The following is a 144179-nucleotide window of genomic DNA, read 5'->3' as shown; positions in this document are numbered from 1 at the left end:
GGTAGTAAGGTGAGGATTTCCAATGGATGATTAGGAAGGTGGACAAGAGATGAGCAATCACCTCATTGTTGATGATGTGTGTGCCTTGATCACTGACACGTTCAATGGGGCAGCCAAATCGAGAGATTACCTGCTCCCATAAAAATTTAGCAGTGGTTTGTGCATTGCTCTTTTGGGAGGCTCGAGCTTCCGCCCACTTTGTGAGATAATCGGTGGCAAAACAAGGATGTATTTGGCTTACGAATGTTGAGCCGCATGACTGATAAGCCCAATGAAGTTGATCCCCCATTTCTCAAATGGTTGTCGTGCTATAATGGTACTTAGCTCCATTTTGTCATTGCGAACGGGCACCTTGGTCCATTGGCACTCGTCATATTATTTCACGGACTGTGCTGCATCATCTCAAAAAAGCATGGGCCACCACAATTGAGACTGCAGCACCTTGCGGGCTATCATATCTCCATTGAAGTGTCCTCCTGCAATTCTTCCATGTGCCTCAACTAGTACATCATGTGTGTCGGGTAATTCGTCTCCAATGCCCTGTCCAGCAGATTCTCCCATGGGTATGTGAGACATATGATCAGCCATATGTTGAGAGATCGAGCTCCACTCGTGATATGCCAGGGTGACCGTTGTGCATTTATGTCACCGACTTGTCAGTTGGCAGATGCGGTTGGTACACCGCCCATGAATAATAGCTAGACGGCAGCTATCCTTATCTACTCTAGTTCGTGGCTCAGTTAGTATGCCACCTTAGTTAGTTGTCTTTGGTTTGAGACCCATATATAGGGTTCTTCTATTTCTTTGTATGAGAGTTCTTTTGGCTTACACAACTAAGAAGAGGAAAACAGTTTTCAGCCTCCACCTCTGTGTATTCCCCCATTGTGCAAGCAAGAAAGCTACAAGTGAGACTCCTTCCTTCTCTCCCACAATCTTGACATGGTATCAGAGCCTTGTTCGTGGTAAGGAGCTCGAGAAAGCAAGCCAAGCTTGCGGTGTTCTGGTAAGAGGAGCAGTGTTGCTTTCATTTTCTGTTTTGGGAGCAGATCTCTGCAGGCAGCACAGCTGGAAATTGCAAGAGTGCACTGTCTCAGGTTGAGACGCCCTTCACGGTGAAGCAAGAGGGTAGTATATGCTGCGGGTATGGGCTTTAGCCCTCGGCGACCTTGTTTTTTTTATTTGAGGCCATTTCGGGGCCTATTTTGGAGGCGGAAGTTTTCTACACGCACTCAAGAAAAGGCTCAGTTTTATGCTGTGCAGCCACTGTTCTACAGGTCGGTGAAAAGTTATTGTAGAAATTGCATCGTATGCCTGTGCGCAGAGACATTGGGAGTTACAGAATCATCCTTGTTGCCTGTTGATGCAAAATTGTCACTAGAAAGTGACTGTGTGGTTAAATATCACTTTCGTCAGTTTTGCAGATTTGCGCTTGTGAGGCTGAAGCTGTGTTCTCTGCAGTGAAAGAATTTTTTGCAGTATTCTGTAATGGCGTCTGATTCTCTTTCACAGATTGTAACTGAAAATCTTGACAAGAACAACTTCCAAGCATGGAAGTTTAGAATGATGAATTTCCTTATGGGAAAAGGATATTGGGAATTTGTTGTAGGAAATGAAGAAGAACCAGTTCGTCCTGATGTTCCCAATCAACAACAAATGCAGGCATTTAAAGCATGCCATGAGAGAGCCAGGAAAGTTATGTATTGGCTGTCTATCAGTATTTCAGACTCTATGATTGTGCATATTCAGGATGCAAGTACGCCAAAGGAGGCAAGGGATACTTTGTCAAAAATGTATAACACAAATACTCAAGCCAGGAAAATGCAGCTCAAGCAAGAGTTGCATAATGTGCAAAGAGAAAATATGAGCATCAATGACTACCACGTGAAGGTGAAGAAGATTGCAGATGCACTTGCTTCCATTGGGTCGCTAATGGAAGATGATGATTTAGTTTCTGTGACCTTGAATGGTCTAGGAAAGGATTATGCGCAGTTTCGGACATCCATTTCCATCCGTGAAAGATTTCCTGATTTTGAGGAGTTGATTGCTCTTCTAATTTCTGAGGAGCAGAGAAATGGTGGTGCATCTTCTTCAGGAGGAACTTCAAAAGAAGCTGTCTTCTACTCAAATGCTGGGAGAGGTAGAGGCAGAGGTAGAGGAGGCCGATCTAGAGGCCGTGGTAGAAATCAGAATATGCAGCAAACTCAAGAAAACCAGTCCTATGGAGGAGGACATGGTAACTCTAGAGGCAGGAGGAGCCAAAGAGGTTGTGGTGGATGGCAAAGAGGTCAAAATGCAAACAGTAATGTTGAATGCTACTACTGTGGTAAAATGGGTCATATGGCTAAAGACTGCTATAAAAAGCAGAATGACATCATGAATGGAAAACTGCAACAAGGGAATTATGCATCTTCTAGTAGACAAGGTGATGACAGAAATGAGCATTTGTTCATGGTGCAGCACATGAACAATTCTGTGACAAGTGCAGAAGAAAGCAATGATGTATGGTATATTGACTCAGGTGCTTCAAACCACATGACAAGTCATGCAGAATGGATGGAGGATGCAAGGAAAATGGAAAAACCAGGATTTGTGGAGACTGGTGATGATACTGCATATCCTATTGTGCAGATTGGAAAAATTCCTTTGTCTATGCAGGATGGGAAAAAGAAATACCTGTCCGATGTATTTCATGTCCCGAATATCACCAAGAATCTAGTTTCTGTTGATCAAATGGTTGAACACGACTTGCAGGTTAGATTTAATCCTCATGGATGCTTTGTTGAGGATATAAAAAATAAAGGTCGCTTGATAGCAAAAGGAAAGAAGAAGGGCAGAATGTTTACGTTGGATGCAGACATGTCTGAATTGAGTGCAGCAATGTTTGCACATGGGACCGGTGTAGTTGCAGATATTGATATCTGGCATAAATGCATTGGTCATGTTAATGTACAGCGACTTAAATCAATGCAGGCCCAAAATATTGTTGCAGGATTGCCCAAATTCAAGGTTGCAGAAATGCATAAGATATGTGAAGCCTGTCAATTTGGAAAACAGGCAAGGAAACCATTTCCTAGACATGTTCAAGAGAGTAAGAAGCCATTGGAATTAATCCACTCTGATGTGTGGACTACTAAAGCTACATCTCTTGGAGGCTGTCATTATTTTGTCACTTTTATTAATGACTATAGCAGAAAAGTTTGGGTGTATTTTATGAAAAAGAAAAGTGAAGTTTTTGGGCATTTCAAAACTCTTAAAGCTATGGTTGAAAAAGAAACAGGTTTGCAAATAAAATGCCTAAGGTCAGATGGAGGGGGAGAGTACCTCTCAAATGAGTTTGCAAGGTTCCTGCACGAGCATAGCATAAAGCAGCAATATTCATGCAGTCATACCCCACAACAAAATGGAATTGCAGAAAGGAAAAATAGGCATATTGGAGAGGTATCTCGTGCCATGCTCAATGAAAAAGACTTGCCAGATTTTTACTGGGCTGAAGCAGTTGCTACAGCAGTCTACATAATGAACAGGACTCCCACTGCAGCAATACATGGGATGACTCCAGAGGAGAGGTATACTCGTAGGAAACCAGATATTTCTCATTTGAAAATTTTTGGTTGCATTGCCTATGTACATGTGCCAGATGAGTTGAGATCCAAGTTGGATCCAAAAGCTGAGAAGTGCATCTTTATTGGTTACTCTCTGCAGCAAAAAGGGTATAGATGCTATAACCCTTCTACTCGTAAGTTTACAGTGAGCAGAGATGTTGTTTTTGATGAGATGAGTAGCTGGTATAAACCAGTAAATATGATTGATGATGTAGATGCACAAAACAGTAATGTTGCACAGAATTCACAACAGCAGTCACAAAATATTAGTGGACCTGGAGCGTCCTCTAGCAGTGGTTCACATTCTTCGCCATGGACAGGCAGATTGAGATCAGGAGAATCTTCTCAAGGCAGTGCAAATAGTGGTATGCAGGTGTCACGAAAAGGAAAAGAGAAGGTAGATCAGCCCATGTTTGATGTGAATGCAGGTCACTCTTATGTGGATGGTGAATCCAGTGGCTCAGAACAGAGCATTGATGATGAGTTGGGTATTCCTTCTATTGTTACACCTGGAGTAAGGAAGACCAGGGATGTTTTGAGAGCACCTGGGAATGAACCTACTTTGCACAGGTCAACCAGAGTTAGGTATCCTGTGGATAGGCTGAAATATGATGGATTTACAGCCATTCACTATGCATATATGGTCAAAGTGATACAGGAACCAAAACCCACTTCTTTTGAGCAAGCAATGGGAAAAGAAAAATGGGAGAAAGCCATGGATGAAGAAATGGATGCCTTGGAAGCAAATGCTACATGGGAATTGGTACCTTTGCCTAAAGGTAAGAATGCAATTGGTTGTAAGTGGGTTTATAAGGTGAAGCACAATGCAGATGGTTCTGTGAACAGATACAAGGCAAGATTAGTAGTCAAGGGGTATGCACAAACATATGGCATTGACTATGAAGAAACATTCAGTCCGGTTGCAAGGATGGCAACCGTAAGAGCAGTCATTGCTATGGCTGCATCAAAGGAATGGTCTTTACATCAGATGGATGTAAAGAATGCCTTCTTGCATGGTGATTTGCAAGAAGAGGTATATATGGAGCAGCCACCAGGTTATGTGCGTGATGTTCATCCTGAGTTTATTTGCAGGTTGAAGAAAGCCTTGTATGGCTTGAAGCAAGCACCTAGAGCATGGTCTGACAAGATAGGACAATATCTTGTTACTATTGGCTTTCAGATTTCCAAGGCAGATTTCTCACTTTATGTGAGAAAAATAGAGAAAGGTATTATGCTACTTGTCATTTATGTTGATGGTTTGATTATGACAGGTGACAGTGATGAAGATATTCTTCATGTGAAAATGCTATTGAAGCAGAAGTTTGAGATGAAGGATTTGGGAGAGCTGCGTTATTTCTTGGGCATTGAGGTGATTAGATCACCAAGTGGGATACAGCTCTTGCAGAGGCAGTATGGATTGGACATGCTGTCCAAATATGGGATGACAGGCTGTAAGCCTATTTCAGTTCCTTTGGAGTAGAATGTGAAGCTGAGCGGAGATGCAGGTGAGCTTCTGGAAGACCCTACTGTGTACAGACGCATAGTAGGAAGCTTGATTTATATGACTATTACCAGGCCAGATTTGAGCTATGCTGTTGAATTGATAAGTCAGTTTATGCAGGCTCCAAGGAAACCGCATTTGGATTCTGCTAGATGCATACTCAGGTATGTGAAGTCCACATTGCAGTATGGACTACTTTATGAGACTGGGATTCAGATACAGTTGGATGGATACACTGATGCTGATTGGGCTGGTAGTATTTCTGATAGACGATCTACCAGTGGGTATGTGTTCTCTTTTGGGAGTGCTGCAGTCACTTGGAGCAGCAAGAAACAGCCTACAGTTGCCTTGTCGAGCACAGAGGCTGAGTACAGGGGTGCAGCAATGGCTGCATGTGAGGTAGCTTGGTTGCATAAGCTACTTTATGATATGCATCAGTCTACAGATGGGCCAGTTGTCATTTATTGTGACAACATGAGTAGTATACACTTGGCAAATAACCCAGTCTATCATGCTAGAACAAAGCACATTGAGGTGCATTATCACTATTTGCGGAAGAGGGTTTTACTAGGTCTTATTGATCTAGTTTATGTCAGCACAGAGGATCAGGTAGCTGACATATTCACGAAGGCATTGGGTGCAGAGAAGCTGTGCAAGTTCAGAGACCTGCTTGGTGTGCAGGAATTGGGATTGAGCTCGAGGGAGAGTGTTGAGAGATCGAGCTCCACTCGTGATATGCTAGGGTGACCATTGTGCATTTATGTCACCGACTTGTCAGTTGCAGATGCGGTTGGTACACCGCCCATGAATAATAGCTAGACGACAGCTATCCTTATCTACTCTAGTTTGTGGCTCAGTTAGTATGCCACCTTAGTTAGTTGTCTTTGGTTTGAGACCCATATATAGGGTTCTTCTATTTCTTTGTATGAGAGTTCTTTTGGCTTACACAACTAAGAAGAGGAAAGCAGTTTTCAGCCTCCACCTCTGTGTATTCCCCCATTGTGCAAGCAAGAAAGCTACAAGTGAGACTCCTTCCTTCTCTCCCACAATCTTGACACCATATAGTGTTTCTTTCCCTTGCACGATGACGGAGAAGTCAAATTCAAGAAGTAGAAGTAACCATCGCGCTAGGCGTCCTGTGGCATAAGGTTTTTTCACTAGATACAGCAAGGCTTGATGGTCAATGAAGAAAATAAAGGGTGTAGTCGGAAGATAATGCTGAAATTTCTTTATGGCAAACAGCATGGTTAACCCCTCTCATTCGATTGTGGAGTAATTCCTTTCTATATCCTTGAGTTGTCTACTAGCAAAACTCATTGGATAGTCTAGATTGTGGTCACCAGACTGGCATGACACAGCTCCAATTGTGAATTTTGAACTGTCGATATAAACATTAAAGGTCATGCTCCAGTCGAGGGCCCTTAAGATTGGTGCGGTGGTTAGAGCCTTTTTCAATTCCTCATATGCATGCTAGCATTCCTAAGTCCATTTGATGCTTGTATAGGGGTCTAGCAATTAATGCATAGTTTAGCACAAACCGTGGATAGTACCCTGTATGGCCAAGGAAGCACTATAACTCCCTCGTAATCGGTTGGGGGTGGAAGATTGACAATAACCCTAACCTTTGAAAAGTTAGTGGCAATGTTGTTCTTAGACACCACATGCTAGGATGCGTTCGTACTTTACCCAGAACTAGCACTTTAAGGGGTTCAATGAGAGAAGATATAGTCAACATCATTCAAAGATTGCTCAAAGTGTGTCTAAGTGTTCCTTCTAGTTGCAGTAAGTCATTAACAAAGACCTCTAACTCTTTCCTAAGCTTGTCCTTGAATATTGTGCACGATGTGAGCCTCTAAAAAGTAACATGTGTGTTAGTCAACCCAAAAGGCATGACTATGTAGGTGAAGATGCCCCACTCAGTGCCGAAGGTGGCTTGTCATCAAGGTGCACTTGCACCTGATTGTATCCTGAGAAGCCATCCAAAAAATTATAGGCCTCTTTGCCCACTACTCTCTCGAGCATGTGTTCAATGTATGGCAATGGATTATTGTCCCTCTTGGTAGCACCGTTTACCTTCTTGTAGTTGACGCACACTCTGATCTCTCCATTCTTCTTCAATATGATCACTATGAGCGAGACCCAGTCAGTGTGCTCAATCTCGTAAAATGAATCATGCCCTAACACTTCTCAATTTTTTCCTTGACAACGTGAGCATGCTTGGGATTCATATGATACAGTTGTTGCTTGTTGACTAGCATTGCGTCGGGGGTCATGGGCATATTATGAGTCACAACATTCGAATCTATGCCTTTCATCTCACCAATGGGACCAAGCAAAGACATCCATGTACTCTCGCAGCATGAGAGCAATGAGACTTGGCTCCTCTTCCTTGGTCAAGTTGTCGACAATAAAGACAGATTGGGATGTCTCCCCCTCCTTGGCTAGATTAATCTCCTTGACCTTGGTTGGTCCTTTTATTGGTTCACTTGCTTGCCCTTGTCATTTGGCTCCTAGCAATATCACTACCTTATTGTCTTTCTTATACTTAGTAAATCACTTTGGCAGTCTTGCGGCTTCCTTTGCTCTTCAACCTGCATATCCCTAGGCTACTTGTGTCATTCTTTCTTCAACCTTCGTCACCTCAAATGGACTAGCATGTCCCCTTTAGTGCACATCTGGTCTTAGGTGGTTGTGACACCTCAAGATCACTATTTGAACTTACCTCTGACTCTGAATCAAACTCTCCTTCTTTGCTAGAAGAGGGAGTCTCACCTGGTGGTCGTAGTTTGGATGGTGACTCTGTCCTAAGCACTAGCGAAGTGCTTGGCTAGGCAATGTCTACTTTTTCATAGTCAATTGCATGTACGTGCTCCAGCCATGCTCAATTGCAATCCATGTGTATGACTCCTTTCTCGATTCTAAAGGCATTCTTCCTACGCAGGTTGGAGTCAGCTTGAATTTGCTCTATCACCCTTCCCTCAGTGTCATATTCTAACGTGTCCATCTCTCCTTCGCTTCCATCACTGAAGGAATAGCAATCCTCATATTCTTTGCTAGAACCATCCTCCTCTGACTTCTCATCGTCTCCTAGATCTTGATAGGGCCTTTCCTTCTCATTGGTGGCCCAATTGTACATTAAGTTTAAGTCATGCACTCTAGTCCATCACCACTTAGGTTCATCCAAGAGATCTTGGAGAGGTTTAAGGTTAGCAGCTAGATTGCCAACTAGCTTGCTTGTCAAATATTCTAGGATCTCCAAGAGTTCTTGCTTGTTACTTGGGACGTGGTATTCGATGGGGTTGGATTGTTCGCTCAAGCTTTTGGCCATCATGTAGATTCACATTGAGGGTGTGTTTCTAGGCTCATCAACTATCCTAGCGATTTTCTCGTACTCCTCACTATCCGAGAATGGCAGATCGATTGTGGCTAGCACATGCATCCAATCTCACTCATCATCAGGACCTGGGATGTATTTGGTCAATGGCCAGTAAGATTTTCTAATTTTCCCATCACCCTTCAGCATGGCAAAGATGGCATCCAGGTTGACTAGTGTGGTCTTCCATGTATCCATCTCTACTTTTTACTGCCTCCGTTTAATTGCCTAAGAAGATCAGACCGTTACCCTAGTCTTGTATGACCCGTGCATTGCGCATCCAGGGCCGGCCTAACAAGATGTCATAGTCCACTCCCTTCATGACTTTAAAGTCAACAGAGAATTGGATTCCTGCAATCTCCAATGGCCAGTTCTTTAATACTCCAAATTGCTGCACTTTCATTCCATTGGCTAGGGTGGCATTGAACCTAGCATTCTCAACAGGCGGGTCACCTCAATCTTGGAGTACTGCATGGCTTAGCATACTAACTCTTGCTCTTGTGTCTACAAATCCCTTTCTCATGGTTTCTCCTAGAGCTAGGACCGGTAAGACTGCATACATTTTGGTGCCTTCCCAAAAAGCATTGACGTGCAAGGACTTGGGCACCGAGTGCAATGTCAGACTAGGTATATGAAGTTACTGCATCATGATTGTGTAGATCAGCTGTCCCTTGCTCCATTAGTCCTTCAACCCACTGCTTCAATTCTTGCCATAGTGTCGAATGCTCCCTAAGAAGATCTCCTAGGCTTAAAGTCACTGAAATGGTCACTAGCGTAGTGAGGAGGTCATTAATTTCTGGCCTCTCTCCTAACTCTGTGTTCCTTGGCCAATGGCCCCGACTGGTTTGCTAGCCCGTAGCATATAGGCTTTGTTTAAGCGGCACTACTTGTGGCACAACTGCATCCCTCGACTTTTGTCGTGGATGCAAGGCTGGTGTGCTTACACTTAAGAGATCATAGATCTCATCCTCCAATATGGGCTCAACATCCTTTTATACCCACTCCTAGGTTTCTTTTATACCCACTCCTTGACCTTTTCGATGGCGTCAAGTTGGCACGTCAAGTTGTGGTACTCCCCAATCCTTGCACTCCCCTTCTCGATCGTCTTTGGAGCTACGTTTCTGCTTCTGCATCCATCACCTTTTTTTTGACAAGTTGTTAGAATATCAAGTTCCAGCTACTCTTCAGTCGATCTATCTTTATGTGTGTGACTAGATACAACTATACATTTGTGGGAGCTACTCTTCAGTCAGTCTATCTTTATGTGTGTGTAGATACAACTATACATGTGTGTGACATTCAATAAGTCAGTGTAGTCAGTGACTTAACCACAGTCATACCTATGTGTGTAAGTCTCTTTTAGTTAGTATGATACAAGAATAATAGAAGAAGAACAACAATGAGCTAAGACTCATCTTCCACTCCACTTTGTCTCTCTCCCTCTCTTACAACATGGTATCAGAGCTTGAATGCCTGAAGCTTGAAGGCTTGCCAGTGGCCATTTGACATCAAGACATCAGATCTAAAGAAAACGCCATCAAAGGAGACTGTGCCTATAGCCCGTTTTTTTGCATAAGCTATATCTTGCTATGGAAATGGTTTTTGGAAAAACGGTCCCCCCAAATAAACCGTTTCAACATGATCTACAGCTTTGCAGAATAAAGTTTTTTCAAATTCCTCACAGATTTTGAGATATTCAGCATAGACCTGTGCAGACTGGTTGTTTACTGTAGTAAACAATAGGTGATTCCAGGGCACTTTTGATCCTAACAATGTATATGCCCTTATTATCATGCATTTGAGCATGATATTAAATGCTCAATTTTGGAGCTTCTTTGCAGGCTGGAAACAGTGAACTGGTTGCTATCCTGAATTTGGAAACAATATACCTACAGGGTTGAAGTATATGTGATGCTTATTTGCTACTGACAAATGCTTGGATCATACCACTTGAGTGGTAGATGCTTTTTGGGATATTGTGAGTGTTGAAAGTCCAAAGTTTGGATTGATTTGTTGTTGGTCATACCAGGGTATTGACTAGTTATTGTCTACATGAAGGATACCTATCATCTTCACTTGGCACACATGCAATATATTCTGACTGGTTGGACATATATCAACTCCTACATAGAGTGGCAACTAAATGAGATGTTTTGGGGCTGTTTTGAGGTCTGAATACTCTTCTTTTAATAGAGAAAATACTGTTGGTTATAGCAGTGGGCCGGTTGTATTTGGCACTACTACTTGCATACAATACAAACATTGATACTTGTATGTACATAGTTTGTTGCTGGGATGTTTTGCCACTACCATAGAATGAGCTGATTTGAGCTTGGTTTATGCTCAGTTGACTATGTTTTTTCATTCTTGGAATATAGTTTATAGCAAGCAAGTTGTCAAGAAAACTGTCTTGAATTGCAAGAAAATGTCCTGAATAGTAGGAAACTGGTCTTGAACTATAGGAAAAGGAGTCATATACTTACACGTTGTATACATCACTGAATACCTAACCTGCAACTATGGCAAATGCTCAAGGCACTAACAATATCACTCAAATTGTGGGAGAAAAGTTGGACAACAAAATTTTTTCTTTATGGAAGTTCCGTATGAAGAATTTTTTGATTAGTAGAGGGTATTGGGACTTATGTACTGGTGATGAGGCTGAACCTAAAATGTATGAAAGGAATCTGACAAATGATTAGAAAAGGGCTCATAAGCTATAGACTAAGAGAGCATGCAAGGTATTACATTGGTTTTCCTTATGTATATTAGATGCTATGGTTATACAGATTACTGGATGCACTTCTCCAAAGGATGCATGGGACATACTTATGAAAAATTATGGAAATGTAACACATGCAAGAAAGATTCAGCTAAAGCACTAGTTCAATAACATGTTTAGGAACGGCAAAAGCATGCAGGCCTACACTATAGAGATCAAGAACATTGCGGATCAACTTGCCACCATTGGATCTTTAGTGTCTGAGGATGATATGATTGCACTGACATTGAATGGAATTGGCAAAGAGTATAAAGCATTTGATACATCTATTTCTGCGAGAGTTGAATCCCTTGATTAGGATGAGATGATTGCTTTGTTGTTGCATGAGGAAGTTAAGCTTGGGCTGAATACAAGTTCTAGTACGTCTCAAAGTAGAGACACTATTCTTTACTCTAGCCAGCATGGTAGAGGCAGCAAAGGCCATGGCTCTTTTCGAGGTCGAGGAGACACTCAAAATGCTTATGGACAGCATTAACAAAATGCCTGGCATGGCACAAATAACATGGCAAGCATGGATCTGGCAGCTTTAGAGGCAAGGGGAGATCACCCCATGGCAGAGGTGGTGGATCTGGTTCATGGCAATCAAATGATCAGTCGAACAAAGATAAGGACTATCATTACTGCGGTAGATATAGACGCATTACAAAGGTTCGTTACAAGAAGCAAGGAGATATGAAGGCAAAGGGCAAACAGCATGGGCACTATGCATCTTCTAGCGGTGCTCATGACGAGCAGGTTGACAAATTGTTTGCTATGCAGCATGTGTCTAAGAATGCATCTAGGCAGAACAGAAATGAGAGATGGTACATTGTTTCAGGGGCTTCAAATCATATGACACCCCATGGAGAATGGTTTGATGAGATGGTTGCATGTTCACATGGTTATGTGTGTACTGGGGATGACACCCAACATGACATTCAATGCATAGGAATTGTTTCGTTGTTGATGCCTTCTGATGGAAAGAAAAAGAGCATGCATGATGTACTACATGTACTTATAATAACCAAGAATCTTTTGTCAGTTGGACATATGGCAGAATAGAATATGCATGTGAGATTTAATAGAGATGGATGCTTTGTTGAAGAATATGGTAGTGGCTACAAATTGATTGCTAGAGGCTGAAGAGATGGTAGAATGTTTACTCTTGATGCGTCAATTCTAGAAGTGAAAGTAGCCATGTTTGCACATGGTGATGGTGTTATACGGGATGTTGAGATATGGCATAAGCGGATTGGCCATGTGAATGTACAAAAGCTAAAAATCTATGTAGCATAAGGAGATTGTACTTAGACTGCCTAAGTTCAAGTATCATGACTTTGGACATGTATGTGATGCATGTTAGTTTGGAAAGCAAGCATGGTTTCCATTTATGAGACATGTACAGAATAGCTCACGACCCTTGCAGTTGATACATTCAGATGTATGGGGTGTGTCTCATAATGCTTTGTTTGGTGGTGCTCGTTACTATGCATCCTTCATTGATGATTTCAGCAACAAGTATACTTGGCTTTACATACTGAAACATAAGGATGATGTGTTTGATGCATTCAAGGACTTCAAGAAGCATGTTGAAAATGAGTTGAGCTGTAAAATTTCATGTCTTAGATCAGATACAGGTGGAGAATATGTCTCTAATTACTTTGACAGGTACCTTGCTAAACATGGGATCAGAAGTCAGTTAACTTGCAGCTATACATCGCAACAAAATGGTGTAGCATAAAGGGAAAATAGGGTACTAATGGAATCAGCAAGAGCTATGCTGAATTAGAAGAGTTTGCCAAATGGTTATTGGGATGAAGCAGTAGTGACTGTTGTCTATGTGCTGAATAGAACCCCTACATTAGGGATTCATGATCTAACTCCATATGAGAGGTTGTATGGTCATAAGCCTGACATTTCACACTTGAAGGTATTTGGTAGCATTGCATATGTGCATGTTCCTGATGAAAAGAGGAAGAAATTGGATCCTAAAGATGTCAAGAGTGTGTTCCTTGGTTATGCACAAGACCGAAAGCTTACAAGTGTAATGTATCATCTACACATGAGACATTGATTAGCATAGATGTTGTTTTTTATGAGCTAGTGTCATGGTATGGTAATCCTGTTGAAGTGGCTATTGATGGATTGGCCAGCACTAGTAATGCTGAAAATACACCTACAGTGAGTACATTTATGAGCGGTTTTATAGGTGGTGGGTCACCTACAGTAAGTCCTTGGTCAGGACGCTTGCGGAGTTGTACTCCTATGTCCACTGACACGGATATGTCAGTGAGGGGGAGATTGGATAAGGGAAAAGAAAAGATGCTTGAGGATGTGATAGGTCCACTTACAGCAGGTTATGAGTCATCTGACAGCGATAGTTTGGATAGTGAGTTGGGCATTCCATCTATTATGATGCCTAGAGCAAGGCAGAGTCATTATGTACCGCCTCATGAGAGGCAAGCTCAGAGTGAGCCATAGTTACGGAGATCTAAGAGAGTCAGAAAACCAATTAATAGATTTACATAAACTAGTTATTTAGCCTGCCATTGTGTATATATGGCTACTGTGATAGGTTACAAAGAACCTACAAAGTCTGATGATGCAGTTACAGATAATAACTGGTGTGCTGCCATGGATGAGGAGTATGCATCCCTGGCTAAAAATGAGACATAGAAATTGGTTGAGTTGCCTGAAGGCAAAGTCCCCATTGGCTATAAATGGGTGTACAAGGTTAAGTGCAAGTCAGATGGTTCGTTAGAACGCTATAAGGCCAGGCTGGTTGCAAAAGGGTATGCACAGCAATATGGCCTTGACTATGAGAAGACTTTCAGTCTGGTGGCTAAAATGGCAACAGCCAAAACTATGGCAGCATGCAAAGGCTGGAAATTATGGAAAATAGACGTCAAGAATGCTTTCTTGAATGGTGATTTGGTTGAGGAAGTATATATGGAGTAGCGTGAAGGTTATGTTCACCCGGACTTTCCTACACATGTATGTAAGCTGAAAAAGGCTTTATATAGACTGAAACAGGCACCTAAACCATGGAATGCTCGGATCAACAGTTATTTATAGCAACACAGATTTAGATTGGGTGACGCATATCACAGCCTATTCACAAAGAAGACAAATCATGGATATGTGTTTCTAGTGGTTTATGTAGATGATCTTATCATCACTGGAGATGATGAAGAGGGCATTGCTGAAATTAAATCATGTTTACAAGCTAAATTCAAAGTCAAAGACCTTGGTGAACTAAAGTATTTTCTTGGAATTGAGGTAGTCTCTACGCCTCAAGGTATATGGCTGCTACAGAAGCAGTATGCTCATGACATGTTACAAAAGTATGGTACGGCTAAATGCAAGCATATGGAGACACCTCTTGATCAAAATGGCAAGCTATAGATTGATGTTGGGAATGACATAGAGAATGTGACCGTGTATCGACAGAAGGTAGGCAGCTTGATATACTTGACTATTACCCATCCTAACTTATGTTATGCAGTGGGGCTGATTAGTCAATTCATGCAGAAGCCTCGCAAACCACATTTAGATGCAATCGAGAGGATCATGAGATATGTAAACGGCACTACAGATTATGGGTTATTTTATGCGTATGGAAAATCTCTTGACTTGATAGGGTTTACTGATGCTGATTAGGCTGATTGTGCCTATGATAGGAGGTCAACCAATGGTTATGCATTTGGATTGGGCAACAGTATGATTAGTTGGTAGAGTAAGAAACAACCTATTATTGCATTGTCTAGTACAGATGCTAAGTATAGAGGAGCTACCTTAGCAGCTTGCGAAGCAATTTGGTTGATGAAACTACTGAAAGACTTGGGAATACATCTGAAAAACAGAGTGAGATTGCATTGTGATAACCTCAACAATGTTATGTTGGCTAGCAATCCTCTCTACCATGCTAGGTCCAAACATATTGAGGGTCACTACCATTTCATTAGAGAAATGGTTCTCACATGGCAGATTGACTTGATTCATGTGAAGACTAAAGACTGGGTAGCAAACATATTTACCAAGTCTCTTGGTAAAGAAAAGTTCATATACTTTAGACAGCTACTTGGATTTTATCAGATGGTTTGAGCTTGAGGAGGATTGTTAGAATATTAAGCTCCCACTACTCTTCAGTCAATCTATCTTTATGTGTGTGACTGACATTAGCTGGATACAGTTGTACATGTGTGGGAGCTACTCTTCAGTCAGTCTATCTTTATGTGTGTGACCTGGATATAGCTGTACATGTGTGTGACATTCAATAAGTCGATGTAGCCAGTGACTTAACCACAATTAGTCTTGGTTAGTCATACCTATGTGTGTAAGTCTCTTTCAGTTAGTATGATGGAAGAATAATGGAAGAAGAACAATACTAAGCTAAGGCTCAACTTCCGCTCCACTCTGTCTCTCTCCCTCTCTTCCAACACAGGTAGCATCATGGCACACTCAACCTTTAGTGTGACCTTAGTGTCATCTTTCTTTCTCATTTGCCTATGGCTCTTCTTTCTGATTGAGGCTACATCTAAGTTGATGGGTCCATGCAGTGATATGTTGTACTGCTCTGTCTGTGCGTGGGTCATGATATGCAACGGGATGGGTGTGTCCTCTCCCTTAAATGTCTCAACTTTGAACAGCCCTGATGGTACAGATGGCTTGTTTGTTGCACTAAAGGGTGGCATTTTTCTAGGACATTCAACAAACAAATGAGTGATTCCACACTCTGGGCATCTAAGATTGGCCTTTTCTCGATTAGCTTGCTCTCATTTGGGTAGTGTGCGAAGATGTGTCCAAGGTGACGGCAATTCCAACAAGAAATCAATTATTGGATCTGCCCTCTTAGGCCTCTGCCTCTACCTCTACCTAATGCGATCACCAGTACATGTCAGTAATCCATAAGGATTGCATTTCCCTCTTTGTCATACGATACATAGGGGTGCACAAGCAGCCCTTCATCATTCAGCTCCTCCACATAGTGGACTAGAGCGTCACTCAGTGGATGGGTTATATAGGGTCTAGGTCGTCTATGTATGCCTATGGGGTTTATCTCCATCCTAGGAAAGGTTGGTTTGGTGTCATTAGGTTCCGAGAGAGCCAATGGGGTCCCCTTCCAAAGAAGTTTTGTGGCCTATTTTCTAGGTAAGGTTGTCCATATGGTTTCAAGTACGAGAGTCTCCTCGGTAATCTACAATGCAACGTATCGTGACCGAACCTATTGCAATTGGCACAAGGTCGGGACCTTGGGTCCTGGTACTCAGTTGGTAGGTCGTTTCTGCCACAATACATGCACTAGATGTGAGGGCATGCTGGTCATCTATTCTTGTAATTTGGCTAGTCTGTCTTCATCTCCGCTAGCTCCTGACTTGCATCCGTGCCCTTTTCTTTATCCTAAGTGCTTGGGCCTGATTTTTTGCTTGACATCGAAACTCTCTCAGATTTTCTAGCATTAGTCTCCTCTCATGTTGAGCTCTTGGAGCTTCTTTCTTTGAGCTGGTCATCCACTCTAATTGCCTTGTCAAAGACCCTAGCTAGCGTGTCTCGCTGTGCAAGCTTGAATTACCTACCAAGGCCTTGTAGAGTTCCTCACTTCGTATCCCATTGATGAAGACTCTAGAGACCGCTCTTTCAATGGATCACTCAACAATTGGGATTCTTTTGAAGAGACTCCGCACGTGGGTGATGTAGTCTCTAATGTCCTCCTTGTCTTTCTGCCTATCCAAACTGAGCAGTGTCCTAACTCATGTACCAAGTCCTACCCTTATCTCCTAAGCATAGATCAAAAGCTTGTGAACTTAGAGTAAGGTCAGTGAGACCTTGGCCTCGCAGACTTGCTCGAACTGCTCTACAAAGCTATATGGGTCATCATTTGGCTGGTACTTGTCTAGTTGCTTAGCCACGACAGGGATTCTTGATTGGCTCTTAGAGCCCTAGTTGACTCCTAATCTTGCAAGCAACGAGATTGCCATTGCTGCGGCGCTATGCTCTGCCAACAAGTTGTCTAGCAGTTGCTTCATAAGAAGCTCGTTCAATGTGAGATCGCCTTCCAGCGCTCTTTCCCTCTCTGCAGCAGGGCCTATCCTATTTCTGCTTGCTAGGGCTATCATTCTTGTTGAATCTCGTGCATTTCTATGTTTGTCACAAACTTCTGGCTTGTTGTTCCTAATTGTAGGCCACTATGCCCTGCAAAGCTTCTCACACTAGTTTCCTCTCCTCTTCTAGGTCAGCTATGATATCCTCAAACGTCCTACCATGGTGGTCTGTCCAAGTCTATAGATCGTAATTGGCAACTAGCCACTTAATTTCTGTTGAAAATTTACCTAGGTTAAGCTCTTCGTCACGTTTGTTATTAGTGCTTGACTCTACTATGTTCGCGATCTCATACTCCACCAAGTTGTCGATGAGATTGATCAAGTTGGGAAGATCCAGTCCTCCAATGGTGTCATTGGTCCTACACTTGGGGCTCTCGATCACCCGACTACATTTCATGGTCTCCTCCTACTACTAGTGGGTTCATTCTGATGGTTAGATCTGAGTGAGTTTCTTATTATTTACAAATAGTCCTTAACTTAAACTCACTTGGGTGTGTGTGTGTGTGCGCGCGCGCATGCACGCGTGCTCTCTTTTGTCCACCATGTGAAATCAGGCTTTCAACTTTTTTTAAGTGCACTTCAAGTGTGGACAAACAATGTGAGTGCAAATACAGAGTGACAATTGCAGCTTTCACACTCTCGTCTATGTACTCGGCCTAATTTGGTTGTAGACTTGATTCCTGGAAGATTCTGGTAGTCTTTAGGGTATGTGCTACGTCGTTCAGCTTGCTAAATGTCAAATGGGGTCTGTTGGGTAGCCTACAACTCTAATTTTGTCGAATATGAGGATGTGAGTGTCAGCACTGTGCCTGGCCATTCGGCTGCAATTTCTAGGGTTAGATCTGCCCGTGGCTTGCAGTGAATTCTCATATTGCTGGTTGTGCTCTCTATAATTTCGAACATACTAAATTTATCAATTTTGATGTGTCAAAATCTAGTCCGATTCTATAGAGTCCAATTCTGCAGAGTCGGATTCTGTAATATCTGATTTCAAGAATTAGACATCTGATTTGACATTGTCTGATTCTAAAAGGTCCGATTATGGGATGTCTAATTCTAGGAATCAGATAGGGTGTGTCTGATCAGACAGGTCAGGATGGTTTGCCAATTAGAGTGTGTCTGATTTCCAAAATCATACAAGGTGGTCCGAGAGTCCGATTTTCAAAATCGGACAAGGTCAGGTCCGAGTGTCCAATCCTCAAGATCGGACGCATGATAGTGGTCCGATTATTGGGGTGTTTAAGTATGGAGTGTCTGAGTGTCCGAGTCTGATTTATTGGGTCCGATCGAACTGGTCAAGTTGGTCCAAGTATTGGCTAGTTTTGGCCGTCCGATTCTCGAAATCAGACGGGTGTAGGGCGTCTGAGCGTCCGATTTTGGGAATTGGATGCTTGTAGATCATGTCTGACTCCCTGGCACGTAAGCAGCAGCAACGAAAATTTCTTTATGCCAATGATTTTTGGCCCCACACGCTAGCAAGATTCCCCAGAATTCAAGGTTAGATGCACTTAAAGGTTCCTACACACCTAATCCAAGCAAAAAACTCATGTGGCTTTTGATTGATTTGTTGAAGCACCAAGTCTTGCACAAGCTCTCTCTCTCTCTCTCTCTCTCTCTCTCTCTCTCTCTCTCTCTCTCTCTCTCTCTCTCTCTCTCTCTCTCTCTCTCTCTCTCTCTCTCTCTCTCTCTCTCTCTCTCTCTCTCTCTCTCTCTCTCTCTCTCTCTCTCTCTCTCTCTCTCTCTCTCTCTCTATTGCAAAACCTAAAAATGAGGTCTCCCTTGCCTCTCATGGTCTTAATGATGGACTCAGCTTTAATCAACCCGATCACTCCCCATGCGATTCTAACACCTCCAAGCACTCTTTTTTTCCATTTTCTCCCTATTTGGGCCTATTTTTAACAATAGAAACCTAAAGCGTTTTCCTTCAATTTCTTGGTCCTAACCTACTCTAAATGTAACAAAAATCAAAAGTAAATTACGGAAACACTTCCTCTTACAAGCCTAATCATCAAAAAGCCAAAATACTTACTTGTTTTGCAAAGATTAAAAACCCAAAACCTCCTACCATCTCAAGCTCCGGTTTGGGGATGAAACCCTTACTTGGTCGCTCGATTTGAGGTCCACAAGTGCTCAAGCTTGAATGTGTTGGTCCCGACAACAGAACCAAAATGTAGAGGCAAGCTCACGCTCAACTGCTAAGACCCATGGACTGCTTATTATTCAAGCATTTCAAGCGAACACCTATGGCTATCTCTCACCTGACCGATGCACCTTCAATCCTACCGGGGTGTAGTGAGCTTAGCTTAATGCCCAACCGAGTTGCCTCCTCCCTCAAGCACATTGGTAGATCCACAATTTGTGATGCAAGCTCAAGCAACCTCAAGCCTCCACCTTTAAGCTCCATCCTTCATGGTCGCGTGTGAGACAAGAGAAAAGAAGAGAAGAGAAGAAGAGAGGAGATGATGGAGAGCTTCTTCTCCTTGATCCCTCACCCTCACACACTCACTCCCTCACACTGTCACACTCCCCCTCTCAAGCACACACAAGCAAGCAAGAAGGAGAGAAAAAGATGAGTCCACTTTTCCACACACCAAAGAATGAGCTCCTCATTCACTTTTCAACTTTATATACAAAACCCTAAATCCCTTTTGGGTGGTTATTCCCTTATCCCCTTTTTTGCATGGCTAGATGTGCCCTAGGCCCTTTTTCCCATTGTCCTCCTATCTTCCTAGCTTCCTTCCTACCGCCCACCTACCTTTACAGTTTGCACAGGAGGGAGCATGATGCTCTTTTATAAAAAGTTTTCGGGGCACCTCACATTTAAAAGTGTGATTTTGCCTTTGCCTTAGCTTTTGAGACCACCCTTGCGCTTTCAGTTGTTTCCCTTCTTACTTCTTCCATTGTGTCTGATTTCCTTATGGGCCATCTCTTTTAGGTCCTGACTTGCACTTTTTCACTTTTTTCGCTTTTTCTTGTGCTACAGTTAACAGATATGTTATCAATTGTTGGTCTCACTTATGGTTTTTGGGTTGAAGTTTTTAAGATAGTTGTTCATTTGGTTAATCAATCACTTAGCAAGCCATTAGATAGCAAGATTCCTTAGGAGGTGTGGTTTGGCAAGAAACCCTCTCATGATCACTTATGACTACGAGGCTTAAATGCATATCTACAAGGATAAGCAAAAAACACTTCATCCTAAGTCTAGAAATTGCATATTTCTTGGGTATGGAGATTCAAGTGAGACATCTTTGGGATCCTAAAGCTAAGAAGATAGTGCACAACCATAATGTTATCTATATACATCCCATCAAGGTAGTCAAGATGCATAGGTAGCACTCCAAGAGAACGGTCATATGAACAATATGTACAATCTATTCGACATGATGCAAGGCTTAGATAGCCAGGAAATGCTGATGTGGGAATGCCAAAGTCATATAGACAACTTCACATTATTGGACAAAATAAACAATTGGGATAGCCAAAATATTAGCTTGAGCCATCTTGAGATGATCTACAAGAGTAGTCTCTAGATGAACAGAGAGATACACACAATCTCTCTAAATTATGTCATGGTTACACGTTGCGAAGAGCCTTATGTTATGTTAATGCTATGATTAGGGATGATAGCCATAAGTGGAAGAAGGCTATACAATGCCTTCATGTTATGTTGATGCTATGATTAGGGATGATGGTCATAAGTGGAAGAAGGTGATACAATCAGCGATGGAATCTTTGGTTATGAATGATACTTGAGAGTTTATTCCTTTACCTAAGGGCAAGCATGTAATACTATGCAAATGGATCTACCATTTGAAAATTTCTCCATCTAATGCATTGCCTAAATGTAGGATTGATGGCCAAGAGCTTTAAGAAAGATGACGTAGATCATGATGAGATCTTCTCACTAATAGTTAAGATGACCACCCTTTTGTATGGTGCTTGCATTAGTTACCAAGGAGGATAACAACTTTCTTACATGGAGATTTTCATGAGGATATCTATATATAGCAGCTAAAGGGGTTTCTTGGGTGAAAGGCAAGGAATAATTAGTATGCAAGCTCCACAAGAGCTTAAATGGGTTAAAGTAAGCTCCCAACGCATGGTATCATAAGTTTGGTGCCTTTCTGAGGTCTAAAGGATACACTAGGAGTGAGACTGATTATTGTTTATACACACAAAGGCTATGGATGGTAGCCTTATGATCTTGATACTTTATGTGGATGGCATGCTCATTACTGACACTCATGAATGTGGACGTATTGAAGCAAAGGTTGTATGAAACTTTTGATAGCAAATGCTGATTTTTTAGCAAATGTAGACTTCAATAAGTCTACGATAGGTTTTGTCTTCACATTCATAGGAGGTGTAGTCTTCTGGATCTCTTGAATGCAACTATGTATATCCTTATCTTCCATTGGGTTGAATATGTTGCATCCATTGAGGAATGTGAGAAAGCCACATGGCTTACTCATTTAGTGGAAAATCTAGGCATTGCTAAAGAGGTGCCCATTTTGCATTTTGACAGTTAAAGTACCATCTACTTAGCATGGAATCCTATCTTTCATGAAAAGAAAAAGCAAATTGAGGTGAAGTATCACTTCACAAGGGAGGTGCTTGAAGACAAGTAAATACAGCTTATCAAGGTTCATATGAATGATAATGCTACAAATCTTCTCCCAAAGAGATTAACTTTTGAGCACTTTGCACATTGCAAAGTGCCAATGGGCATTGGATCGTATCTTCACCAATTATTCTCCCTTCAAGGCACATTGGTCTTTGAGTGGGAGGCTATTGGGGTAAAGGCCAAAGGCCAAAGGCCGAACAAGCACCCCTTGTACTAGTACACACTATATAATCATATATAATGAAGATAATATACAATATCCTCACAATAAAACTATCTCTCTCTCTCTCTCTCTCTCTCTCTCTCTCTCTCTCTCTCTCTCTCTCTCTCTCTCTCTCTCTCTCTCTCTCTCTCTCTCTCTCTCTCTCTCTCAGTTTCCAGTTTTTAGCTTTTCATTCAGCACTTTTATTTTGGATAGCTGGACCTCATCAGTTGTATCACAGTTTGTCTCATAGGCCAGTTTTGGTCTTTAGAAGACATTAATATAACTCTCTCTCTCTCTCTCTCTCTCTCTCTCTCTCTCTCTCTCTCTCTCTCTCTCTCTCTCTCTCTCTCTCTCTCTCTCTCTCTCTCTCTCTCTCTCTCTCTCTCTCTCTCTCTCTCTCTCTCTCGGTGAGCTCAACCAACTGCCAAGACCCATAGACCGCTTATTGTTTCAAGCGTTTCAAGCCGAGCACTAATGGCTACCTCTCACATAGCCGAAGCGCTATCCATCTCTACAAGTGTAGTGAGCTTACCTCCATGCCCGATTGAGTTGCCTCCTCTCCTGAGTACTCCGGTAGCTCCACAATCCAAGTGTAAGATTCAAGCAAGCTCCATCCTCAAGCTCCATACTCCAAGCTCCATTGCCATGAGCAAGACAAGAGAAGAGAAGAAGAGAGGATAAGTTGGAGAGGTTTTCCACTACGGTCCCTCACCTTCACACACTCACTCGCTCACACTCTCACACTCCCTCTCTCAAGCACAAGCTCAAGCAAGCAAGAAGAAGAAGAAGAAGAAGAGAGCTACTTTTGGCCACACACAAGAATTATCTTCTCATTCACTTTTCAACTTTATATACAAAACCCTAAATCCCTTTTGGGTGGTCATCCCCTTATCCCCTTTTTTACATGGTCGACCGTGGCCTAGGCCCTTTTTCTCATTCTCCTCCTATCTTCTTAGCTTCCTTCCTACCGCCCGTCTATCTTTACAAATTGTATGGGTGAGAGCTTAACACTCTTAAAATAAATCATGGTGTGCCTTGCGCTCTTTTACCAAAGTAGTGACTTGCACTTTTTCTTGTGTGCCTTTCTCCTTGATTTAGGACTTTTCTACACTTCTTATGTTTTTAGATTCCTCTTGGCGTACCTATGTCTTCCTTTTCACTTTTTCCTTGGCCTTATCTTCTACTTTAAATTTTTTAAATTTTCCACCTTGTTCATCTAAAGATTAACATTACCCCCCTCGTAGACGAGTGTCAGTCCCATGGCACTCTCCGTCATAGGTAGCAAGCTTTGGCATGCACCGAAAACGTGGTTGTGTGGATGAAGGTCATTGGGGGTACTTTGTTGATAGGATTTTATGGTGATAAGGTTGTTGTAGTTGGAGATAGGGTTGCTCTTTGTTGGGAGTTGCACTCATGGTTGTCATAGGTGTTGGTATTCTAGGGATTCTACGTGTGACGATTCTTTGGTGGGCTTGCATGATAATAGAGGATAAGAATTTAGAGTTGTGTTGATGAACAACTGACGACACTTTTGTTGGAGTATTCAATATCTGCAATTGAAAACCTCTCATGGATGATCTCTCCCTAGGGGTAGTGCTAGCCTTCTTATTGTGCACGAGATATAGTTTAATGAGTTTGGGAGACAAGTCAAGCTGAGAGTGTTGTCCTACACTTGAGGACCCAATTTGTGTATAGATTGTGGTGTTGATATTATGTTGAGTGCACGTGTATACATAGATAGTACATAGTTAGAAGACCATTGGTTAGGTTCCTCGCAGCAGTGTGTGGATGAAGCAAGGGTTCAATGGTGTGGAAAAAATTGTCGATGTTGAGGAGAAGTACACTTAAAGGCTTCTTGACACATTATTTGTGATTTTGGCAACATGACGTAGCATATTTGAGCTCATTGACGCCTTAGATTTTTGTAGCTAATGGCTACTTGTAGTGGTTGAAGAGTACAATGTACTTTCCATGGTCTTCCATGCCTTGTTGACCACTATTCATTGCAATGGCACTAAGATGGAGTGTGAAAAAGAATTGTGCAAATGGCTCAGGGTGACAAGTCTAACTATAGGCGAGATGAGCTCCCTAGGTATGTCATGCCCTTGATGTGCCTTAAACAATTGTAGGGGATGTATAAAGGGCTAAGGGATTAGGGACGGAGCCAATCGACCAAGAACACTGGTCGTACCATATTTGAGGACCCCAAGGTGATGTACTATGATCGTGAGTGCTTTTTTTCCCCCCTTTTTTTTCTTTTCTCTTTTTTTTCTTTTTTTCTTTTTTCTTTTTGGGATAAAATAAATACAACCAATGCAATACATTGAGGTGATTAGCCTTTCATTTGGACTGAGAAATGTAAAGATCCAAAGGCTGTGAAAAATGGATATTACAAGGATGATTGTGTTACTAGCCTCGTTGCTAGAGGAATGGTTGTTGAGATGGAGAGATACACTTGAGATTTTTCAAACCTCTTTGTAACATGTGAGACATCGGTACAATTGAGGTGATAACTGCAATGAGCTAGATGTAGAGATTGGCCAAGAAAGAGAGAGTAGCCAATGACTATGCTTTGGTCCATGCTCAAATGCAATGTGTGCTTTATTTGAAGGGGTGATTTTCTCTTTTAGCAATGGAACTTCTGTCATGGCTCTTTATTCTTGGTATTTTTATTGATTTTTCTATAATGGCTCTTTGTGGGGTTGGTGGTCTTGTGGTGACTTGGACATTGAATGTGTGTCGTCATACATCCACTTGACAACTCGTGAGAGTACATGCAAGTCATATGCTTCAATCATAATGAGCAGGTGCAGCTCAAAAAGACATCACTTATCTGAATCCCATAGTGTTGACTTCAATACATATCACCTGCGCTTAATTATCATTGCTTGTGTGTGTTGATATTATCTATACATAGTCACAAAATTCATTGTTTGCTTATATACACATTTATGAGTCCATGTCACTTCCTGAGGATAAAAACCAATTGTAGAACTTAGGATTGTATTGGAGTGTGGCACACGCATCTAGTACTTGTGGCAACCTACTCAATAACAATAGATATTTTGCAACATCAAGTAGCATGGTACCCTATCTGAGTCTACTTGCAACATGTAGCTCCTCTTCAGTGAGAATCTTATCAACCAGAGAGTTCTCTTGGCTAGTTCTAGCTAAGTCCATACCCTGATTGGCAGTCAGTATACTCAAAAGGAAGTTGGCGCCACATAGGCTGGGTCTCTTTGAGACTGCCATTTGGCCAATCACTCCTCTGAGGAGACTGTGCCATAATCTGGGCTCCAAGTTCGGCCATTGTAGTGCAATTTTCAAACCAGGGCTTTTCAAATTGACTTGGACCGTTTGATTGTCACTTTAGTTGCTCTATCTCTAAGAGATTTGGTTGGCAAAGTGCTTTGTTGAATGTCACAGTTAGGCATAGTTTGTCAGCCTCCTCGTCAGAGATGAGTTGTATGCATTCATGTAGGAGCTTGTCATAGTGGTCGTTAAGATATTCCTACTCTTCCCAGGATAGAGGATATGGCAAGTATTCCTCAAGCTACTCCTTAGGGAATGTGCCCATGTCTACAAGGATGTAGACACGTGTGAATAATTTGAGTTTAGCCTCCCACTCAGTCAAGCACTTTATGACACTTCTATGTTCTATGAAGGCTTGCTTGATTGCTATCTCATGCAAGGTTCTGGGAGTTTTCCTAGGCTTTAGCATAGTTGGGGGCTCAGGCCTAGATGAGCAAGATTGGTCAATGCTAGGATTGCTTATGTCCTTGGGGTTTTCATGTTTCTCCTTTTGAGGCTTTGCTGCTATTGTGTCATAGTTTCCCTCGAATGTGATTGGTATAGTTCTGTCAACCTATTGTGACAGTGTTGTATCCACTCTTGATTGGTCAATGTAAGTTCTGTTGTTGGTGGATTGAGTGTTGCAAGAAACCGTTGATGGTAATGGTTGCTTTGACTTATCAGAGCACACGGATGTGTGAGGTTCCACCGTTGTTAGGAGAGATGATAATGGGTTCATTCGTCGGTGGACTCGATGCCTTATTCCTTAGCTCTTCAGCACTCTTGTTCTCAATCTTCTTGATGTTTACATCCACTTGCAACTGGCTTTTTTTTTGTTGTTTTCTCATATTTTTCTTGGGCAATCGAGGTGTATCCTTTAAGGACTCGGGACCCTGAACTAGGTCAGTCGTTGATGTGCTTCGTTGGGCCTCAGTATTCTCTTTCTCTAGTGTGTCCTCATGGGACATAGCTATGGCCTGCTAAACAACCTTGCTAGGTTGTGAGGGTACAACTACCTCTCTTTTTGGAGAGTCTTACTCTTCAGTCGATTCCCATTTAGCGCCTCATCTAATTGCATTGGTAGTTACTCCTAGTCGGCAGGCGTTTGCTCTAGCTCTTGTCCTTATCCATTGTTGGAACATGCCTCCATTGCTTTTTATCAGTGTAGATGTTGTGTTTAGAGTTGTTTTTCTCTTGCTCAGGAGGTTTGGGTGACTCTAGTGTAGAACCAAGAGACAGTTTAGGGTTCTTGTCATGTAGGCTTAGACGGAACCAACTAAAGAAGTCAGGGTTGTATTGATGGGAAGCATAGAGATCCAGGATTGCAGGGTCTTGAGTGAGGCAGAAGACATATGCACTAACATCAAGAGCCATGCTCCCTACTCCTAGCCTACTAGCCACGTGTAGATCTTCTTCTAGAAGCAATTTATCATACAATGGATGTTTTTGGACAAAGGCAAAAAGTTGGACCTCATGGACCATTGCCAACACTCGTAATGAAGTTGGAGCAATGTACGTGGGATCATGTATTGATATCCAAAGGGCCTTCCTTTGCCCAACAAGTGTCATTAGTTGGTGGCCAATTTTGCCTATTGCCAAACTTTGATTGGAGTACCATTTTTATGCAAAGTTGCCTTGTCCTTTCCCTTTTCGCTTGATTGCTTAGAGCTTTTCCTTGTTTATCTCACATTGGGCAATATAGAGTGAGGATATCAAGTGCAATTCTCTAACTATGGCCTTTGGGATGTCCTTTATGGCTTCCTCAGCAATAGCTTCATAGCAAGAGCAAATATGTTGTTACTCATCCTAAGTCAAGGGTTCAGCTATGAGCTTCGTGTGCTCTAGTGTTGGCCTTCCCATGTCCACATGGACGTACGCACATGTGATGGCTGTCATCGTGTGATCAAGCTTCATCGAGCACTTCATCTCTAGTTCATTGGTCAGATGCGCCATCTCCTTGGCCAAATCTTTGAGAGACTACTCCTCAAGCCTAGGCTTTAGGTGCTTTGATAGTGCTGGAGGTGTCAAGGATGTTGGTTCTAACACCTGTTCCACATGTGAATTGCTAAAGACACGTTCCGCAAGGAGCGTCGTCATGGCCAAAGGTTGTGACTGCTATGATTCCTGATTGGAAGTAGTAACGGCTAGTTCAATGGACTCGCTACTATTGGTAGATTGCGGTGTCAAGTCCTTAGGCAGATCAAAAGTGGTCAGTCTTTGGTTGCCCTTTGCGCATTTACTTATGCAGATCAATAAGCTAGTCACGATGGATTGCACAATCATCTCCTTAGGCCAAGAATTAGGGGTTGTGTCATGTCTCACATCTTGGATATTTGGAAGCTCGGATGGAGATAGAGATTGGGATTGAGCAGCTGCACTTGACGACTGGTGTTGTGCTTCCTGTGTCCGTTTAGGGAAAGAGGGTGTATGAGATTTAGGACTCCTAGGTGGGCTTGGCATTGGCCGGTCGGAAGATTTGCTCGTGGCTATTAGATGATTCTGCCATGTGCTTTGTTGAGCAATCAGCCTTATCATGAGCAGTGTTTTGCTTGTGGTGCTCATTATCCTCTTGGAAAGTCAAAGGCTCCTTGGCCACTAGTGGCTTTTGTGCACACTTGATGGTTACATCTTATATCTGCTTGTTAAGCACGCTAGGTTGAGGATCTACCTTCCAAATAGTCATGTTTGGTTTCTTGATTTCAATTGTGAGAGGCTCAGACACTCCAATGTTATTGACTTGAGACTTGGATTTCCATTTAGATTTGCTCCTATGCTTCTTTGCTTTTGATACGATCTGGCCTTCAGCTCACAGAGGTGGTTTAGCATGGGGTTTTAGTACGCAAATCCATTGGTTACCTACGTAATACCCTTGAGCATGTAGCAACGCTTTGGATATCCATCGCGACATTGTGCTGGCTCTCCATCGATACCTTCGTCTATGAGGCTTGGGCTTCTTTTGTGGTCTTCTACAATATTTGTAAGTCCAAAGCCTATCCTTGGCATTGTCTCCTAACCTTATTGTTTCAAGCATAGCCTTACTCACTAGTTCTCTCTGTTCAACATGCACTTGTATCAACTCCTTCAACAAGTCCTTGCTCTCGTTTACTAGGCTTGCCTGGTATGTCAGAATGTTCCTTGTCTTTTCCTCAAGGTTTAATGAGGTCATCCTTACTAAAGGTTGTGATTATCCTCACACCCGGTAGTGTCAAGTGTATCCTCTGTGTTACATAATCAGCCTCACACTTCATCGCCCTTTTGAAGGGTCATCCTAAGAGGGTTTTCTTTCCACAATTTGCACTATTTGGAGGAAAATGGAATAGGATAGGTAAGCTTTCAATTTCAATAGTTACAAGGATTTTACACTTTCCTATAAGTGCTTGTGGGTGTCCCCTGTAAGGACTAAGAGTTGCATTAGTCAATGTGAGCTTTGGTTGGCCTAGTAGGATCTATGCTTCATAGGTCAAGATATTAAAATCTGCTCCTTCATCGATGAGGGCATCGACACAACACTCTCTTTTTGCAGTGAGTTTGACCCTAAGATAAGCAAGTGGTACTATGTCCTCATCTTCCGGGTATTGGCTTGTAAATTCAAGCCTTCTGATGCATGCCCTTGAGTGACCAACTGCACAGCCATATGTGGATTCTCTACCGATGTCTTGGGTCATCTGTGCAGTGCCGTTCAAGGAGCATCTATCGTCAGGACTGTCATGTCTCGTCATCCTCACAATTGCATCTTGATGTTGTTGCATTCTGCTTTAACTAGACGCAGTTCGAATGCAACATGTGGTGTGGCCTTTTTGCCCTTGTTGGCTACATTGGCCCATTGAGGTTCTAGAGTCTCTGTTTTGGGTTTTTGGCTGCAGTTTTGCAAGTGAGAATCTATGCTTGTGTAGAGCCCTTACTACACTAGGATCTAATTTGGAGGACATGTCAACCTAATTGGGGGAGGTGCAGAGGGGGCACTCTATAGGGGTCTAGGGGGGGCACTCCCCCTGGCCTGTAAGGCCGTTACACTAAATACTATGCGTAAATTAAAGGACCATTTTGTAGCCAAGTTTTAAGCTACTTGCTCTAAATTTCAACTCGATGATAGATCTATGATGTGCTTTCGGGTCTATACAATCTCTAGGTTGGTTTTGGGGTCTAGAGCTTAATATTTTAAAAAATCCAAATTCGGTGCAACAGGTCCGAATTGTGGAGATTCGGTGTCCGAATGGCCGAGGGCCAAATGAGAAAGGGCCGAATGTGGTTGTCTGAGGACCGAATGGCCGAAGAGGGGAAAGGGCCAAATGGTTTGTCCGAATGGGTTTGAGCGACGGCCAAGGGCTGAGTCATGTGGGTCGAATGTGAAGTTGGTCCGAGTGGTAGTGGGCCGAATGGATGAAGAGGGCTGAGGGCCAAGTTTTCAAGTGTCTGAGTAAGATGGGCCAAACTGCTGAGGGCCGAATCAAGTGAGTGGGCATCCGAGTGGTAGTGGGCTGAATGGCAGAAGAGGACCAAGGGCTGATTCTGGGACTCGACCCAGAATCACCGTCACTCGGACGGGCTGAACGTAGCATGATTTTAGCCGACACAATAATAAATCACTCAAATCACACAATTTAGGTCATGGCATACCCCATGCACCTCCAAATCAAAGCTATGGATAGAGAGGAAGAGTTGCATATACCTAGAATAGCAAATAAACTCCAAAATGCAATTCGGCAAACAAGTCAAACTCTTTTGCCCTATTATGATAGCATAAACCCTAATGTTTGTTTTTCTCTTTTTTCTTTGTTTTTTCCTATCCTAATGCATCCAAATCACAAAGAAAACACCTACATTACTCGAACCTATTTTTTCAAATTCAAAAAACCAAAAACTTACTTACTAAGGAGATCGAACACCTCTTCAAACTCCCTCACTCCCTACCTATCTTCCTCAAGCACCAATCTGGGGATAAAACCCTTACTTCGATACTCGATTTGAAGTGTGCAAGTGCTCAAGCTTGAATCCATTGGTCCCAATAACCGAACCAAAATGGAGAGCCAAGCAGAAGCTCAATTGCCAAGACCCACGGACTGCTTATTCTTTCAAGCATTCTAAGCCGAGTACTAATGGCTACCTCTCACATAGCCGACGCATTATCCATCTCTACGAGTGTAGTGAGCTTACCTCCATGCCTGATCAAGTTGCCTCCTCTCTCAAGCACTTCAGTAGCTCCGTGATCCAAGTGCAAGATTCAATCAAGCTCCATGCTCCAAGCTCCATTGCCGCGAGCAAGACAAGAGAAGAGAAGAAGAGAGGAGAAGATTGAGAGCTTCTCCACCATGGTCCCTCACCCTCACACACTCACTCCCTCACACTCTCACACTCCCTCTCTCAAGCACAAGCTCAAGCAAGCAAGAACAAGAAAGAGAAGAAGAATAGGAGAGCTACTTTTGGTAACACACAAGAATGAGCTTCTCATTCACTTTTCAACTTTATATACAAAACCCTAAATCCCTTTTGGGTGGTCATCCCCTTATCCCTTTTTTTACATTGCCGGCCTAGGCCCTTTTTCTCATTCTCCTCCTATCTTCCTAGGTTCCTTCCTACCGCCCGTCTACCTTTACAAATTGCACGGGTGAGAGCCCGACACTCTTAAAATAAATCACAATGCACCTTGCGCTCTTTTACAAAAGTATTAACTTGCACTTTTTCTTATGCGCATTTCTCCTTGATTTAAGACTTTTCTGCACTTCTTGTGTTTCCATATTCTTCTTGGCGTGCCTTTGTTTTCCTTTTCACTTTTGCCTTGGCCTTGTCTTCTACTTTAGATTTTCCAAATTTTCCACCTTGTTCATCTGAGGGTTAACACACACACACACACACACACACACACACTCTCTCTCTCTCTCTCTCTCTCTCTCTCTCTCTCTCTCTCTCTCTCTCTCCATGAACTCTACATGCCACCATTTCTTTCACTCAAGAATGAGCAATTTGATCGACATAAACTGATTGGAATATGCAAATAGCAATAATGGTAATTAATGAAGGCAACATGCTAGCAAAAGTGGATAGAGTTTGGAAAACATAGTGTCACAAACCTTGACTACAAGTTAAGCTAAGTGCTATTAAAATTATGCCAAGGGGGAGCAACTGTAATCATAGGAAAAATTATACCAAAATTTACAGGTAATAGGACTATGGTTAAAGAAGGCAACATGGCAACAAAAACTAATGATGTTTGAATATCATATTGCCACAAATGCTAGTTATAAGACTTGTGGTAGATTTCTAGAAATATAACAAGACAACTTGTTAACCGAAAGACAAACAAGGTGGAAAATCTGGAAAAGCTAAAGCAGAAGGCAAAGGCCAAGGCAAAGTGAAACGGAAGACAAAGACGCACAAGGAGAAAAGTCCTAAATAAGGGAGAAAGGTGCACAAGGAAAAGCACAAGTCGATACTTTTGTAAAAGAGTGCAAGCGCGTCATGATTTAATTTAAGGAGCGTCGGGCTCTCACCCGTGCAATTTGTAAATGTAGATGGGCGGTGGAAAGGAAGCTAGGAAGATAGAAGGACAATGGGAAAAAGGGCCTAGACCACGGCCGGCCATGTAAAAAAGGGGATAAGGGGATGACCGCCCAAAAGGGATTTAGGGTTTTGTATATAAAGTTGAAAAGTGAATGAGAAGCTCATTCTTGTGTGTGGCCAAAAGTGGCTCTCCTCTTCTTATTCTTCTTCTTCTTCTTGCTTGCTTGAGCTTGTGCTTGAGAGAGGGAGTGTGAGAGTGTAAGGGAGTGAGTCTATGAGGGTGAGGGACTGGGGAGGAGAAGCTCTCCATCTTCTCCTCTCTTATTCTCTTCTCTTCTCTTCTCTTCTCTTGCTCGCGGTGATGGAGCTTGGAGTGTGGAGCTTGAGGATGGAGCTTGCTTGAAGCTTGCACTTGGATCGTGGAGCTACCGGAGTGCGCGAGAGAGGAGGTAACTCGATTGGCATGGAGGTAAGCTCACTACACCCGTAGATATGGATGGCGCATCGGCTATGTGAGAGGTAGCCATTACTGCTCGGCTTGGAACGCTTGAAACAATAAACGGTCCGTGGGTCTTGGCAGTTGAGTGAAAGCTCCCACATTTTGGTTCCATTGCTAGGACCAACGGATTCAAGCCTTGAGCACTTACACGCTTTGAATCGAGCATTAAAGTAGGGTTTTCCCCGAACCGGTGCTTCAGGTAGATAGGTAGAAAGCGAGGGAGTTTTAAGAGGTATTCGATCTCCTTAGCAAGTAGGTTTTTGTTGTTTTGGACTTGGGAAAGTATGATGGAGTAGTGTAGGTATTTTCCTTATGATTTTTTCTTGCATTTAGAAAGGATAGGAGCAAAACATTGGAGCAAACAGTGGGTTTTCTGTTGCTGTATAACAAGCTGAAACAGGGAAAAGAAGGGCAAAAAATAAAATTTTGGGTTAAATGTTAGTAAGGGGAGCAAGATTAAGGTGAGTGCAGGCCTAGGCAGGGTGATAAGGGGCCAGGAGTGGCAAGAAAGGCCACATTGTGCATTGTAGGGTTTTAGGAGTGCAGGAGAGAGGAAGAAAGCTTCGTTGCATAGATCCGCTTCGATCTAGCCATCCGGGAGTTATTTGCCCAACCTAAGTAATTCTATACCTTTCCCTACATGAGTAGGTTAGATCTGGAGCTGCACGACTAGGGGGAAGGCCTCCAACGCTCGACGCGGCAAATTTCGTGAAGTCCGACGAAAAAACGCGCCGCGCTCGGCGTGTCCGAGTGACGGCGATTTTGGGCCAAGTCCTAGAATCAGCCCTCGGACCGCTCGGCCATTCGGCCCTCGGCCCACTACCACTCGGACCACTTGACTCGGCCCACTCAACTCGGACACTCACCGCTCGGCCCGTCCGACTTGATCATTCTGACCAACTTCAAAATTCGGCCTCGACCCACTGGACTCGGCCCACCTGACTCGGCCCTCGGACAACCAGACTCGGACTGGCCGAATTTGACATTCAAACCAGTTACATTCGGCCCTTTCTATTCAGCCCTCGAACGGTCTGAATCGGACCTCGACCCCTGCAATTCGAACTTGTTGGGCCGAATTTAGATTTTTTTTCAAATTTTAATCTGTAGACAGTGAACCTGATCGAGAGACTAGCTAGAGCAGAAACCATATCATAGATCAATCACTGGGTTGAAACTTAGAGCAAGTAGTTCAAAATTTGGCTATAAACGGTCCTTCAAATCACGTATGGCATTTATCATAATGGCCCTGCAGGCCGGGGGGGACTGCCTCCCCCCAGACCCCCGCAGAGGGGGCTCTGTCCCCTTCACACCTCCCCTGAGTAGGTTGGAGAGAAAATGTGCGCTGTGATAGGTCCTCCAAAACAGACCCTAGTGTAGTAATGGCTCTACACAAGCATGGATTCTCACTTGCAAAAGAGCAACCAAAAGCCCATACTCGAATAGAGATGAATAGAGACCCTAGAACCTCAATGGGCCAATCAAGCCAACAAGGGCAAAAAGGCCACACTACAAAAACACGTACGTGTTGCATTCGGACTGCATCTAGTCAAAGCGGAAAGCAACAACATCAAGCTACAACAGCGAGAATGACTAGATATGACAGTCCTGACGATAGATGCTCCTTGAATAGCAATACACTGATGATCCAAGACATCAGTTGGAGAATCCACATCTGGTCATGCAGTTGGGGACTCAAGGGCATTTGTCAGAAGGCTTAAATTTACAAGCCAAGACCCGGAAGATGAAGACATAGTACCACCTGCTTATCTTAGGGTCAAACTCACTGCGAAAAGAGAGTATACTATCGATGCTCTGATTGATGAAGGAGCAGATTTTAATATCTTGACCTATGAATCATGGACCCTACTAGGCCAACCAGAGCTCACACCGACTAATGCAACTCTTAGCCCTTATGGGGAACACCCACAAGCACTCATAGGGAAGTGCAAAATCCTTGTGACAATTGAAACTGAAAGCTTGCCTATCATATTTCATGTTCCTCCAAATAGTGCTAATTGCGAGAATGGAACCCTCCTTGGAAGACCCTTTAAAGGGTGACCAATAAGTGTGAGGCCGACTATGTAGCGCAGAGGATACACCTGACACTATCGGGTGTAAGGATAATCACGACCTTTAGCAAGGGTGATCTCATCGAATCTCGAGGGAAAGGCAAGAAAGGTGCTGACATAATAGTCAAGCCTACTAACAAGAGCAAGGACTTGTTGGAAGAGTTGATACAAGCACAGGTCGAACAACGAGAACCAGTGAGTGAGGCCATGCCTGAAATAAGAAGGTTAAGAGACAATGCCAAGGACAGGATTTGGACTTACAAATATTGTAGAAGACCCCAAAAGAAGCCCAAACCTTATAGACGAAGGCATCGATGGAGAGCCAATACAATGCCGAGATGGATATCCAAAGCGTTGCTATGTGCTTAAGGGTATTATGCAGGTAACCGATGGATTTGGGTACCAAAACCCCTTGCTAAACCACCTCTATCAGCTGAAGGCCAGATTGCATCAAAAGCAACGAAGCACAGGAGGAAATCTAAGAGAAACTCTAGGTCTCAAGGCAAGAAACCAAACATGAGTGTTCAAAAGAAAGAGCCTCAGCCTAGCATGCTTAATAAGCAGATGTCATATGTAACCATTGAGCGTGCACAAAGACCACTAGTGCTCAAGGAGCTTTTTACTTCCCAAGAGGATAATGAGCACCAGAGGCACAAGGCTGCTCGTGAGAAGGCTGATTGCATAGCAACCAAGCAAGCCCTCTCGTTGAACATAGAAGTGTCGTAGAATGCTTAACTGAGTTGGATGCTAAGCTCAAGGTGTTCGCACATGTCTACGTCCTTGCGAACATGGGCGCATTCCCTAAAGAGCAGCTTGAAGAATACTTTCCATTTCCCTTATCCTGGGAATAGCAAGAACATCTTGACAAGCACTATAACATGCTCCTACATGAATGCATGTGACTCGTCTCTAATGAGGAAGCCGACGAACTAGCTTAACTGTAACATTCAATGATGTGCTTTGCCAACCAAACCTCTTAGAGATAGAGCAACTAAAGCGACAATTAGAGGGTCGAAGTCAATTTGAACAACGTTGGTGTGAAAACCGCATTGCAATGGCTGAACTAGGAGCCCAAATCATGACAGTCTCAGAGGAGCGATTGGCCAAATGGCGGTCTCAAAGAGACCCAACCTATGTGGCACCAACTTCTTTTCAAGTGCTAACTACCATTCGGGGTACGGACTTAACTGGAACTAGCCAAGAGAACTCTTTGGCTGATAAGGTTCTCACTGAGGAGGAGCTACATGTTGCAAGTATACTCGGACAAGGTACCATGATACTTGACGTTGCAAAATACCTGATGTTATTAAGAAGGCTGCCACTAGTACTGGATGCATGTGCCACACTCCAGTACAATCCTGAGTTCTACAATTGGTTTTTATCCTCGTGAACTAACATGGATTCGTAAACATGTACATAATATAAACAATGAATTTTGTGACCTTGTATAGATAATATCAACACACACAAGCAATGATAGTCAAGCACAGGGAGAAGAGTTGGGTTTGACAGACTAAGCTCCTCAGGTCCTCCTCTCACCACACATTTAGAAGTCGTATGACAATTCTTGCCTCTAATTGGAGGGCATGCAACCCTCATTATCTCCATAGGAAGCCTTGACCAACATCTCTGATGGTGTAGATGGGGCACTGTCCCTTTCTATACACCTTTCCCCTTTTTTGATCTATCCTTCCAGGGATGAGCCCTGCTCCACTCCATGACAACCAGTCCACGCAACTCAGCATAAGCCAAGAACTGCTAATGGCTGGAGGCAAAACGAACATCATCATGGGGGCCATCCCTCTACAACAAACACTGCATGCCTCACCTCTCCCCTCCTCATCATATGTGATTGATAACCCACTGTATAATCCCTTCCATGCGAATAGTTTTATCCTGTCTCAAGGCCTAATCCTTGGTTCGCATTTTGCAGGTCCCCCTATGGTAGCCGACATGGAGCACCCGGTGCAGCTGGCTTACAAGGATGCTATCTGCCGGCATCGAAGGGAGCATGCAGCACAAGCTCCTTCGCCAAGACGCTACGTACCTACCCTTAAAAGGTATGCAAAGAAGCGAGGCCCTAAACGACACCGCCCAGGATGTAGGCCGAAAACCCCCCAAACCAAGAGGACGAGAACTCAAGAGAGCACACGGGGCGTGGCAACATCGGTCGTGCGGGCCCTCAACGGACACTCGGGCACCAGGTGCTCGAAAGAGGAGAGGGCAGCTCGGGACAAACAAGAATTTGATGCATTATTTAAAAGCATTCTGGAAACAGTTGCGGCAAGGGGCTACACCATCCAGGTCCCAGCTGACATCTTCCCTGCCCAACCTCACAGGAGCCCTACACCAACAGAACCTCAGTCACCTGACCACCCGGACTCGCCTCGCCTCGTACAAATAGAGTAGCCCCATGTTGTATAAAAGGCTTATCAAATGCTACCTGGCCATGATTTTTTGTCTTTAAATGATTAAGTGTTGACATGTTCCCCAATTGTACAAAATTTTCATATCTATGTTTAATATATTTCACGTCTTTAGCAAAAGAAAAAGCTAATCAAGCGCAGGTGATAAGTATCTAAGTCAACACCATGGAATTTAGATAAGTGATGTCTCCTTGCATTGCACTAGTTTATTATAGTTATGGCATATACCGTGCATGTACTCTCATGAAGTGACAAGTGGATGCAGGATGATATAGGTCTTTGTGCGAAAGTGTTCAATGCCCGATCACCGCAAGACCATCAACCCCACAAAGAGCCACGACAAAGCCACATTGTTGAAAGCGAAAATCACCCTTGCTGACCGCCCACATCGCATGGCCCAAAGCATAGTCATGGGCTACGCTCTCTTTCTGGTTCAAGCTCTATAGTTGGCTCACAGCAGTTGTTACCTCAATTGTACCCACATCGCGTGTCGCAAAGAGGTTTCCAATATCTCAAGTGTATCTCCCATCTCAACAAATGCTTCTCTAACAACGAGGCTAGGGCACAATCATCACTGTAATATCCATATCCTGAGCCTTTGAAGCTTGACATTTCCCAACCCATTGAAAGGTTGATAGCCTCAACATATTGCAATGGTTGTACTCAGGCAAGTCCAAAAAAAAAAAAGGAGAAAAGAGAAGAGAAAGAAAGAAAGAAAAAAAAAGCACAAGAAAAAGAAACAAAAAAGAAAATAAAATAAAAGAACGAAAAGATACGAAGCACCCGCGATCACAGCACAACACCTAGGGGTCCTCAAATTAGGTATGTCCAGTGATCTTGGTCGACTGGCTCCGTCCCTAGTCCCCTAGCCCTTTAGCATCACCCCCAATTGTTCAGGGCACATCAAGGGTAGGACATACCTAGGGAGCTTGTCTCGCCTATGGTTAGACCTGTCACCCTGACCCATTTGCACAATTCCCTCTTGCACTTTGCCTTAATACCATTGCAATCAATTGTGGTAAGCACCGCACGAATGGCCATGAAAAGTACACCGTCCTCATCAAGCAAGTCCCATAGCTCCTGGCTATCGAAAGTGCGGTGTCCCTGTGTTCAATTATGCTACGTCGTGCAGTCACAATGCAAAGGATGTCTCATACACCTTCACGTGTACTTCTCAACATGGACAACTTTGCTTCATCTACACCTTGTTACGAGAAACCAGCCCGCAGTCTTCTAACTACGTATTATCTAAGTATGCACGAGCAGTCACATAATATCTACACCGAAATATATACACAGTTTGGGTCCTCAAGTGCAGGACAATACTCTCAGCTTGCTTAAAGTTAGACCTGTCTCCCAAAATAATTGAACGATGTCTTGTGCACGATAGAGAAGACTAGCACTACCCCTAGGGAGAGACCACCTATGAGAGGTTTTCAATTGCAGGTATTGAAGACTCCAATGAAAGTGTCGTTTGCTCTTCGTTGACACCCAACTCTGAATTCTTATCCTTTATTATCCTGCAAGCCCGCCAAGAATCGTCATGTGCAGAATCCCCAACAAACCAACACTTGTGCTGGCCATCAGTGCAATCCCCAACAAAGAACAGCCCTATCACCAACTCCAACAACCCTACCACCAGCCACCTAGGCCACCAATGTGCCCCCAATGACCTTCCTCCACACCACTACCAACACTTCTACACGGCAACCACCGATGTCCCTTCCACCCACATCTTCAGTGCATGACAAACCCTACTACCTACGATGGTGAGTCCCATGGGACTGTCACTCGTCTAGGAGGGGGGTAATGTTAACCGAAAGATGAACAAGGTGGAAAATCTGGAAAAGCTAAAGCAGAAGACAAAGGCCAAGGTAAAGTGAAACGGAAGACAAAGACGCACAAGGACAAAAGTCGTAAATAAGGGAGAAAGGCACACAAGGAAAAGCGCAAGTCAATACTTTTGTAAAAGAGCACAAGCACATCATGATTTAATTTAAGGAGCGCCAAGCTCTCACCCGGTGCAATTTGTAAATGTAGATGGGTAGTGGAAAGGAAGCTAGGAAGATAGAAGGACAATGGGAAAAAGGGCCTAGGCCACGGCCAGCCATGTAAAAAAGGGGATAAGGGGATGACCGCCCAAAAGGGATTTAGGGTTTTGTATATAAAGTTGAAAAGTGAATGAGAAGCTCATTCTTGTGTGTGGCCAAAAGTGGCTCTTCTCCTCTTCTTCTTCTTCTTCTTCTTCTTCTTCTTCTTCTTCTTCTTCTTCTTCTTCTTCTTCTTCTTCTTCTTCTTCTTCTTCTTCTTCTTCTTGCTTGAGCTTGCGCTCGAGAGAGGGAATGTGAGAGTGTGAGGGAGTGAGTGTGTGAGGGTGAGGGACCGGGGAGGACAAGATCTCCATCTTCTCCTCTCTTATTCTCTTCTCTTCTCTTGCTCGCGGCGATGGAGCTTGGAGCTGGAGCTTGAGGATGGAGCTTGCTTGAAGCTTGCACTTGGATCGTGGAGCTATCGAAGTGTGCAAGAGAGGAGGTAACTTGATCGCCATGGAGGTAACCTCACTACACCTGTAGATATGGATAGCGTGTCGGCTATGTGAGAGGTAGCCATTAGTGCTCGACTTGGAATGCTTGAAACAATAAGCAGTTCGTGGGTCTTGGCGGTTGAGTGAAAGCTCCCACACAACTTTCAATTTAGTTAGGGGCCAAGTCATAACACACAGCATCTCGAGCTCTTACTAGCTATAACAATTTATGGTAGATTTGGGTAAAATAACAAGATAACTTTTGATTCAAGCATGGGTCAAATCATAATACATATGCATTCATCTCAAGCTCTCGATATCAAAACATATAAGCATAGCCTTCTCACTAAGGTCAAGCATGCTTTGAGATAACAATGATAAGGAATACATGATTTCAGAGTATGTTCTCTACCTAGTCATAGTCTTAAAGGGGGTTTCGCACAAGGTCACAATTTACCATTTATCTAGAATCTAGGAACATAGCCTTCATCTCTAAATAATACCCAAAAGAGTACAAGTTCTTAAAACACTATGTAGTTTTGTCAACTGAACATACTGCATTTCTTATACAGAGCAAAGTTTTTCTCATTTGTGTGAAACTCCTCTCATAAACTCTTGAGATTTATTTTCTTGAAGGTCACACTATCTTAAGAGGTGTTCACTTACTCATCAATGGAATCCACTTTTTACTATGAATCCCTTGAATGGCTTAAAGGTCACTCATACAATGCACTAATGCTCACCAACCTATTGTGTTGGTTTTTTGCCCATGGACATTTCTTTCTTGATGCATGTACATTTAACCTTGTCTCAAGTGGAATGAAACAAGCACCGATAAAAAAAAAGGAGATGATGTTCATGATGCTCTTCATAGCATCCTCGTCACAATGTGTAAGCTGCTACTAAAGATAAATTAGAGTCATTTATGATGTGGGTAACATGAGATACAATGTATATATAAATTGCCAACCTACCGAGCTCATTTGACAAAAGATTTGGCATGGTGGTTATTTTATTCCAAGTATAAAACAAATGTAAAATTTCCTCCTCTTTTGCTTTTTATGTTGCATTCTTCTTGGAAAGGGAAGATCATCAGAATAGCCCCACTTTTGGTGGAAATTCCCAAATTTCTTGCTAGAATAAGTACTTGTACACCCTCCTAAGATAATGTAGCACCTACACACAAAAACCATACTTCACTTCACATTTTTCTTAAAGTCATGCAGTTTACCTTCACACACACACACATGCGCACACACAGACACATACATATATACACATACTATTATGTTATTTTAGTTGTAAGTTTGGGAGGTCCCGAACCTCCAAAGGGCCTCCCAAGCCTACACACTATACCAAACCTCCTTGATTTGAAATTGGAATTTCAAATTTTGAGATTTGGCATCTACCCACCTCTCCCCCCCCCTCTCTCTCTCTCTCTCTCTCTCTCTCTCTCTCTCTCTCTCTCTCTCTCTCTCTCTCTCTCTCTCTCTGTTCCTCTTCTTCTTCTAGGCAAAGCCAAGCAAAAGATTGTTCCAAGCATAGTAGAGACCTCTCTCTCTCTCTCTCTCTCTCTCTCTCATGGGTGGACCAACAGCACAACAAGAGGAACGAGCAAGTTTTCCACTGTGTGATCTCTCTCTCTCTCTCTCTCTCTCTCTCTCTCTCTCTCTCTCTCTCTCTCTCTCTCTCTCTCTCATGGGTGGACCAACAGCACAACAAGAGGAACGAGCAAGTTTTCCACTGTGTGATCTCTCTCTCTCTCTCTCTCTCTCTCATGGGTGGACCAACAGCACAACAAGAGGAGTGAGCAAGTTTTCCACTGTGTGATCTCTCTCTCTCTCTCTCTCTCTCTCTCTCTCTCTCTCTCTCTCTCTCTCTCTCTCTCTACGATTGCAACAGGAGTAGGAGGCATAGGTGTTTGACGAGTGTGCCATGGGGGGAGAGAGAGAGTGAGAGAGAGAGAATGTCATCGGAGCATTGCGGTAGTTGGAGCAAAAAGGTGGGAACAGAGTGGGCAGTAGTTCTTTCGGAGCAAAAATATATGAGTAGAGTAAAAGAGAGAGAGAGAGAGAGAGAGAGAGAGAGAGAGAGAGAGAGAAGAGAGAGAACGTCATCGAAGCATTGCGGTAGTCAGAGCAAGAAGGTGGGAACAGAGTGGGCAGTAGTTCTTTCGGAGCAAAAATGTATGAGTAGAGTAAAAGAAGGGTGGGAGTGAATTCCACGATGTCTCTCTGTGTCAATGTCTCATATTTCTCTCACACACCTCTCTTTCTTTCTCTCTCTCTCTCTCTCTCTCTCTCTCTCTCTCTAGAGAGAAGACTTCATTGAAGTTAACATCATGCTCCTACTTAAAACCCTTAGTAACCAATCTAGCCTTACAGGCTAGCTTGGGGGGTCCAAGGGTACTCTTCAACTTGTACATCCACTTGCATGGCAAAGGACGCTTTCCACTAGGCAAAGGAACCAAATCCCACATATGATTTTTTTGAAGTGAGTCATACCCTAATTGCATGGCCCTCTCTTAAGAGTGGCTATCACCTCTATGCATGGCCTCATCATAGGTAAGAGACTCACCAGTATTTGTTAACATAACATAATCCATAGAGGGTGCTACAAGTTGTGTAGCTGGTGGTACAATAATAAAAGCCTCTTCTTGAAATTTGCTTATGCATTTTCTCCTCATGGAAAACAATATCATGGATGTTAGATGACTTTCCAAGCCTATTGATCCCATAAGCAATAGCCCATCTCACCTGCATCCCCATAACCATGAAATATGCATTTCACAGACTTAAGATTTAGATTATTACACTTGTCCTTGGGGTATATGGCAGAAAGCCCCACAAACCAAAGATATGTAAATGAGTATATGAGGAAGGTTTTCCAAACTAGACCTGCTTTGCAACCTGATAATTAAGAGCAATGTATCAAGATCAATTAATAAAATGTATGGTAGTGGTGACTATCTTAGCCCAAAAGTACTACAGTGAGCCTATTAGCTAAGCATACTACAAACTCACTCCTAAATTTTCCTATTCATATGCTCAGTCATACCATTTTGGGGTGGGATGTACGGGGCGGTCAACTGATGCTTAATACCCCTCTCATCTCATAAAACTGCTCAAAGGCTTCAGAGACATACTCACCCCCATTGTCAGATTGTAGGCATTTCAGCCTATACCCAGATCGGTTCTCAACTAGAGTAAGGCAATGTTGCTTTCAATTTCTACTTTATGGAGTATGCCCAGACCTTATGTGAGTAATCCTCAATGAAGGCAATGAAATACTTTGCGCCACCTAATGACCTGCAAGGCATGGGTCCACAGATATCATGTTAGATATGCTCAATGCCCCACCCTCATAAGGTGCCACCAATGATCCATGGTGCTCAAAGTTGTAAGGCCCCCATTATGAGGAGAAGCCAAATGTGAGCCCAGACATTGGTTGAATCCTAACTTGTATATAAGATGAGGTCTATGTGACCAGATGGCAAAAAGGTGACCATTGTGGGTCTAATCTTTGGGTTGGACTGAGTAGTTAAGCTGGTAGCAACTCGAGGCACATGGAATATTCCCTGGCCGACTAGTGGAGGCTCATAGGGTAGGTCGGTCCTGCCAACCTAACCACCTTTACGGGCTATAAAAGCTAAACCCCTTCACAGCCATCAATCATCTATCTTTCACCCAATCAGAGTTGCTCCAGCTAGCCTTAAGCTCTTCACCTATCTTCTGTCTAGATCACCATCTAAGATCCACTGTGGAAGCGCACGGGTGGACAGAGCCATATCTGTATCAGTTGTTTGGAGCTAAAGAAATTTTCTAATTCTCCTCTTATCTGTTATGTACTCTCTATCTCTATCTCTCTCAGATTCTGTTCGCTGCGCCATGTACTTTTTACATATCAAAATGAATAAGAGCTAAAGGCTCACCTCTGTGCTTCATGCCATACTTCTTATGTGTATTACATGTTTACTTGCCATATAAACAACGATCCCAAGACTCAAAACACTTATAGTCTAACAGTGAAAGATACTGCAAACTAGTAAGCATTTTTATTCATTTCAAATACATATCCCCAAGGCGATGATGCCAAAGAGATACATGCGGAGCTACATCCATTGCCAAAATATGGTCAATGAGCCTAGATACAAGCAAGGGATAGAGGGTACTAGACTCAACACTATATGCAATAACAAGATTCTTGCGGGTAATCTTCCATAAGGAATCACCAAAAGAGACAAAATAACTTGCATAATCCAAGATGTCAAAACAGAGATAAGGCTCTTCGTGAGAGCTGATACATGACGTACATCATGAAGAGTGAACATGCTACGTGAACCAAAGTGCAATTGGACATCACCAATACCAATTGTCTCCAATGCCAAGTCATTACCCAAATGGACAAATCCAATCATATTGTGATAGGAGTGAAACCACTCTCTATGAGGGGTCACATGAAAGGAAGACCCTGAATCTATCAATTAACACTAAGTATATCTTGACAAAGCATCAGCCAGTTGTAAAGCATCCAAGCAGGCAACTACTAGTATGAAATAATCATTAGATCAATCTTCACGACATTAATCTCTTCAATATTGATGCTCAACTTGCTACTAGGGACAATGTTGTGATCATCTTTGTTTTCTTGTACTTTACCCTTTCCCTTTCTCTTGCATTTATCATCATGTAGGTTATGGCATTGTGGTTAAATATGACCATGCTCCCCACAATAAATGACAAGTTATTGCAAACTTATGACCATGGGACTTATTGCAAGATTGTCCATGTGATTGAGAAGGGTTGTTGAGGGTCTCTCCCACGGTGGTCATTACCACTCCTACATTATTACTTCTGACTGTCAAAGCATGAGAGGTGCAGGAAGCATCGATATTCTTTCTATTAACCTCTTCATTCAAGAGTGCATCCTCTACATCCTACAACTACAACCCATCAGTAGACATGTTTACACACATAGCAATACAGAATGTGTCCCATGACTTAGACAATGTAACCAAGAGGAACAAGAAAGGAAGTTTATCCTTGAATTCAATCCCCTGCAAAGACAAATGACTGAAAATAGAATGAAACTTGTTTAAGTGGGTGAATATGGAAGTCACTTCCTTCATATGAAGTCCATGAGTTGCTTCAGCCAATACATCTGAGAGGTAGGGCTCTACTTGTCATAGACATTATGAATCTTTTTTCATAAGTCCCATGTAGTCTGCCCATCAAGGACATCGTTATAGAAATCCTGCTTGGAGAGTGACAAAATGATCATAGATTTACATAACTCATCTACTTCAGCCCAATCCTCTATATCAATGTGTTCAAGCTTGATGCCCTCATATCTCAATGGCTTAATATGCAATTTCTACACTAAAACCTGCCAGATTTGTACCTTCCAATAGCTGTACTTGGTGCCATCCAACTTGACAATGTTAAAGATAGCACTGTTATTCGATCCAGCATCCATAATGCAATAAATGAAAGCACAATCCATGATAAGCAAGATGCTATAAATGATAGTAAAACAACCCCCAAAGCACACCCAAATCAAGGGCCAAGCAAAATGAACTATCAAAATGGTGAGTTGTCCACAAACTAGAATCAAGTAACTATCAAATCCAAGTGGCTGTCCTTAGATAGAATGCATAAAATTGAAAATGACAAGTTGTTGTAATAAACTATAGCAATAGGTCAACAACCCACAGTGAGCAATCAAGGTGAAAGATCTAGGAACAACTGACATTGAAGATTGTCACAACTGCAATGTGTTAGTAACCATACATGCAAGAAGCATAGACATCATGCATAAGGTAGGTCTCAAGGGTAAACGAATAGAACTACTAGATGCATAACCCATTGAGCAAAGCTCAATACATAACCCAAAAGCACATAAATACAAATGACAACATAGACATAATTACCAAGTCCAAGCCAAGAGATCAAATTGGTCCATGATAGGGTAACTGCATCCAATGCATGTCAAGAGTACATGTCACAATAAGTCCCACTATCTCACTATAATACACTTAAGATCAACTACAAATATCAAGTGCTCTATGTAACATCCAAGTGTTAAGTAGCAGCTTCCATCGGAACAAAAGTCAAATGCCAAATGAGCAATGCAAGCACAATACACTAAGTATATAACATCCAAGCATCCAAGGTACATGAAGCATAAGATGAATGTTGCCAAGCTCAAAATCAAAGCTCAAGAGCATCCCATAGCATATTCAAGTGCATAGACCAATGCTAAGCATCAATACAATTATATGAAGCACTCAAAGGCCATCCAAGAGCAATAGGCATTTATTCTTCCATGATAAAAGCTTGCTGCCTTGTTATGATAGCAATGAAAAAGCCTTTGAAAAATAAGCCAAATGAGAGCTCAAATCAGCCAAGAATCATCCACACAATGTCATAACATCCCTCAAGCATCGAAGTACCATATGAGCATTAGTGGACATAAACAAGAGCTCTAAACTCTGAGAGTATGCTATCCTAGATGCTATTGCATCATACTATCATAAACTTAGAGACAAATGGTTGGTCTTGGGAGCCTCAAATGAGGCCCAAACTCATGCCCAAAGTTTTCAATACAATGCCAAGTTAATGCCCAAGGGTGCTTAAGAACTTGAGGAACTGAAGATGATGGTCACACTGATTAGGAACAAGGACCTATAATCATATGCAAATCACATTGATTTGCTGATCGTGTCTACTGGTCTTGCTGAGTTGAATGTGGCACAAGGGGAGCTCCAATAGGTCCTAGAGTAGCCCTAGAACAAGCTCAACAAGTGACAGGAAGAAGTGGGTAAAAGGTGAAGCTTAATGTATACCTCAAGGTGAAAGAACTAGGGATGCCTTGAAATGACTGCTATAGGTATTCATGGGCTGAAGCAAACTGAAGGGGAAGAGTTCCTCGATATTAGATTTGATACCAGTTAAAGGGAGGAAGCCTTGAGTGGAAACCCGTGAGCAAAAGTAATAGCTATGGTGGAAGGAGTAAGAGATACCGGATGTGGGAACTCCAATAGTTACAATGTGTGATCGGCCTTCTCTTATTCAAATGTCATTGAAAGAATAAAGAATGAAGTGATAGTGATGGGTGCCTACCACTTGCACTATACAAGTGTGCGGGTACTGTCAATGTAACTAATATATGAGTAGCTAGGCATAGGTGCCTTCACCCCCAATAGGAGAGAGAGAGAGAGAGAGAGAGAGAGAGAGAGAGAGAGAGAGAGAGAGAGAGAGAGGAATCAATGGAAGAGAAGGTTTTGTAGGGGGAAAGAAAGAATGAGGGGAGACAATGAGAAAATTGAAATATAGTGTGTGACGAAGAAGTGTTCGCTTCCCTCACAACACCACTTCATGACAACAAAGCACACAAGGAACATGTGAGAGAGAGAGAGAGAGAGAGAGAGAGAGAGAGAGAGAGAGAGAGAGAGAGAGAGAGAGAGAGAGAGAGAGAGGACACACACATAAATACTCATATGCAATATATTCAGTCTTAAATCTCTCCATTCTTTTCCATCTTTCTCCCTCTTTAAAGTTTCTCATGACTCTCTCTTTTATCTCGATCCCCTCAAAAACATTGTGTTTTCACATTCCATGTTTGCAAATGAAAGAGTAAGATAAACTCAAGGGATGTTGAACCCCAACCATACTCACTTAGTATGCCTATCGATGAGCTTGCCTACATAAAAAAATAAAAAGAAAATACGTTAATTATGGAAAGAAAGGCAATCCTCCATCTCTCTCTCTCTCTCTCTCTCTCTCTCTCTCTATCTCTCATATGCACTTTAGGGCAACACACCTTCCAATCCATACATCTAGTGCATGCACATATAAGGACCCCCCTCTCACATTGTTTAAACCTTACATATTACACACACATGCACCCATAAAGTCAAAATAGAAAGTAAATGTTACTCTTACCTAGTCTAAGATTGATATCTTCTCTTATCCTTAAGACATCTTAATGGGGTCTTAATAGAGTCACTTGGTGATGGAGCCTTAGTCAAAATGGGTACTTTTGTGGAATGTAGTACATTAGAATGATATTGTTTGCACACTTTGACTCTAATGATTTGGTGCGATATTAGAACATTGACTAAAACATTGATGGGGTGGGGATGATACTCAATCACTTGAATGAGGTGAGGGAAACCCCATACTTGATTAGAGCTACATGCTAGTAATGATACCACATCATGAGTGCCAGAAATTGGTAAATACTTGAATTTCCCACATGTTTTTGACAAAGGAAAATTTAATACCCATCAACAAAGTGAACATGCTAATGGCTTCCCCATTTGTTTATTATCCACAATGGCCATTGTTTAGAGAGAGAGAGAGAGAGACCCTTCATAGGTTTGGTGACCTGGTTCAGGCGTCACCAAGCCAAACCTATGTGACTCCGTAAAGATTAAGTTTCCGGTAATTTCGCCCAAAGTAAGAGGATTTCCCAAAGGCAGACCATTCGAATTTCCCACACCTTGTTAAACACTTCTGTGAACAATGTTGTTAATGCTATGTTACTAGATTATTACGAGAAGGAGAAGCAGCCATGGCGGAGCCGTCTGCACACCCGCAGCCCCTTAGGATCCATCTCAGCCAGCCTCCTAGGGAGAGAGGCCCGGTCATCGTCTCTTGCCATGCAGAGAGGGACCGCGTTATGGTGAGTCGTCCTCCTCGTCCTCCTCGTCTTCCGCCTTTGCCGGGCCAGTTCACTCTCATAAGCGCCTTCCGCTTGCTTTGCTTGCAGGACGTCTTTAGGGTGGCCATCACTCGGGATGCGCCTCCTTCGGTTGTGGCTCTCCCTACGATGCAGGAGGCAGTGAAACCTCAGGTATGCCATTTTCAGACTTAGCTTTGTGTTTTGTGCAGGTTAATGAACGGTGTTTTTTGCTTGCAGAAGCAAACGATTCTCATCCAGGACGAAAACCAGCTCTTGGAGAATGGGCTTCGCACTCTTCTGCAGGAGCTCGTAGTAAGCACATGCTGCAACAATCGGGTTACTTTAACAACAAAAATCATACAGAATAGCTCAGTTTATAATCGAAGGATCCAGTATTTGATATTGTGTAGTCTGGTTGCCAATCTTTTCATTTCAATATTCTAAGAGTGTTTTCAAGAGGTTGCACAGGAGTCGGCATTCATGCAAGGTGTGCGTGATTATGAGAGGGAAACTGGAAAGCTGCTGAGCCCAAGTTATGTTCAAAATTGTATCTCAAACTCGAAGCAAGTAACATTTTGACAGAAGGTGTTGCAATCGACAAGAGAAAGGTGTATGATAGTTGGCGCTTGGATGATTGTTCATATTTGCACTCAAAGGCTGAGCAATAACTGAGAATTGAGGAATGCTCTTTGTAAAGCTAGAAGTTGGTCATGGAGCAACGGCTTAATGCCCTACTTCAGCTAAGGCACGTTGCATTCTAGAGGTTCCTCAAGGTTGAATCGTTGGATTGTGGGTGTTGATGACGCAATTTAGGCCAGTCAAGGTGCACAGTGGTGGGCCTCTTTTTCCATTTGGTGCTTCTAGTCCTCAAACCTTCCCTCACGTCCCTTATTGTTTTATTACTAACTCCAATTTTAGGTACCCTTAATACTCAAATGACGATCCTCTCCCTCACTCTCTTAGGAAAGTGACGCCATTTTTCTTGACTTTTGACTAGAGTCGTGGTAGTATTGTACATGTCATGGGTTTTTATGGGCATTTGATGGACAGTTTAGGCAGGCACATTTCTTCATTATGGCAGATTACTTTTTTCCAGGACAAATTGCATTTCAGGCCATTTATGAGCTGGCCACCAACTTGTCCATGTTATGGCTCATCCATAGTCTATATATTGTGTTTCTCTCCTCGAGTTGGATCATTAAATACACTCACTTTCTTGTTGGTGAGAGGGAGATTGGGTACACTCTAATGGCTGCCCATGTGAGAATGTGTAGATGATATTGAAGCATGGAAGAGAAAGCATAAACATTGAGAGAAAGAAAGAACACATGTAAAGAAGAATTTCAAAGTGAATAGGCAATGGAACACATGAACGCAAGAAATTCAAACAGAATGGGCAATGGAATACAAAGGTGAAGCATGATATGCAATACAATATCAATAGGGCACCGATACAATGATGACTAATAGTAGAACCTTGAGTCTCTCTCTCTCTCCAAGGATGCAAGATGATGCGGCACAACAATTGAGAGAGGATTGGAGCATATATAGAAGCCTGGACGAGACATGAGATATCTAGAGAAACCCTAAAAGCCTTAGAATGAGACATGAGACCATTGATGAAACCTTAAATGGGTCGCTTAGTTGCCTTTGGTTGGTGTCCTACTAAAGGCTAAACATAGTACCTAAAGCCTATGGTATGTACTAAATTGACATCGTCCCTTGGATCATGGGTAATCAATAGAATGAAATATACAATTTTGGAGAATATAGTATATACAGGCCACTAGGGACTACCACCATGTCCCATACCACAATAGTGATTTGCTAGAGGTTGTAACATCATAATATATACAAAAAATAATAAACAACTAGGACCATGGATGCTCGTGCAATGGGTGATCAAGCCATCACCAAGGTGACCAACATTTTTTGGGCCCATTAAATTTGGCTGACTTGCTCATACTTTTGGCCTATTTATTGCCAGGCATTTCCTCCATAGTCATTTGGAGCATCCACCATATGTAGGTCTTGTTGGTGTTGGTGCTCACAGCTAGTGACTTAGTGTTGAGTTTGTATTGTCTTGACTTAGTTATGCATTCCATTTCTCGAGCATTTCTTTTGTGAGTCCTTTTATAATGTTCTATTTTCTTTGTAGTGTTTCTCTTCTCTTGTGTTCGTGTAGTCTATTGCAGTGGGTTCTCATGCTTTCGTGTTTGCACCTACGTTTGATAGAGTTGGGATGCGGGCATGATGAAGAGCTTTAGTCACTCTTGCCCTTTGTCACTATGACTTGCGACACACATCTAACTTAATTCTCACATGTGCACAATTTAAGTATTATAGCTTAAGTGTTCAAGGAGCATTATGGTAAAAATTCACATCCTTGTGACAAACGATGGCACCACTGGGGCTAGAAAGTTGAAGAGGTCGGCATGGTCTTAGCCACTTGGCTAGAATCAAAGTTTGAATTTGATGGCAACAATGACTTGTTGGTGGAGTCATTTCTTCTTCTTCTCCTTCTTCTTTCATTGTGCCACTAGGTTCTTGCAATCCTTTTGGAGATGCCCCTTCTTATCACAATTGTAGCATTGACTTTTCTTCTTGTTCTTGTCACTCCTCTTTGAAGTTGCAAAAGCATCCTACTTGTTGCTAGGGTCCAAAGACTGAGATGGTAACCTCTTGTGTAGACATGAAGACCCCTCATACTCAAGCGGCATAGAGGTCATATGATCAAAATAGATAGGTGCCACCGATTTAAGAGCTTCTAACGCATTAGCTACACCATCAAACTTTGGAGACACACGTGTGGTGCGTGTGTGTAAATTAATGGCTTCTTCTATATTTAAAAGTTAATGTCAGTCGTGGATAATGGACCATGATGGACATAAATTTTGATGTTATGTTCATTTGCATTGTATAGCATCATGAATCATTATATGTTTGTGTTTGCCATATTACATGAGTCATACTCTAGATGTGTATAAAGTTTTATCGTTTTTCTGCATCTCAAATGAAAAATGTTTCTAACATTTTACAAAACTCAAGTGAAACCTATCTAAACTTGTTTCATACTTTTCATTTCAGAAGCCTCTAGTAAATATGAAAACGTAGGTCTTGCTGCAAAAACATAGGGTGGAACAGGCCACCTATGTTGGGGGTAAAGGCGCCTCCCCCGTGCCGCCCCGTGTATTACTACACTGACAGTACCCGCCACTGCACACTGCAGGTGGCGGGCGCCCGTCACGTCACTTTATTCTTTATTCTTTTAGTGACAGTTTGAATAAAGGAAGGCCCGGTCACACATTGTGACTGTTGGAGTTCCCATTTCTTGTCTCTCTCTTTCTTGCTCTTGCTCTCCCGCCATAGCTCGCGTGCAAGCTTCGATCCTTCTCACCTTTCAACTGGTATCAGAGCTTGGCATTCTCTTGCTCGAGCTCGACTCGGTGCTTCCCGACCTTCGCATCGACTCGCTTCACGCATTGGGTCTCCATCCCGGCAGCCATAGCCGACCTCTTGAGCTCCCGACTCTCCCCGGCTTCCTGAGCTCCATCCTGGCCTTCTTGAGCTTCATCAGGGCCTTGCCCTTGAGGTATTGCTTCAGCATTTGCAGGCATTTTGAGTGTATTCTCAGATTGAAACAGGGCAGGAACAAAGGGCAGCCACTCTTCTTGAGCTCCATAGCTCATATCTTCCCTCCCCTTTGCATTGGGCCTTCATGGCTTGGTATGTGCCTACCTTGGGCCATCATTGAGCCCCCCATTACCCCCTTTTCAGCCCATGTGGAGCAACAGCAAGTTCAGCACCAACAGGGCAGATTGCATCATTTTTTCCAGGCTGTGAGCACTCATCTACTTCAGCTCCACACTTGGCCATTGCTTCTTGCTCTCTACCTTGATCAAGAGGGCTATAGACTTCATGTTTGATGTCATTCAAGCTTTGGGTATTGGTCTTGATCTTTCGGGGCTGATTTCTTCAGATTTGGGACTGTCATAAACTGTCATAACAGGCTGAAAACAGGGCAGCACCATTGGCATTAGCATTTGTTGCTTATACTCCATTCCGGTTGTGCTATTTGATGCCCGTATGCGGTCTACATGATGCCTAGTGCCTTGGGAATGTATGCACATGATTATGCCATGATTTTGGCTTGAAATATTGGCTGATTTGGGACTGTTATTTACTGTTATACAGTGCTGGAAACAGGGCAGCCACACTTGGCATTGGCATTTAATGCTTATACTCTACTCCGATTACCTTGTTTGATGCCCATATGCGGTCTACTTCCTACCCGGATGTATTGGGGATGTATGCATTTGGTTTGACCATGATTTTGGCTTGAATTTGGGGCTGAAATCTACTGTTTAGAACAGTAAATACATGCTGGAATAACAGTGGGCTGAAGGTACTTTACATGCTTTGGCACTTACCTACCGATACCGGATGTATGCTTTGAGCTTTGGCATGATATCTCTGACATTTGGGGACGACTTGGAGCAAATGTATGAGATTATGGGATGCTTTTGAGCTTCGCATTAGCTCCGTCTTCACTGGCATTTGGACCGACTCGGCATGCTCGTGGACCGCCTATGCCTCATGTCTCTGCTTGACAGTTAGGCTTTTGCATTACATGCTTTGGTTCGTGACATATGCTATTTGGTTCGTGTATGCCATACCGACATTTGAAGCTTGGATTTGGATGTATTTGAGCATTCTCGGCTTACTTGATCACTGATCTTGGTTGCTATTTGGATGTCATTGAGTTGACCGAGAGCTTATTTGGGCTTATGTATTGCTTCATGGTTAATACGACCGGTGCTTCATGTATGTCATGCTCTCTCGGATGCGCTTGATGCATTGACAGGGTCACTTATCACTAGTGCTTTCTCTTGGGTTGTTTGAGCTTCTGAGCTCGCTTTGTACGCCTTTTGTGCCAGTGGGAGCATTTTACATGCTTTCTTGACCTTTGACAGTTGCATGCTATTGGAGCACTTACATGTATTTGGAGCAGTTTATGTCTTGAGCAGCTACATACACATTGAGACTTTGGGATCATACTCCGATCTTTATGGATATGCATTGATGTACTCTTGGTTCACAGGATGCTTATGAGCTGAGTCTCATATTTGGATCTTTCTCTTTGAGCAGATACCTATTTGTGTCAGGTTTTGGCAGTTACAGGAACACTTTGCCTAGAGTGTCTGGGGGTGTGCCTTTCACTGGCAGATGTTATTTTGACATGCTTGGTGTTGAGCTCATGTTCTTTTCACTGTCATTGGCCTTGCTTATGTCCGTTTCATGCCGGCTTTGGACCTAGCATTGTTTGCTTGACATTGGATCCTATTTTGGGACAGTTTGCTCTCTAGACTGCATACCTGCAATTTATTATAGCAAGCAGTTATTGGTGGACTGAGGTGTACTTTTCATGCTGAAATATCCTGATTTGGTGTACCGCACCTAGTACTAAGTGGGCAGGAACTTTTGGCACACTTTGCTCACCCTTTGGACCCCGTTTTGGTCATTTTTGGGCAGTTTCTGCAGTAAAACAGCAAGCAGTTTTGGACTGTTTGGGCATTTCCAGCCTGCATAATGGCGTCATCTTCGCATGATAGTGCCATCTTTAACATTACAAAGTTGGATGGTACCAACTACTCTTACTGGAAGAGTCAAATATGGCAGGTTTTGGTGCAGAAATCTCAGATTAAGCCACTTCGGTTGAGTGGGGAGCAGCCTGAAACTATGGACATTGACGACTGGCTTGAACTTGATGAGCTATGCAAGTCCACGATTGTATTGTCTCTCACTGAACAGGTACATTATAATGTATTTGAGGAAGCACAGAGTGCATGGGATCTATGGAATAAGATCAAGAATCTTTATGATAAGAAAAGTCCGGCGAGTCAGATGTACTGGTTGAAGCAGCTTATGGATCTGCGCATGAAGGATAATGCGACTATGTCTGCTCACTTGAGCCAGTTCCATGCTATACTGAAGAACCTGACTTCGCAGGATATCACCTTTGGAGAGGAAGTAACTCCTCTTTTCTTGCTTGGAACTCTGAATGATTCATGGGATGTATTCCGCACTGCTCTTTGTGCCTCTAGTGCTACTCTAAAATTGGCAGATGTTGAGAGTGCTCTTCTTCAGGAAGAGGTGAATCGCAAAAACTTGGATGCCTCTCGTGGTAGTCATGCTTTGACAGTTAGAGGCAGGAATGACAGGTATGACCGTGGTAATGGCCGAGGCCGTGACTCGCAGAAGGGTCGGTCTAAATTTCGTGGTGGCAAGTCGCGTAGTAAGTCGCGTGGACGCAATGCAAATGTCACTTGTCATCATTGTGGGAAAAAGGGCCATATTAGACCACAGTGTCATGAGTTACGCAATGAGAAGCGCAAGGATAAGGGGAAAGATAAAGTGCAGGAGAAGTCCTCTGATCGCAGCATAGTACCTGCGAAGTCCAACGTCAAGATTGAGGAAATTAATGTCACGCAGACTGAAGAGTCCGATGGTGGTGATGAGTTTATACTTGCAGCTAGTTCTTCTGATGCTTCACACTTGACTGAGACACCTAGTATGTATGCACAGTGCTGGTTATTGGATTCAGGTGCGTCCTTCCATGTGACGCCTTACCGTGAGTGGTTTCACTCTTACCGTACTGTATCTGGATCAGTCAAACTTGGAGATGATAGGTCTCTTGATATTGTGGGCTGTGGAGATATTCAGTTGCAGTTTTCCACTGGCAGTTCCTTTTTGCTCAGGGATGTACGTCATGTACCTGCGCTTACGGGTAGTCTTATGTCTGCAGGACAGTTGGATGATGCAGGATTTCATGTCTGTTTTGGGGATTCTACCTGGAAGATTACCAAAGGCAGACTTGTGCTTGCTAGAGGCGCCAAGGCTGGCAGCCTCTATCCTCTTGTTGTATCTGGGTCTTCTGTAGACCATGTTTTGGCAGTGGGCTCTATCCCACATGTATCACTTTGGCATGCCCGTTTGGGGCATATGTCTTTGAAAGGAATGAAAATGTTATCTGGTTTGCAGTATCTTCCGCCTTTGGATTATGCATGTTTTGACTCGTGTGATCATTGTCTTTATGGTAAGCAGAATAGGTCTACGCATAAGAAATCGGGTAGGCCACGCATGAGTGAGCCCTTGGCATTGGTGCATTCCGATGTTTGTGGGCCTATGCCTTGCATGTCTATGGGTGACGCGAAGTACTTCGTTACCTTCATTGATGATTTTTCTAGGAAAGTGTGGGCTTATCCCATAAAGCAGAAGTCCGATGTCTTGGCAATTTTTCAGAGATGGCTTGCTCTTGTTGAGAACCAGACTGGGTATAGGCTGAAATGCCTTAGGACAGATAATGGGGGAGAATATGTCTCGTATGCTTTTGAGCAGTTTTGTGATGACAGGGGTATTAAGCGTCAATTGACCGCCCCTTACACCCCACCCCATAATGGTTTGGCTGAGCGCATGAACAGGACTATTCAGGATCGTGTCCGCTCTATGCTTAGCCATGCAGGCCTACCCCCGAGTTTTTGGGCTGAGGCAGTTAGTACGTCAGTGCATGTCATAAACCGATCGCCTTCCAGTGGATTGGATTTCCAGGTTGCAGAGGAAGTTTGGGCTGGTAAGCCACCCTCTTATGCGCATCTCCGTGTCTTTGGATGTGAGGCATTCTGCCATGTGCCCAAGGACAAGAGGAGTAAATTGGATCCAAAGAGCATTAAATGCATATTCCTTGGCTATGGTGAGTCAGGAGAGATGGGCTATCGCCTATGGGATCCGCAGGCGCGGAAAATAGTACGCAGCCATGATGTCGTCTTCCATGAAGACAAGATGCACAGGCAGCCTAAGAAGGTGGTTGAGATCCGCAGAGTGATCTTTCAGGAGGAGCCTAAAGCTCCAGCACAGCCAGTAGTACAGCCTGCAGCAGTTCCTCCACAGGGCCAGGATGTTGGACAGGTAGTTAGACAGGCAGTAGAGCCTGCGGTGAGACGGTCTGCTAGAGATAGACGTCCACCTGACAGATTTCAGCCCTCTATGCATTATGTTTTGGTTACAGATGCAGGAGAGCCTTTCACTTATGATGAGGCTATGCGCAGGGGTGACAGTCACTCCTGGGAGAGGGCTATGCAGTCTGAGATAGACTCCCTGCATAAGAATGAGACTTGGGATTTGGTTGCCTTGCCTAAGGGCAAGAAGGCTTTGCCATGCAAGTGGGTGTACAAGCTGAAAAGTACCCCTGGACACCCCAAGCCGGCATACAAGGCTAGATTGGTAGCAAAGGGTTTTAAGCAGGAACATGGTGTGGACTTTGATGAGGTCTTCTCTCCTGTGGTTAAGATGACCACCCTGCGCTTAGTCTTGGCTTTGGTTGCACAGCTTGACTTAGATCTATATCAGATGGATGTCAAGACGGCTTTTCTACATGGGGACTTGCATGATGAGATCTATATGGATCAGCCTAAGGGCTTTGCAGAACCTGGCAGGGAGCACCTAGTGTGCAAGTTGAAGAAGAGCTTGTATGGCTTGAAGCAGGCACCTAGGGAATGGTATCATAAGTTTGATGCCTTTATGCAGTCACAGGGCTACAGCAGGAGTGCTATGGATCCGTGTCTTTACACGAAGAAAGCCCGTGATGGCAGTTTGCTTATCTTGGTACTCTATGTTGATGATATGCTGATAGTAGGGAAAGCTCATGATGAGCTGGATGCTCTTAAATCTCAGCTAAAGAAGAGCTTTGAGATGAAGGATTTGGGACAGGCCTCACATATACTTGGGATGCGCATTAAGCGCGATATGCATCAGGGACTTTTGTATCTCTCACAGCGGGAGTACATTCATAAAGTCCTTGAGCGCTTCCGCATGCAGGACGTAAAGCCTATTGGCTGTCCATTACCTTCTTATGTGAAGGTATCACAGGCCGATTGTCCACAGACAGATGAGCAGAGGGCCGAGATGGCCAAGATCCCTTATGCATCAGCCGTGGGCAGTTTGATGTATGCCATGATAGCCACTCGTCCAGATATTGCACATGCAGTTGGTGTTGTGGCACGCTATATGGCTACACCTGGCATCAGACATTGGGATGCCGTGAAGGGTATCATGAGGTACCTGAAGGGCACATCAGATATGTGTATTTGCTATGGCAGCCAGGATACAGGGGTCGTGGGGTACACTGACTCCGATTATGCAGGACATGCAGATAGTAGGAAGTCCACTTCTGGCTATGTATTCACCTATGCTGGAGGGGCTATCTCTTGGATGTCCAGGGTTCAGAAGTGTACGGCTTTATCTACCACTGAGGCCGAGTATGTTGCAGCCACTGAGGCTTGCAAGGAGGCCATATGGTTAGGCCGTCTAGTTGCTGACCTTGGGATTGATGCTACACCTACACTGCATTCGGATTCTATGAGTGCCATTCAGTTGGCTAAGAATCCGGTCTTCCATGCGAAGACGAAACACATTGAGGTGAGGTATCACTTCATACGTGGTGTCGTGGAGGACAGGTCTGTTGACCTTGTCAAGATCTCCACTGACGAGAATCCTGCAGATTTGCTCACGAAGAGCCTCACTACTGAGCGCTTTGCCTTCCTCAGGAGGTTGATGGGCGTTGGATGAGATGTCACCTTTCCTCACCTATGTACATTTGTACTGTCTTTTTTTTTCTTTTCTCTCTCACTAGGGCAGATTCGCCTTTAAGTGGGAGGTTGTTGGGGGTAAAGGCGCCTCCCCCGTGCCGCCCCGTGTATTACTACACTGACAGTACCCGCCACTGCACACTGCAGGTGGCGGGCGCCCGTCACGTCACTTTATTCTTTATTCTTTTAGTGACAGTTTGAATAAAGGAAGGCCCGGTCACACATTGTGACTGTTGGAGTTCCCATTTCTTGTCTCTCTCTTTCTTGCTCTTGCTCTCCCGCCATAGCTCGCGTGCAAGCTTCGATCCTTCTCACCTTTCAACCTAGTTGCTGAAAAGTGCAGCCCAACTGTAGGAATTGTTGCTTGGGCTTGCTTGGATCAGGTGAGTAGCAAATGCAAGTTGTTGGAGCAGTCTACGGGCGATCAGAGCTTGCAACAGCAGTCAAATACAACCAGTAGCACTAGGACCAATAGACACAGGTTTTGATACCATGTCAGAAAAGTGTGGAGCAACGGAAGCAAAGAGAGGGAGAAAGCAAAACTTGTAGTCAGAGGTTGAGTATCAATGTCTCCAACCCAATCAGAGTCACTTCAACTTGCAAGAGTGACTCCCTTTGTATATGTGATCCCATAGGATTGAGTGCTCTGTAATACTGCAAAACATGGAGTATAGCTCTTCAGTGAGCTTGCAATAGACTCTTCATGAAATAAGAGAGTAGAGCTAGTACATAAGAGATGTTCGGTCTTCTATGAATGAGCCAAATAAAGGAGCCAATAAGGCACCGATAGTGAGTGGAATTTGGAAGCTGATCACCTACTATAGAAAGCTTGGACTTAGGGTCCAGGCAGCATAAAATCAGCTTGCAGGAAGCCATTCCAAACTTTGAGAGTGGATATCCAAATTTGTTATTCAAACTATTGATGTAAAATGTGTTACATACGGACCAACTCGTGCATGTGGTTACTAGTAAAAATAATGTCATCTACATAAAGGATGACAAGAAGACACACTAGACCATCCCTCCGAAACTAGTGGTTGCAGTCATGATCTGATTGACAATAGCTGCTTTGAAGAAAGAACCAATCTATACTCTAGTACCGAGCCTTGGGAGCTTGCTTCAAGCCATAGAGGGCCTTTCACAAGTGATACACGTGGTCCTCCTTACTAGGCTAGAGACACTTGATCAACATAGGTCTCCCCTTGAAGAATGTTGTTCAAGAACGGGGACTTCACATCCATTCAATACATGGGCTAGTGGTGGTGGACTGCAAGAACCAAAATAGCTTGAATGGTATATCCAATCATGCTCTTTGTGCAAATCCTCGGCAATGAGCTTTGCCTTGCTCTTGTCCTAGGTGCTATTAGCTAGGTACTTGGTCTTGTAGACATAGTTCACACTAATCACCTTCCATTTTGTTGGACGTTGAACCGGCCCCAAAGTCCCATTCTACTTGATAGAATAGAGCTCATCGTAATAGCATTACGACAAACATCCTAAGCCAAGGCCTCTTCAGTAGTGGTTGTAAAAAGATGACGTATTGGCGAGATAGTCGGGTTTGCGGGGAGGAACATGGAATGAACTCGGCAAACATGGAGAAGAGAAGAGAAGAGAGAAGAAACTCTGATCAATGGAATGATGAAGTTTTGAATCATGGAGTGAATGTGATACAAGGGAACAAGGGTGCTGTAGCACAAGGAAGATGATGAAGACAGCCATGAACCATGAACCGCAATGTCCTCCTGAAGGGGTGCGAGCACAGTGGAGAGGCTGGAGAGAAGAGGTGATGGATTGAATGAATCAGCCATGAAGAATGAGTGACAAAGGCAGCCTATAAATAGGCAAGAGATTGTCTAGGGTGGCGCCCAAAGGGAGGGCGTCGACTATCTAGGGTGGCGCCCCACTGTGGGTGCCTAGCCCCTTTTTGGGGCTGTCCACTGTGAAACCCTAAACGCAGAACGCAGAACGCAAACTGCATGTGAAGGGTTTCTCAACAATGGTAAGCTCTCTGTTCCCCAAGATCCGAATCATAAGGACATAATTCACACAAAGTGAATGCCCTTGCTTTTGTTGCAATTTGGTTGAATGACGTGACTCTCTAGTATCTTGAGAAAAGAGGTAACTCTTAACTCTTGTATTCATCTCTGTAACTATCAAGGAATCACATAGGGCTGCAGCCTTCTCATCGTGCAAGGGAGGCCAAGAAGCCTTCGGAACATGTGGTGCACGTGTATTTGAAAGAGGCTCTTCTTCATTGGGTGAAGAAGGATCCCCTTTTGACGACTCAACATCCCTTGAAGAAATATGAGGGGAAGGGGTAGAAATAGAAGGAGGAGGAGTTGGTAAAGATGGGGGAGGCAAAGAATGGGGAGGTGGGGGTGCTAAAGGAGAAGAAGGGCTGTTGAGAGGTATCATGGAAGGTAAAGGTGATGTTGAAAGTATAGGAGGGGGTGAAGTTGAACCAGATCCTCCTAAAGAAATGGTACCTGCCAGAAGTGGTGCAGCTTGGAAGCATAAACAAGTGTTGAAATAAACTGCTAAACACAAGATAGAAGAAAAAGAAAATGAAAAAGAAAACAAAAGAACACTGCAAAGGAAGAGAATTTAGAGATATGCTCGGGAAATGGAATCCATGTATGAAACATGAGAATGACACATACAACAATGAGTCATTGCTCCTAGGCATTGGCACCGGCTCCCTCTCTCCAGAGAACCTGTAGGTGATGATGATTTGAATGAGAAGGGAGCCAGATATATAAAGAAGAAAACAAACCAAGTGTTGAAAATAGAAAGGATTCATAAGAGATCTTTGTGTTCGTCAACAATGTCTCGCAGTAGCATACAAGACGATCCTATTAAAAATGCATGTGAACATATATGACCATGGATTCCCCACCTTTAGCTAGACCGCCAAAGTGTCCTCTCATTTGAGCTCGCACTAGGAGCCAATCCCGCTCTCAGCTCATCATGAACCTGGATGTCAATCCCAGCTCTAGGATTTGAACTTGCTACACTTCGGTCGATTTGTCAAGGATGTCCCACCCTGTATACCTGTATAGATGAGGTTCACTGACTCCATCTCACCACCCTCTCACACTCCCTTTCTAGCATCAGAGAGTCGTGAGGGATGACCGTATCATGTGGACTAGAAAGTAACAAACGAAGGGGCAGTCAAGGCTTTTCCTCGATTTGAAAAAGTAGATCGCTTTCATGCCTTGGATTGCTCCTTGGTCGTCCTTGGCCGGAGGATCGAAGTTGGAGTTGGAGGAAGAGGATGACCATAGGAGTCTACATCCCGCTTCTTCTTCTTATCCTTCTTCATTCGTGAGGTTGCTGACTTCTTATAGTCCTTTTGCAAGTGGCCCTTCTTACAATGATAACATTAGGCCTTCGACTTCTTCCTGTCACCCCTCTCTAAAACTGTAAAGGCCTCATTGGAACCTTCATAATGAGATGGAAGCCTCCTTGTAAACACAAAGTAAGTGCGTTAATATAAGTGTAACAAGTTACCCTTATATATTATAATATAAGTACAATTTTGGATGTTGGCCTTTTGAAAAATGGTTAATAAGGTTTATAGACACGCCCATAAGTTTTTTTTAAAAGTTCAAAAAATGCATTAATACATCCATCTATGGGCCTAATTCTTTGTAGTGTGATAACATGAAATCATGTGTATGCCTATTACGACTTGATATTGATATTGAGTGTGATGGACCAAGGACATATGTGTAAAGCTCACAGGTGTGGAAGATGTCATGCATCCGCAAAGCATTAGCCACTCTATCAAACTTTGGGGGGAGCTTGCAGAGTATCACTCCCAGGAGATGTATCTTTGGAAGGGTAGATTGCATGTGTGGAAGTTGGTCGTGTACTTGTGTAACACGTAGCAAAAATGATTGAATGGTGTCCTTCGGCTGAAACTTCATTTACTAAAGCTGTCCTTAAAGGGTCATTGTATGCATGGTAGAAGGTGTCTCGTGTTGAGCTAAAAATGCATTAGCATGACTTAAATATCCCCAAAACATGCGTAATTAATGAAGAAAATCTCTTATTTTTAAAAGAGATGCGATCCTAGAGAGTTATTGTGTCCCATATGCAAAACCCTAATTTGGGTGTCCCAAACTTTCTGTAAATAGGCATGCAGCCCACCACTCTCCCTCAATCTCGACTTTTACAAGTTTTAGGAGCCACAACTTTGCTGCCTACACCCCCTTCGCTGAGGACATTATGGTCGGAGCTTTCACCAGGCACTTGTTACCTTTGACGCTTGATTCTAGCCTTTCTCACGTGTTTGCTACTATCGTTAGGTCCCAAGAGCTGTAGCCTACAGTTGGATGCTGTCGCCACTTATGGTAGTTGTTACCATCATCCTCTTTCTCCTTTGAATGCTGCATTTTGGTTTTCTAGCTGCCGCCCTGACATTCTCTCATCTCTGTTTGCTGTGTTTGGATCCAACAGCTGTTGTGCAGATTTTCTCTCTCCTTAGGTACTTGCGTTTTTAGTGTTTCTCTTTCGTGCATTGCCGTCTATATTAGATCCAACCTTCCTTGGTTGCATTTGTTGGTGTTCGACACTTAGGCTGCCTTTGTTGCAATTCAAGATCCGTTTGGAGTACATCACACTTTATAGCTCGTAACCTCAGCCTTGAATCTAGAGATATGAGAGTTCGAGGTTCAATATTCACTGCATAGTGTGTTTGCTGCATGAGCACTGTATATTCATTATTCATTCACTTTATTATTCATTGTGTTCACTATCTTTGAGTTTTTGAAATCCTAACTTTAATTGTGTTTTGAGTTTATCAATTTGTACTTTGTCGTACGATTGGTTTCATACTTTTTGCATTTAGAGTATTTCTTTACATGATATTAGAGCTAGGTGCTCTTTAAGAAACCTTGATCTTTGATCGGAAAGCTCATTTACGAAAGGAGGAACGACTGAAGGGTTAGATGACTTTGAAGACATTTACAACACTACTTCAATCTCCATAGCCAAACATGGACAAAAGCAATCAGGAGTGGGCCTCTTAGCTTACTATTGCTTGATCTAATATGGGTGGAGAATCGTTGGACTATCATGGAGTCCACAGACCATATCAGATTTGTGTTGTTGAGTATGATCTTATCCTTATGCATAGGGCTCAATAGGAGGTTGAAGATAAGCTTGAGTGTTTTACTTTAGATTTGGTGCAGAAAACTAATGAACTTGTAGGACCTTTAGAATCTCCTCTACGGACCATCCGTAAGTGGAACTTGGCTCAGATTACACATCACTTCGACAGAACTACTTTTTTCCAATGCCAAGTATGAACCCTATTATTTCAGATTTAATGCCAATTGATTTTGTATTTTTTGTTGCATTGGGAGATGCTCATCAAGAAGAGACTCTTCAAAACAAGCTTTGGTTTGTGAGTAATGAGAAAGATGGGTATTTCTTCGTGATTTTATTTCTCATGGTCAATATGGAGTAGGTGCATCTTCATCTAGTCCATTTAATGACAAAAGGAACCTATGATGTTTCCCACAATAACATCTATCACAAATCCATTTGTGCTCCTACGGATCTCTTTCTCATCTTTTGCTGCACATTCCTTTCAGCCTCCATTAAGTACACCTATGCTTCCACAACACACTATGCGGGGGGGGGGGGGGGGTCCTTCATTAGCATAGCCTTTAAGACTCCTTTTTTCTCTTATTCAAGTGGTGTCCATGTGATAAGAGCTCATCCTTCCATACGTACACTTTTGAGTTTTTCCCTTTCAGACAGTCTTTGAGTGTGGATCATTTGGTATCGCAGTTTGTCTCTATGGCATTATCTAGTGGACCATCCGATCAGTTTGTAGTGTCCCAGCTTACATTTGGACAAGGCTATCATGTCCTAGTATCTTCACCTACACCTATGGCATCATATGGACCTATGTTTGTTTAAATACCTTAGCAGTAATCGGCACTCACTGGACATCAACAATCTATTTTTGGTGATCCATCTTTACCCCCTCCTTCTTATTCACCACCACCACCATCATCTTATCCTCCATCTTATCCCATCTATCCATCTTTACAGACACATCATGGTTCTAGTATCTCATCCGCCAAGCATATATCTAATGATAAGAGTTGTTTCAATGGGTCAAAATACACCACTTGGTCAAATTTAATGAGGCATATCTTAGACTCTCAAAACCTATGGGATTTATGCAAGGGTTGCAACTCCAACTTGATACCGCCCTTGTTTCATACGAGGTTGTCCGCTCATGGAAGGCTCATAACGTGCCTGCTATTGTCGAGCTTATGCAGGGCTTGTTGCTTGAGTTTCACTCTCAGCTTCAGTGTTTCGACTTGGCATTTGAGCGTTGTCACACTTGATTGATTGCTATGCAACTCGGGATAGGATCCGTTGCATCAATTTAGATCATAAGCTCCAAAATTTCAAAATCACCAACAAAGATGCTTGAAAGTCAAGTTGGCTGAGAATTGGCATATTCTCGTCGAGTTATCAACCACTGGGGTTGCTAAGTCCTTTGATGTTCAGGTTACTTTGTTTCTTAATAAACTGCCAAGAAAATATTTCCATTTTGTGTAGCAGGTGATTTCATAGCCTCAAATGCCCACATTTTATGTGTTTGAGTGTCAGTTGTTGCATTATGCACGGTGGTTCAATCAATTTCATAATACGTCTTTGATAGAGAGGGCTCTAGTTGCATCTTCTCAGAGGGGGCAATAAGGCAAGAGAGCACAAAACACAAAACTCAAATCAAAATCAAAATCACAATAGGGCTAGTAAATCCCAAGGAAACAATCAATTAAAACTAAGACCAGGATGACAGAATGTATCTAAAAAGAATAAACGTTCTCAACATTGTCAAAAGGCTGGCCATTATGATGTCGAGTGTCGATCTAAGGCAAGAGATACACAACCAAAATCTAAGAATTAATTCTTGCACCCTAGTCGGGTAATCCCTAACAAGGGAAGCAGGGTGGTTGCAACCTTGAGCAGAGGTAGTGGAGAGGCCAGACTCACACTGCCATCGATCCGTCATCACAGTCAGCGAGCTACACAACTCCAGAGGGTTTGTCTGATTGGTCTGCAAAGGTCCACATTGTTTGCTTAGAGAAATCAAATGCAAGTCTTATTCACATCTGCGAGTTGCCTCATGATGAGGTGCTTGCAGAGACCCACTCTTCACAATTGAGTATGTTGTTGAGAAACCCTTCACTCTTCACTCCTAGTCTGCGTCTTTGCGTTTCTGCATTTTGCGTTTAGGGTTTGTAGCCCCAAAAAGGGGCGCCACCCTAGATTGATTGTGCCCATTTATAGACCACTTTCTCATTCATTCTTTCCAGCTGATCCTTCAATTCATCACTCCAACTCTCTCTCTGTCAGTCTTTTGATAGTCTCCTTCCATCACCTTCATCTCCTACCATTAGGCGCCAGCCTCCACCATCTTTGGAGCTGTGTTTTGGTGGCTACCAACAATAGCAAGTGACATGCCATTACCCACGCGAACTGAACCATAGATAGTGCGGTAGGAGTGAAACCACTTCCACAGACCTGGGTCTAGATCTTGCTTTGTTGAATGATGTTTATCATGTCCCCTAGCTTGGGGTGAACTTGTTCATTCAGCAACTTTGCCAGCTAGGGCGAGTAGTTTTCCTCACAGTGACCATAGTTGAGGTCCTAGACTCCTAGGTTGGTTTAGTGACCACATGACCTACTTTCTTATTGAGCCGATTGCTGATGATTCGGAGTTTCATTAATTCTATGCTCTGGCCACTATATAGGAGTCTACGAACATTGAACGTTTTTGGCATTTTCGCTTAGGATATCTTGGCTATGACTCTCTTTATGAGTTGCCTAGGGGATGGTTGAGGGCCTTCCATGCCTAAAACTATCTCGAGAGGTGTGTAAAGCATGTGAGCTAGGTAATTGATATACATGTGGGTATACTTCCTTAAGCACAAATCTAATGCTTTTACTTATTTCAGTTCTTGGGTGTTGTTGGTCCATAACCAGAGTGGTCATCGTGTGGGTACTATGAGGAGTGACTCTCGTGGCGAGTTTACCTCCCATGAGTTTCGTGATTTTCTACAGGAGCAGGGCATTACACGCCAGCTCACCTCTATCAACTTCCTGTACAGAATGGAGTCGTAGAGTGTAAGGAAGTGGATTGTCCAAAATATGGCACGCTCTATGTTGTTCGTAGCAGAGCTCCTTGAGTGTCTTTGGGTTGAGACTTTTAACACTTCAGTGTACTTTCTCAACCGATGCCCAATTGCAGCCGTCCCTAAAAATACTCCGTACGAGGCATTTTTTGGCTCTCAGCTTGTTATTTCTCACTTCAAAGTTTTCGGTCCATGGAAAAGGAACTGGACAGTATTGATTGGAATGAGACTGAGGCCCTGGTGGATCGTCCTAGTCACAAGGTCATTGGAACGAAGTGGATCTTTAGAATCAAGCTAAAGGTTGATGGTATTTAGACAAATATAAGGCTCGCCTTGTAGTGCAAGGTTTCAGGCAAAAGCATGGCATTGACTATGAAGAAATCTTCGAACCTACTGCTTGGTTGACATCATTTCGTCTATTGATTGCTCTCGCTGCTCACCACGATTGATTGATCTATCAAATGGACATTTAAAGTGTCTTTTTGAATGGTTTTTTGGAGGAGGAAGTCTATATGGAGTAGCCTCCCAACTTTTCTTTTGTTGATTGGACTGACAAGGTATTTTGCTTGTGGAAAGCTTTTTATGGGTTGAAGTAAGTGCTAAGGTCTTGGTACTAAAGGATAGACGAGGTTTTACAGACTCATGGATACCATTCTGTTAGCCTGCTCTTTTTCAGTCTTAGTCTGTCATCTCCTGGTTGTGAGCTCCTGTCAGAGTCTGACAGGAGACAGAGGAGCTCTGTCAGTGTGTTTTTGTGGCTGCCTTAGTCAGCATGCAGCCCTGGGTATTTTACAGCCCAAACTGGGCTGTTTTTGGGCTGACTGCCCATTTTTTTGGGCAGTCGGCCAGATCTGGCCATAGTCGGCCAGATCTGGCTGGTCGGCCAAATCTGGCCAGGTCGGCCAGTTTGCTGGCCTGGGGGCTATTTATAGCAGCCCCCCCAGTCAGTCCAGCAGTTGCTCTCTGCAGGTACAGCACTGCTCCCTCCGTCTCCGTCTCCGGCATTGGTGCTGCCTCTGCCTCCAATCTGTCCTGGTTCCCTCACTGACGCTCCAGGCTGCGTGCAGGGACTGTTCTGTCCATTCCAGTGTATTCAGCATTCATCTCAGTCAGTGCAGACATTCTTCCTTCATTCTCTGCTTTCTCTCTCCTCTCCTCTGTGTTCGTGTTCTTCTTTTGCTGCGCACTCTCACATGGTATCATCGCCTGATTGAGAGCACGGAGGACGAGCGAAATACCTTACTGCTGCTGCGAACAGATCCATCACAGCCAGGCGACTGCTACAGGAGGCTGTTCAGCCTGCGTTTGCTGTCCACGCTGACTGCAGGGGCTGCCACGTCATCCAGTGACGCAGCAACCTTGTGTTTGCAGCCAGGCGGCCTATCCTGCTGCTGGGCGACCTCCCTACAGGCTGCGTTTTGCTGCTCTGCAGGTCGCTTCCACTCCTGGCGGCACTTTTCCTGCAGGCGACCTCTGTCTGGGCTGGTTCCTGGTGCTGGTGGTCTCTTTTCTGGTGTTCGTCATCAGATCTATTTGCGTTTTGCAGATCCAGGTGTTTGTAGGCACTCCCTGCCTGCGTCTTGGTGGTTGGTGACCACATTGCTACTCCTATTTCGACAGCGGCACAACTTTCTTTGGTATTTTTGCAGATTGGAAGATGTCTTACCAGTTTTCAGGCTTTGAAGACTCAGAGGCTGAGCTTCTCTCTCATCATTTCTTTGAGCGGAGGCGGGATTATCGTGACGTGCGACATCGGGAGGAACCTCCTCGCACTCGTCCTTCTTCAGTCCATGCATCTCAGAGGGTTCCATCTACTGCGAAGGTTTCTTCAGTGAAGACTGCATCAGATGTGCGGATGCCTTCCTTGATTCCCTCTATACAGGTGCTGATTCTCCCTTCCTTTCCGAAGGAAGATAAGTTGGATGGTTCCAACTACTCCCTATGGTCATGCAAGGTGGCTTGCATCCTTGATACATTTGACCTTTGGGAGCTTGTTTCTTCGCCCATTGACCGACCCCCCGTGGATTCGTTCGATGGCACCTCTATGGACTGTGCAGCCTTATGGGATAGGCTCAACTCACGAGCCCGTTCCTTTCTTTTTATGAGTCTACATGATTCTGTCCTTGTACATGTTCACAGGTTCAAGACCGCGGCGGAAGTATGGACAAAGCTTGCGTCTTTGTATCAGCACAAGACATTTGCCCACAAGATTTCCCTGGAGAAGAAGTTGCGGATGCTCAGTCTTGATGGTTCTTCTTCCATGAAGGAGCACATCACGAAGATGGAGGATATGCGAGGCGAGCTAGCCTCTCTTGGTCGTTTGATATCATCTGAGGATATGGCGATGATTCTGTTGACTCAGCTGCCATCACCCCGTTATGATGTCTTCTACACCAGCCTCATCACTTCGAGGACCCGTGAGACACTCCTATGGGAGGAGCTTTTCCCGCTTGTCTTGGAGCATGACGAGCGACTCAAAGAGGTGGGAGCCAGTGGCTCCACCAAGGCATTTACAGCCGGCACAGGTGGCGGCAAGAAGAAGAAACAAAAGAAGGAGCAGGACAAGGACAAGAAGGAGGAGGACAAGAAAGATGCGAAGGAGAAGAAGCCCAAGTGTCCCCATTGTGGGAAGGGCACTCATCCCGAGGAGAAGTGTTGGCAGAAGTATCCCCATCTGAAGCCTAAGGAGAAGGACTCGAAGGCGGCCCCAGCCACAACAGAATCTGCGTTTGTGCATCTCTTTGTTGAGGAAGACACTGCCCTAGCTTCTTCCACTCAGGAGAAGCCTTGGCTCGTCGACAGTGGAGCATCTTCACATATGACCTTCCGTCAGGATTGGCTTCAGGATCTTCGTTTCAGAGGGGGTACAGTCACCATTGGTGACAATTCTACAGTTCCTGTTCGAGGCGTGGGGACTTTACTTATGTTTTCTGACAGGCGGTCTTCCTCCGCCAAAGTTCTCTATGTCCCTGATTTGGGTTTTAACCTATTGTCTGTGCACGGTCTTACTCAGCTAGGTACCCGAGTCATTTTTACTCAGGATGCAGTCACAGTGGAGGATGCTTCTACAGGTGATGCTCTTTGGACAGGTACTCAGGAGGGTGGGCTTTACATGCTCACAGCCTTGGCTGCGCGGGCTTCCCATGAGCTTGGGCTACTTTGGCATGCTCGGTATGGTCATTTGAACCTCGATTCACTTCGCCAGGCTTCTAGGAGGAAGATGGTGGAGGGCCTTCCTGATTTCCCTCCTCTTCACACTTTATGCCCTAGCTGCTTGAGGGGCAAGCAGCACCGGCAGCCTCACCCACAGGTTGCTACTAGGCGGGCTACTTCTCCGCTTGAGTTGGTTCATATCGACCTTTGCGGACCTATGGGCACGGCCTCCCTTGGGAAGGCCAAGTATTTGATGCTGATTGTGGACGCCTTTAGTCGTTATGTGTGGCCTTATTTTTTGGAGTACAAGAGCGAGGCGTACTCCCGTTTCTGTGAGTGGCAGGTGTTTGTGGAGACCCAAACCACTTCCAAGGTTCGTGGTGTTCGAGCTGATCACGGTGGAGAGTTCACTTCTCATCTTTTCTCTCAGTTTTGCAGGGATCATGGTATTCGGGTGGAGTATTCCCATCCGAACACACCCTCAGAGAATGGTGTGGTGGAGTGTGCGAATCGGACCATGCTTGAGATGGCCCGATCTATGCTGGAGCATAGGAGTCTTTCTCTTTTCCTTTGGGGTGAGGCGGTGGCTACAGCGGTGCATATTCGCAACCGCTCTCCGACTTCGGCATTACAGGACATGACTCCGTATGAGGCTTTCTTTGGAAAGAAGCCTTCCGTGTCCCATTTTCGCATCTTTGGGTGCGATGCTTTTGTCCATGTGGACAAGAAGAAGAGGAAGACGAGGTTCGACTCTAAGTCAGGAAAGCTTATCTTCGTTGGTTATAGCACGACCACGAAGGGATATCGGCTCTATGACCCCACGACGCGGACGGTTGAGGTGAGCAGGGATGTGATCTTTGATGAGGCTTCGGCCTCTGAGGATCCGATTGATGGTTCCATTACAGATGTTTCTTCATCATCGACGGACCCCCCCCACCTTCTCTACCTTCACTTCCTTCCAGGATGCCTCTTCGCACCCCCCCTATTCCTCCTCCTTCGGCTTCCCTTTCCCCTTTGGTGGATGTGCCTTCGTCTTCTACGAGCTCTTCTACCGCCACTTCGGGATCTTCACGGGATATACAACCTTCTTCAGATGCGGAGGATTTACCTTCACTCGGTGAGGGGGCGTCCCTCTCCGATATGGGTGCTTTACAGGTTTTGGAGACCCCACGGTCTCCCTCACAGCAGCAGGAGTCTCTTAGGATTCCTTTATGGTATCGCCGGCTCATGCAGGATTCAGGTGTTACTCACTTTCCTGCTTCTTCTACAGGTCCCCGTCGATCAGCGCGTTTACAGGCTCAGCGGGATAGTTCACTGTGTGTGAACTATGCTCTTATGTCACAGATTCTTCAGGATTCCGAGCCTTCCACTGTGGAGGAGGCTCTTGCACAGGATATTTGGAGACAGGCTATGCAGGCCGAGCTCGATTCCATCGAGCGAAACCATACGTGGGAGCTTGTTCCGCGTTCCGCGAAACGGAAGGTGATTGGTGTGAAATGGGTCTTTAAGACCAAATATCTTGTAGATGGCTCCTTGGACAAGCATAAAGCTAGGCTTGTTGCCAAGGGTTTTGCTCAGCGTGCAGGGTTGGATTACTTTGAGACTTTTGCTCCTACAGCCAGGATGTCTACCATCCGAGTTCTTTTGGCTCTTGCTGCTCACCACCGTTGGCCTATCTTTCAGATGGATGTCAAGTCTGCTTTTCTGAATGGCGTTCTTGAGGAGGAGATTTATGTTTCACAGCCTCCTGGTTTTCTTGTGCAGGGGAAGGAGGATCATGTCTACAGGCTGCGGAAGGCTCTTTATGGCCTCAAGCAGGCTCCTTGTGCTTGGTACCAGCAGATTGACCGCTTCTTTCTACAGAGTGGCTTTGCGCGCTCCGCTTACGATCCCAACCTCTACTTACGGGTTGTGGATTCTCTTTCGGTGTTCCTCATCTTGTATGTGGATGATCTTATCATTACAGGGAGCGACATTCAGCAGGTGGAGCATACACGGTCCATTCTTCAGCAGGAGTTTGACATGACGGATCTAGGGATCCTTCACTTCTTTCTAGGTCTGGAGATCTATCAGATGGCACAGGGCATCTTTATCTCGCAGCACAGGTACGTCTCCAAGCTTCTTTCGGAGTTTGATATGGCTGATTGTCGGCCTATCTCCTGCCCCATGGACCCTGAGTCCAAGCTTTTGACAGCTGGAGTTCCTCTTATTGATCCCACCCGTTACAGGTGCCTTGTTGGCTCTCTTATCTGGCTGCTTCACACTCGGCCGGATATCTCTTTTGTGGTGGCTTTATTGTCTTCCTTTATGCAGACTCCTACCCAGGATCACTGGCAGGCGGCCTTGCGGGTTCTTCGCTATTTACAGGGGACTCGATCCTTCGGGATCATGTATGGAGATGGGATTACCCTTTCTAGATGGAGTGATTCTGATTGGGCAGGTGATGTGGATACGAGACGATCCACTATAGGTTATGCTTTCACCCTTGGTTCTGGTGCCGTCTCTTGGAGCAGCAAGAAGCAGCCTACTGTGGCACTTTCTTCTACAGAGGCTGAGTATCGGCCCTTATGTTCGACCGCTATGGAGGCAGTTTGGCTCCGTCGCTTACTCGCGGAGATTGGCTTTTCCCAGACTGGACCTACGGAGCTGCGCGTGGATAACCAGAGTGCTCTTGCTCTGGCCAAGAACCCAGTGTTTCATGCTCGCACGAAGCACATTGAGGTTCAGTATCACTATGTTCGAGAGCGGATCGTGGATTCGGAGCTGGTGGTGGTCTATTGTCCTACGGCGGCCAATGCAGCTGATCTCTTTACAAAGCCGTTGCCTCAGGCTTCTTTGCTTCATCACATGCGGTTCTTGGGTCTTCAGACACTCCCAGGAGTTGAGAGGGGGTGTTAGCCTGCTCTTTTTCAGTCTCAGTCTGTCATCTCCTGGTTGTGAGCTCCTGTCAGAGTCTGACAGGAGACAGAGGAGCTCTGTCAGTGTGTTTTTTGGCTGCCTTAGTCAGCATGCAGCCCTGGGTATTTTACAGCCCAAACTGGGCTGTTTTTGGGCTGACTGCCCATTTTTTTGGGCAGTCGGCCAGATCTGGCCATAGTCGGCCAGATCTGGCTGGTCGGCCAAATCTGGCCAGGTCGGCCAGTTTGCTGGCCTGGGGGCTATTTATAGCAGCCTCCCCAGTCAGTCCAGCAGTTGCTCTCTGCAGGTACAGCACTGCTCCCTCCGTCTTCGTCTCCGGCATTGGTACTGCCTCTGCCTCCAGTCTGTCCTGGTTCCCTCACTGACGCTCCGGGCTGCGTGCAGGGACTGTTCTGTCCATTCCAGTGTATTCAGCATTCATCTCAGTTAGTGCAGACATTCTTCCTTCATTCTCTGCTTTCTCTCTCCTCTCCTCTGTGTTCGTGTTCTTCTTTTGCTGCGCACTCTCACACATTCTACCCCTATAACCAAAATCCATACTTGCACATCACTAGCGTGGGGGTCAGCTATATCTTGCTTTATATTATTGATATATTACTCACTGGTTCAGATTTTGCAACTCTCGCAAAAATTAAGGCACAGCTTTATGCTATCTTTGAGATGATAGATTTAGGATTATTGTCTTATTTCTTGGGAATAAAGATTGTTAGATCCGAGAGAAGTATATTTTTGTCCTAGCAAAAGTATGCCCTACAGCTGGTGGAACAATATTGCATTGATCAAATATTACTAGTGGTCACGTCTCTAGATCCCACTATCCATCTGCATAAGGATACCTCGGGTCCGCCTTTTGATGCTTATACCTATCGTTTTGTTGAAGGGAAATTACTTTGGTTATTCATATTAGGCCAGATTTTGCATTCTCAGTTAGTTTGCTTAGTCAATATTTTAATGTATCTAGAATGTCTCATCGGGTTGATTGTCTTCATGTGTTAAGATAGTTACGATGTACCTATAATTTTGGACTCTAACTTATGGTTATGGTTTATGTTTATAGGGATATATTGATTCTGATTGGGTAGGAGATTTTAACACCTGACGTTTTCATGGAGGCTATCTCTACACCTTGGGCACGACACCCATCTCTTGGGCCAATTGTAAGCAGGAGACGGTGGTGGCTTCCATGGCCAAGGCAGAGTATCGGGCTCTCTTCGATGGCACTACGGGGGCCATATATCTGAGGAACTTGTTGGTTGCACTTCAGTTCCCTTGCAAGTCGCCTACGAATGTCTATTGCGATAACTAGAGTGCCATTGTCACTGTGGGTAATCCTATTATCTCCCCTTGGACATGGCATATGGCCGTTCACTACCATTTCACGGGAGAGTAGGTTGAGCTAGGCACCATTTGTCAATAATTTTGTGGATATTTTGACCAAGGTGGTCAATTGGCCGGTTCTCTAGTATCTTCTACCATGGATTGGCTTGGACATATCCTCCTCTACTTGTTCAGATTGATGGGGAGAGGGTGTTTCTATCTTATTTCTCCTTTCAGTTTGGGAGAGAGCAATTTTCTTCTCTTGATAGTGGTAATGAAGATGTTTACAGTTTTTAACTTTCAGACATTTATTTATTATGTATTGTATATATTTAACATTTATAACTCCATCCGCATTGTTAGGATATCATGATTATAAAAGGGCACTTACACAAGTGAACAACTTTCCTTTTGAGGGCATTGTCTAAGTGGCACCGCTGCATCGCATTTTGCATGAGCATGAATATGTTTTTCTCCTCTGCATTATTTCATGCATCGGTATTTTGTTCATGTATGCATTTGTGCAATTTTATCCCTTTTTCGATCACCCTTGGAGTGGTTAACTTTGGATCCACCATAATTGTGGCATTGTACATGGTTGTCTTTGAAGGCACTAATTTTTTTTCTTTGCTTGTTTGGCTTGCTTCCTTGTCTTATCTTTCTTTTCACATATTCTCCATATGATTCACACACACACACACACACACACACAGAGGAATCCCTAGGCACTTATCCTAGTAGTGTGTGGGATTATTTTGCTTATTGTATGAAGGTCATGGGGCAATTCATCCTTACTTTCTCGTACTTCGGGCCATAGTGACTCAATAGGACGAAAACTGATTTGAAACCATCACTTAATGTTAAATTTGTCAGGGGGAAAAAATACACACCAATGGCCCTAAAAAAAGAAAAATCCAAAAAGCCCATTGTTGATTCCATCCGCCTTTGTAGAACTTGGTAGGCTCTAGGATAACTGACATGCACCCTTGGACCGATACTTTGGCCTCTTTGTAGTGATTAGTTGGGCTTCCTTGGTAAGATAACCATCGCCTTTGAAGTCTTGGTAGGTCATAGGGTAGTCAATGTGCACCCTTTGCCCGATGCCTTGGTTGCTTTGGGGTGAGACGCCTTGGGGTAAAATAATATAATTGTTAAGGGTTTATTTCTCATGGCTTTGTTTTGGACTTGAGAGAGGGTGTTGAGCAAAAAATGCATTAGCCTGACTTAAATAGCTCCAAAACATGCTTAATTAATGAAAAAAATCTCTTATTTTGAAAAAGAAACGTGGTCCAAGAGAGTTACGGCGTCCCACATGCAAAACCCTAATTTGGGTATCCCAAACTTTCTATAAATAGGTATGCAGCCGACCACTCTCTCTCAATCTCGTTTTTGCAGGTTTCAAGAGCCATAGCTCTGTTGCTCACATCCCGTTGGCGAAGGATATCGCAGTCAGAGCTTCCACCAGCCACCTATTACTACATGGCGCCTGATTCTAGCCTTCCTCGCGTGTTTGCTACTGTCGCTAGGTCCCAAGAGTTCTCACCTACAGTTGGGTAGTGTCGCCCACGATTGGATGGTGTTGTGTAACGAGCCTTCCTTTCGTGGATGGGTGGTAAATCCCTGATTACAACTTAATTACAGCAGCAAACAGTTAATGCAAATCTGAAAATACAAATTTATCTACTGATCTTGAACAATGCACATCCAATTGGCCCCAAAATTGGCGCTCCTTTCTGTATTTCTTTACCTTTATTAAAAAAGAAGTTGATTTACAATGGGATTCTCCCAATCCCTTTCGGTATTCCAACTTCCCTTGCTGTTCAAAATCACCAGCAAGTCTTCAATTTGAATTGCCCCTTGATTCGGGCTATCAATTGGTTTTCACCCGCTTCGATGGAGATGGAAAATGCTCCAAATTCAATTATTTGCCGGTCCCTTCACTTGAATAGGCTAAAAACAGCTTCAACCCCGTTGAATGCAAGTCTTGGAGCTTCCAATTTTTGGCACGCTTCGTGAGGCTGTTGCTAAATCCTAATTCCTGCTGCAAATTAGGGTTTAGAGTAGAGAAATTTGAAAAATTTCAGCCTCTAGGGGTCCAAATCCTGAGATCTTCGAAGCAAGGTTGTGAAATGACTGGGAGATGAGAGGGAAAGCTGTAGAGAGAAAATTTAGAGTTTTGTCGCGAAGAACGATTGAAAATTAGTCAAATGCAGCTGCTACCCTGCCACAACAGCTTGTAGATGCAAAGAACCGAAGAAAATCAGTCATTTACTACTGCTGCCCCGTCTCAAGCCTGTAGATGCTGTCTCCTGCTGTTGACTGGTCTTCTCCTACCCTTGGCAACCTTAGAAGGTCCTCCAATGGCTGCAAATCAGACCAACAACCTCCCCTTTCTCTCTCTTGCAGTCTGAATTTATAAAAATGCCTCTCTCGAGTCTCTAAGGACGTTTTTCAGTCTTGCATGGGTATTTTTGACAAGTGGCAGCCTTTCCAAATGGTTTTTTCAGCATTTTTCATAATTAAATATTAATTTTCAGCCTTTAAATATTAAAAATTAATCTAATAATTATTTCGGTGCCTTGAAAAATAATTTGACTGGCCAATAATTAAATTGGCTAGGCAACTTCCATTCCCAAGTGTCTCTGCGCCATTTTTGACCATCAGATTGGCATTAGGTACCATTAAACGCCACTTCTCTAGTGTCACCAACTGACACTTATAGCCAAATGGATAACTTAGGCTAACAACTGGCACCAGATACCACTAAGTAGCTGTGCGGCATAACTTATAGCAACCTTTGCCTTTGACATCTCGTAATTTCTTGGAGTCCCGTTCTGCATCTCACATATGCACCATTTACTTAATCATGTGATTAAAAATTTATCCACATGTTAAGTGAGGTTTTAAAAATACATGTCCTCATGACATGTTGTCACTTGTTGGCAGCTATCATCATCATCTTCTCTCTTCTCTAAATGTTGTGTTTTGGTTTTTTGGCTACTGCCTTGACATTCTCTCACCTTTGCCCGTTGCGTTTGTATCTAATAGCTATTGTGTAGATTTTCTCTGTCCTCAAGTACTTGCGTTTTTAGTCTTTCTCTTTGGTGCATTGTTGTCTACATCAGGTCTAGCCTTCCTTGGCTGCGTTTGTTGGTGTTCGACACTTGGACGCTGCCTTTGCTAGCTGTTGTGTAGATTTTCTCTCTTCTTAGGTATCGTCGTTTTTAGTCTTTCTCTCTGGTGCACTGTCATCTACATTCAAATCTAGCCTTCCTTGGCTGCGTTTGTTGGTATTCGACACTTGGACGTTGCCTTTGCTGCGATTTGGAATCCGTTCGGAGTATGACACACTCTATAGCTCATAACCTTTGACTTGATCCCAGAGATACGAGAGTTTGAGATTCAATATTTACTGCATTGTATATTCACTTTATTATTCATTGTGTTACTGTCTCTGAGTTACCCTAATCCTAACCCTAATTGTGTTTTAAGTTTATCAATCTGTGCTTTGTCGTACGATTGGTTTCATGCTTTTTGCGTTTAGAGCATTTTTTCACACCTCGTACAACATGTGAAGCTTTGACCGTATTTTTGGGGAAGTTTTACAAGAGGTAACCGTTAGTAGAACTTCTTTAGAAATACACTGAAGCAAGGCAAAATACCCAGGTGTATCAACCGAATCCCATATAAGCACAGCTTCCTCATGGTTGTCCTCATCAAAATATGAAACGAATGATGAGGCCGAGGAATAGCTCCACATACAATGTACCAAATCTGCTTCCACACAAACTAGGCTTTCATCACAACATTCCATGTAAAATAGTCAGGTCCATGTAACTTATCATTTGTAGAAGTGTAGGGAGCACCCGGCTCCCTCTCATTCATTTATATCATCACTTATAGGTTCTATGGAGAGAGGGCGTTGGTGCGAGTGCCTTGGAGCCAGAGACTCACTGTTGTATGCGTCATTTTCTTGTTTGGTGTATGGATTTCATTTCTTGAGCATATCTTTGAGTTCTCTTCTTTTGCAATGTTCTTCTGTTTTCTTTCGCTTCTGTCTTGTGTTTAGTAGTTTATTTCAGCATTTGTCTATGCTTCCATTGCTGCACCACTTCTGACATGGTATTAGATTGCAGGATCTAGGTTCTTGTTGCAATTTTTCTGTTGATTACAGGTATTTTTTTCCCCTGTTGATTAGGCTTGAGGAGTTTAGACCCGCAACTTGCATTTTCAGCCTATGCTTGGATTCTAGTCTACAATTGTCATTTGTTGCATTAAATGCTTTCTCAGCTTGCATTTTTCATTTTCTGCCCCTAACCCTGGCCCGGGCGCCTGTTTGTATAGGCTGTTTTTGCTGTTTTTGACAAATATTGACTTTTTTTTTTTGCATTTTGTAATAGTTAGCCTCCATTTTTGATCAAATTTTTGTGAAGTCTCATTTTGTGAAGTCTTTGTTGTTGGTTTTGTTGTATTCCCTCTTTGTATACCCTTTATTCTCTATCTTCTCTTCTTATTCTCTCCCAATGGCTCCTTTGTGCACTTCTATGGATGATAAGTTACATGAACCTAACTATCTTGCATCGTATGCTGTGATGAAATCTTGGTTTTATGCAGAAGCGAATTTGGTATATTGTATGTGGAGATATTTCTTGGCCTCAGTGTCATTTTCCTCTTTCCGAAGATTTTGATAAGGTCAACCATGAGGAAGTTGTGCTCACATGGGATTCAGACGATGCATGTGTGTATTCTGCACTGCTTCGGTGTATCTCTAAAGAAGTTCTATCGGTGGTTACCTCTTGCAATCACCAGAAATATGATTGAAGCTTTAGATGTTGTAGGAGGGCTCTTCCTCCATGCAAGCAATAACTCTTTATGGAAAGCTTCAATAGATGAAGTTTGGGCTAACATGTAGTTTGCCCTTCCAGAGGCACATCTAGTGGGAATGATACTTTATAAGTTGTCCCCAATTTTGATGGAGCGGCCAATGCTATGCAGGCGCAAATATGCTCTACATGTGTGAGCTTTACACATATGTCCTTGATGTTGCTTAAGCATGAGGTATATTTGTGTTTATTGGGGAGATTTTTGTCTCATTATGGAGGTTCCATTTGGGCTTTTACAACTTCATAGAGGGGTGACAGAAAGAAGTCGAAGGCCCAATGTTATCACTGTGGTAAGAAGGGACACTTGCGGAAGGACTGCAAGGAGTTAGCAGTCTCATGGAAGAAGAAGGAGAAGTAAAAGAAGCGGGATGTAGACTCTTCCGATGAGTCATTCTCTTTCTTAGACTCCGACTGTGATCCTCAAGTTAAGAAGAAGGCCAAGGCACGGCTGCGCGATTCACTTCTTCAGACCGAGGGAAGGGCTTGATTGCTCCTTTCTCTGTTGCCTTTTAGTCCAAATGATTCGGTCATCCCTCACAACTCTCCAGTGCTAGAGAGGGAGTGTGAGAGTGGGGTGAGATGAGGTAGCTGAGCCTCATCTATACAGATATATAGGTGCACAGGTTCTAGAGAGGATGCATTGACTTAAGGTTGGAGGTTTAAATCTTGGAGCTGGGATTGAAATCTAGGTTTATGATGGGCCGTGTCTTTGACAATGAGTAGAATTGGCTCCTTAGCCGAGCTCACATGAGGGGAGTCGGGACACTTTGGCGGTCTTGGTCAAAGGTGGGGAATCCATGGTCACGTATGTTAAGAGGCATTTTTGACAGGATGGTCTCATATGCTATTGCGAGACATTGTTGACACATACATAGATCTATTATGACTCTTCTCTATTTTTAGGAACTGGTACGATCGTCGACTGACATTGACATCAGGTTCTCTTTGCGCCATCTTGGTGGTGGCTTGATCACCCATTGCTTGGGTATCTATGGTTTTACTTTGGTGGTTCTTTGTTGTATGGACTATGATTAGCCTTTATCATTGTATCATTGTATTGTATCAGATCCTCCATGATCTGAGAGAGGGTGTTAGCAAGATTATCAGCTCATGTGTGAGTCTGTGCTTGTGAGTTGGGCTAGGCACACTAGTTATTATTTAGGCATTATTTTAGTGCTTTTTATGTGGCATTTTATGCCAGTTGACCAGCATTAAATGCCGGTTGAGCAGCTGCCATGTTTGGCATATTTTGGGCTTTTTTATTCAATGGCTCCTCCTCCTTCTATTTAGTCATCATCATTCTTCAGGTGGTCTTCTTGTTGGAGAGAGGAGCCAGTGTTAGTGTCCACGCAATCAATGACTCATTGTTGTATGCATCATTCTCGGGTTTGGTGTATGGATTCCATTTTTGGAGCACATCTCTGAGTTCTCTTCTCTTGTAGTGTTCTTTTGTCTTGCATTCAACGGTTTATTTCAGCACTTGTCTATGCTTCCATTGTTGCACCACTTCTGACACATGAGACCATATGTCGTATGTATCCAAACAAAAGAGATCCTTATATAGGGTGTCGGATAACTTGAGGACATGATCCATTTCTTGGTCTGTGGCAATGCATTTGTCATCTTCAAAGATGACTTGAAAGCCATGGTTATTGAAAGCAAACATAGACAAAAGATTCTTTGTGATACTAGGCACAAACAAAACATTGAGAAGTATGAAATTTGAACCATCTATAGTAGTAATCAAGACTGAACCAATGCCACATATATCATGATTGTTGCTGTTCACACATGTAACATGCTTCCTTGTAGGGGCTGAACACAAATATATAAAGAGACATTTGCTGGAAGTGATTTGCTTGGACGCCTCACTATCAAAATATCACGTATGTTGTGTTTGAGTAGTATTAAATGCTGAATCAGCCATTGAAGAATCAAAGCAACATGTTAAAAATGCATAATTCTCCTCCATAAAATTGGCTATAGCATCACTAGTAGAAGATTTGCTGGCTGATGTCTCCTGGGCAGCCAAATTGGAGTCTTCTTCTATTCTTTAGCCAATCACTTCCTACATTCATTAATATAATGACCACGCTTTTTGCAGTAATGACATTTCCCCTTTTTCTTTGATTTTTCCATGTCTTGGGCAGCCTTATTTGATGGCTGTCCCACATCAGCCTTTGGCTGATTTTTCACATTTTGCTTTACTTTCCCCTCGCCTTTGTACTTTGAGAGTATAGCTACATCACTTGAACACATTGCAACATTCTTTTGAGTTTCTTCCTCTTGTAATGAGAAGCCTTCCAATTCCACAAATGTGAGGGGCTGTTGTGCGGCTACCCCGCCCCCCTCCCCGAAGACAACATCAACGAGGTGTGGAATCCAAGATATGACTTAGGAAGCAAGCTTAGTGTAATATTCACCATTTCTACATCTTGAATGACCTTATCAACATTTAGTAGGTGTTCATGCAAATCCTATATGTGTATGAGGTGATGAGTCATATTGTCACCCTCATTCGTATTTGCATTAGCCAGCTCTTTGCGTAGGTAAGATATCATGGCTTCATTACGTGTTGCAAACACATGTTCTAGCACATCCCAAGTTGCTTTTGAGATCCTACAAGACCGAATATGCAGAATAATAGCTCTCTTTACTGACAAGGCAATCAAAAATAGGGCATGTGCATCCTTTGAGTCCCACCTCTGCTGATCATCTATAGGAGAAGGGGGTGCAGCAGCAGCACCAACAGGGTGTCCTCTAACATTACACTGAGGTGTCTAAGGTGCAAGACCTCGTGGTCGCTGTAGATCACCTGTGACATAATCCCATAAATCCTTTGCTGCAAGAAGATTACGCACCAAGATAGTAGTTGGTGCCATCTAGCTTGTCCTCTTGAGTGAGGACACCTAGGATGTTGTTGTGATCATTATGTCCTTGACACTCCATACTGTTTGTGATACACAAAAATCAGCAGCCAAATACTTGATGCTGAAGTATAAATGTACTCTGTTGAGTACCAAAAATCCCCACATGGGATTGGAATGCAAGTGCCAAATTGTCAAATTGTCACAATTCTTGACAAACGTACCCAAAATTGCACAAATCAGCAGTCAGTCTGCAATTTACAGCAATACATGCTGTACTGCAGTTGCCTCGAGATGCATGCCCAAAAAGGCAATTTACAGCAATTTAATGCTAAAACTTCCCAATTTTTACTGAAAGTCCCCAAAATTCACTGCCAAATCTGACATGCACAGCAAGATAATGCTGCTGTAACTTTTGTTCCCTGTCTTGGAATGTGTGCCAGGCAAGAGCCCCAAATTTCTTCTTAAAAATGTTTAAGAAATTGAAGAAATTTATAATGTATAGTTTGAGATTCTGTGAAATGTTGCCTTGGGACGCATGCTGACAGTAACCAGCAGTTGAAATGTGCCTCACGATGAGCACCGGAGCAAAAAAACTGAAAAGGCCCAAATTTTGAACTGCTCTCACCGCCTCGGGTTGCGTGTCAAGTGGCCGAGGGAGAGGAGCATGTGTGCAGGTGGCTGAGACTGAGGCGGTGGTGGTTGTTGTACAACTGGGTGGTGGTGGTGCTGACAAAGCCGCTGGCTGTGGCATTTGCAAACGGGGGGCACAATGAGGTGGCAGATGGGAGTAGGCAGGGCAGATTAGGAAGCTGGTGGGGCAGTGCAGAGAGTGGTGGCTGGACAGGGCGCAGGTTGGCTGCAGCTAGCAGAGCTGGTGGGCCATAGTGCCACCTGCAGAAGTAGCCAGACGACATAGGTGTAGAGGTAGAGGCAGTGCTGGTGTGGTGGCAGTGTGCAGAACATGTGGCAGTGGTGGAATAGCAAGCCGGCAACGTGTATAACTGGTGGAGTAGCAGGCAAACAGTGGAGCTGTCGGTGGCGTTGGAGGAACCTAGCAGCGCAAGTGTTATCTAGCGGGTAGCACTGCAATAGGTGCAAGATGGCAGTGCAGCTTGTAGAGGCTTATGCAGATCTGGTAGCAAGCTAGCTAGGGCTGCCCCTCCTCCTTGCTCCTCCCTCCAGTTGAGAGCTGGTGGCAGTAAGACCTTCGTGTAGCGGCACTGGTTGACGGTGGCTGTTTAGAATGCGCGCGCTGAAGCTGCTCTGATACCAACTGTGAGAGATGGCACCAGCTATGGAGGAGAGAGAGAAAAGAGATAGTGACAATATATGAGCTGAAGCAAAACAGTAGAATGTACTTTTTGAACTGAAAAAGATAGAGCAAAAGTACAACCGATGTTTAGGTCAAGGGTTAACCTAACCAGCCTTCCACCAACTAACAGAGTTACTACTTTAGAGTCTAGTGTCACTACTTTAATGTCCTAAGACACCAGGTGTACATATGCTACATTGACACTTTAATAAGTGTCCGCACCACATGAATTACGTTGGCCACTGCCCAAAATTGGCAAATTCTAACATAGCCTTCAAATCTTGGCACCATCCTTTACTTCAACCCAAGGTTTCCACCTCTCTATACAATTATTAAACACATTGCCAATCATCCAAGCCAAAGGTGGGCTTATGAATCTCTATTCAAGGGGGTACTTCTATGGAAGCATGAACATATGTATTGCATTTTAATAAACCTCCATTTGGAAAATTGTAGTCTTATTTTGTGTGTGACTAGGCATTGCTGCACTTTAGGAGCAAGACCTTCCCAATGCATTTGCATGTAGTCCAAGATTAGACGCTTTGCCTTGCAAAAGGTAAGACCTTTGTGCTATGATGCATTATGTATCTATAGCAGGAAAATTTCATGGGTACTAGTTCTACTTTATTGATCTAATTTGAGGTTCTTTTCCCTCCTTCCAGCACCACCTCCTGTTGCTGTTTGCTTGTGTGGTCCTCATGCTATCTATCAATCTTCTACTATGTTTTGAATTTGCTATGAGTAGTAAACTTATGGGTTTGTGCTTTTACAAGCTGATCCTCCAAACCACATTCACCTTGGAAGCTTCTCATAGTTTCTTGAGTGAGCAGATACAAAGTATATCTCGAGAAATGTTGCAAAGTATGATAGCAATAATATGTTAATCATTAGTGTGACATTTCTTAACATGGTTTGACAATTTCATTGTAGGGTGCAGCTGTAGCAGCTGGAGAGTCTGTCATGCAGTATGGCAATTCAATCGATGAAGCAGATGATCGTGGGCACATAACCAGACTGCTTGGTAGTATTGTTTTTCCTGTTTTTAATTCTTGATGTTAATTGGTACTTCTAACTTTTTATTGAATACCTGTTTTGAGATTGCAAACCTTAATGTCTGTCAAGAGTACATGCTCTACAGTTACGAGCAAGGATTGCTTGTTTGCAGACATTGTATTATTCCTATGCGAGCGAGGTCATGTAGAGGGAGGCATGGTTTTTCAGCTCTTGGAGGACCTCACAGAAGTGTCTACCATAAAAGATTGCAGAGAAGTGTTTGGCTATATTGAAAGCAAGCAGGAGACTTTGGGCAAGGCAAGCAAGCTGAATTAAGCATTTACAAATGGATTATAATTAAACTTCATTAAACGTTTTTCACATAAAAGTTGTTTGTTGATAGGCAGAGCTTTTTGGAAGGGGAAAGTTAGTCATGCTGCGAACTTGCAATCAGTTGCTTCGCCGCTTGTCAAAGGTATATACTGGAAGCTAAAGAAAAACCTATCAGAAAGAAAGGAACTTCACTTAGCATTCGTCGTGATAATCTGGATCTTGTATACTCAGCTTTTTCTTTCCTATTTGTGGTGTAGGCCAATGATGTGGTGTTTTGTGGTCGCATCTTGATGTTTCTTGCTCATTTCTTTCCTTTGTCAGAACGATCAGGTAAAATAAAAATTAATTTATTATGTTTGAGGATGCATTAGGACTCAAACTAACAGGTTTTCCATACAGCTGTGAATATTAAAGGAATTTTCAACACATCCAATGAAACAAAGTATGAGAGGGAGCCTCCAAGTGATGGTACAGTTGTGTTGACTTCAATTTATACACTTGAACATTTGCTGGCTGTCCTCAGTATATTTTCTGCTAAGTTTCAGTGTGACATATAAATGTGTTTGTCAAATTTTTGGCAGGTTTTTCTCAGGATTTTAACTTTTATCGAACCTTCTGGGGCTTACAGGTTAGTGAATGCTGATATAATCATTCTTAATAACACGTTGAATGTCATAAATGGCACGCCTTTGCCTTAGATTTTCAACTAAAGGTCTTATGTTTGAACGAACGCACTCACTGCATGAAAACATCTGATCACATTGGAGAAACATCATCATGCAAAGCAAGTCTAGAATATCGATCCAAATGATTAGGTTTTCTTAATAATATGCAGTGCAAGCATACTAATTCATTGGGTTCAAATGTCCATACTTCTAAAACATCAGGTAAAACTATCACTCGAAAAAAACATTAAAGCTCTACTTAAAAGACACTCTCATACCATGATAATTCACAAGGTACAAAGAAGAAGTAAAATCAACCCCCCAAGAGCGAATGATGTGAGTTAAATAAGTAGAGAAATTCCAATGGAATTAAGTCCAAAGATTTGCAAAAGACCTAGAATCTCTCTCTTGATAACATTTTGCTATATGAGTTGCGTGGAGACTAGTTTGGATTTATTAGGACTTGCCTAGTGTCTCTTAAAGTGTAATCTTATATGTTATAGTTGCTAGCAGTCATGTGTGTCTTATGTGGTCATCTCTTACTTGCAAGCCTCAGTCTAAGTCAGATGAGGACATTAGGAGCTCTAACATTGTATTTGTCTATCATTTTATGTGTTTTAGACACTTTAGATGGAGGGCACATTAGTGCATTTCTTTTTGGGAACTTTTGGCCATTTTTAGGGTTTTGATCCTATTTTGGGTTTTGCCAAAAAGAAGAGGAGCATGTTGTCCATGATGAAACCAACTTGTCATCATCCTCTCGTACTGTAGACCTTGTGTTTGGAGTCAAACAGGGTAGGGCGGCATGTTTCCAGCCCGTTTAGGCTGCATTTACCAGGGTAGATTTGCGCTTTGCACTTGGGCAGTATTATCCAGGCTAGGTGGCACCATTACTGCACCCGGGCGACATCAAATAGTCTGGGTGGCACTATACAGACCTGCATTTTCTTTAGGCAGCTCCTAGCACACTTGTTGCAGAACCAGGCCTTGTATTGCTTGTGTTTTTTTGCAGAATATGAAGAAAACTACCAGGGTTTGCACTGAGGACACACAGAGTGTACGACCACGATAGAAGCACAAAGAGAGAGACATAGACACAGACACAGAGGGCAAAACTCAAACCCTAAACACAAAACTCAAAACTCAAACACAAACAGAAGAAGGGAGAGAGAGAACACAACTCCAAAGTGAATGAATGCTGTAAATGAATGTAAGTGTACAGTGTGCTTAAGGGCAGAGCAATGTTGGAGTGTGACGTCCACTGGAGACGGATCCCAAGTCTGTGACTACCAGTCGGAGTGTAGGAGTGCTGAATAGTGAATGGCAGCAAGCTGGTCACCAAAACTCAGCCGTCTGGAGGCTGGAAACTGGTAAACGCAGCAACGCACCACCGATTGGAGATTGGAAATTGCCCGCAGTCTGCTGTAAACAGCAGGCCAAAATAGTGTCTGATGTGGTTGGCGACGACTGGATGATCAAATTGCAGCAGATGATGATGTCACCAGCAAAGCTGACGTCAGCATGGATGAAGGCGCCAGCAGCAGGAGCAAACACGGATGGAGTGGCAGTAGTCTCGAGGGCTGGACAACCATGTGGGAGGAGGCTGATGGCTGAAATCTGCACGTGGAGTGAGAAACCTGCACAAACGGAATGAGGCCGAATGGGGGCAGCCTGTCTATTTATAGATGTGGAAGGGCGCCCTAGAAATTAGGGCTTCCATTGAACTCTCTCGAATCGCTCCCTGTTTTAGGTTTCCACTGAACTCTCTCGAACCGCTCCCCATTTTAGGGTTTTTAATCTAAAAGAGCATTTGTAATCCAAAACAATACAGACAATTCAAAAGTGCTTGCTGTTTTTTGTTGTAAACAACCAAAAATATGAAAAAATAACCTATATAAATATGAAAAAGATAAAAAAATTGTCACATTTAGTTTAATTTTTCCCTTATCACCAACCCCTAACTATGAATAAATTTTGCAAGCATTATCATATTCTTAGGTATGTAGTGAAATGATAAAAGTAGTATAGGAATGCATAGAGACTAATCAACAAGTAATGCATGTTTTAGCTCAACACCCTCTCTCAGGCCCAAAACTGAGCTGAAAGGTTAGGTCAACCACTATGATGTTTATTTATCTCAAGGTGTCCCATCCCAAAGCAGCCAGGGTATCAGACAAAGGGTGTACGTCGGCTGCCCAGTGGCCTACCAAGACTACAGAGGCGATGATTATCTTACCAAGGGAATCCAATTAGTTATCCCAGAGAGGACAGGGTATTGGGCAAAGGGTGCACGTCGGCTGCCCAGTGGCCTACCAAGCTCTACAAAGGCAGATGAAACTACACGGAACTTTTTTTTTGTTTGAATAAGTGAGGTAAATTTTATGGGATGCGGTCGATTGAGTAATAGCGACCCCAGAAGACGGGAGTAGGGAGGGTACACCCAACATATCACAAAATAGTATAAGCTAATTCATCCACTCAAGGTATTGATGACAAGGAAAAATAAGGGATGAGGTATCCATGTGATGGAGGAGGATGGTGGTGGGGTAACAACAGCCGCCGGTGGAAATAGCTTAGGATGCGCTTAAGTGGTGCTTTGCACAATGAGATGCAAAGTATGCTACATGCTGAAGAATGCTCATGCAGCAGGTGCCATTTGGACAGTGTCCCTCATGGGGAAATTGCTCACTTGCCTAAGGGCCCTAGTACAAAGATCATGAAATCATGCAATGCAAAAGGTAAGGTACAATAGGGGGAAGAAGCCGATGTCGAAGATAAAGTGCTGAAGGTTGTAGAATACCAAGAAGGGTAGGAATCCCCTCTCAACTTGGATGTAGATGTCGAAGAAGGAAGAGGAGCCTGATGTCAGTCTTCGTATGGTGTAGAGAACCATAAGGAATGATAAAAGAGCAAGGAAGAAGTCACTGCCATGATAGCATCGAGAGAGATGTTGCACGATCCCCCTTGGGAGGGGAAACCGCCATGTTGGAAGAAGAGCAAGCATTCCTAGGATGATGAAACCATGAAAGAAACGGTGCGCATCCCCACATCTCTAGCCCAAGTAGGACTAAAGTAATTTGGAAGTTAGCCCTACACTGAAAGACAAAACCTTGCAAAAGAGATGAGAATCTGCAAACACAGAGGTTAGTGGTGAGATGCTCCAAAGCAAAACATAATAGAAAGGAAATCTAACTCGAAATAAATACAATGAATGTGTGAGTAAATGTAGCGGAAGTCAAAAGAACGGAAAAGCTAGGGACAATGAATCCTATGGGTCCGACTCTAAGAGTGCGAAAAATGAATGCTAGACTGACCTAGGATATTAGAAAGGACCTAGAGACATATTAGTCTAAGAAGGTAGCTACCATTGCGTATGTCCAATGGTAGGGCTTTGCCAAGGGAACGCTTGATGAGGTGGGGAGGAAGGTGAGATAGATGCATGAAGTGCAGCGGGATTGGAACTTGCAGACCAATCAACCAGTCCCTCAAGAGTAGTGAAAGAGATGGGCTGCTGAGGCTGTACTCGAGCCACATGTCCAGCAACAACGGCGGGTGCTGAAGGAGCAGACGAAGCTGGAACGGAAGTCGTAGCCCTATTGGACTATGCAGTCGCAGCGGTACAGAGGCTTTTTAGGTGGAAGACCTTGGGCCTTGGAGAGATACTCCTCGTCCACATGGCTTGCTCTCTGGCAGTGTGTGCAAAACCGGTTTTTCTTAGGGAGTTGCTGCCAAATAGATCTAGATTCTTTGGTTCCATTTGAGGAAGAGGAGTCACCCTTTGATTGGCTTGCCTTCGCATCTTGCGAGTTCTTGCCACCGGTGGTTTTCCCTCCCAAAGAAGAGACAACCAACCCTCTCTGCTCTGAATAAGATTGTGATGAGGATTTCTTGTGGACTTGATCATGTAGCCTTGCGTAATGCAAGAACTAGCACTCAAACTCGTAGAAGGTGGGCAATGGAGATTGGGAGATGATGTGTTGAATGAAATTGAAGTATTTTTCGGGTAACTTATTCAAGAAGAATGTAACCTGATCTTCATTTGACTTTGGAGAGCCATTAGTGGCGAACTCGGCAATTAATTGCCTATATTCAGCCAACTTGACTTTTAGATCATCCCCCTTCCTCAATAGAGAACTCTTGAAGCTCAAAGTCGAGATTGATGCGTCGAGTACGATCACGAGCCGCATAGTGGTCGAGAAGGTGACTCCAACGCTCTGACGCGAGCGGGAAGTGCTGCAACTGAGAGTGAAACTCAGGAAGCAATCCCTGCATCAACTCAATATTGGCTGTGGCATTGCGGGCTCTCGATTGACGGATGTAATCAGGGTGAGCTAATCAAGGGTCCAGTATAGGCTCTAGACCAATGACGAGGTCCCAAAGACCCTGAGACTCAAGCACTTGTTGCATGAAATTAGACCAAGTGGTGAAATTTGACCCGTCAAAATGTGTCTTATCTGTGAAGGCATTCTTGGCCGTTACAAGAGGAGTGGTAGTGCTTGGAGATGGATAGTGTGAAAAAGTGTAGTGTGGGTAGGATGGGGGAGTGGAGTACACTTGGGAATGGGCCCCAGAGTGCCCACTAGGCATGCGGGTAGTGTGCAAGGTGGATCCATAGGTAGGGATTGGGTGACTAGGCCCTGCGTAGGTGTAACCCAAGGAGAGTGTGAAGACGCACCATAAGCTGAGGATGGAAACCCCTGCTTATGAGTGGTCATGTGAGATGTGAAGGTGGGGATAGTGAGGGGGATGCCCATCACAATCGATCCAGGAGTTATGGGTGTGCTCCTTTGCTGAAAGGTAAGAGGCACCGCGTTAAAGGGTGGCATTCCCCATAGCGAAGTATCATGGTGCAAAGAGATAGAGAAAGGGGTTGAGAAGGAAAAGGTGCTAGGAGTGGAGATGGAAGATCCAACCCCTAGGGTGTGTGATATAGATGTGGAGTATAATCCAAGGTTTTGGAAAGATGATGAGAGGTGATTAAGGTGTGATATTGAAGAGGGTGGGATGGGACGGAAGTGAGAAGTGTATGCGACATGCTCAAATGAAACAGAAGCTATAGATGTACTTGAATTTCGTTTGCTTTCGTGAGCCCCCTCTATTGAAGTTCACATACACAAAGCCATCCGGATCATCTTGTACCTCAAAAGAAGAAACAGGTGAGGGTTTTGATTCATGCAACACAAAAGAATTGTATAAACTTGACATTGGACCTGGCTGAGATGATGAAGATGGATCGCCAGACGTTCCGAATGCCGTATGTCCTCCATGATCGGAGAGGTGGCCAGCCTCACCAACCGGTCCGAATGTGGTAGCAAAACTGGTAGGAGGGGTGTAAACATCACTGTACTTGTTGCAATAGTGCTCCTCAATGTCCTCCTTTGTCATGTTAGTGAAATTTGGTGAAGGTGGAGCGTCGTCCTCCTGACCGAGTCCATAATGTCGTCTCAAGGTCTCCAATGATGGAGAAGCGTGATAAGACATTATAGGAGCTAGAGAAGAAGGTGTCTGGGACATTGTGATTCGGTTACGAGTCGTATTGTGTGCCTCGCACAAAGACTGGCTCTCCACAATGTCTGCAGGATACTCTTTATAAGAGCACCGGCTCTGATACCATGTGAAGAAAACTACCAGGGTTTGCACTGAGGACACACAGAGTGTACGGCCACAATAGAAGCACAAAGAGACAGACATAGACATAGACATAGAGGGCAAAACTCAAACCCTAAACGCAAAATCCAAAACTCAAACACAAACAGAAGAAGAAAGAGAGAGAACTCAACTCGAAAGTGAATGAATGCTGTAAATGAATGTAAGAGTGTATAGTGTGCTTAAGGGCAGAGCAATGTCAAAGTGTGACGTCCATTGAAGACGGATCCCAAGTCTGTGACCACCAGTCGGAGTGTAGGAGTGCTGAATAGTGAATGGCAGCAGGCTGGTCACCAAAACTCAATAGTTTGGAGGTTGGAAACTGGTAAACGCAGCAATGTACCACCGATCGGAGGTTGGAAATTGCGCGCAGTCTGCTGTAAACAGTGCTGTAAACAGCAGGCCGAAATAGTGTCTGATGTGGTTGGCGATGACTAGATGATCAGATCGCAGCAGATGATGATGTCGCCAGTAGCTGACGCTAGCATGGATGAAGGCGCCAGAAGCAGGAGCAAACACGGATGGAGTGGCAGTAGTCTCGAAGGATGGACAGCCATGTGGGAGGAGGCTGATGGCTGAAATCTGCACGTGGAGTGAGAAACCTGCACAAACGGAATGAGGCTGAATGGGGGCAGCCTGTCTATTTATAGATGCGGAAGGGCGCCCCAGAAATTAGGGCTTCCATTGAACTCTCTCGAACCGCTCCCCATTTTAGGGTTTCCACTGAAGTCTCTCGAAGCACTCCCCGTTTTGGGGTTTTTACTCTAAGAGTTACAAAAGTCATGGCAAAGACGCAGAGGAAATTGCCATATGCCAGGGAAGTAAGTCCTCCCGAGGGAGTAAGTCAGAGTGGCGAATGAGATCTATTTGCCAATGCAATATACCTTTAAGCCTCGCAATATGTCCCAGAACATTAGAGGCCGAATCAAAAAGAAAGGCATTCCGAGTGGCCCAATTGTGCCAGCAGCCCCAGTATCTAAGAAAGTGAAACAAGATCTTCATATGCGACTGTGCCGGTGTGGGGTATTTGTGCCATACAAATACCCAATCAAAAGGGCTTAGTGAGAAACCAACCACTGCTCGCCAAACCGCTGACAAGAGGGACCAGATATTCTTAGCGAGAGGGCAAGAAATAAATCGATGACGGGCCGATTCCACAGTAGTGGTGCAAAAGAAACAGTTGCCGTTAGAGATTCAACGCTTGGAAAGAGCTGAAGCAAGAGGACGACCACCAATCATCACCCTCCAAAGAAAGACCTTGCATTTGAAAGATGTCTTGTTCAACCAACCCTCCATCACAGTTGTCTTCCATCCGCAATCCCCATACAATATTAGCTTTAGCAACCAGCCATTGATGATCTTTAATCAGAAGATGATACACCTGGTTAGCTGAGGCCTTTTCCAAATTCAACCAATCTGCAAGGTCCCAGTCCTGCCAAGGACGATCCAAAGCAAGGGCAAGAAAGGGTTGCCTGCTTTGGAGCACTAACAAAAGTTGTTCCCATAAATCACGGTATCCACGAGGGATTTTGAAAAGCCTCTTGGCTGTACAAAACGATATCAATACATTGCGACTGGCAAGGGTGGCATCTGCAACTGAAGTCAAGCCCAAACGTGCCATGCGGTTAAATTTTGGTCTGAGCTCATGTTTGCCTTCCCAAGAAAGTAGCCGCGAGGTTGCCAACAATTCCAATTGAAAAGAGTTAGTATGTAAGCGGTCCTCCGCTGGATGCCAAAGCGCCTTCTGAAGAACCAATTTTCAGGAGCAGACCAAATGAGCAAGCAGGAATGAGGAAGGACTAGAAAACCGAGAGTCTGCATTAAGAACATGCCACCAGGAGCTCCGAATTTGTGTATTACCATCCATAAGCCCGTGATCCTCAAGAAAATAACTGGCTATAACGACCCACGGGTGATGATCCACGCACATGGCATGAAAAAGAGACCAACAAAGTGCCAACATATGAGTTTCGGCATCCAAAATAGCTCCACCACCCATGCGTTTCGAGGTACATGTATGTGACCAAGAAATCCATGAAATGCCTGCATGCAAGGAATCCTTCTTCCATAACATGAAACGAATGTGCTGAGTAAGAGCATTCAAAGTAGTAGTAGTTCAAGGCAGCAATGGCAAGAAATATGTGAGCATTGGCAACATGATTGTCAGAGCCACTTTGAGGCGAACATGGAAGGGCTAGGCCTACGACTTCCAATACAGAAACTTAGCTGCCAGTTTCTGTGAAATCCACTCTAGTAGTTGCTTTGGCCGAACATCAACACCCAAAGGGTACCCAAGATACCTGACAATGGAACCACGGGGAACAACCTGTCCTTGCCAGCCCAATGATTGTAAATCTAACTCCGTGCAACTGAGAATGGCTGATTTGAAAGCATTGATACGAAGAGCAGAAGCATGACCAAAGAGCGTCCAAACATCTAATGCTTTGCGGAGATTGTCCTTGTCCGCACGCAAAATCATAAAGCTGTTATCAGCCAAAGATTGACTAATGAAGTGTTGTCCAAAAGGAAGAGAATCCAGCCAACTGAGTAGAAGCTGTCATATAAGATAACATCGAAAGAACCAGATGAGTCGCAAGGGCAAAGAAGAGAGGACTCAAAGGACAACCCTATTGCACAGAGCATGCAAGGAAAAAATTTGGACCAATTCTCGATTTGTGCGTGTCATCCTTGCGCAGGGGCCATGCTAATCTTCTCTATATTGTTCCAATTTTATGAGATGTCTCTGAAGAGACAGACATCTCTCTCCCTCTCTCTCTCTCTCCACCGTTGCCATCACAGAACATTGCATCTCCACCATGCACCCATCCCTACAAATTGGTATCAAAGCTAAAGGTTATCCCAACCATGCTTCCCGGAGCCAGTCCAAGCTGGGCCAACAGCAGACCATCAGTTTGAGTCGGGCGCAAGGTGCAAGCACAAGTCACAAGTCATGAGGAGCTGTCCCCGGCAGGCAGGCGATAGTCTTTCCCGTCAGTCGCAACCAGCGTAGGTCTCATGCAGGTTATGAGGCAATCAAACGACAGGTTTCGGCTAGGTCGGCGCAAGTTACAAGGCAGTTTGGTGCAAGTTATCGGGAGTCAAGCTAGGTCAGTGCAAATCGTGTGCAACCGTCTACCCATCGGCAGTCAACATTTTTTTTAAAGAAATCACATTTTTAAAAAAAAGTGGTTTATCCTTGGGTAAAGTTCTACGGGTTGTCATGCATGTACAAGCACATTTTGACAAATTTGAAAGATAGGGCATGCATTTACTCTTGAAAATTGGGACTTTTGGCATATGCCTGAAAATTTTACTCTATTGAGTAAAATTTGTGGAATTTGCACACACTCAGGTCTCTGAAATTGGGGCTTTTCATGTAAATAAGGAAATTGCTCTGGGACAGATGCAATTTCCTGAAATTTTGACACATTGGACCTTGCACAATTTGGGGCTTTTGCAAAATTTGCAAAATTTGTCTCAAATTTGGTCTTGGTATGTACTTGCAATGCAATTTCTATGCAAATTGAGCACATCGGATCCCGGACGGATCTCGGACAAATTTGCTGCTTTTGCAAAATTTGTGAAACTTTGGCAAAATTAACTTGTGCAATCTACTCGGGAGTTGTGTTTGATGTAATTTGAGCAGAGCAATTTTGGGGCTTTTGATCGTGTAAGTCAAATTTGTGCCTGTGGATACATTTGGAGCGAAAATTACACCTACAATTTGGGGCTTTCTCATGAAATTGACGTATTAGCCCATGGCACAGCTGCAATTACTTGTGGTGTGCTGTAGCACACATTTTATGACTTTGAACTTTGATTTGGAGATCCGAAATTTTTGCAATTACTTGTTTTTTGGTTGGTACTTGCTTTGTACCTAGATCATTTTTGTGACAATTGGGCTCACATTTGTTGACTTTTGAGTCACTTTTGAGCAATAAATCATGGTTGGGAGCAGTGATAGTAGCAACCTTTTGCACATTAAGAAGCTTGAGGGTGCACACAACTTTACTATATGGCAGAGGCATTGCTATAATGTCTTGGTGCAAAAGAAACAAGTTAAGCCAATAAAGACATAAGGGGTAAAACCAGCAACCATGGATCTAGATGAGTGGGATGAGTTAGATGAGCTCGCATGCTCTACCACAAAGCTTTCAATGTCAGACACTTTGTTCTTCAACATAGAGAAATTGAAATCTGCTTATGATATGTGGCCAAGACTTGAGGAATTATATGCTCAGAAAAGTGCGACAAGCCAGGTTTATTGGTTGAAAATTTTGAAGGACCTTCGTATGAAGGAAGGTACAGCCATGTCTATACATTTGAATGAATTTAACTCTATTTTCAGCTAGCTGATTGCTTTGGAGTTCCACATTAATGAGGAGTTCAATGCAGCATTTTTGCTATGCACTTTGCCTGAAAGTTACGGGATTGCTTTAAGTGGAAGAAAGAGAAGAGCAAGGGTAAAAGCACTTATGATAGCAAAGATGAGAAAAAGGACAACCAACATGCAAAGAAAAGTAGTGTCAAGATAGAGGAAGCCAATGTAGTCAGTCATGAGTCTTTTAGTGCACAGTCATTGATTGCAAATTCTGACGATGACATGCACACTTCGATTCTTGATTCAAGTGCTTCATTCCATGTAACATCACTGTGAGTGGCTTTCTAACTACAGTGGTGGTAGACATGGTGTTGTCCACTTGGGGAACAACTATACATGTGACATTGCAGGGATTGGTAGTGTGTAGTTTATATTTCAGCATGGTTCAGAGTTCACTTTGCATAATGTGAGGCATGTACCTCAGCTCAAGAAGAGCTTGATAAGCACAGGGCAACTAGATGATGAAGGCTATCACACCACCTTTGGGGATAGCAAATGGAAGATATGTAAGGAATCTAGGATTTTTACTAAAAGCTCTAAGAGTGACAGCTTGTATCCATTACATGTATCTACTGTGTGTGATCATGTTGTCACCATAACTGAGCAGCCAAGTGTGTCTTTGTGGCATAGCCAGTTGGGACACGAGTCAAATTCGAATGAAAGTACTTCCTTGTTTGGGTTATTTGCCATGTTTGAGGTATGCTGATTTTGACCATTGTGATCATTGTACATTTGGTAAGCATGCTCAAACATTAAATAAAAAGTCTCTTTCATTAAAATCTTCACCCTTAGAGTTGGTACATTTAGGTGTATGTGAGATGCCAGGGCTGTCTCTAGGGGAAAATAAATATTTTATCACATTTGTTGATAATGCTATGTTTTTATCCAATGCATTGTAAAGACGAGGCATTAAATAAGTTTAAAAAATTCTTGGCACTTCCTGAAAATATAACCAGCAAGACAATTCAGGAGAAGATCTATACCATGCTGCCTCATGGTGCATTACATCATGGATTTTGCTATTTGGGCAGAGGCTGTGATGACAATCGTACACTTGATAAATCGGTCACCAAACAAACCTTCAGAAGGGAGAGTCCCTCAAGAAGTGTGGTCGGGAAAGCCACCCTCGTATGCACACTTGAGGGTGTTTGGCTACGAGGAATTTGTGCACATACACAAGGAACAACGCAACAAATTGGAGCCAAAGTCCTGTAAATGCATTTTCCTAGGATATATTGATAAGAGTGAAATGGGTTATAAATTATGGGACCCCAAGAAAAGAAAAATTATGTACAGCAATGATGTTATCTTTTGGGAAGATCGAATGCATAAATAGCCTGAAAAGACTGAGGAAGTCAAGAGGGTTGTGTTTCAAGAAGAAATACATGCAGTACAGCAAAGAGTGCCCGATGTACAGCAACAAATACCTGATGTAAATGACCCTATAAATTAAAGGAATGATGTTGAAACTGATCAGCAAGAAGTAGCCCATCATATACCACAGTTTCAGCAAGAAAATGTGCCATTAGAATAGCCGGAACAAGCTCGATAACATGTTGAACCGCGTGAACAGCAAGCAAATTTGCAAGCCAAACAGCCAACAAACATTGATCATTGGATTTGTAGGTCAACTAGAAATACCAAACAGGTAGATAGGTTTGTTCCTAGTGCGAATTATGTTGCTGATTATGTCATGTTGATAGATTGTGGAGAGAAATGGTACTTGGGATTTGGAGCATTTTCCCAAGGGACAGAAAGTCCTACCATGCAACTGGGTTTACACAAGATGAAGGTCACTTCTTATTCTCCACCAAAGTACAAAGCACGACTTGTTGCAAAAGGGTATAAGCATGAACATGGGATTAACTTTGGTGAGATCTTTTCTCCTGTAGTCAAGATGACTACTTTGTGAACCATATTGGGCTTAGTTGCATGTGAGGATATGGAACTCATACAAATGGATGTCAAGATTGCCATGGTGATCTGCATGAGGACATATATATGCAACAGCCAGAAGGTTTTGTGGTCAACAGGCAAGAAAAGATGATATGTAAACTCAACAAAAGTTTGTATGGGCTAAAACAGACACTGCGTAAATGGTATCATAAGTTTGATACATACATGCAATCTCAAGGATTTAAAAGAAGTCAAGTGGATCATTACTTCTATATCAAGAAGGCAGCAGATAGTAGCCTTATTATGTTGATTTTGGATGTGGACGACATGTTGATTGGTGGTAGGGATGTTCATGCTTTGGACACATTGAAGCAGAACCTACACAGTAATTTTGACATGAAGGATCTTGGTTAGGAAAATCACATTCTTGGCATGCCTATACTCGAGACAAATTGAAAGTTCTTCTTTATTTGTCAGAGCAGGAATATGGAGGAATATGGACAAATTGAAAGTTCTTCTTGCCTTCATGTGTGAAACTCACTACGGAGGATAGCCCTACATCTAATGATGCTTCAGTTATGGGTAGCTTGATGTATGCTATGGTTGCCACATGTCCTAATATAGCATTTGCAGTGAGAGTGGTTAGCAAGTACATGGCACATCCTAGTAGAAAGCATTGGGAAGCAATGAAAAGTATCATGAGATATCTTAAGGGCACAAAGGATTTGTGCATCTACTTCGAAAAACAGAAAGCATCTGTCGTTGGCTTTACGGATGCAGACTATGCTAATCATGCTAACTGCAAGAGGTCTACTTCAAAGTATGTATTCACCTTCACATGGGGAGCAATTCCCTAAATCTCCAAGCTACAGAAGTGTGTTGCATTGTCTACCACAGAGGTAGAGTATGTGGCTACCACTGAGACATGCAAGGAGGCTTTATGACTTTTATGTCTGGTGGGAGAGCTTGGCATTACTGAGACCTCTGTCCTCCATTGTGATAGTCAAAGTGCTATCATGCTATTATGGAATCCCGTCTTTTATGCAAAGACGAAGAACATATTGGTGAAGTATCACTTTATCAAGGATGTACTTGACATCAAAAGCGTTGAGCTTTTCAAGGTACATACAAATGATAATCTTGCAGCTCTTCTCACGAAGGGTCTTTTGGTAGAGCAATTTTTCTCATTGCCGATAGATGATGAGTTGGATAGGATATGTATTTCAGCTTTGTACATACTTAGACTTAGCTGATTCTTTTGCTCAACCTTAAGGCATGTTTCCTTTGGGTGGGAGGTTGTTGGGAATAAATGTCACCGTGCCTTTTATACGTGCTCAAGTGTGAAAATACCCTTAGCACTTGTACTTTACATATAACTATCACAAAAACCTAAAAGAGGTACAACTTATTGTACCCACACATCATGCATCTCTCTCACTCTCTCTCTCTATTGCTACTCTAACACACACACACACACACACACTCTCTCTCTCTCTCTCTCTCTCTGTGTACCATTGCCATCGCTAAACATCGCATCTCCACTATACACCCATCGCTACAAAAAATGCATGTAGATAAGAGAGCATTCACAACAAAACAACTAGAGAATGCGAAAGTGTATCATACATAGTGGTTAATGCACAATTAAGTGAGATTGAGTGCGAAGTTCAAACCCTAAAGTTAGCGAAAAGCCCCAAATTGTACGGGGTCCAATGTGTCAAAATTCCAAGAATTGCACTTATTCCATTGCAATTACGTGAAAAGCCCAATTTTTGAGACTCGAGAGTGTGCAAGAATCCACAAATTTTACTCTGCCTAGTAAAATCTTCACATTTGCCGAAATCCCCAAATTTTGAGAGTAGAAGCATGCCCAGTCTTTGGGATTTGTTGAACTACGCTTGTCTGCGTGTGACAGCCCGCAATTTTTTATTAAAAGATAGGTCTTTTGAAAAAAAATGATTACTCCAGGGGGGATAAAACGACGGCCAACAACTGATTGCCTTGTAATGTCTGCGTTGACGTGGAGTTGATGGTCAGCTGACTATCCCACAACCTCCTTGATCGCCTTGCACTATCGCCAAACTACTCCGCATTGACCTGTCGCCTACCTATCAAAGGCCTGTTGGCTACTGCTTGCTTCCTGAGTTGCATGAGACTTGTTATGTGCACACTGTCTACGTGATTGATGACTGACCACGACTAATGACCCAATGTGTCAGTGCTCAAACAAGCTCCAGAAGCTCGATCAGTATGGCCTTGAGCTCTAATACCAATTTGTGGTGGCCTATGCGCAATAAAGATTCAATGTTCGACAATGGCAATGGCACAGAGAGAGAGAGAGAGAGAGAGAGAGAGAGAGAGAGAGAGAGAGTGTGTGTGTGTTTACGAAAAAAAAAAGAGTGTGTGTGTGTGTGTGTGGGTGGGTGAGTGAGTGAGCAGTAACAATAGTGAGTGAGATGCACAATATGTGGATATAAAGAGTTGTATGACTCTAGGTCTTTTTATAGTTATGTATAAAAGACTTGAGTACAAATGCTAAGGGTGCATTTACACCCGAGCATATATAAAAGGCATAGTGGCCCTTTATTCCCAACATGTCTAACTCAAACTCAGGCTCACAAACAGGAGATGACCACACAAGACACATGACCTCTAGTACCCCCTCCCAAATCATAGATGCAGTAAAAAAGGCCAAAGGAGGTGCAAATCCAAGAGTATCAAGAAGAGTGTCAATATCGATGAAGTCCATCGATGAAGAAAGCCAATCAGGGAGCAACATCCCCTCTCCATAGAAAAATCCAATCAAATGGAAGGCCACCAAAGGGCAATAGAAACAAAGAGGCCTCAAACAAATTACTCCTGCAAACACCAGTCGAGGATAGGTGAGCCAAGTCTCTAACCCAACTAGGAGACTATAGCGAGAAACTATCTAAGGCATCGTAAGCTACATAAAAACAACAAGGGCCAAGGGCCAAGCAGCAGGGGATGGTGGCTCGATGATGAAGAAAAGAGGTTGTCGCATAAAGAAAAGGCCCAAAGTAGACTAGAAACCCTAAAGAAACTCCTCACGATCCAAGGAAGCCTCCTTGGAAACATAAAGGGCCAAGAAATCCACAGCCGCATCACCCATATCGTCCCCCTCTGAAAGGGATGGGAGATATGAGGAAACCACTAGAGGAGATGGTGGGGGATTGCACAATGGAAGGGGAATGGAGCATAGATAATCCCCTCTATCCAACTTGTCACAAATGTGGCTGCTGTAGAAGAATCCCCAACAAAGACGGTTGGCTCAATGAAGACAATGCAGGTTTCAATTCTAGGAAGGCCAAAAATTGAAAGAAGAGGAAAGCCCAAGTCCGAAACATGTAGGGCCTTTGAAACGGAGCTTAAGGGACGATCAAACAATAGAGGCAAGGTGCCAACAAAACTAACAAGCACCGAAGAAATGTCACCAACAATGACAATATCCTCTAGTGGACGCAAATCTTGCAACAAAGCACCTCAGGGAGTCACATGACTCAATGCACCACTATCAATGAGCCAAGGCTGCTCAAAAGACGAGATAGTCAAAGAAGACTCCTCCACCGGATAAATGTACAAACACACACACACTCACTGATAATAGCAGGTGACAAAGTAGAGATGGACAAGGGCTCCGACATAGATCCACCCTTCACTCCCAAACGAAGGTGAGGATATTGCCTCCGACACTTCTACTATCCTCACCCACACTTAGCATAGGAAAGTGTAGCCAATCCTAGTAGCTTATGCCAAGCCACTAGGATTGGCTTGGCATAGCTTGACCTGTAGTTAGCCTACACCTATACATAACTTGGTTTGTGCCTATACTTAGCCTAAGCTTAGTCATATGGGATATCCTTGACACTTCCCCACAAAACCAATATCAGAGTCGAAAGGTGACTCCAACTTCTTCCTCTTCCCTTTTTTTCCACTCGGCTTGTCTTGTACATGGAGATAAGGCTACATAAGCACGGCCATGTGCATCGGTTCCGCAAGAATCTATCTCATTGTGACACGCATCTTACTCAAGCACCAATGGGACTAGCTCCTCCCAAGTGAGTCTCCCGGCTACTAGAAGCGAGAAGACTGGAGTAGAACACAACATATGTCAATGGACAAAAGATGTGAGAGAAGTGTCACAGCTAGGTTCTCCGAAGAAATGTCCATACCAAGGGATGCAAGCTCATCCCAAAGCTCCTCCATCTTATGGATGTGATCCCTCATCATAGGAGAATCTACGAGACAGAGAGATATCATAGCTTCAACTCAAGATAATCGATGACCAAATGTCTAGATCCAAAAGAGGGATGCCAATCTTCCCCAAATCTCTACGGCGGTGCAAATACATCTAACATTAATGAGCACAGAATCTATATAACTCAAGAGGAGGAAAGAGCAGGCTCTGGTATTCAACCAATCCCATAAAGCTGCCAAATCCGTGGTCACACCATCATGAGGATCCACGGTAGGTCAAGGTATAGGGATAGTAACAAAATCCCAAAGGTTACAATCGTTGAGAAGACACTCCACGCAACATGGACCATAGACGGTATTGTCCCATCCAACTTGTGAGATGTGGATAGAGAGGATAGGACTGGCACATACTCAAGAGATGCCATCAATGCCAATTGGGGACCCGAAGCCCAAAAAGAGTATAGCAGGAAAGAGAAACAAGATGGTGATTGGTCTGAATCGCCCGAACCACACAATCCCCCAAAGCATACATATCGGCCATAGATGTCCTTCAAGAAAGTACTTGCAAGAGAACAAAGAAGATGCTGCCACTAGAAGGAAAACAATCAATAAGAGGTGTCCTCAAGATAATTGAGGTCTGTTGGGCCACAGTACAAAAGAAGACTAACGGAGGCACATTAGACGAGGAATATTTGATGCCAAAAGGAGCACACAGTGCCAAGCAAAGAGGGCCGGCTGCTGTAAAGACAGATATCCAGCGAAGAAGAGAGGTAAATAAGACTTGTTTTGCGCTACAAAGCACACATAAATGATTGCCTAGGTCAAAGGACCCAACTTAGTGATAATACAGCAGTAAAAGAAGTCTGTCTGCCTGAAAAACAGGCCGCTCAGCAAATAATAGCTGCCACCCAACCTACAATTGTGCTGCCCAGCTGAAGGAGTGTGCCCTGATGTAAAACACAGATGCAAAGGGGGGCTGCATGTGTTGAGCTAAAACATGCATTACTTGCTGATACACGATGGCTTAGAGCCATCGTGTATCTTGTAATCATGTAAACTTGTACCTTTTTTTCATAATTAATACGATTACCTTTTACGAAAAAAAAAAAGAGAGAGAGAGGTCTGCATGACTGTTGTGTCCTTCTGCCTATGTGATCGCTCTTACCTTCTGATGCCCCTGCTTTCATCAGTTCTGCAGCTGCACCTCGTGCAGTGAACTCTTGCCAGCTCACCCAGAATCAGAGGGAGAGGACGAATGCCTGCAGGCTGAGACTTCACGTGCCTGCAAACTGCTCTGTGGACAGGCACAGTGTGACAGCAAGCCTGTTTTTACTAGAGACGTTTTTTTTTTGGGTTCTGTTTTGCTATAGTCGTAGCACAAGGCAAAACACCAAAGGGAACAGGTGAGTGACCTGGCAGACAAACACAAGGCAGCGCTCTGTGCCGGAAAACACACACACACACACACACACACACACACACACACACAGAGAGAGAGAGAGAGAGAGAGAGAGAGAGAGAGAGAGAGAGAGCTGTCCTGTGCAGCACTCACAACGGTTGGGCTTTTATTATGGCTAATATGTAGGCATCAAGTTGTATTGATGTGGCTTTTCTTGACCAGCATATTGGGCATGGAAATGAGAAAGAATTGGTTGAGTTGGATGGTGACTCTTTGGTTGAGGATTCTGGTTAGTTGATGGAAGGGGATGAGATGGGAAAACACTGTAAGATGATGGTTGATGAACCAATTTTGTGTGCTCCGGATTTGCCTTAGCAAGGTGTTTGTATTTCTTACTCATAGGTTGATGAGTCTTTCTAGTTCATGCTTGCCACTGCCAACAATCTTATGTTTGATTATGGTTATGCTAATGAGAGTAAAGTGAGCTCTTTACTAGAAGGGTATCGTGTGGTTGCTGTCATGGGACCTAACCTAGTTTTATAGTAGATTGCTGCCTTTCATAAGAGGGTAGCCATCCTTTGTTTTACGGGTAGGACTCCTTTGATTGCTTATATTAATGCTTGGCTGTAGTCCATGCTTGTGAGTGATGATGTGCCTCATGATAATGTTCTCGGGCAAGTGTAGACTCCTCTCGTGGAAGAGATTTATGATGGACTGAAGGGTTTCTTTGAGGTCCTTTTTTGTACTTCGGATGTGCGTGCTCACATTATGCAATGTATTCCTTTGTTTTTGGATGGTCAAATGGTCCATATGGTCCCATGGGGAGCTATGACTGAGTTTTAGGAGGTTCTTAGGTAGGCATGCCTAATCTAGGTGGAGGGAGTTAATTTTCTTGCATATCTTTGGAGACTTCTTCCTTTGGTTTTGAGATCCCTTGGTAAGGTGTTGGTGGAGCCCGTTTGGCCTCTCGTAATAGGAACATGGCTTATATTCTTTGGGACACTAGGAAACCTTGGTCTGCTAAAATTCGTTTTGAGGTCCTTGGGTTACAGACTATGGTTATTGAGCTCAAATGGGAGACATTTGCCAGACACTCTTTTCGATGTGGTCAATTGGGCCATTTTATTTCTGAATGTGATACTAGCCTTGAGGTTTTCTAGCGTTCTTTGGACTGTGACATGGAAACGCAAGTGTGTGATCCCCAGCCTTTGACTCAACAGTAAGATGTTGCTCCTCCTACACCTCTTGGCCTGCATGGACACGATAATGGAAATAAGGATGTTTCCCAGGTTGGTATTGAGCGTGAGTCCCATTCAGCTGGTCAGGATCTAATTCATTAGGATGATTCATTGTGGTTAGACGCAATGCTTGACAAGAATCTTGTTTCACTCTTGCTCACCCGTCTCCTCATCTTGTTACTCAGACTTTTCAATACAAAGGTAGGGGTTTTTACATGAAACTTCAATCTTCACGTGTACCTGTAGTTGGTGTGGTTGATAAAAGTGCTTCTGATTGTGCTTTGCGCTTTGATGCTCGTCGGAGGCTTTTGCCCCCTCGAGATGTTTTCCGTTCTCAGCAAAACAATAGTTCCCTTCTCGTGCTTCGATTGCTAGTTTGCAGAGGGCGGATCTTGTGGATGTGATTCGTAGTGTGATGGAGAAATTTCAAGCTGCTAAAGCTACGGATGTCAAAGGGAAAGTGGTGATTCGGTAGTTCTCTCTCTTTTTGTTTATCATGAGACTCGCTTTATAGAATGTTAAAGGCATTTCTTCTAGCAGTAAGCAATATCGGTTGTGGAGAATTGTTTTTGCTGGTAATCGGGATGTTTTTTGTGCCGTGGAGCAAAAACAACATGGCAGGTTCTTCTTATGTATATAAGGATTACATAGTGGACAGGTTCCACATAAATCTGGAGTAGTGTTTTTTAGTGGACAGGTTCCACATAAATCTGGAGTTATATTGGATGTTGGATCTTCCTTGCAACCATCCTTGGTTTCTCAAGATGCTTGTCACAGATTTCCAATGCTGGAAATCATATATGAAAGTGAGGTTTTGTGGCTGATGGGCGTGTATACTCCTTCTACTGCTCAGGAATGCCGTCAACTTTGGGATGACTTGCATTGCCTTTCCATGGCTTTTCAAGGTTTTGTTATAGGTGGTTTTCATGCATGCGTATTTGTGGATTAGGTAACTTCACCTCACTCGATCATGGATGGTCTTGAGCGTCAGGCTTGGAATGCACTGGCATCTGTCTTTGAAACAAGACATGTGGTCTTGGATGTATCCTTCATAGTTTGGATATACTTATTGCTCTCTTCAGCATCCAGATACTTGGGCCAGACTTGATAGGATATATATTTGTTAGAGCGATTCTTTTCTTCTAGTAGTGAGTGATATGTGGGTGGAGCGGACTGCATGTCTTGTCAGATCACTATCCCTTGGTTTTGGAATTGACTCATAGGCCGGTTTATGCCTTTAAGGCTCTGCTTGCTCATTTGCCTTTGGGTTTCAATCAATCTTTTTTGCTGCAAAATCAGTTTTTGGAGTGTATCCAGCAATTGGTTGCTTCTTTTAGCTCGAGGGTTCTATCTGGGGGTTATGGAGGCATGGGCTATTTATAGGGATAATGCACGTGTGTTGTCCCGACAATATGGTATTCAACATGCTTCTTCTTTTCGAGCTGAATTGTAGCATTCACAAACTTTGTTGGCTCACTCGTTATCTTTGTATCAATCAGGTGATACTACTAATGATTTGGTTACACACATGAAATGGTTGAAAGGCAGAGTTCTATCTCTTTAAGAGGAGCAATATGCTAAATACAAATTGCCGGTTGGAGGAGAAGCTTTGCACGATAATAATTATCAATCTCATGAGTTCTTTGCTCATTTACGCCGGAAATACACAGTCTGGAAAATATCGTGCATTTGTTGGATGAGCGAGATGATATGGTTACTGAACCTGTCTCCATCATTCAAATGTGCATTGACTATTATAAATCTTTGTTGGGTCCACAGGAGATTCTTTCTGATGCTGTTCTCTTTGCTTGTTGATACATTTGTGACTTGGTTAGTAATTAGGTTGAGCCTAAATGGGTTGATTTGATGGAGGTTGACATCTCAAAGGCTGAAGTGAAGGATGTGCTGTTCCATTTACCATGGAGGAAAAGCCTTGGTTGGGATAGGCTTCCTAATGAGTTGTTTTCAACCCACGTTGAGCGGCTTAAGGACCCATTAACTTGCTTGTGTTAGCAAGTCTGGAATTTTGGTTTGATGCCTTTAGATTGGAAGATTGTAGTGATTCGATTGTTACCCAAGGTTCCTTGTTTGACTTTCTTGAAACAATGGAGACCCATTTCTGTTATGGGTTCTTTGTATACAATCTTTTCTAAAATCGTTGCTAATAGTTTGCAGAAAGTATTATTGCACTTGGTTCATCCACATCAATATGGTCTCATTAAGGGACGGAATGTCATGCATAACATTTTGAATGTTCAATTGGGGATTGATTATGCCAAAGCCTTTGGCCAACAGGTTGTTATGCTTTAGCTTGATCTTAAAAAGGCATTTGATCATGTCAGCTGATCTTTCTTGCGGCAATTGATGTCTACCATGGGCTTTGGTCCTCACATGGCTTCTCTTGTTGATACTAGTAGCTAGGGTGTTGTGGCATGTATTGTACTTAATGGGGGCATCACTAATGAAATTGCCTTGTCTCGTTCTCTTCGGCAAGGCTATCCTCTTAGTCCTTGGGTATTTGCCTTAGTCACGCACCCAATGCTCTCGTTGTTGGATAGGTTGGCTGATCAAGGCGACATTATTGGTTTCTCTTCCCAATGGTGCCCAACTTTTGGGTCAATCTTTGGCTGATGATTCCTTTATATTTCTCAAGGTTGATTGGATTAATGTGAATCGAGCAATGGTTATGTGGAATCTCTTTGCATTAGCTTCAGGGCTTCATATTAATGCTTAGAAATCTACACTGATTTCTTGTACGGAGAGTGATTTGCAAGCTTTGGATTGGCAAGGAGCTTCTAAAGGAGAGACTACCCGAGACTTCGGTTATCCTATTGGTGTGGATGTAGCTCCTCATGCCTTACTTAATTGGATGTCATCCCGTATTCATGATCGGTTTGTGTATTGGAAATCTCAAGGCTGGCCTCTTCATGTGAGACTTAAAGTTGTTCAGTGCATTATGATTAGTATGGTCTCGTTTTTTTAACTTTTACTTTCTTCGACTGAGAAGTCTCTTTTTGAAGTGGTTTAACCTATTCACTTCATGTTGTTGAAAAAGAAAGGAAATGGTTTGGTCCAGGTGTGGATTTCTTGGCAACATGTAACTACTCCTAAAAAGATGGGGGAGTAGCTTTATTAGATGTTAAATTCCATTTGCTTGCTTTGAGATTGACACTTTTGTAGGCGTTATGTGTGCAAAGTCATCCCTCGACAGTTATTGCAAAATTTTTCATTGGAAAGATTGGTATCTCGCATGGTCGCACAATTATTCAAGTTTCTTGGTGGCATGTGCTGAATTCCATGAGGCCTACTAAGGTCTCTTAGTCTTTTTCCCTTTCTCATTTGATTGCATCCTGGCAAGAGATTTTGTGTTTCGCAGTTTGGCGCCCTCTTGATTTTCATAAGGAGGAGAATTCATTGCAAGGAGAAATGTTGGCTACCTTGAGGTTGTTGGACTGGCTTGATAAAGACTTGCAACGAGATAAGTTTAATCGGATGGCTTGCTTGGGGTTGTAGACAATCCATGATGGTGTCATTTGTGGGCAGCTCTGTCTTTATTCATTTTGGCGAATTCGTCAGTACTTTCGGGTGCCTCATGGCTATCATGACATTTGGTCGTCCTTACAGGAGCAGCTTCTGAGGTACTCTCCATTGCCTGCTTTATAGCCCTCGTCTCCTTTGTGGGATTGGATGTTTGTGCTACCTAATGATTTTGAGAATAGGTCAACTAATCGGATCTATCATCAGATGGTTGAGGTCAAGAGGTGGGTCATTGGAAAGGCCAATAAAATATGGCATATTCGGGACAACAAAAAGAAGTTGGAGGAAAGATTTTTCCAACTCTGGAAGTCTAAGATTCCTTATTAGGGTAAATTTTTCATATGGAGGTTGCTTTTTGGGGGTCTTCCAATTGGGGATGTGTTGCGTGTGTGCAAGATCTCTCATGGTTGCCGTGTATTTTGCACTATATGCGATGAGACATTGCTTCGTCTCTTAATCTCTTGCCTTGTTGCTCGATAGATTTGGAGTTTTGTTCGTTTGTGGATTATGGGAAGGATATCTTCTATGTTCGTCTTGCAATCGGATCATTCCTGCCTTTTCCATTTCCTTTGTTGGACAACTTTGTGGCATATTTGGCGTACTTGAAATGCCTTCATTTTTGATTCTACCTCGGGTATTCATGGTCATGTGGCCTGTGTTCGTAGTTTATTGTTATGGTAGATCTTCTCTATGGTTTCACTTGACCTGGTTCTTTCTGACATTGCTGCTCCTTGGCTAGTTATTGTTTGCTCCCCTTTGACTGTCCTTTCTGTATGATATTTGCGTGTTATAGTCTTAGAGGCCTTTCAACTTGGTTTGTGTTTGTTCTGCTTTTCTTAGTTGACTTGATGGTTTGATGTAAATATTGTCATTTAATTGAATTATCTTCACGAAAAAAAAAAGAGAGAGAGCAGTAATAGAGTTATATATAAAGTATAAGTGCTAAGGGTGTGTTCACATCTGAGCACATATAAAACACACGATATATTCCTAACATTCTTCATCTTCTAGCAAGAGGATGGTTTTTTTCCTTGTGAAAACTCTCTTTGGGTGTGATACTATAGTGGATGTGACATGTCAATCACTCTCTTTTTGGTAAAGAGTATGTATATTAGCAAGAACAGGAGTACAAAAGTCAGGTTAGGGTCATTGAAGAGATTGCTTGATGCTAAGAAACTAAATCATCTTTGGTCAAGTTATTAGCATGTTCAAGTTGGCACACTGAAGAAGTCCCTTAAGCTTCGCAACATGATGTTGGATGTCGAGGTGGCATAAAAAATGAAGGCATAGTGAGTGACCCAAATATGCCAACCACCTTGGAATCTAAGAAAGTGAAATAGAATCTTTATACGAGGTTGCACCAGACCAGGATATATTTAGCTCGCCAAAGATCCAATCAAAAGGACACATCCTAGTTTCCACCAGAGCATGCCAAATGTCAGAAAGGAGGGCCCAAGTCTTTTGAGCAAAAGGACACAAGGTGAATTTGTGATGGGAGGATTCAACCATAGTGGTATAGAAGAAACAATTCCCGTTTGAAATACCTGCGGTGAAGAATTGATGCAAGGCCCAAGAGGAAGACCACCCACCAATATTCTCCAAATAAATATGTTACATTTGAATGGCGTCTTGTTGATCCATCCCTCCATCACTATCAATTTCCACCAAGCTTTAGATTTGTGCAATCCCCAAAGCACATTGGCTTTGGTGGGTAACCATGTTGGGATATAAAGGCTTGGTAACCTCCGTGTATAGTACACTCACATTGTACATGTGAACGCACCCTTTACGTGCCCTAAGTATAAATACATTTTATTCTTTGTGTACCAACACATTGTTGGTACACTCTTATCCTCTCGTACTTTCACTCTACTCGCACTCTCTCAAGCCGTCACACTCACTCGTTCACTCCTGCTCGAGCTGCGTCCCTATCGCTTCCAACAACTGGTATCAGAGCCAAGACTTTGCACCTTTTCAAGATTGAGGCGACGGCTGTTGGGCTTGTTGCAGCAGGTGTGTAGCAGCAGTCAGTAGGCGACTGTAGTAGGGAACCAACAGACCAGTGTGATGAAGTGCAGGTGACAGCTGTGCAGGGCGACGACTGACTGGGGGCCGACAACTGTGCTGTGCGACGATTGACTGGCGATAGAACCAGCATTGGCAGAAAGAACTAGCGTAAAGGTGGGTGCAGAGGTCGCGTGACGGGCAACAGGCAGGCCGTGTCGGTGGGCAAGTGTCAGACGTGACGGGGTAGGGTCAACGGAACACCACCCCCCACGTAAATCCTAACTTTTATTTTCTTTCAAATCCCTTCTTGAATTCCTTCTCCTTGGTGGGAGTTCACACGCCAGAGGCACAGATCTCAGATCTGTGAAGATTTGAGTGAGAAAATTTGGGGCTTTTCCCAGATTTGATCTAATCTAGGCTTGGCAGTGACATTCGTGTGAGAAATTGCTGACATTGCGAGCGATGACCTCAATTAATTTGGGGATTTTACCAAATTCGCTGGATTTTCGCTCTTCTGGGCAAAATTTCCTGACATTGGATCCCAGAAATTTGGGGTTTTTTATGTATTGGCAAAGCTTTGCTCAGCTGGGTCAGATTGACTGACATTCATGCAATTTTGGACTTGAAATTTTGGGGATTTGCGTAGAATTTGGTAAATTTCTGCATCTTTTGCCCGTTTGTTGGCTGGTTCATGTACAAACAGCAGAAATTTACTTCTAGTTGAGAAAGAACAGCAGCGCATTTTGCTGGTTCAGCTTGTGCTTTTGCAGATTAGTGCATTTACTATTGTGTTCGCGATAAAATGGCTGCAACTTCTTCCAATTCAGACATCAAGAGTTTGATGGAGATCAAACGGTTTGATGGCCATGGCTTTGACCTTTGGAAAGACTGTATGCAGGGCATTTTGTTCCTAAAGGATTGTGAGGATGCTTTGCAGGAAGATAAACTCACACTAATGTCTGATGCAGATTGGGCCAGAGTGAATAAAAAGGCTGTGGCTTACATAAAGATGGGTGTCACTGATGATATTTTGACAGACATTAAGGGTTTAGACACAGGTTATGCAATATGGGAGAAGTTGAAAACTACTTATACCACACCTGTTAATCAAGTGCATTTAATGCGCAAGTTGGTGAATATGCGACTGGATGAGTCAAAGCCTGCAGCCAAGCACTTGAGTGCATTTACAGGGATTCTAAATCAGCTCAAAGATGCAAACTTGGACTTTGATGATAAATTGAGGACGATCTTTTTGATCATGACACCGCCAGACTCGTGGGAAACGTTGGTGGTTTCACTCAGCAATAACCCTAATCCCTCATATGATGGGATGAGGGGTTCTATCTTGAATGAAGAAATTAGACGTATGTCTAGTGGAGAAAGCAGCAACTTGGCTTATAATGTAAGAGGTAGGGCTGAAAAGAAAAATGCAAATGCAGGGTAGAGAAACAGGAGCAAGGGTTAAGGAAAGGATGAGAGTGATATTACTTGCTATCACTGTGGTCGGAAGGGCCACAAGAAACCTGATTGCACGTATTATAAGAAGGAACAAGAGAGAAAGAAGAATGCAGGAGATAAAAAGAAGAAGGAAGAAAAGACAGATGCATCGGAGACAAACAAAGGCAAAGAGAAGGCCAATGTGGCCTCTAGCGTGGTCATAGAAGAGCTTTCAGATACAAAGGCTGATGTATTATGTGCAGTTGATTATGATGCCCTTGTATGTCACATGCAAGATATGCAGATTACCAAGGCTGATGTGATTGATGCACTCTTGTCAGTTGATGACGGTGTCACTCAGACTTGGATTGTAGACTTTGGTGCCTCTTTCCATGTAACTCCTTGCTTGGAGTGTTTTGCTATGTTCAATGCAGGCAATTATGGAAAGGTGTACCTTGGAAATAACCATGCTTGCAGCATTGATGGGATTGGCACCGTACACTTGTCTTTAGACAATGGTCAAGAGCTTGTGTTGAAAGATGTCAAATATGTGCTTGGCATTAAAAAGAGTTTACTATCTGTTGGTCAGCTTGACTTGCATGGCTACACCACAGTGTTTGGTGGTGGTTTGTGGAAAGTAAAAAAGGGTTCCATGCTGATTGCAAAAGGAACCAAGAAGAGCACATTGTATTGTTTGCACTGTATAGCCTTGAATGGCAAGCTTCTTGCAGTTGCTGAAATTTGCAGCCACTTGGAGTTATGGCATAAGAGATTAGGCCATATGAGCCAAAAAGGACTTAATGCACTTACCTCTCTGAAGAGGGTTGATGGAAAAGGCTCTAAACTTGATTTTTGTAATGAGTATCAGTTTGGAAAGCAAATAAAAAATTCCTTTTACTCTGGTGTCTCTCGTAAGTCCAATGTCTTGGACTTAGTGCATTCTGATGTATGTAGTATGCCCGTGAAATCATTGGGTGGTGCTGCATATTTTGTCTCCTTTATTAATGATTGTTCCAAGAAGATTTGGGTGTACTTGCTGAAAAAGAAAAGTGAAGTGTTTGCTGTTTTTAAAACTTTTCATGCGTGTGTGTGACCACTTAGAGAGGTAGAAAGCTGAAATGCTTGAGAATTGATAATGGGGGTGAGTTCACATCGACTGAATTAAAGTCTTTTTGTGACTTACATGGTATTAAGAGGGAGCTTACAGCCCCTTACAGCCCTTCTTCAAATGGGGTGGCTGAAAGATATAACAAAACTTTATGTGAAAGAGTGCGGTGTATGCTGTCCATTGCTAATCTCCCTCATGCATTTTGGGGAGAGGCACTCAAAACCGCGGTTCACATTTGCAACCGCTCTCCCAACAGGTCCTTAAATAATGGCATCCCTGAGGAGGTTTGGTTTGGCAAATCAGCCTCATATGACCGTTTATGCATATTTGGTTGTGATGCTTTTGTGCATGTTAGGAATGAGTTGAAGAATAAACTTGACCCAAAATCCACCAAAGGCATTTTCATGGGCTATGGTGATGAGGGTGAATTTGGCTATAGAGTGTGGTTACCTCAGTCCAAGAAATTATCTGCAGCCGTAATGTTGTGTTCAATGAGGCAAAATTACTGAAAGCCACTTTAGCCTCTAATGAAGATCTGAAAAAGGTGAAGTTTCAGAGTTTGCAGCCACCTATTACTTCAAAGAATGAGCCTCATGGTGCTGTATCACAGGCTGAAATTGATGATCAGCCGGTTATTTTTGAGCTAGATGATGATGGACAGCAAATAGAAGCACAAGGAGGTCATGGACAACAAGATAGGTGTAAACGCCCCGAACAAGGTAGTATGCTTAACAATTATGATATTCGCTTGTTTTCGAGATTTAATGTAAAAGAGAATGAACACTTAAAGCTGAAAATGAAAATTACTCACAAAATTACAGCCATGAAAATGTAAAAGTAATGGAGACAAGATTGAGGGTTGAAGATGGGCACACACCCTCCCCGGAAGGAATGTATTTCTGCTCAACCCAAGTACCTTAGGGAAGAGCTCAGTTACAATCAACCTGAGAGTGAGGAGAAGTAATTCTCACTCTCACAAGATCATGCAAAGATGTACAAACACACATGCATTGTCTATTATGCATTGATAAGAACCGATTTCTTTACAGTATGAGAGAAGAAAGAGGGGAAATCAGCCTTTCTCCATCGTTGAATAGTAGTACATGGATAGGGCTTGTTTCTTGTTGCTAAAATGGAAGAAAGAGCTTGAGAAGGAGGTGCTGTAATGAATTTACAGGCTTGCTGTCCTGCAAAACAGTAGTGATAGAAGAGGAATTTGATAATGGAGAAGTGGGGAATGATGATGGGGATGGATGGGGCCAGTTTTTGGCTATCTGGGGGTGCTGTACATGAGTTTACAACAAAGAAAAATGATGCTGAATGAAGAAAAACGAGCTCTTATTTATAGGAGAGGGAAGAGCTAGTACAAAAGGGGAAAGTGGAGTAGCACAAGACAAGTGTCCAGCCACATGTCATGAGATGTGACAAGTGGTGGGATACTTGGAAACTTGTGTGACAAGTGTCTTGACACTTGTCTTTTCTCTATGGCCTTCCTTTTTGGGTTGAATACTGTCAAGAATAGAAACAACCAAATTTAGTAAGCACAGTCAGAGTACAGAACTTACTATTTTTAGAATGACATCCCTATTTTTTAGAACTAGCATTTTTAGGCTAATTCGAGGCTCCTAAAATTTAGGGACCCCCCCAATATGGGTGTCATATGAAAGCTTTTTCCGTGTACATCGCAAAAACGGCATCAGAATCTTCGTGTGACTTTCCTATGCAAAGAAATGTGCATTTCAAGCTTTTAGCCCATACATGCACATTATACAAGCATTTCATGATCATGCCATCTTGTTGATTGCAACTGTCTGTTTTGGTGGATCTAGCCCACACTTCAAGGCATCAATCTTTTTTGTGTGCGAGTCTAACCCTGATATGCATGAGTTCTGGTCACAGGGGCCGAATCGGCCATATAGGTGGAAGTGTGAACTATCTTTTCTCTAACCCACCGCGTGGGTCCACCATAACCTGTGACCACTCATCAGTGGCCAGCTCCAATGCACTTTTCTTTATATCTAATTAGTGCAAAGGAAAATAAATTTAATAAATCATTATATAGACAAATTAATGAAAAAGGATACAAATTTTGTTTCTCTGGCTTTTATTCAGCTGTTCTCAACTGAAAAGCTTCTTGATATGGCTGAAGAATGTTTGGGTAATCCTTCATGAATTTTTCGTCTACCCACTGTGCATCTGTTGTGGGTAGATTCTTGAATTTTAGTAAGAATTTTCGTTTCACAAGGCCACTTCTCGTGGTTCGATCCTTGTGAAACAAAATCTGTTCAGGTTCCAAGAGTTGCTCTGTTTCTTCAACTTCTGAGGGATCTTCAGTAATGGGTTCCTTTGGTTCTGGTCCTATGTAAGGTTTTAGCAAACTTACATGAAAAGCATTGTGTATTTTCCAATGAGCAGGAAGCTCAAGTCGATAAGAAACTTCATTTATTTTCTCAATCACTTTGAAGGGTCCAAAGTATCTACTGGAGAGCTTTGGAAAAGATGAATTTTGACTGGAACCTTGTTTGAGCCTGCTTTTATCAAACTTTAGCAAGACATATTGACATTTTTCAAAAGCCAAAGGTCTTCTTCGTTTATTTGCTTGCTTCTTTTGTCGCTCTTGGGCAACTTTGATAGTGGCTCGAACTTGATCCATTGCGGTTTTTAAATCTGAAGCAAACTCATCAGCAACAAAAATCTTATCTTTAGTGCGAATAATTGGAGGAGGAATCACTTTACCCTGTACTATTTCATTTGGAGCTTTCCATGTAGATGAGTGCACTGTATTGTTGTAAGCAAACTCCAATAATGAAAGATATTTCTCCCATTGTGACTTATGTTCACTAACATAAGCTTTCAACATATCCAAAAGAGTAAGATTCATCACCTCTGTTTGGCCGTCAGTTTGAGGATGAAAAGCTGAGGAGAACTTTAAAGTGGTTCCCAAATTCTCAAATAAAGCACGCCAAAAGTTGTGAATTTGGAGTCTCTATCTGAAATGATCTCAGAAGGCATACCATATAATCTGAAGATATGTTGAATGAAAAGCCTTGCAGCTTGTGCAGATTTCAATGTTTTATGACATGGAATAAAATGTGATTGTTTGCTGAATCTATCAATTATGATCCAAATCATATCATGACCTTGAGGTGTTCTTGGAATACCTAAGATGAAATCCATTGTGATAGATTCCCATGGATCTTTGGGCACTGGAAGAGGTTGCAACAATCTTGGAATCTTCTGCCTATCATACTTGGATTTTTGGCATACCTGACAAGCCTCAATGAAGTTATGTATATCTCTTCGTAATGTTGGCCAATAAAAGTAGCGCTCAATTGCACTTAGAGTGGCTGCCCTCCCTCTATGCCTTGCATAAGGGGGTTCATGACTTTCTTTAAGCACCTTTTGTCGAACAGGAAGAGTGACACAAAGGCGATTGTTCATGAGAAGGTAACCGTCTTTGATGGAATAATCTGGATGAGAAAACCTCCTTGCTGTAAATTTGACCAAATTGCTGCAAAATCAGTATCTTCATCATAAGTATTCTTCATTGTTTGAAAATCTTCATGATGAGCCACTGTAATAGTTGCAATGCGAGGCACTCTAGAAAGTGCATCAGCAACTACATTTTGTTTCCTTGGAGTGTACATAATTTGAAAATGAATCATAGATAAGAAATTTTCCCATCTTGCATGTTTCTCCTGCAAATGCTTTTTGAGTCTTGAAATACTTCAAGCTTTGATGATCAATTTTAATAAGGAATTCATTGCCTAAAAGATAATGTTTCCATATCTTTAAAGCATGAACCACTGCTAAGAGCTCATTTTCATAAATGTCATACCTTGTCTTCACATCATTTAGACGGCGGCTTTCAAAGGCTAAGGCATGGCCTTCTTGATTTAGCACTGCACCAATACAATCACCGCAAGCATCTGCTTCCAGCACAAATGGTTTTACGAGATCTGGAATGATAATAACAGGTCCAGAAGTAAGAGTTGTTTTCAGCCTTGTGAAGGCTGCCTTCTCTTTTTCCTTCCATTGGAAAGAGATATTCTTTGTAAGGTCATGAAGTGGAGAAGCCATATGTGCAAAATGCTTGATGAAGCGGCGGTAATAAGAGCATAAGCCAAGAAACGATTGCACCTCATGCACATCATGAAGATGAGGCTATTCTTGGATTATCCTGATCTTTTCAGGATCCATCTGAATCCCTTCAGAAGAGATGACATGCCCAAGGTAATTTATTTTATGCATGAAAGATTCACTCTTTTTACCATTTACCAAGAGTCGATTTTGTTGAAGTAATTGTAGAACAATTTCCAAGTGTTGATGATGCTCCTCTTCATTCTTTCTAAAGACAAGAATATCATCAAAGAAAGTACCGACATATTGTCGATGCTCTCTAAAGATGCGCTTCATCATTCGATTAAAGGTGGCTGGTGCGTTGGTTAATCCAAAAGGAACCACCAAGAATTCATAAAGACCATATGAAGTGCGGAAAGCAATTTTGTGTACATCTTGTGGTATTACCCTAATTTGATGATAATCACTCTTTAGATCAATGTGGTTGAAAACCTTTGAGCCTCCTAGACGATCCAAAATGTCGTCAATTCTGGAATAGGAAACCGATTCTTCAGAGTGATTTTGTTGAGGGCTCGATAATCAATGCACATCCTGAATGTGCCATCTTTCTTTTGAACAAGAAGAACTGGTGAACAAAATGGTGAGCTACTTAGCCTAATTAGCCCACGGTTGAGTAGGACTTTGACTTGCTTTCTGATTTCTTCTTGTTGAGCACGGCTCACACAGTATGGTGCTATATTAGGAGGAGAACTGCCCGGGATAATATCAATATGATGGTCTTCTGGCCTTTTTGGGGGAAGCTGATAAGGAAGATCTTCCGAAAAACAATCTTTATACTTTTCCAAGAGCTGAAGTCGCTCTTGGTTTTCAGCATTCATATTATCTTTTACATCAGTGACATAAAGCAAACAACATTGAGCACAATCCTTAATTGCTCTAGAGACTTGCATATGGCTTACCATAGGTATAGTGTCTCCAGAAACTCCAGCTTGGATCTCGTACTTCTTGCCTTTGTTGGTGAGTTCTACCTTCTTTTTCTGAGAGAAGATGGTTGAATCTACTCTATGATTCCAGGGCATGCCAAGAATCACATCACAACCATCAAGGTCTCCGACATAGAAGGTATCTTCGTCATTGTAGCCTTGAATTTGAAACTTGAGCTTGCCAATGTAGGGTGTCACAGTCTTCACTGTGTCACCTTCATCAGCATTTAAAGCTTGGCGAACTTCTTCCGGAGTGTCCATCTCTTCATTCTTTAATCCAAGCTCTTTAGCTAATTGCAAGGAAATGATATTTTCATTCGCCCCAAGATCTAACAAGAATAGTGCTTGCTTACCTTGCAACTGTCCCCAAGCTTTTAATAATTTGCGTGTCTCTGGAGTGTGAGTTGTGTTTGCAACTACATCACTGATAGCATTGATTTTCACTGGCAACTTAGGCTTGTTGTCAGAAACCTTGCTTTGTCCCTTGTTTGGACATTGCTTCGCTATGTGGCCTATTTGTCCACAAGCGTTGCTTTTCTTCTTCGGAAAGTTGCTTTGCTTGTAGGTATAGATTGGAGCAAAATTGAGGAGCATTACGAGGTGCATAGGGCTTTATCTTCTTTTGATTTGATGGCTGCTTTTGCCGCTGTTTTTGTTCTTCATTTGGGGTTGAATACTCCTCATCATCAGCTACTCTCTTCTTATCATTCTTTTGGAATGATTTGTTGCCATTGTGCTCCATTTTCCATGTCTCAGCATGGTCAATGAGTTCCCTGAGACTAGAACAATGATAATGATTAAGAGCAGTACGAAGTTTAAAATGCAAACCTCCTTGAAACTTCCTAAGCTTTTCCGAATTGCTGATCTTCTTGAAATGTTTGACCTTCAAAAGTAGCTTCCAAAATCTCTTGGTATAGTCACCAAGTGACTCATTTTTCCTTTGCCAAAGCCGATCCCATTCCATTTTTACATCTCTTTTGAAATGAACAGGAAGAAATTGGCTTTGTATCATGCGAACAAAGGACCGCCATGATTTTGGGACAGCATGATCATATTCGAACCCCGTCCACCAAGTATGGGCTAAGTCGGTTAAATGTAAAGCTGCAAACTTAATCTTTTCTTTTTCTTTATACTTGTCACGACCATACAAAATTTGAAATTGACGAATAAACTTCAGAAGAAGATTAGGATTTCGGGAACCATCATACATACTGAACTTGATCTTCTTTTGAAGTTGAGATAGTGACTTAGTCTTCTTCTTTTTCTTATGCCTTCGTCCATGCCTGGATCTTGAGGTTGAAGATGATGAAGTGCTTGATGGGCATGAAGATGGAGACGAGGGTGAAGAATGTCGATGCCTTTGACGATGATGAGGTCTTCCACGAGAAGGGTGTGACTCTTCGTCACTAGAAGAGGGTCCATTAGAGTAGGTGCCGGATGACTTTGAAGAAGAGGATGAGCTTCGATGCGATCTCTTTCTTTGTCTTCAAGTAGAATGGGACTGCCTCTTACAAGTAGTTGGACTTCTTGATCGGCTCCTTTCATTGGTATGGCTTTGTCTCCTTGAAGCAGATGGGCTTCTTTCCTTGAATTCTTTGGGATTCTCAACTTTTTCTAGTTTAAGAAGTTGGTTACGAATTTGCTGATTCTCCTCTCTAAGACTTTGAAGGGCTTGAAGGATAGCACTCGACTGATCCATTGAGACTCTTAAGAAAAAAATATGCTCAAGTACTCAATGCAAGGGCTGAAAACAAACAAACTTATAATTGTAAGCACTACCAGTGTTGGGGTGAGGACCAAGCCAAAGCTCTGATACCACTGTAAATGCCCCGAACAACGTAGTATGCTTAACAATTATGATATTCACTTATTTTCGAGATTTAATATAAAAGAGAATGAACACTTAAAGCTGAAAATGAAAATTACTCACAAAATTCCTAAAATTTAGGGATTCCCCCAATATGGGTGTCATATGAAAGCTTTTTCCGTGTACATCGCAAAAACGGCATCAGAATCTTCATGTGACTTTCCTATGCAAAGAAATGTGCATTTCAAGCTTTCAGCCCACACATGCACATTATACAAGCATTTCATGATCATGCCATCTTGTTGATTGTAACTGTCTGTTCTGGTGGATCTAGCCTACACTTCAAGGTATTAATCTTTTCTGTGTGCGAGTCTAACCCTGATATGCGTGAGTTCTGGTCACAGGCGCCCAATCGGCCATATAGGTGGAAGTGTGAACTATCTTTTCTCTAACCCTAATGACCACTGACGTGCTAAGTGTAGATGTGTGGACCCATCTAACCAGGCGGTCCATCATCAATGTCCGCATGTGTTGAGCTTTTCATCTCAACAGATGTTAGTGATTGAAGTGACACGAAGAAGCTCTAGAGATAGGGAACACTTTTCTAGTATGAAGCTTTAGGATATTTGACCTATGGAGTGAGATATAAGAGTTTCAAGTTGACAGGGTGTAGTTGGCTATGGCTGCCATGGAAGCTAAAGTGAAGGTAGAGTTGAGAGATGAATGGTCCACTATAACCTGTAACCACTCATCAGTGGCCAGCTCCAATGCACTTTTCTTTAGATCTATTTAGTGCAAAGGAAAATAAATTTAATAAATCATTATATAGACAAATTAATGAAAAAGGATACAAATTCTGTTTCTATAGAGTTGTGACAATAGGCTTGCTGATTATGAAAATGCAAGTGCTGTAAATGAAAATGAAGGTGCTGTACAGCATGAACAGCATGTTGAAAATGGTTTATAGCAGCAAATGAATGCTGAAAATAAATAATATACCTCTAGATGTAGACCCAATTCTTGAAAATGTTGATCATTGGGTACGCAAGTCTATATGCGTAAGAAGGTAACCACATAGGTTTGACCCCTCCTTGCATTATGTGATGCTTACAGATGAGGGTGAGCCTCTTACATACAAAGAGACCAAGTCATGTGAGTTCAACAGTAAGTGGGAGCTAGCTATGCAGGAAGAGATTAAATCTCTATATGCAAATGATACTTGGGATCTTGTGTCATTGCCAAAGGGAAGGAAACCACTTCCAAACAAATGGGTGTACAAAGTCAAGATAGTTGATGGGAAACCCAAGTACAAGGCAAGGCTAGTTGCCAAAGGTTATGCACAAAAGGAAGGGATTGACTTCCAAGATGTCTTCTCACCTGTTGTGAAGATAACCACTTTATGTGTGCTTTTTTCTCTTACTATTGTTTTGAATTTAGAGCTGTATCAAATGGATGTAAAAACAGCTTTCTTGCATGGTGACATTGATGAGGAAGTCTACATGAAACAGCCCGAGGGCTTTGTAGTTCTTGGAAAAGAGCAAATGGTGTGTAAGCTAAAACGCAGCCTTTATGGGCTGAAACAAGCACCACGGCAGTGGTACAAAAAGTTTGATACTTTTATGCTATCTCATGAGCTTACACGCAGCCATGGAGATCATTGCTTGTACATGAAAAATGATACAGATGGCAGTCCCATCATACTCGTTTTGTATGTGGATGATATGTTACTAGCTGGGAAAAGAAAGACTAGCTTGGATGCTCTCAAAAATCAGCTGAAATCAGCTTTCTCTATGAAAGATTTGGGGAATGCAGAGCATATTTTGGGCATGAGGATTCGTAGAGATAGGATGCAGAAATTGTTGTTTTTATCTCAAGAAAAGTACATTGGAAAGGTACTGGACAGATTTAACATGGCTGAAGCTAAGCCTTTTGGGGTACCCTTACCTCCTTATCTCAAGCTTAGCAAAGCCAATAGCCCGAAAGATGACGTGGAAGCAAATGCTATGAAGGGAGTTCCTTATGCATCAGCTTGTGGCTCTCTTATGTATGCTATGGTTGTTACTCGTCCAGACATTGCTCATGTAGTGGGAGTTGTTAGTAGGTTTATGAAAAATCCTGGCAAAGCACATTGGGAGGTTGTCAAGTGTATTCTTCGATACCTTAAGGGTACACAAAGAAAAAGTATTTGCTATGGGCAGGATGCACTTAGTTTGTAGGGTTATTGTGATGCGGACATGGCAGGTGACTTGGACACATGTAGGTCCACTAGCGGGTATGTCTTTACAGTTGCTGGTGGGGCTGTTTCTTGGTGTTCCAGGTTGCAGAATATTGTTGCACTGAGTACCACTGAAGCTGAATACATATCAGTTACTGAAGCTTCTAAGGAAGCTATATGGTTGAGTAGACTTGCAGATGATCTTGGCATGTCTATGGGTACTGCAGTTTTGGAATGTGATAGCCAGAGTGTTGTGTATCTGGCTAAGAATGCCATGTATCATTCACACAAAGCATATAGATGTGCGATATCACTTCATCAGACAGATTCTGGAAGATGGTCAAATCACACTGACCAAGATTAAAACACAAGTAACCCTGCAGACGTTCTCACTAAAAGTCTAAGCAAATCGCAGCACGAGCATTGCATTCGTCTAGTGGGAGCTGGTTAGCTAGAGGTTCATATCGGACCTTTAAGCGGGAGGTTGTTGGGATATAAAGGCCCGGTAACCTTTGTGTATAGTACACTCACATTGTACATGTGAACGCACCCTTTACGTGCTAGTACAAATACATTTTATTCTTTGTGTACCAACACATTGTTGGTACACTCTTATCGTCTCGTACTTTCACTGTGCTCACACTCTCTCAAGCCGTCACACTCACTCATTCACTCCTGCTCGAGCTACGTCCCTATCGCTTCCAACAAACCATGAGTGATCTTTGATCATGAGATACATCTGATTAATTGAAGAAGACTCAAGAGTCGAATGCCATCCAAGGTTCCAATCTTGCTAGGGACATTCAAAATCTAGGCGAGGAAAGGGTTGTTGATCTTGGAAAATTTTGGAAACCTTTCCCCAAACATCATGATAGCCACGAGGGACCTAAAAGACCCGTTTGATGGTGCAGAACGACATCACTGTGCCTGAGACAAGGGAGTGGCATCAACCATCGAGACTGAGCCATGTGCCACCACAAACCATGAATCTTTATATTACAATACTGAACGCCTCGATTCTCAAGTAAAAATTGGGCAATAATTGTCCAAGGTTGATCAGCACAGATTGCCTGAAAAAGAGACCAATGAAGGGCTGCCATATGGGTCACAACATCCAAAACAGCCCCACCTCTAATGTATTTTGGGGTGCAAACATGGCTCCAAGATATCGAAGATATACCAGCATGCAATCAACAATAGTTTTGATTATGAAGTGAATAGTTAAGTTCTCAAAAATGTAGTTATTTATTTATGAAGTTATCAGTACAGGACCAATCTGCAATCAACATGACCTTGCTGTGCAATAATATAAGTTACATGAAGGTTGGTGCAATAAACCTTCTTCTGAAAAGAAACATATTGCCTGACAAAGAGATCAACGAAGGGCTGCTATATGGGTCTCAACATCCAAAACAGTCCGACCTCCCATGGATTTTGGGGTGCAAACATGGCTCCAAGATATCCAAGATATACCGGCATGCAATCAACAATAGTTTTTGATTATGAAGTGAATAGTTAAGTTTTCAAAACTGTAGCTATTTATTTATGAAGTTATCAGTACAGTACGAACTGCAATCAAAATGACCTTGCTACACAATAATGTAAGTTATGTGAAGTTCTGTGCAATAAACTTTTCTTCTGAAAAGAAACTTATACCCACCATGGGTTTCTTATATTAAGTAATAAATACAGAATTTATTGTATCAACTGAAGTGATTTTCAATACCAAGCTCTTAGGGGGTCATGTTTTTAGGCAAACATACAAGAATCTGGTGGGGTATTTTATGAGCTGAGCTTCTCTCTCTCTCTCTCTCTCTCTCTCTCTCTCTCTCTCTCTCTCTCTCATATTGCAGGAATATTTTTGTAATCCCACAGTTTTACTTCAACATGGAGCCAAGTGGCAGAACTTTTCAGCAAGTCTTGAGGTGAAATTCTGAAATTTATTTCTAACTATAATGCAATCTAATCTATACCTTGTGTACTTTTAATGGACCCAGGCCTTCAGAGGCTTAATGCTCGCTGCCACTTGTTTATACATCAGAACCATCTTGTTATATCATGCCTCTTCATTCAGGTTGTTCTCAGCACATTTGAAGCACAACCACTGGGTGATGATGATGAAAGCTCCAGTCGTTTGGATGAGGGAGACAACACGGCCTATAACATCAAATATCTTACAAGTAGCAAACTAATGAGCTTGGAGGTACTTAAGCTTGGTCAAATTGAGAATGTACTGAAGCTGTCATGATTCTTATCATGGCTTAGCTTAGTCTTCATGTCATTTTTTGAACAGTTGAAGGATCCAGGATTCAGGCGTCATATTCTGGTTCAGTGTCTCATAATTTTTGATTATTTAAAGGTAATTGGTAAGCTTTTAGTCTACAAGGCCAATTTCTCATGTCATGGATTCCAGATAGTTGATTTTCCTGCAGTGTGTTAGTTTAAATGCTATGTGTAAATCTTAGCTGATCATCTGGAACTTGCTTTTTAGCTGTAAACTTTATTAGACTTTTGTTGCAACTTATATATGTAGTTGCTTCTGATTAGTTACCTAAAATGTGGACTCCTTGTTTGCATTTGTCAGAGTCCAAGTAAGTCTGACAAGGAAGGGCCTCGAGATATTCTGGTGAGCTAGTCCAAGAGGCTTGGGAAAAGTTGCAGTTTTTGTTGTGGTGGTTATGCCATCTTTTACAAGTTGTTTACAGAAGTATGGATGTTGACAGAGGGAGGAAGTGAAATCTTTGGAGGAACGTGTAAATAGGCTGCTGGAGATAACCCCTCCCAGAGGGAAAGAGTTTCTTGCCAGCATTGAGCACATACTTGAGCGTGAACAAAATTGGGTGAGTTTGATGCTTGATGCATGCTATTGAGAGCTGTGGAATCCACCAGTTTACTTTAACACAGGCTTGTTTGCTTGGTTTTCTTATTTTTTTGAGTTTGTGGCTGCTGGTCTCTCTAAGTGTCCCCTCAAAACATGTTTCAAGGAGATGAATTGTGAAGTGCTTAGGATGAATTTGTTTGCTTTGATCAAGATGGTGAACGAAGTACTGAAAAGCACAAAAACTCGTTTTCAACAAGTTTACTTGCTTCATATTTGTAGGCATGTTTCAAAATTTCTATCCTTTTTGCATTTTGAATATTTTAAGATGTTTTTGTATTTAATATACAGTTGCTATATTTCAAGCCGTTTTGCAAGTACTTCGAAGTCTTTGAAATGAAGCTCTCTTGTCTGTGAGCTTATGCAATCCTTTGCTCATGGTCTTTGCAGTTATGAAAATGCGCTGTGCCTGAGAAAAAGTTCAAGCTTGTGCTTAACATGTGCATAATATTCACCAATTTAATATGTTTCTAATAGCTATGCATTTGCTGATAATATTGAAAATTATTATTTGACATTGAACTGGTTGACATTTTACTCATGTATGTCTGTCCAGAGATTTGTCTATCCTAATGATCGAAATTTTTGCCAGCTTTCTGAATACTACCGGGTCATCCCACACCTTCATTTGTAATATGATGCACTTAACAGCAATATAGTCATACACCTTTCTTTCCCATTAGGCTCTCAAGGATTTGAGAAGCCTCATTATATCTCTTATTCTGTCTAATGCCTCTTTCTTGTAAACACGATCTTTTTAAGTTTCCTCATGCAATCTCTTTTTCAGAAGAGTATTGCGTCCCAATCATGTCTCGGGGACTTTGTTAACCTTCTTATCTACCCCGCATTGCTTATTTTGTTTGTGATGCCTGTTCCTTGTAAGTTTCCATACTTAAATCTCCCATGTGAAAGGGCGACACTTTGTAGTCACAAGTGAATTACTTGACAAGGGCATACTGTAGAATCATTATATAGTGGAGCAATTGTGCAAGAGTATGCTTTGAAAAGTCTGTAATAATAGAGAAGTGAACTTTGACAGGCTGAAAATGTTTCTACGACTACTGCAATGCTTTGATTGTGTGACATTACTTAACAGGTTTGGTGGAAGCGTGATGGATGCCTACCTTTTGAGAGATTTAGCTCGGAAAAGAAATCAAGTCAAGAACAGCCAAAGAAAAGGTCAGACTCATTTTGTTGCTGATCTGCACACTACTTCTTGTGGAGTGAGGGTGATAGCAGCAAATAGAAATATCTTTTTGAATTTCTTTGTGTGGATGAGGGTTAATACTTTGATGCTTGTGCATGATAATTTTCTAACGTTATCTTGTATCAGGAAAACACGGTGGAGATTAGGAAACAAGGAATTATCGCAGTTATGGAGATGGGCAGATCAAAATCCAGTATTTTCTTATCCTTTAATGTCACGAGATAGAAGGTTGATCGCAGTTGTAGGACTTAAGCTCAAATAGAAGGTTGATAACCATTTGGAGCTCAGACTTAAGTTCTAATAGAAGGTTGATAATTGTTTGGAGCTCTGCTTGTGGAAATGTTTCTGGATGTGTAAGAATTCATGCTATCATGCACTGGGCACCATGATAACAATACATTAGAAAGGCTAAATATTGATGCATCTGTTGAATTGTCCTTTTAACTTTTGAACTCCGTGTAGATGATATATCCCTTTAAAAAGAGTTTGCTATTTAGCTCTTAGATGAACCTGTTATCAGAGACTATCTTGCCTCCACACCCCAGATGACCCCTGCTGACTAAAACAAGGCTTGGCCGTTGACCATGGCCACCCAGGCCCACGTGTTGTGTCCCACTACTGGGTTGTTACAGTCAACCACTTGATTATGAAAGACTTGTACTTGGCTGCTACAGGGCAGCTACTCCATCGCTGCAGACCAGCACTTGGTGGCTGGTCCATCCCTTGCCACTTGGCTGGTGGTCGCCACTTCAAGCTGCCAGTGCACGATGGGTTGGGATGGGTAAAACGGTGAGCTTTATCTTATTTGTGAAAAGGAATCACATTGCCTTGACCATCAAGCACATCCCCACATATCTTATATCAAGGTCTGTCAACAAGTATGCCTTACTTGGATGCAAAGTTGCCAAAGCTTGAGCAAATCCTGGATCCAGTTTCAGCTTTCAGCTCATTATTATAACCTGCTGAATATTCAAGCTATTCAGTCTTCTATTCTTAGGGATTTTAAAAAAGACTTGGTGGACACACATGCTCGCACACATTTTCAGAGATATGATCATGCTGACACAATGGAAACATATTCAACATTAAACATTAATGATGCATGTCAGAATGGGTGGATAAACCATAATAGTGGGAGGAAGCTTTTCCCACAGACATGCAAGAGGTCATATCGTTGTTTATATAATAAAATTCTTAGTAAGGTAGATATTAAATAGTGTAAAAGAAACTTTAGCAGCTAGATGAACTTGTATGATAAGAATGCAAAAACACTCCCATTAGTCTCATGTAAGTATCTGATTCTGAACTAGGCCCACACTGGATATAGCCTCAAGCTTTGCCAAGCTTCCATGGGGAAGCTGGAATCTAAGCCCTACCATTTCTTTAATAGAGGGGTTCCAGAAAAAACTGCTATTAGCCAGACTGATGTTTAATTTCAAAGAGATGGGAGTAAACATCGGGCAGAGAAGGGTGTAAACGAGATTATAGGGTTACATACAGGTTCAGCTCTTGGATTACACCTGTAGATCCATCTTAGGTCACTGAAGTAGGTTGCTAGTGCACATGATTGAAGAAAAAGTAGGCCCAGAAGAAAGCTTCCAGAGGTGTGTTGCTCAGGTTAAACACCTGATTTCTCTAGTTTCAGCTCCTTACACATTGATACGCTCATAGTTTACTGGTAGATTGTAGATTGTTGGATGTTACTAAAGAATATGCAGTGGATCATGTGTAGTTTCCTGATTGCTTGTTCACTAGAGATGCCAAGGTCACCCTTGAGATTAAGATTGTTTTGTGTGTTTTCTATCCTGTCATATACATCTTTTACCTTATACAGTATTTGCTTGTGCATGCAGGATGCTCTGACAGATGGCCAACGAGTAAAGATGCCACCTATGTCTGAATATTGGAAACCCCTTGCAGATGATGTAAGCCTCAGGTGTAGAAGATAAAATGATATAGGCTTTTGCATTTATGGTTTACCAGAAAGGAAATCTTTACAGTAAACATTGTGGCAGCTGCTGCTTTTTTTGGTTAAGAGGTTTCTTTCTATTTTCGGTTGTTCAGAAGTTTTAGAATTGAGTAGTCCTTGGGGCATTTCTACCAAGGTAAACAGTTGCCTCTGTTTATGCTAAGCATTTCTGTCTTGTTATGATGATTGTTTAGAAAGCTAAGATGAATTGGAAGGGAGTTTGGCTGATGGTTGCTTCCAAAGTGTGCCCCCCAAAGATGCATGCTGATTTGAATATTCCCAATATTATCATATATTGGCTAGAAAAGCTGCAGTGTTGAAAAGTTTGAGCAACAGAAGCTGTTCTAGTCTCATATGCTTGCAGCTTTGTGCTCTCAAATATCAAGGGCAGCCTTTGGTGATTGGACAGTCTTTCATTGGGAATAGTATTTGGCCACTTTGAGGGCAAGGTACCAGGTTGATTCTTGTGCGTCTCCAATAGATTTCTCGGCAAACACAGCAGGCCAACTCTTTGTGTGTGGAAAGCATTGATCGGAGTAGAGTCTTTGCTAAACTACTGGCTGTCTAGGAGCCAAGACAAGCATATTTTATTGCCAAAAAGAAAAAAACCTTAATTATGTTGGTGATGTGGTTGAGGACCAAGGTCATGTGTGCCATCTGTAGAAGAGCATTCCAGCTACCATGGAAGCCAAGGGCAGCATGCAACAGCTCTAGGAGGCTGTATTGCAGCAGGCAACATCATTTTGAAGCTTCATAGGGGTTTGCGACAGCGGAGCTGACTAGGCGATGTCATTCTGGCATCATTTGGCAGTAAGTGACAGATTTGGTGAATGTCCTGTGGGTGGTGGCAGTAGATTTGGGCCCCTTCCGGTGATAATATTCTGAAATATCTCTCTCTTTAGCTTCCACTCATTCTCTGACATTCCCTTAGCTATTCTTAGCTACTCCATCCTTTTGTGAAGGGAAGCAACGGTCTACTTCTGTCAAACCCTAATTTACATCAGTAATTGGGGTTCATTTAGTTACCTTGGGACCACATTAATTGAAGACCTGGGCAGTGGATCAGCAGCTGTTATGAAAGAAATTGCAGCTGATCGGAAGGGTGGCTCCATCCCCATTTGCTTTGGCCTGTATGCAAGAATCCAATTGTGTGCCTGTTCCTCAGTGAGGTCATTTATGAAAGCCCACTGCATTGAAGTTTGATGGAGATCAGTCAATATCTCATTGTACTTCAACTTAGTGCAATACAAGTTAAAGGAATATTGCAAGGGGCACCAGTTGTTGATGACACTCAAAGAAGCATAAAAACAAGGCACAAAAATGTCCATGCATATATCACAATTTCATCTTTTGTAAAAAAGATAACAAGTACATTGTTACAAAATCACCAAAAAGAGATAGAGATATGAGGGGGCCACATCCACATCCACCATAATAAATAAATGGTATACACAAAAGTGTTACGTGCATACATTTGGAAAGGGTAGGAATACTCAAAATTAAAGGCCAAAGGTCTTATAATATCAAATGTATCAAAGTTTCAAAGAAATAATAAAATACGAAGGGGTGTGCTTTTTGGGGAAGAGGTGGGGTGGAGTGCACGAGTGGTTATGTGTCTCTTTCCCTTCTCTCTCTTGTCCAATTGCATATTTCCTTTTTGATGGTGCAAAAAGTTGTTCTCTCTCCTCTCTTCTCTGTCTTTTGTGCAGAAATTTCTATTTTCCCTTTTGTTCTTGTATAATGGTTAAAGCTATGGATGAAGATGATGAAGATAACGAGTTTGTTCATTATTAAGTGGAAGATTTATGGTTTCTTTTCAGTTTTGAGATTAATGGCTCAGCCATGTGCATAGATTTTGCACGCTTCTACCTTGGTTTCCTGTTCATTTTCTACCGTGGGAGGGTTGCTGTCATTTTGGTGCGCAGCTGGGGAAAAAGCTAATCTCAATGCTGGTGGAGAATTTCAAGGACGAAGATTTACAATTAGTAAAGTTTCTCAGGGCAATAATTTGCATTAATGGTGGAGCAATGATGGTACTATAGTATTTGAAGAGAAGTAGAATGCAAATATGAAAATCTTAGGAGATAAAAGTGTGTATTAGGGAAGGTTTGAAGAAATTTGATGCAAAAAAAAAGAGATAGATGAATAGAAGAAGAATAGGAAGGAGGAGGCAAAGGAGAAGTATAGAAGGACAAATAGACACATGTATCTTTTGAAAATCTCTTCCTTTCTTGCTTCTCCATAGTTGTCCTATAGTTCAGAATTACTAGCGTAATAAGGAGAAGAAGATGATGAAGAGATGCAGAGCATACAGATTATAATGGAGTAGTCAAGATTCCACATCTATATTGGAACTTAGTAGGACAATACAAAATTTAAGAGAAAGAAGATTAGGTCTCTCCTTGTGGAGCACAGCGTTGGAGCAATATGGAAGAGAGTATAGAAAGAGTGCTTTTATTGTAGCCATCGTGCTCCATCTTCTTCACCACATTCTCTCATATCTCCTCCACTCCTCTTTAATCCCTATCCCTCAGCTCTTTTAAGCCCAACTTGTATGAAAGGAAAACACACCAAAATTGAAGAATATCTAGGAACCTATTTGGTATACGGCAAGCCAACAACCATCCTCCTCCTCACACGGGAAAATCCAACCTAACATAGATATCAGGGGGGAGATGGCAAAAAGAAGAATAACAAGAAGCCCACACTGCAGAGCTCGTTAAGCGGCGCAGATCGTGGCCTCCAAAGCAAGAAGGTGAAGGAGCAATATGAGGGGGAGGAGGAGGAAAGGGAGTAAAAATGGCAACTCACAGGCCTTCCCTCACCATCAAGCACGATGTCGTTTTCATCTTCGGTCTTGCTTGCCTCTCGCCCTATCTTTACATGTTCTTTAGATAGACTAACAAGGAAATACAAGCACCAGCAACACAGAGAGAGAAGAAGATGATGATGAAGAAAAGAAGAGAAAGAAAGAGGGGCACGCATAGAGGCACAAGAGCACTGGTCCTGACAGAAGGAGAAGAAGGAGAAAGAGGAGATGACGTAGATGACACAGATCTTTTGAGCATGAGAGGAAGACTCATGTTTCTTATTGTGAAGAGGAAGAAGAAGCGTCCCAGAATCGAAAAGTAGGCAGATAGACGCACACTTCATCTGACATCATACTTTGATGGACAAAGAGAGAAATAGAGGGGACGAAGTTAATCCTATGAGATAGAGAGGACCTACAACAAATGATGGCCAACAACCTGACGGCCTTCTGGATTGCACACGAGACAAGGAGGACATGGAGAGCAGCATCCACATGCTACTGGGGGACCTGCCAACGGAGGACACATGGTTGTTCATCGCCTACTCGCCCTGCTCTCTTCCGCCACACCACGTGCCACCCAAATCCTCCCCCACTAGTAATTGTGAAGATGATAAAAGAGGTGCCCTTGTTGCCAAAGCTCGGTCACGACGTCCTCCTCTTGATCTGCGAGAGCTCCACCTGCTGCTGAACCGTGAGAGGTCATTGGACCTCTAGCTCTTGCTGGTGCGTTGGCAGGGGAAAAAGACAAAGAAGAAAAAGAAGAAGAAGAAGGCTCAGAGGTTGGAGGAGAGCTACAAGATCCACATTTGTAAAGTGCTAAATCACGTGCATCCAGACATCGGCATCTCCTCCAAGGCTATGGGCATCACAACCTCCTTCATCAACAACATGTTCAAGAAGCTCACCCACAGGAGGCTTCCCATCTCGCCTGTGATAAGAAGCCCACTATCACATCACGGGAGATACAGACGACTGTCCACTCCATCTTGCTCGGGGAGCTTGCCAAGCACGTTGTTTCGAGGACACCAAGGCCGTCACCTAAAATCACACATCATCACACGCCCTTCGTTCTTTCCTTCTTCCAAGGCTGAGAAGAAGTCTGCCAAGAAAGGTAGCAGTGCCGAAAAGAAGAAGAAGAGGAAGGACCAGGCTTGCGGGGGGAAGAAGAAGAATCGGAGCACAAGGTCGAAGAGAAGAGAAGAAGAAGATGGAAGGGAAGGAAGAATGGAAGAAGAAGATGTGTGGTTGTCTGCGGAGGCCTTTCCTTCTCCACCAAACACCCAACCCCTCGATGCCTTCTAGCCTTGTCGGTTATCCCACCACAATCGACTCGGCACCCCAGCTTCTATGCCATCCCACCCTTGTGCCCCAAGACATCTCATCATATATTTTTCTTATCTTATTCCTAGCCCTAACGCAATATTTTATTTTCTCCTAACCCTCAATCATTTTTATAAAAAGAGAAAACCATTAACTTAAACATAAGCATTTAATTCAATAAACTACTCTTTAAAAAAATGAGGGATAAATTGAAAATATAACATTTAAGGAACTAGTGTATACTATTTGAGTAAGGGTTATTTCCATGCTCTCCCTTTTTGCCTATACAACTTTATGAGAGGCCCCTACTACTATAGACCCTCATTAGCCTTGCCTTCTTTTCATTCTCTCTCTCATTAACCTCAAGCTTGTACGCCTTTTATTTATCCACTTCAACCTCTTTTTACCTTCCCCATCTTTGTATTTGCAAGGGCCACCTTCAACTACATTTTGTGAAATCACATTCTAACATAAAAGTTAGAATCTTAAAATATATCCTTTTAAAAAAAACCCCATTTTCACAATAGCATGTTTTCATGCTTTCCTCTTTCTCCTTGTCAAGTATTAACGAATTTCCCTTGGGGTTACATGATGGAGTTTTCTTTCTTTCCTCTATTGGAATGGAGGAGTTGTGCTCATGATCCCTTATTGAAGACAAAACCCTATCCTTTGAAGACTAGTAATTTTTTCAGTGTGGGAGTATTTGAGATAGGAGTTCCCTTACTCTGGTGGTCATGGATTTGGAGTCCTATACCCTACCATGGCTAGGTCTCATCCTTATGATCGAAGTTGTTTTACTAACAATTTTAGAAGTTGTTTATGTTAGACAGTGGTTCTTCTTTGACAAGGTTCGCGAGGACGTTTCACATTTCAGTGTGGGAGGAATATGATGACACTCAAAGAAGCATAAAAACAAGGCACAAAAATGTCCATGCATATATCACAATTTCATCTTTTGTAAAAAAAAAAAGTACATTGTTACAAAATCACCAAAAAGAGATAGAGATATGAGGGGGCCACATCCACATCCACCATAATAAATAAATGGTATACACAAAAGTGTTACGTGCATACATTTGGAAAGGGTAGGAATACTCAAAATTAAAGGCCAAAGGTCTTATAATATCAAATGTATCAAAGTTTCAAAGAAATAATAAAATACGAAGGGGTGTGCTTTTTGGGGAAGAGGTGGGGTGGAGTGCACGAGTGGTTATGTGTCTCTTTCCCTTCTCTCTCTTGTCCAATTGCATATTTCCTTTTTGATGGTGCAAAAAGTTGTTCTCTCTCCTCTCTTCTCTGTCTTTTGTGCAGAAATTTCTCTTTTCCCTTTTGTTCTTGTATAATGGTTGAAGCTATGGATGAAGATGATGAAGATAACGAGTTTGTTCATTATTAAGTGGAAGATTTATGGTTTCTTTTCAGTTTTGAGATTAATGGCTCAGCCATGTGCATAGATTTTGCACGCTTCTACCTTGGTTTCTTGTTCATTTTCTACCATGGGAGGGTTGCTGTCAGTTGTTGACGCCAATTAGGTGTCAGCTATCCAAGATTGATTGGCAAAGTATAAATTTCGGATTTTTGAATTTTATTGCTTGCTGTAAATTGCGTTAAATCATCTGAGAAGGAAGGCTTGTTTCACTTGCAAAGTTTGTTTGGTGGTATCCTCTTGTGTCTATTGTAGGGCAGAATAAGACACAATATGTCATGCTCTATGGGGCCACTTTGCTTGGCTCTTTTGCATCATTCTTGCCATCTTGAGATTGATGTCACACTTCCTTGATTGAATGAGATATTGGGCATTTGGGGGCTTCATAGTTGTTAGGTATATGAAAGGTAGAATATGGTACAATATGATGAAATACAGTACTAAATGGTACCTCAAGATTTTATGAGGTACAATATGATATTAATACGAAAAGAAAACTCGATTTTAAAAAACCTACAAATGATAGAACGCTTAAAGTTGAAATAGCAATGCCATTAGAGCATATAAGATGAATATATGAGGTTACAAGCCAAAGTCTTTATGGCATATGTTGGTGGCCACATATGCAAGATACACTACAACTTACATAGACGGGAGTGGATACAAGAGATGTGGAGGTTGGAAGGATATCATCATCATTAGTACCATTTGCATTAGATTGCTCATCAAGAGTGTCTTAAGAAGACTTCTTGGAGGCAGATGGTGAGACACGCTTACACCCATCCTCACTAATGAGGTTACCATTATCATTAAATGATGGCTTGCTAGGCAATGGCTCTCTAGGCAAGGAGATGCCATCTTGAGGCATGAGATTGGAGCTACTAGAGCCCCTGCTTATGTCTGCAAACTACTCAGACCACTTATCGTTGATGTCGAAGGGCGCCGAATGACCAAGTTCCTATTGCCACCTATTCAAACTCCTCATCCATGAGCATGTTGACTGTCGATGTCACAAGTGCCAGCTGTTATTGGGTGTTTGTAGAGCTCTGCAAAGATCAACTCCTCCTTCTTATCAACCTCCTGGTACACACTCGTAAGAGTATTGCCTATCAACTTGAAGGTATTGACATTCACCTACACATAAAGTGAAGATTGTAAATTGAAAAGCATGAAGGTGGAAAGAACAAACTTAATTTAAGTATATAGTTTCAGGACTTGTGGTTTAGTGTTTGCTTCTTGGGACTGGCCATACGAACTATCACCTACATCATGTGCGAGTTAGTGCAGCAATAGACTAGCAACTCTAATTGTTGCATGCGAAGTTGATTGTAAATCTTTGTGTATGAAAGAATAGGCACTCTAGTTTCTCTCTTTTGCACCTGAATAGCAATTGTGGGTGAAGGGCTAAAAAGTCTCTAGTGCATGGCCAAAATTCTGCGGCTCTACAATTGAATCTCTCCTCCAACAAGTGGGAGAAACAAATGCCACATGCCCTCTTTGATCTGGATAGCACGCAGGCTCTTCCAACTTTGCGCGATGGTCATCTATGGGCAACACACAAGTGAAGTATGCAAGCTGATCTAATTGGAGCTATTTGTCATCTATGATGGGGCGGCCAGATGCACTAAAATTGCAAAACCATGGATGGGGTTATGTATACATTCCATCTCTTTGCTACATCTCTAAGGTGTGCATGCCTTGTCTTTGTAACCACTATACAAGCCTACACCTCCATCGTTGCTACTCTAAAGAAGTGAATGAGAAGGCCCATGGTGGACCCCTTGCTATTGCTCAAGCACAACACAATACCATGGACCTTTTGCCAAAACTATTCATTTAGGCACAAGGGCTGCATGGCTTTGGCCTCCTTTGTGTTGTGCTTATCCCATTTACTTGAGTGATTGATGTTTGAAGAGGGAGGGTTTTTTTTGTGGGGGGGAGTGTGAGTGTTTGCTGAGGTTGATGCTTAGAAGAGGGAGATTAGAAGGCTGAAAGCTTGTTTGTTTCGTACGGTGAGGATGGAGGGGAAGGGCTCAGTTTATAGTGTGGAGAAGGGCCAAAGCTTTTGGAGGTGGAGAAGAATGGAATCCAAGGGGGACTGGAATCCAAGGGGCTGTTGGAGGTGGAAGGGCCAAAGTGTATGGGAGTCTGGAAATTGGGTTCCAAGGGGGCTGGGGGTGTGATCACCTGGGAAGGGACTGGGGGCATTTGGGATCCAAGGTCCCTTGGCTGGAAAAGGACGCTAGACAGGCGGAACGTGCAGAAGAACACACAAGAACGTGTGCAGGTCAACCAGTCAACATGCCCTGATGCAGTGGCAAAAAGTAGTTTGTTTCTCCACATGAATCCGTATGGATATGTATGGTACTATACGGTACGGACCATATGGTACGATCCTGTCTGTACTACGTACAGAAGCAACTATGGGGCACTTTGGAGATCTTGCAATCATACTATTTTTGAAGATGTCTTTTGACTCTTCTTTTTCCAGAGATCACATAAGAAGTCTTTGTTTGATCGCACTTCACTTCATGAAATTGATCACTAAACATATTCACTTTTTTTGATTGCCTCTGATTTTATTCTGACTGAACATGACATCATGTTTACATTGATATGAATTATTCAACTCTTTTTCCGAAAAAACAAAACATGTGTGCACATATGTGAGGGGTTGTTTTGCTTCCCCAGATTTGAGAGCTTTATTTCCCAGTGGTGCTTTTGGGAAGCACTTCTGGCTCTTTGGCATTGTTCTTACTGCCTTGAGAATTGAGATCTTATTTACACCTCTTTGATAAGCATTGTGGGCACTTTGAAGTATGAAGATCTCACAATTGTGCTGTTTTTGGACACCCATCTTTTGATTCTTACTCCTTTTTGGGAGATTGCTTAAGCAGTCTTTGTTTTATTTCCTTTTACTTCATGAAATTGACCAGTGTTTTCACTGAACATAACATCTTTTGTACGTTGATATCAATCATTCAACTCTTTCCTCAAAAAAGAAGTGTGAGTGTGTGTTTGTGAGGATTCGTTTCCCTTCCAACTGATTTGGAAAATTTTTTGTGGATGTTTAGGATTTTGCCTTGTGTTTTGAGGAGCTCTTTTCATTTCTTTGTTTGGGTCAAATTCAAGGCTTTCTGAACAAATTGGAAATCTCAAATTCATGTGTCTATGGTGATTCCTCTATTGATCTCTCTACCTTTTTTAGGGGATCGCTGTAGCAGTCTTTGTAGCTTACTGAACATTGCCTTCTGTGTACATTGATGCAATATAATTCGGTTGTTTCACAAGAAGTAAAAGTGGAGAGAATTTCTGATAAGACGTATAGCAATCCAATAACAAGTAGTGAGTCTCTGCTCTAATCAGCCTCCAACGTACTTGTTATGCTGAGCCAGTAGAGTGGCTATGTGCCCTCTTGTGAATATGGTGGTGTGTTTTACTAGAAATATTAAGCATATTTCATAACTGAGAATCATGTCTCTTAGGGGGAACCGTGTTTTTTCACAAAGAGTACTTGGCTGTGAATGTTACATGTTTTTGTTTTCAGCCCCATTCCCACTTTGACCGCATGGCTGCACTTTTTGCATCTATGCTGATAGAGGGTTGTATACAGAATTGAGACCAGCAAGGGGCAGGTTATAGGAGCTTTATGATAGGCAGTCCACGCTGAAAGTGAGGTAGGTCAATGCAGGAGAATACTGAGTCCTATTTCATCCTTTGTGAGAAATCTTTTCATCTTGGCCGCTATGATATTCCTCTGCTTATGCATGTTGGAAAGCAATCTGTTGGGTCATAAATTTCTTATCGTGCAAAATTGAAATGCTGGATCTCTTTAACTGGTCTTGTATTGCACCTTGTAGAATAGGATGACATAGGACAATTGTTTTTGGCTAGCTGCTACTTGTGCCCGTTCACAGTCACTTTCCACTCTTCTTTCCAGATTGTCTATTGCCACTTATTTATTGTTATCTTTCACTTTACTGATGAGATGACATTAGATAGGGATGTACTCTGGATTGTCTCACAGGCCTTACATAGATGTTAATCTCTCTCTCTCTCAAGGACACACGACACACATCCTTACTGACTTTTTTAGAGTTGCAGCTACATCCAACACTTCAGAGCAGACCCCAGATTGACTTGTGAATTTTCCATAGGGAGTCACCTTAGATAGGGTCACTGAGAGATGTAGAGTCTTGTTGGTCCACGTTCCCACTTGAGGCACTATCAGAGGATACTGATGATACTAGCACACCATCGAGCAGCCCAGATAGACCTGTGAGAGATTATGGGATGATATCGGTCCTCCCTTCCCCAATAACATCTCAGATCAGTTCTAGACTGTATCAGGTTCCTAATAATTTTGGTCCTTTCAGTTATTGTTGTTTCCTAGCTAGATGTTTTCTTTGAGATTATTGTTTCTTTAATCCTTTTTTCATGCCCACCCAGGGTTTTCTTTTGTTTTTTGGTGGTTTTTGGGGGGGAGGGGGACCATCTTCCCTCCAAATATTAGCTGGGAGCAATTAAGTGCCACAGAGACATTTTTTCTCTACCCAGAAAGGATAGCTTGCAACCTGACTGAATATATCAGCTTGATGGCACTGAGACCCTCCTCCTCAGTGACCAGGGAGGAGCACCAACTGAGAGCTCGAGTGGGCAAGACCCTGTCCAACTAAGTGATGCACCTAATGGGGCTTGAACACACAATCATATAGCAAGGCCAAGTGCTAACCGCTAGGCTATGCATCAGATTTGGGATATGGTTCCTTATTCTACTTTGGGAAACATGATAGTTCCTTGAATTTCAAATGTATCTATTTTGTCTCATAGGTCAGTCCCTGCTCATAACCCCTCCTCTCTCTCTCTCTCTCAACCTGAAATAGTGCACTGTTCGTTTTTGTTTACTAGTGTAACATGGTCTTTAAAAGTGATCCTTTGTAAGTCCTTTTATATACTTGTTAAATGCTTATTTCAGAATAATGAATTTCTTAATTTTATTCCAAAAAATAATGATCCCTCACCATTTTAAGAATGGAGCCCCTCTGTTCCTATGCCATTTCCCATTCCAAGTAGCTAAACTTAAGCCTATAAAAGTTGAATATGAACTCAAAGAAGGTTTGTGAAACTCTGACAGTGGCCAACTTTGCTAAAAAAATGTAAAGGCTGTATTTGGAAAGCCCGTAAGTTTCAGACACTAATCGGCTTTTTAAAAAAAGATCTTTCAACCTGTCTTTTGTTTCCTTACATTTGACATCAATGTTGTGATAATAAGGTGGAAACTTTGCATACCTTAATCTATGTCTAGAACTTAAGCCTTACAAACCAACAGAACTTTTGAAACAAGATTAAGGCTGTTCATAGTATACTTGCGTAGTTTACAAGTATACTTTCTCATGATTTTTGTTTTAGCCTCCAGATGGATGTGACCGCAGGGATAGAACCAGAATATCATCATAAAAACAACCGGGTACTAAATCCTTGAATCTTTGCTTCTAGAGCTAAGCAGCTGTCAGCAGTGTTGAATTTTCAGTTGTCAATATACTATTTCATATATGCCCAGGTGTACTGTTGGAAAGGTCTACGGTTTGCTGCAAGGCAAGATCTTGACGCTTTTTGCAGGGTGAGATTCTTCTGTGCCATTTCAAGTCATTGAGTGGATTCATAATTAAGCCTTAAGCTTTGCAGAGGAATGTGTGTTTTTCTGTCAACTCTGTGGTTAGATTTTATGCACCTTTTTTTTCCCCCAGATGATGCATTTGGTATGCTTGTATCCTTGAGATTTCTGCCAAAATCATGCCGTTAGTCACAGTTCTAATGTAATGTGCGTATCATGGCATATTTTAACTGTGCAAGGCGTGATGGCCAAGGTTTAGTTGGGGTGTTCTCTTCCAAGCTTACGAGCATCTTGTCAAGTGTCAGCAATCCTCATCCCTAATTATGAGCATAATTATATCCACTCCGTTCTGACCTTAGCATCCACTGATTATTTAGCAGATAAGCTTTATATTGAAGTTTTTTCCAAGTGTGCTGTATTCTTGCCTGTTGATAAGCCATGTTGTTTGACTTTCTGCAGTTCACAGATCATGGGGTGGAGGGTGTTGTGCCACCTGAACTGTTGCCACCTGAGATTCGTGGAAAATTATATGGCAAAACTGTTGACAAAGCCAAACAAAGATCATTGAAGAAAGAGGAGGATAAGGCGAGCAATTCCAATGCCGAAGATTCAAAAACAGTATGTCATGCGACATCCAAGTAGTATACCTTTTGGAATACCTGACCTACGACTGTATAAGTTCACAGTAGTGTTCTCCAATCAGTAGAATGTGTCAATGTTGATATTTTAGGGATTTTCAGGCTGACACCAGTTTTTGAAAGAAATTACAGTGGTATTTTCTTTATATGCTCTTAGCAGGGAAGTGGGCATGCTGAAATTCTTGATGATGGCCCAGCACCTAATGACTTGGAAGATGCAACTGCTATGGATGCAGATGTGTTTGTAGCAAACCCTAGTGGTGCTCCTACTCCAGATGAAAGTCAAAAACAGGGTTCTGATACAGAAGGTTTGGCAGATGAGATTCCCTCGGCTGCGGGTAGCCCTGAAGTTGGTCATGATGGCAGCACCATCAGCCCAACTGACAGTGCAGCTCAAAAAGCACAAGTAGCTGTTGCTGATTCTGCCATTTCTAAGCCCCCAAGAAAAAGAGCTCACGTGGAATCATAAGTACGGTGGCATGCAAGTGTTCACTGCAGTAGAATGCCTTGCCTACGACAACTTTGTGAATGCCTATGCCTTGGATATGACTGCAAGTTGGGTGTGAAAATTTTGCTAGTAACATGCCTGCATATGACAGCTATGCAGAACTTGCTGGAGAAACCCTTCATTATACTGATGATGGACTTTGACAAAGCAGGTCGGAAATACTCAAAAACAAAGAAAAGAAAGGGACTGTTTAAATGATGGTCTTCTATATGTCAAGTCTGGAGTATATTGGTGGGTTAAAATGCGGGAGAGTCAAAACACATTGGACTGCTATGGTTTTGAGTCATGCTGTTGCCCGTATATCTGGTCAATGTTAGAGTTGCAAGAGCATTTATCAAGGCTTCATTCACTGTGTTACTGAAACGGAAGGATGAGAGAGATCACTCTACTTGGAGTACTCCCTACCCGATTTCTGGTGATGGGACTAGGAGCTTCTCTCCTTGAAAGAAAGCTGCATCAGCCCCAGAAGCTATATCATATGGTAAACAAGGCCCCGGTTTGTTTCTGATGCTCTATTCTGTACCTATATGAAACAGAATTTTTCCAGGCATCGAGTAGTATGTAATCTATGCAAGCAGCAGCTGCTGTCAGCAGCTGAAAAAATTCAACTAACATTCCAATAACTTACGTAGAGATGGTAACCAACTGAATCTTACAGCTACCTGTAGGTGCCATTTTAGTATTCGTGCAGATCTGAAAACACTGGTTTGATTCTGGTGGTCCTTGGTTCAATATTGACTTTAACTGGTTTTTTCATTGACTTCAAATGTTTAAATGAGATGAAGATATGTATGGGCGTCTTTAGACCAATGTCATCTCAGCATTCATGATAGAGACAACACTCACAAGTTCTTTTCTTTCTGCTGCTATATAGACTTCACACTAGTTTAATGATGGTAGTTGATGAAACTCTTGCGATTGTTATGTAAGAAAGTAAGCATATGAGCATAACATTTTTGTTACTACCCTCAACTTTTAACAGCTTTTCAAAAGCTACCATCCACAAATATATTTTTTAGGAAGATAAAGTGTAGGAAATTTGCATCATCGTCTGAACTGGTTTCTTATGAACCTTGGGAATCCTTTTTTGAAATGTCTGAATTTAGGGTTACCTTAAAATTGAAGGATGTCATCAATGAAGGGTACTCCAAAATGGTGCTTAAAGCTCATCAAAGGCTTCTTTATAAGCAATCTCATGTATACATTGGGGCTAGTTTGATGGTTGAACATAATGGTTGTCATAGTCTATTTGTGGACCTAGTATGCAATCCAAAACCAAGCCCATGGGAGAAATACTACACAATCCAAGCTGACCCTAGAATCAAAGCCTATGGGATCCAAAATGTCTCTAGGAATCCAAAATGTGGATCATAGATGGGATCATGCAAGCACAACTCAAAGCACAATTGGTGAGATCACCAATATGAAATCAAATAGGAAAGAAGGAAATTGGGTAGTTATCGGGGTGGGAAAGCCATCATAGAAGAGTTTTAGTCTTTTAGTATTAGGCTACTTTAGGGTCATCACTTTATGTAGTAACTTTTAAGTCTGTTTCCACCAAATGCAAGTTTCTAGTCAGCTTGGGAACGTACTCGACAACTTGCCGGGTTGCATGGTAATGAGTGTCGAAAAGGTTTGCAAATTTGGAATCAAATTGAGTAATAGATGAGGGCATGGCATGGGTTGGTTCTTGGGTCATATTTGATTGATACAGAGCATTGAAAGGGGGTTCACTCCTTTTGATTGGACCCTTGGTTTAGCATCCTAGGGGTGGTGCAAATAGGTCCTCTTTAGCTTTAATAGTAGGTGTTCATTTGTGTGAAGGGCACCCAAAGAAGATTGTATTTGAAAATTTGAGTTACATGGTTTGGCCCTATGCACCTTTGAGGTGTCTTAGAGAGTGTTAATATATTTTTTAATTTGCTCCCAATCCCTCATGTCTTACATTCTCGTGTATTGGGCTCCATACATTCTTCTTTAATTAATGTACTAATATATAGTATCTCTACCATACTCATGTACTTTTTACTACAAAACACTATAATTTGATGAGACAAACCTTTTGTAAACTTGATACAACTTAGTAACCTATTTATCAACATACCTTATAAACTTATAGACAAATCTCGAACTTTTCTATCCCTTGGTAGCCTATTTTATCAACATACACACATACATGTATATATGTTTTTACAGTCAATATACATATTTATTGATATAGGTATATACATTTCTTCATACATTATAGATAAATAACTTGAATACATAACATACATATAAGCATGCATATGTATAGCCAACCATCTTGCATGCGCATTTTACACACACATATGAACAAAAAAATAGAAATATACACATACAAACAAATATAGCATTATGTGCACACATGGTTACATCGATTAATGGGAAATACACACAAGTATACATGTATACAAGCATGCATGGTGCGCATGCACCCACATGCACACGCACACGCACACGCACGCATATGCATACCTTGTAAACTCTAGTGATAGTTTAAAGAGCCGTACATCATGCAAATAATGTTCTATATAAATTCAAAGTTTCGGGCTCATTCCCATGTAAGTTGTGTACATTTACAGGGTAAAGTTAATTCTCTTATGGGTAAATTAAAATTCCTAGATAAATGAATCTAGAGCATTGTGTGTTCCACTTCCATAGCTTGAGAGAGAGAGAGAGAGAGAGAGAGAGAGAGAGAGAGTTATATTAACATCTATAAAAGGCCAAATTGGCTTATGAGTCCAAAACGTTGTACCTCAAAAGTCAAGGAATTTTCCATCTCCCAAAATAGCTTTAATCTAATGCTATGACTATCTAAATAGTAAAAAATATATAGTTGATGAGTACAAAGTGATGTCTAACCTAGATACAATGTAGTTAACGTTTGCAAGAAGCCCAAATGACCTATGAGGCAATATGTCATAATTGTCTATAAAATGGTGCAATTGTCTAGAAATAAAGAATACAACAAAAGAAATCTAAATCTAAATGTTGATAACAAAAGAAATGAATTGGTAGTATGTGGGTTCACATCATCTCATCAACACCATTGGTCATTGAAGCCTAACCTCAAGTAGAGAAGAACTTGGGTATTTTAATCTATGATATGTTGTATTTGTGTGTGCGTGTGGAGGCCATAGAGGGTTGAGGGACGAAGGAGCACTCACTTGGGTCCTGGAGTGTGCAAAACACATCCTTCATGGGATTGAAGGAAAGCCATGTCACTAACTACAAATGAATGGTTTCATTTGCGTGTGAGAGACTATGTGAGACATAGTCATCGATAACATGGTCAAAGCTTCTGAGATCATAGGAGTACATCCAAACATCCCAAATACATTGAGTGCGTGTTGTTCAATATTTCAGTTTTGTTACCGAGACCAATAACATATTGAATGTGAAGTTGCTTGCATCCTTCATGGATGCAAAATAGGAGGGGACAATCCTGCCAGCTTTGAAATGCATAAAAGTAATTAGATTTGGGTTAAGAGATTTAAATATGTATTTATATTTTTTCTTATATTTGGATTTTATGGTTAAAGTATGAAGCGTGTGAGATGTAATTAAAATTATGATAGGATTTTTGGAAAGAGAGATGTAAAGAGTGTTAATCTATACTCCATAAAGAGTGAGTTAACTTAAAAACTTGCTTTTAGTAGAAAGTAGTGATTCTAATAAAAAACATTGATTCCAATTTTGAAATCCTCATAATTCTTGATTTGCAATGTTGTTGCAGAAATGACATGCATTGGAGACCCTTCTTTGTTCAAATTATTTAACTTTGACTATCCAAGTGCAAAAATTGGAGTTCGAAGAAGAACCAGAGCAAGAATAACTACCTTGTGACCACTACCATGGCCGCCACACTACAACATGTGAGGTTGACGAATCGAAAGCTTAGCCAAAACCTAAAATACGTAGAGCCAATGGACCCAAAAACCAAACTATAAGGAGCCATGGGAAAGAAAAGGTAACACATTGAATCGTTTGGACTTTTGAGACGATATTTTTGACTTATGATTGAACTGTGTAAAGTGTTGTAAGTTGATTGGAAATTCACAAGCATTGGAGAAAAGAGAACGCTTGGTTGGGCACCACTCACTTGAATACACTTAAGTGTACTTTTGAAATTGTTGCAAGAACCTTAGAACTTGACTAGCAACAAGACATTGGGGGTGTAGATAAGAACAAACCAAAAATTCAAGAATACTGTATACATCAAATGGGGACCTACAACTTTCAACTCTCTTCTTGTATTAAAAATTTAACACTCATTGAGAATAGAAACCTAGTGTTAGTAGAGACTCTTGGACATTTACTTAGCTATCACAAATTCTTCTTAGTGCACCAAGGAATAGACCTCTCCAATATGAGCCCAGACGCCATAAAGCTGAATGACCAAGGTACAAATCAACTAGTAGACATCACAGAGAGTGAGAGAAATGAGGACCTTAAGGTTGACACCCTTGACCTAGAACAAGCAACCCTTAATTATTCATGGAATTGAGACTTGGAATGGGAACACATATTCAGAAATGCCAAACTTCTTATTCAACTCCATAGAATGATGACCCAATTGCAATGTAGAATACAAACATACTTGATCAATTTAGGGAGATAATACAAACCATAGATGCCATGGCATTATCTCATGCCACACAACCTTGCAAGCTTAAAGCTTGTTGGAATTGCCATCGATTAGGCCATGTGGCTTGCTACTACTGCCCAAAGCAATGAATCATTGCAAATGACCCTTGATGTATTGAGTCTAGATTCACTCCAATCTGTCAGGAGTGTCTTGAACATAGGGTACTCAATAGCAATTCTTACATGCATACTAGGCCTAATATCTCCACATGCATGGCTAAGGTTGTTACCATTGATTTGGAAGACAATGACCTAATCCCACCTGCCTACCTTAGGATCAAATTATTTGGACAAAAGAGAGCACATTATTGAAGCTCTCATTAAGGAAGGTGCGGATTATCACATCCTTACCTATGATGCTTGGATTCCCTGAAGTGCACCTACGGACTCTTAGTCAATCCTTACGAGGAATCCCCATACTCTCTCTTAGGCAAATCTAAAATTCTTATGTGTGCTTCCAAATCAAGAGGACATTTGAAAGAAAATTCTAGTTGGAAGACCTCTCAAGGGTGCCATTTAGTGCAAGAGGTGGACTACTACAGAGCACATTGAATACACTTGGCCCTGCTTGGTGTCAAGATAAGCATGACTTTGAGCAAAGGCAACCGTGCCGATGCATAAGGAAAATGCAAGCGACCTATATCTGAGCCACCTCGAAATCCTAGAGAGGAAAGCCAAGAAGTCCTTAGGGATCTACTAAAGGCACAGAGCAAAAGTGAATTTCCGTTAGTAGGGACTTCCCCTATCTTAGTGCGATGGAGAAAACATCAAATAGCT

At 42.6% G+C, this 144179-nt stretch overlaps 1 protein-coding gene and 1 non-coding gene across 4 annotated transcripts; one reads left to right on the top strand and one right to left on the bottom strand.

The window, feature by feature from the left end:
• Positions 1–47851: 47851 nt before the first annotated feature.
• On the top strand, positions 47852–139628 carry THO1 (nuclear matrix protein-like protein). Of its 3 annotated transcripts, XM_087690763.1 has the most exons (22): positions 47852–47933; positions 48024–48159; positions 48247–48330; positions 48397–48471; positions 83353–83443; positions 83588–83733; positions 83819–83890; positions 84006–84078; positions 84148–84216; positions 84330–84376; positions 122216–122287; positions 122437–122565; positions 122656–122721; positions 122947–122988; positions 123086–123202; positions 124337–124419; positions 124574–124640; positions 126301–126372; positions 137391–137441; positions 137535–137594; positions 138048–138206; positions 138384–139628. In XM_087690763.1, exons 2-22 carry the CDS (start codon positions 48049–48051, stop codon positions 138693–138695), a joined length of 1998 nt encoding a protein of 665 aa, XP_087546889.1. In that variant the 5' UTR covers positions 47852–47933; positions 48024–48048; the 3' UTR covers positions 138696–139628. The 3 variants fall into 3 exon arrangements, with proteins under 3 accessions (XP_087546889.1, XP_087546888.1, XP_087546890.1); XM_087690762.1 differs by lacking the exon at positions 47852–47933 and having other exon boundaries at positions 47946–48159; XM_087690764.1 differs by lacking the exon at positions 47852–47933 and having other exon boundaries at positions 47946–48159; positions 138387–139626.
• LOC148026348 (U6 spliceosomal RNA) lies at positions 92710–92812 on the bottom strand. Its single transcript, XR_015692992.1, has one exon. It is a non-coding gene; the product is annotated as a U6 spliceosomal RNA (small nuclear RNA).
• Positions 139629–144179: the final 4551 nt, after the last annotated feature.

Source organism: Lygodium microphyllum, chromosome 13, assembly GCF_053477565.2.
Source record: "Lygodium microphyllum isolate KBCC chromosome 13, Lygodium_microphyllum_v1.1.10, whole genome shotgun sequence".
In the NCBI taxonomy this organism is placed as follows: Eukaryota; Viridiplantae; Streptophyta; class Polypodiopsida; order Schizaeales; family Lygodiaceae; genus Lygodium; species Lygodium microphyllum.
This window is presented reverse-complemented; position numbering and strand designations above follow the sequence as displayed.

Bases quoted from the DNA above. Each gene is read 5' to 3' on its own strand.
- THO1 (XM_087690763.1), top strand. From the start codon at position 48,049: ATGGCGGAGCCGTCTGCACACCCGCAGCCCCTTAGGATCCATCTCAGC. The intron at 122,288-122,436 runs GTGAAATTCTGA...CTCTTCATTCAG, and splicing joins ACTTTTCAGCAAGTCTTGAG to GTTGTTCTCAGCACATTTGA. The intron at 122,722-122,946 runs GTAATTGGTAAG...TGCATTTGTCAG, and splicing joins TAATTTTTGATTATTTAAAG to AGTCCAAGTAAGTCTGACAA.